This window comes from Pagrus pagrus (assembly GCF_965226575.1).
Source record: "Pagrus pagrus genome assembly, chromosome: 11".
NCBI lineage: Eukaryota > Metazoa > Chordata > Actinopteri > Spariformes > Sparidae > Pagrus > Pagrus pagrus.
The window spans coordinates 19,520,774-19,663,870 of record NC_140195.1 but is presented as its reverse complement, the minus strand read 5'-3'; the positions used below and the strand labels follow the sequence as shown (position 1 = coordinate 19,663,870).

Sequence of the window (143,097 nt, the reverse complement as noted above, 5' to 3'; positions counted from 1 at the left end):
GAAAGCCAGTCATTAGGCGGAGTTTGATAAGGTCCAGATGCACCACAGGGATGTATCATGTACTGAAAACCTGAAGCATGTAAACCACTCTGTCCTCACTGGTGGTTCAGTAATTACCAACTCATGATGTGCAGCCAAACATTGTTCAAAACCACAAAGCTGTATTTTAAATTGTAGTGGAGAAAGTTTCCAAAGACGCAAAAAAGAGCAGGCGGAGTTTTGAGGAAATGTGTATACAAACAATACCCAAAATATATTTTTATTTCTTTAGAATATTTCCATTTGATGGAAAGGTGCAGCAATAAAACATTTGTTTTGGGCTTTATCAGTATATTTCTCACAGTGTAAACATCATATAATTTGTATGAAGAGTTGTCAGTATTGTCAGATGGTGTTCAAAAATAAGAATCTTAAAGTGCTAATTAATCAATGTTACCGTGCTAAGACGCTAAGACGGGGAACATGTTAAACATTAAAGGAGACATATGTTCATTTTCACGTTCAAAGTTGTATTTTGGGTTACTACCAGAACAGGTTTACAGGATTTATTGCTCAAAAAAATGTTTCCCCCTCTGTCTGTTTTAGCTGCTGTCTCTTTAAGGTCCTCCCCTCCTAAATGCCCAGTCTGCTCTTATTGGTCAGCACACACACGCCTGAGCCAGTACAGCTAACAACCATGGAGCAGCTGTGCTAAATTAATTTGTATATGCCAAACTAGCCGCTGAGGATAATGATACAAATGTGTGACATGGTGACGTGGTGATGTCACGAAGTCACAGACTTAAAGGCAGGACTACTGACGAGGTGTTACCGGAGCAGTGTTTTCTGTGGGATAGAGGAGCTTCTGTAGGTGTGGACTTTGACCTATTTACCGCCCAAGACCTTTTACATGCAGAAAAACCTATAACACATAGAAGGAAAGGACAAAAACAAAAAATCATAATAGGTCTCCTTTAAAAAATGAAATACATTTTAAGGGAAAATAAAAGGGAAAAACTGGGTGTTATTTAAAGGATTGCTTATGTATTCAAATAGAAGAAATACATTCGTAGCCACCTCATAATCAACCATCGAGAGTGAGGAGTGACACCTTGATACTGTCACTCTACAGTTTAGCAAGAAGGCTTGTTTATGTACAAGCTTTGGGCCCATGCAACACGGCAGGAAAACAGTGCTTCAGTGTGTGAAATAGGTTTCATAATCAACAAGAAACTGCCTGACACACTGTCATCTCTCATAATGGTACTGTCACAGGTACACCACAAAGTGTGCCTGTCTGCATATGTGTGTGCTTGTGTGTTTGTGTGTGTCCTTTCAATGGGATGCCATCCCTTCTTCAACACCACCCACACTGACCCAGACAGTCTCAAACCTGCTGATGGTGCTTTCGGTAAAGTTTCTTCTTTCAGATCTGCTCAGAGGGAGAAAAGCAAGATGAAACAACTTCAATCCTGAAGATACAAGAATATGTAAAGCAAGCAAATAACTAGATAGATAGATAGATAGATAGATAGATAGATAGATAGATAGATAGATAGATAGATGCACAGTGTCAGGAGCATTATGCATATGATTTTATACTACAACACAACATAATCAAGTGAGCCGCCAGCCTCTTCATTAAGAACTGCATGTTGTAACAAAGCATGGATCCGCTCGGGAGACACCAGTCACATCTTGTCTTGCCAATTACACTTTGCATGATTCCTCCCCCAAATTAGGATGAGCCAAGATGGAAAATGATTCTTGGCATGTCGTGGGCCCTAATTATCCATTGAACAAATGGAAATATCATTGATGTTGTGTTCTTAATCCAGCCGTAGACGGAGAGCAACAAAGCGCGCTGACAGCTTTTTGGCTGCTGAGATATAATGTGAGAGTGCCCAACAGTTTGTTGTGATGAGCAGCCTGAGAGCCTAAACAAATACCTGGTCATTAAAAGTTGATCTGTAGCGGATGCAGATCTAACTTACTAACTTCATCATGTTGTTCTGACAGGATAACATGGTCTGTCACTGATGAACAACATGACAAAGGCATTGTGAACGCTAAACTCTGTGGTGCCTGGGAGTGACGCACACCATGAAAAACAAACCACATTGAATGGCAGGAAGTTTTCAATTGTGTTGTTGTCTTTGAAGAGCACAACTTGAATCATGAGAACATACTCAGAGTGAATACAGGAAAAATGCAACCTCTCAAACACAGATTGGAAGAAGAAAATATCACCCATCCAATTTTCAAGCATCACTCCTATAGTGAGAGACAAAACAGATCTCAGCAGCTACCTCCAAACACTTTGCCTGGTATTCACAATGAGACAAATATTATTTTAAAAGAAACTTTAGCAATGTTGTGCATCTGCAAATTTGACTTTATAGGAAAAGCAGTGAAATAACATTACCATAAGCTTGGTGCAATGCATGCATAATAGATTGTTGTTTTCACTCTGCATATGGTAGGAGCTGGATTCGCTTCAAAGTGCACCAAATTTGCATGATTCGATGTGAGGGATTCTGGGATTAGAGAACACCACTTCCTCCCCCCACCCCTCTTTCACTCAGCTATAGAAAGGTATCACATTCCCACAGATGGTGGGGAACATTGTGGAAATATTGCCATTACGATACAAAAGAGTAAGCACAGGAAACTGAGAAAATAAACACAGCAAGATTTTTTTTTCTTTCCCTTTCTCTTCTCTAATTTAACTGTTTAATTCTGATCTGTGCCTTTTAATTATGCATGTTACTAATAAGTTCTGGCTTCAATTTCCTTCAGATTCAAAATAATATTCACAAATTGAAATGTACCATTGTGTTCTAAGATTTTTAATATCATCGCTGCCTTCCATGTTTTTTACTCAGACACAGATTTTGTGATTGAGAGGGAAAGTGACAGCTCTTACATGCGCCAGGAGAGACCAGCATCAACAGACGACACACTCCTGTACAGCTGCTTGTTGCCGACATCCCTCACCCTTGTCTTCTATCGCTTAAAACTGACAGAAAACAGAGGAATTCAGAGGAGAAGAGCCTGTTTGACAGTAGACAAGCCCCAGAGGCTGCTCCTGAACACAGTCTGGCAAACAAGAACAAACTGATACACAAAGTATTAACAGCGCTCGGAGCTTATGAAAAAACAAATGGCACAAGAGAAGTGAACTGTTTCTCTACAATGCTCATGAATCAGTTTCTCTCTTTTTTTTTAATGCCTGTTGTCTTGTCACCCTGTGATTCGGGCACTGTGCATTCCTAGATAAAGTGAACTGAAGGCATATGTCACAGGCAATGGGGGTTTTCACGGCAGTGTGTACTTTTATGCAAATTACATGCCCATCAGTGATGAGCTGTCCCTCTTCTCACTGGATAACCTGATTATAATTTAGATCAGGATGTCCATCTGTTAGGTGAACACCCACGCGGTGCGTTGTGCATATAGGATGAATGAAACCACCTCATGGTTTTCCCCATTTCTTACTGAGAAACAATGTCAGAGAAGGCAGTCAAAGAGAATTGGTTTTGTTTATGCCTGTCTCCTGCAGTTTTGTCTTCTGTTTCTGTTTATTTGTGGCGTTTCGGCCCAAACTGAATGGATTAGCGCTGAGATGACACGGGGTGAGAATAGCACAGCACAGTCACAGAGTGAGAAAACCTTAACAAGCCAAATCCAGCATGGTTGATGAAACCAACAACTGGTTGTGGATATTGTGGAGATGAACACACAACATTTTATCAAAAGTAATTTCCTTTGAGCTATACGCTATTCAGCATGTTAACGAGCTAACACACTCATGTTAAAGGAGACCTATTATGCTTTTTCGTTTTTTTTCCTTTCCTTCACTGTTTATATAAGTTCTTGCTGCATGTAAAAGATCTTGAAAGTTAAATAGGTCAAAGTCCCCATGAACAGAAGCTCCTCTCTCCCACAGAAAACACTGCTCCTGAAACGCCTCGTCAGTAGTCCCGCCTTAAATTCTGTGACATCACACTACGTCACCACATCACACATTTTCATATGCCAAGTGGCTAGTTTGGCACATAAATTGATTTAGCACAGCTGCTCTGTTGTTGTTCACGGTGCTGGCTCGGGCATGTGTGAGCTGACCAATCAGAGCAGACTGGGTATTCTGGAGGCGGGCAATAAAGAGACAGGGGCTAAAACAGAGTGTTCAGACAGAGGGGGAGTACAGCGCTGCAGCAATGGACAGGATGAAAATCTGATGTGTTTTTTAAGCATTAAAGCATGTAAAATACGATTATGAACCAACTCATGGAGTACAGCTGAGGGTGATGTAATTGCCAACCGTATAATTTGACCAGATGATGGCACTGTATGAAAATTTAAAGGAACTTCCAAAAACAAAGTCATCACAATTCATCCTGAAGTGGACATGAATGTGACTCAATAGCTAATTGCAAAAGCTAAATCACTTCACTCAAAATCAAGTGTCAACCTCATGGTGATGCTAGAGGAACGGTCAGGGGATCACCATTGTCTTTAGGATTCATCCTCTGAAGACCATGAACACCAACATTTGTACAAAATTCATTGAAATGAATCCTGTAGTTTTTAAAATATTTCAGTTTCTAAATATCTTGCATAGAGATTTTTTTGAATGACAATGCTAAATCGCTCATGTCAGCGGGTATAATGTGCACCATTTTCACCATCTTAGTTTTGCTTGTCAGCGTGCTAACATTAGCTAACTAACACAAAACAAACAGCAAACCTGAAGATGATAGAACTGTCATTTGTTTTGCAGATATTTTATCACTGACAGATGGAAAGTTTGACCTGATGATGGCGCTATATGAAATGTGAGGACACTCCAAAGTTATTACATTGAATTAATCTGGACAATAGTACTGAAAAAACATTTCACACAAACTTGCAAGTGTCAACCTCACGGTGGCACTAGATGGAAAATGAGGGGATTTGTCCATTGATGGAGGCAAGCAGATCACTCAGGGTTAGAAGTTCAGTGTCTGAGACGTTTGCCTTCACTCCAGTACAATGGAGGTGAATGGATTTTTAAAGCATTGAAAACTTTACATTTTAAAAATTCAACAGCAATGTGCCTTTCCAGACGCAGTGTCCCAGTTACTTTAGATGATCCACAGAAGACACGCTCAACAGGGTTTATAAGGACTATCTCAAAACCAAGGCAAATAAAGTTTTTATGTAATTTGTGTGACCCAACTCTTTAAAATTCATTTGTTATTTGACATCACTGCCTTTTCCATCTGCTATTTTCAAAACAAAACCAGCTTTATTAATTGTAGCGTGAGAGTAATTAAGTCTGAGTGCTTTCCCCTGCTTCGCTGATAGACAGAAATTCTCCACAACAGTTATTATCTGTACTCATATTCTGGATAAAAAAATAAAAAAACCTTTTTGATCAGCAAACCAAAGATTTTTACAAATCCACAGGTGACATATCTTCCATCAGCTGCAGGGATAATCTGGCTCTCTGCAAAATGATTTCCTGCTCGCAGGTGAAGCAGAGAATCTGACAGAGAAAGAGACAAGCTGTTGATGTGTGTCCTTTTGGCAGGTGGTGGTGGTGGAGGAGCAGGTCTTGTGATGTTCCTGACCTAATATGGCCAGGTCTGGGCTATCAGCTGAGAATCAGGTGCTTGCTAAATATTTAGGAGGATGAAGACTTCCTGCTGGGCCGAGGCACTCATCATAAGGCTTGGCTCAGTGCCTCTTGTCTGTGTCTCACAGTGGTGCAGTGTAACTGAGTACAAGTACTTTACTTAGTTTGATGTGCATTACTTCAGTAATTCCATTTAATGCTACTTACTTCTGCACCTCCACATCTCAAGGAGGAAAATTGTTACTTTTTCCTCCTCTACATTTATTTAGGAGCTTTAGTTAACAGTTACATTTCAGACAGACTTTCCATCTAAAAAAAAGATTCATTCAGGATGTAATATTGCTGCGAGGGGTCTCTCATCCAAATCAATGAAAACAAAGGTTTGACGTGGTGTGGGTCCATGGGAGTTGTGTTCATTATCAAACAACCACAACTGGCCAATTGTTTCAATACCTGAAAAGATTAAACTACCCAATAGTGCATTGTGGGTAATGTAGGCACCAGGTTATGAGGCGGAACAATAACACTGTTTACTCATTATGGATGGTTAATGATCAAAATCGATACAGCAGAACCAGAGATAAAGCCATTTTTATACCACCCATTTTTCTTCCTTTTCACAACCTGGCGCCTACATTACCCACAATGCAACTTAGCCACTGAGTGATATCACTGGGGGCAATTTTTATCAGATGACATTTAGCTTCCTCTGGAGCCACAAAAGGCTTTATGCTACTCTATTCACATGTGCAATAGTACTCCCCAAATTCTGTAAACACACTTTAATGTTTAAAAATGGTGGAGTTTCCCTTTAAGTTGCTGATATTAGCTCCACTTTGACAGCGTTACATGTTGCTTACTGTACATGTAAATGCATCATTACAAATAGTCAAATAATAGCCAGTAAACAGAATAAATATATCTGAAAAGCATTATTTTACATAACTTGTACTTTATTACTTTTAACTTTAAGTACAGTGTGCTGGTAATACTTCTGTACCCCATATTGAAGGAAATGTGAGATTTCCATGACCCGTATTCAGAAGCTTTGCCTTTAACTGAGCCATCAGGACTTCTGCAATTTTGTGATGTCACAACTAAACAGTCACTGCCCAAATTACTGGCAGAGCTGATAGGCGGTACCGACTCAGGCTTGTGAGGGCTGACCAACTAGAGCAGACTGAGTTTTAAACGACAGAGGGTGAATAGAGGTGCTGCAGAGATGGACTGTGAGAAAAATAATGTGTTTTTTGACATTTATCTAGCAGACACCCAGATAAAATGCAAACTGAAATTGAGCATAATATGGGACCTTTAAGTAAAATTTTGGTCCAGCGTGTCTGATGTAGTGGATTTAGCAGTGAGGTTGCAGTGAGAACCCCTCTCCTCACCCTCCTCTGTGGTGGCTGCTAACAACAGGAAAAAGCAAAAAGCCCACTCTGAGGCCAGTGTTTGGTTTGTCCATTCTGGGCTACTGTAGCAGCCTGGCAGACTTTCTGGATGAGGAGCCGCTCCCTCTGTAGATATAAAAGGCTCATTCTAAGTTAATGAAAACACAGTGTCTTATAGTTTCAGGTAATTATACAATGACAACATCATTATGAATATTATGTTTCATTTCTTCCAATAGATCATCCTAAATCCTACACACTCGACCTTCAAGTAAAAGACTTTTGGTGCCTCAGTCCATTTTTCAGTCTGTGGTTGACTCTTTCTCTCTTTCCTGCTCTCTGTCTTCTTTGTGTCTTTGTGTTTCGCTGCTGTTTTCCTCTTTTTCTGCAAATGATCATATCCGCAGTAGGCATCCTAGAGATTCTGTGTAGGAAGAAAAGTATTTTGTGTGGGCAGAAATAGTATTTAAAACAAAGGCTTCCAGTTCTCTGAAAGTATTTCAAGAGTCTTTTTAAGCCTTTAAAATGTTAGAGGTGAGGAGCATGTTGCTCATTTCCAGCGGGTAAGTTTTCATTGTTAATAACTAAAGATTTTTTTCATTCAGTAATTTGGTGCTGACAAGTGTTTATTACACGGTTGTTTGTCCACTTACTGAGCGAATGGCTTTGACCCGCATGTAACAAATCAGGAGTTAAGTGGTATGAACCTAATTAAACACCGACATATTTTTAATTTTAGATTTAAATGAACCCTGATGATGAGACTGTCTCGAACCACTCCTGCTTTCATTGAGCGTATTCTGCAGTTTGCCTCCACACAGTGTGTCTCTGCAGCCCTGCTGATTAAATTCCACCATAAATGATTACACTTAATGAAATGCAAGCAATTAAAGTAAAAGCCTGATCAAATGGTGGCTGACGGTCAGTCAAATATGCTGACGTGTAATTGAAAATGTCCTCTTTCTCCTGCTCTCCACTGCCCCTGTAATATGAATCCGTTTAAAAACAGATCAGGTTTCCGGCGGCAACAGGGGAGTAGATGATACTTAATCAACTAATTGACACAACAAAGACCCTTTCGAACGTGTGTTCAATAACATCTGTCCCCTCTCATGTTTAATGCTAAATTATTCACCAGGATGACTTTTTTTGCAGCCAACTTTCAGCCGCTGATGAGCCCATCAGGCAGCAAAGGTTGAAGGTTAGACTAAAGTAAAGTAAGCGAAAGTCAACTTAACAACTTTGTGACACTATCGCCGGTGCAGATCACAATATCTCTTTGTGAATATGATAATAAACGAGCCGCCTCCTTCTGACAAACTGTCTCATCGAACATGAAAAACATGGGGCCTCGGTTTCATTGATCAGCTATAGCATTAAATGTTATTACTCGTCAGGCTTTTTGGATCAAAGGCAATTATTCATAATTCACCTTTCCAAAATCCTGTGGTGTCGCTCTGTACAACAAAAGCAACAGAGAACACGGAATACAATTTAATGGATTACCATTTTTTCTTGTGCCTTATGACACAATGACACAATTACCTTGAAGCTTATTTTCGAGGCGGGAAAAAGAGGATTGGGCGACAGAAAAATAAGGCGGATAATATGCTCTCTTGTATTTAACTTTGACAAACTTACAGGCTCAAGGCGTAACCGTTTCCTAGTCCTTTCTGTCATGCTTCAGAGAGTGGGAAGGGCCCTGTATACTTTAGCTACAGGTCATTGTTGCCGTACAGATGAACTAAGTGACAATAATTGAGTTAAGAGGGGAAACAAATGATGTCATGAGTGCATGAAGTGGAAAGAGTCGACTGATTTATTTTCCAAAACAATACATGCCAGAGCAGATCAGTTTTATTGGGAGGTGCTGCGGAGGGGAGGAGGGGTTGGGGGTGTTCAAACTGTAGCTTTGGTTCACTTGGCTTCACCGCGGTGCCACGGAGAGTGACTGTGTACACCAGAGATTAACTGCTCCACAACAAGACAATAATTCACTTTTATCTGTGATTAGTGGCAGAACAAAAGAGCGAAAAGTCAGAATTCAGATGTTTTACTTACAGTAAGGCAGCGATATGTCAATATATAAATAGTCCTTTACAAGTGAAAGCACTGCGAGGTATTATCAGCATAATGTTTCCACGTATTAAAAGCAATAATTGATATTATACAAAGACATATTTCCAAGATATCAAGGTCAGGGTCATTTATTTGTCATTATACAACACTGGGTTGCACAATGAAAAGAAGGTTACATCTCCTTCATGTGATACAAATTAAATTTAAATATAAGATGCATTTAAATTTGAATAAATGTGACTGTTGTATTACTATTATTACCTTCCTGGATATGTAGATTTGATTCTAAAAGTGTGTGTGTGTGTGTGTGTGTGTGTGTGTGTGTGTGTGTGTGTGTGTGTGTGTGTGTGTGTGTGTGTGTGTGAAGTAACAAAACATGGGCAGTTGAACACAAAGCCACAGTATTAATGAATAAACAGCTTTGGGTCAGATTACTTTGAAATGTAGTCAGTTTTATGAATACAAATGACATGGCAGTTGTTTATATTTGTATCATAATATATTGGATTAATATTAAAATGTAACAATCTAAGTAATCTGAATACATTTGTATTAGTTTTGGATTACTTGAAAATCGAACACTAAAACTATTTTACCTAATAATCGAAAACAAATAGACGCAACCTGAAAAAGTTTAGTCCCAAAAATAATAATTTCTCTCAAACAAACCATTTTCAATGACAATAAAAGGCATTTGGCATATTCAGTATTTACAGTGACTCAACTCACATTACACTCACAAAAACAGTAAAATGCTTATGAATACTACTAATATGATACTATTGTTCTTAAAGGAACATGTAACTATCTCACAAAGTTCCTTGTTAAATTAAATGTTTCTCAACAAATATATTTGAAACAAAATGCTTCTCATGAGATAAAAGAGCATTAACCTATCATGAAAAAAGTTTTTTATAACTTAAAATTGCCATATTTTAATAACAAAATCAAAATTACATTTATACATTAAATATAATGTATTACATACATTACATTTTTTTCAAATATAATCTGTACCGATAATAATCAAATTCATAAAAAGAAAAATCATTAAATAATCCATTACTACCCAACCCTGTGAATAAACATATTACATCAAAGTACCTCATAATGGATTGTTTATCTGAGCATGTTTGTAATTTTCTAAATGACTGCAGCAAAAAACACAAAAAACTGAGGTGTTACTCGTTTCAGAAGTCTCTCTGTGTTAGGATGCATGCTTGTGCTACTTCTATGAATAAATACATACATTACTAAAAGCTGATTTTTTTAAAAACTTCACCAGTCGTGTGATGACTCATATCTTTAACTATAATTACATTCTGCACACCAATACGATCGCATCACAAGCTGTCATTCTGCATACTGTACTGACATATTTGACTTCATATGAAGTGTCCGTCTGTCAGCTGTGGCATAATTTCACACTACACATTGGTCTTGAAGCAGCTTGTGTTGCAATGTAACTGCTGTCTCAAGATCTGTGTTGTAAATAACAAACATAGTACAAAGTGCTTCTAATGCCCCTCAACATACAGCACAGGTTGGTGGTGTCACAGTATCAACTCAAAGAAGTGCACTAATGATGTGAAATAGGCCTGAAGGACACGTTGAGTTGTTGACATTCAACTGTAGAGAACTCGCTCCATTCCAGCGTGGAGGGAAAGAAAAAAAACAGAGGAATGATTAAAGTGACAAAGGTTCTGTCTGCTCTTGTCCTTTATGTGACTGACGACTTCACAGAAGAGAGACTAATTGCGCGGGGGATGAAAGTGGCCACAATTATTTCCCTATAATGGCACAGATGCATCTATTTCAAAGAGAGTTTGCAACTTCAGATGGAGTTTACTTAATTAAGTCGGAGTTGAGGGCCTTTGTTCCTGCATGTTTACATTGGCGTGTTTGTGCATTTGTGATTCTGCATGCAATGCAACTACTCTATCTATCTATCTATCTATCTATCTATCTATCTATCTATCTATCTATATCTATCTATATCTATCAATCTATCTATCTATCTATCTATCTATCTATCTATCTATCTATCGAGCAGTTTTAAACGCAGTAAGGCAGAACCACTGTATGAAATTTTAAAAGCACTGCAACGCTTGAAAGGTCAAAGGCTTTGCGTCAGCCACCATTTCCTCACCACCGTGGAGATTGTTTACTCCTCTAAAGTCAGTTCAAACTTGATCCAATCACATCTGTTGAACATTTGGGCTGCAGAAAAAAAAAAAAAAATAGAAAAAAGAAAAAAAAAACGATTGTCCCAGTTTTAGCTCAGTCGACAGTCGCAGGCATGCTGAGGTGGTAACTTCAGTCTGTGAAAAGTTTCCTTGTCTGTAGGTGTGTGGTGAAGCTGGGGCTCTTGTTGTACTGAATATGACTCATAATCCCAGATGACTCATGTGGTGCGTTGAAGTCACACTGAGGTTCTCAATACACCCTGATTTTCATGCTGATACAGGAGGGGTACAGTGTTGACGCTGGAGCTTCCTCTTTTTGTTCCACTTTTTTTTTGGAGTGGGGGGTGGAAGTTCTTAAACCGTGCTCTGAGACGGGCTTATCTCTGAAAAGCTTGATATGAATAACTATGCAGGGGAAACTAGAGAGTCTGTTAAATATGCACTTAACTGCAACAAGAAATACACTCAGTGAAACTAGCTTAAAGGGATATGGTAGCTTTAGATATCACAGCAAATGATGCGCTGTGAACACAGTCCTTGCCTCGGGCCAACACGATGACTAATGCATTTAGCTGCGATTAAACAGCCTATATATTTAATGTGAACACTGGTCATGTTTTACAAGAAAAGAAAAGAGAGAGCATCAAACTTGTGTCGGCCAAAAAACTGGTTATATAACATTAACAGATTCCAGCTAAAATAAAATCTTTAAAGTTCATCTAATAACCATTTAAATGGAGCTGTTCTTGTGTTGTGAGTACAAGGCGGTGTATTGTGGGAAAAGGAGGATGCGCTAATTTATTGTTTACTTGTTATTGCGGGCTAAGCTTTTTCCATTGTTCGACACAATGCAATCCAACAAAGGCATGGCTGCTAAAAGAGGTTTGAGTTCTGGAAAATGTGTGGCCAGGAGGAAGCAGACCATTAATATGTTCTCACACACATGCACAAACACACAAACACGCACACATATGCACGATCTAAATAAATGTAACTGCATACTGTGTGTCTTTGCACTTTTCAAACACCACTGGGGAAAATGCAGTTTCTGGGTCAAAGCATGGGAAAGAAAAGCCGCAGAGAAATGCATTTAATACATTAGACCTTCCAATACTGCCTGTACACATGCACGCTGCACTGTGTCAATGTATGATGATGTAAAAAATACTCTTTGATGTCCTCTTACTTGGAAAAAAAGCCCCTTATGTGGTGTTCAGTTTAAGATGACTGGATTATTAAAACATTTGATCATCCTGGAGTTTAACATTATGTAGTTAAAGATGCAATATGTAAGAATTGGCCAACTGTTGAATTCATACTACAAACAAATACGGGGCAGCATATCTCCAAAGAAACCACCAACTGCTGCCAACTTTAGCTGCCGTTAGCTAGTCAGCTCAGTTAGCAGTGCAGCTAGTGCTACTATTGGCTGACTGCCCAACTCTGTGTTGGTGTTGTTTGCTATCAGAACAATACAGCCAGGGGCTAGCTACTTAGCATGCTAACTTCAGACGATATCACTGCAACACAATGTTGTTGATGTTTTGAACTAAAATTCTTACATATTGCACCTTTAATTGTGTACCTTGCGGTGAAACATCCAGCTATCCTTTAAATCGCATTACATAAACATGCATTATACTCGAGGTGCCTCTTTCAAATATAAGATATCTGTGTGGAAACCTGCTCAGTGTCATATTCCCATGTGGACGAACAGGAACGACATCAGATCCCAGTGTTGTCGCTGGACTCATTTATTGATGTTTGCTGGCAACATGTACAGGACCGGCACAGACAATGTTAACGCCATACTTGAAGGAGCTCATTCCCTCTGTATTTTCAGGTCAGTGGCTTTCATCAGATGTAATGGGGTGGGGGGGTTGGGGGTTGGTGGTGGGGAGGGGTGCGTTAAATTATGAATGAAGAACCACTCTGTGGCCGATGAGGATGATGCAGATTATTCATCCCTGCTTTTCCTTGGAAGCCACTTCTCAGCAGAGGGATTTCACACCAGAGGGATGAGGACTGTATTACTCAGAAGTGTAAAGTAAGTAGATTACAGGAGGCTGCAGCCGGCGACTGGTATCTCCATCTGGATTATGGCCTGGATAAGGGGTTCCCAAACTTTTTAATGTCAAAGACTTGCACGTCGATACGTATTGTATGATAAGGTTTTATCTGGAGTGGCTTCTGCAGAGATTTGTTTTGCAGTATGTGTCACACTGACACTTACAAATGTAGCCTTTATTTTACCTGGATGGTCTCTGCAATCAGGATGTTTCTTAGAGAGTCCTGCTCAAAATGAGTAATGCCGTTTATATTTAAAACAGCAAAGTTGCAACACCATGCAACAAGACTGTGTGGGTTAACAAACCAAATGATAAAGGGACAAAAAACAATAACAGATGATGAGAAATACTGTCAGTGGAGTGATTTCCACATTGTGTAGTTACAGGATATCCCAGAAAGTAAAAAAATCAAGCTGTATCATTTTGTCTGAGGACCTTCTGGAAAACAATAAATGACTATAGAAGGTAACGTGGATCCTAGCTTGGAAAACACCTGATGACGATGATGGAGATGATGATGATGTCTCCCATCCTCACTTCCCTTGTCATGACTACCAGCGAGCTCTTAAGCAGCAGAACAAAAGTTTTTAATTTGCTTTTAAAACACCGCTGTGTTTGTTTATTTTTGTGGGCCCCCGGGCTAAACGTCAGTGACGTGGCAGGGGAAGAGTGATTGCTGCTGATCACGCAGTATGCCGGCCGCTGATGACTTTATCGGAACAGATCAAGTTATGGATGATTAATTTAGACACTGAATCAATGCATGCCGTTGGCTTCATCAGAGCCTCGCTGACCTCAGAGGCCTTTATTAGGTAGTGTAGAGGGACATTTGTAAAGGGATTACCTGCTTTTGAAAAAGCTGATTAGAAAATGTCACTCTCAACATCTTGTCCTTTAAATCGAGGTTAAACCAGTCATCTGTTTTAATTTCTCCTTTTTTTCTTTTTTTTTTAACTTCATGTACCTTTTCAGACCATCGACCCAGAGTACACTACACAAGTGAAATAACACATCCTCATACCTAAACGACTGAATAGCTTGATTGCCCGTGACTCAAATTTACAGGATGCAGAGTGTTGGTATAAAGCAGGCACCTATTCCCCTGTTCCTTCCACTATCTTTGTGGGCTGTTTTCAAAAACCCAATGCTACATGAAACAACCTACAAGTTATTAACCTACACACCGAAACTGCCAAGTTACTCTAACACTAAACTGTATGCTAATGGCCCAATCATAAACAAGCCAGCAGTGTTGCCTTTTCTTTTTCCAGGGCACACCTCTCCAAGTGCAAACCAAGTTTCGTCCGACACTCTGTTGAGAGGCACCGTTGCTCCATCCTGAGCTGAACTCCGCCCAAGACGGCTCTGATTGGTTAATGTCATGCAAACAAGCCAGAGCTTTTTATTCCGTCCTCTACCAGAATGGGAATTGGTGCATCCAGACCTTCCTCCAGTGCCGACACAGTGCTTTGGACGTCTGACTAAAAATGACTTGAATCAAGATGCAGCGCACCACCAACAACCGTACTGTACCTTCGTTGTAAGGTTGCAGTTTGGTTGGATAAGGCAGCAAAACAGTTTGCTTTAGGAAAAGATTGGTGGTTTGGATTAAAAGACTCAACAATCAGCTATCTTTCTCCAAGCAGATCCATTTTGTTGCTTTAAGTCAATTAACTAAAAAAGATATACATTATGTACGTGATGTGAGTTACATGTACCTACACTACTAAATAAAAATAACTCTTTAGCTTCACACGGGACATGAACAGTGGTCTCCTGGGTGAAAGTACTGTGGTTGTTTGACCCGACCTGCTCTCTATGCACACTGCTGCTGTACATATTCCGACACCTGACTTCCTTTTTTGTGCCGTCGTTATAACTACAGCCACTAGAGGTCGCTGCGTAACAATAAACATAAATATCGGCTGTAATAAGCTGCTTTCATCATTGGCCTTTAAGGATGCGCTGGACTGAAAATATATCAGTAACATCTCAAACCTCTGGTGGACAGTCAGCGTGCCGTGTAGGCTCCCTTGAAACTTGCGACGTGTGTCACTCTGTTGTGTGACAGACATTTTAGAGTGGCCTTTAATTGTGACCAGCCTGAGACACCTGTGCAATAATCATGCTGTTTAATCAGCATGTTGAGAGGCCACACCTGTCAGGTGGATGGATTCGGAGAAGTGCTCACAAATTTGTTCACAAGATTTGGAAGAAATAAATCTTTGGTGTGAAACAGAAAACAAAAGCCTTGTGTTTTTTTATTTGTTCAGCAAGAAACAAAAAGGAACTCGATCTTTAAGCTCAACTTTTGCACAAAAAAATAAATATCTCGCCCTGTGTCCCAATTCCTATCTCATGATTATGCAAATGCGTCAGTGAGCAGCCACCTGAGCAAGACCTGGATAATAAACAGAGATACAGTAGATATTTAGTTCTGAAAGCTTGAGTCTGATCCTGCCCTGTTTCCTCTCTGCTGTCTGATGGAGGTGTAGGAGGAGAGGAGGAGGGAGGGGCGAGGAGAGGAGAAATGAGGTTGAGCTCTGATGAGGATGAATAGTGAAGAGAGGAAGAGGAAAAAAGAGGAGGAGGGTGGGGTAAAGACGAAACGGGGGGTGGGGACTGAAAGAAGGGGGGAACCGGGAGGGGAGAAAGGAGAGATGGGTAGGGAGAGAAAGGGTGCTGAGAGGGGTCTAACTCTGGCATAAAAGTAAATTCAAATGCATTATTCATGGCTCTCTGTGTCAAAATATCATTTACGTGTGCTGTGTTGACTCATGGCTCGTAAAATGAGAAGGACATGAAAAGAAAGAAAGGATGGAGGAAATAAACAACTCAGGAGGCTTTCTCTATTCTTGGCCCGAAAATAAAAAAGAAAGGGAGCCCTGGCGCGCTCTCCCTCAACTTATTAGGCATCAATTATTTATTGTACTCTCTGTTTACTATTCTTTATCTGTGTAATAAGCAACCACCTTGTCACAGAAAAGTCTCAAATCCCTCTTCAAAGTTTGCATGTGTGAAGAGGAATGGAGGAGTGTCTTTCACAATGCTAATGCTGAGGAGAGAGAAAAAAATCCCCTCTTGTACACCTCTTCTTATTGACCTTAAAACCTGACAGCCCACGCGTATATGAGGGGGACAATTTTCAAATCAACCGCACACCCCATGTCAATGAATCTTTGAGTCTTCAGTTGGGCCAAGATAACCAGCTGTTTGTGAGCTTTTTTTCCTCCATTTTAATTTTTTTTTAATTTTCTGTATAATGACTGCTGCCACTACTGTACCATCAGCAAGCCTCCTGTCTCTCTGTTACGGACCACTGGCTTCATACAGTAAGTACACTGACACCACAGCAGCCCCTACAGGTGGAGGGCAGTACCACCACCGCCTTCAGCTCCCAGCTTGTTTAATTACAGCAATAGTGGTTGAGGCAGCCAAAGGGTCCCATGAGATGAATCGTTGGGATCATGAGATGATTAACAGGCTGGGGCAGCAGAAAAGAAAAAATACAGAAGTATCTTCATTTTTTCTGATTTTTCTTCTAATCTTTTGGTTTTATGGATCTTTTGTTAAATCAATTGTTAACTTTTGTCCTGTTAGTTCAGGAAGCTTGAGGGGAGGAGGGAGACAAAGACAAAGTCTAAGATCTCAGGGGTGGTGTCACAGCTCAGTCTCTCAGCTCTGTACGACAGACACCTGGTCAGAAAGGCCACGTCCATCTTGGCCGACCCATCCCGCTCCTTGCACCAGGCATTCCTTTTTCTGCCTCCGGGTTGGAGGTGTAGGGGCCCTTGGTTAGGGAGCTCCAGAGCTCAAGGCTCCTTCACTCCAACTTTTATCAGTACTTTTTTACTCATTGCACTTGGTAAATTAATGTTTCCTGTAACTTGTTGTTTATAGCGTCTTTGTTGTCGCCGTGTGTACAGTATGATTCTCCCATGTTTTTTTATGTGTTTTTTATGCTGCAGGAGAATTGCCCTCTGGGGACAATAAAGATTTATTGAATTGAATTGCTTTTTCTTGTGAATTATTAGATTATTTTACCCTTTTCAGGCTTCTAAAAAATAGGGGGAAAACACAGCTCACCCTGTATCATACTAAAACATCCATCCAAGAGGGTTAGGGTTAATAAGAAATGTCATCGTAATTGGGCAAAATTTGAGGATTAACCTTTTTTGCAATTATATAATGTTAAGAAATGTAACATGAAGATAAAACATTAAAATAGATGTTACACAGGTTTTCCTTTTCTTCTTCTTCTTCTCTCCCCTGTATTAGTATGCATGCATGTGGGTGTGAGTGTATACTGTATATATACATATATATGTATGTGTGTACCCAGTGAGGGTGGGGGCACATATGACCTGCTCCACTTTTATTTTGATTTATAAGGCTGGTGGAGAGCATCATCACAGAATCGCTTCATCTTCTCTCCTTTATTACACCACATTTGTTTTCATTTTACTCCCAAGGCCTGGCTGAATACATTACACATTTCCCATGGGGCCGCGGGGGCCAGCTCCTCCGCCACGGGAGACAATGGGATGACGGGGAGGGATTTCTCAGCATGCTTCATCATTAGAGGCATTAGCATTATTTTGACTTCAAAACATAATCACAGGATTATCATTATTTTCAGTATTAGCGGGATAAGTAGACACATTTGTGGGGGCGTCGGTCAAGCGTATTTGGTCGTCATAGCAAAAGTAATAATTGCTCGAGCCAATAAGAGATTATTAGAGACATTAAAGTGTCAGAAGGGACCTCTCTGAAGAGCAAAATGCTAAAAATGCATTTCTAATAAAAAAATATCCAACTAAGAGTCATACCAAATGTATAATAATGACATTGGTCTGCACCGGAGAACGTTTCACAATGATGGCTCTTTTTTATTGCCTATTCTTTTCTATTGTCCCGACATTTCTTTCATTCTCAGTGGAAAATGCAATATTTCAAGAGTGTTTCTGCGTTAAAATGCATTTTTATGATATCTCTAGCAAGAAATCCAATGTTAAATTTTCATAATCTTGGTTCAGTGAATGTGTACGATGTTCACCTTAATCCTTTTTTTAGTTCTTACAAATATTTTTTCAGGTCTTGCCAAAAAACAGTTAAAACGAAATGTAGTCCATTGCAACCAGCATAGCAACAAACATGCATTTCAACTGTTTTCTGGCAAGACCTGAAAAATATTTGTGCCAGCAAACTAAAGAGCATACACATTTACCGAATGAAGATTATGAAAATTAAATATACATGTCTTGCTAGAAATAATAATAATGCAGAAACAATCTATTGCATTTCCCACTTGGAATTAAATAAATGCCATGTTTTGCTTGTTTTATTCGTTTGTTTAGCAGACAGAAACTTGACAGTCACATGACATGGACGCAGGAAAAGAATAGGCTCCAAAAAAAGTATCTTACAATATTATTATTGTGAAACTAAAACAAATTTGGGCCTGGCCCAATGTAGCTATTACACATGTTGATACGAGACTGGGTTGTAGCCATAGCAACCAACACAGAAACAAGAAAAAAATTCATTTTGACAATTATCTGGCACAACCTGACAAAATATTTGGAAAAACTTACAAACTAAAGGTAATACACATTCACTGAACAGGATTCACTGGTAAAAATACTATTAAAACATGTTCTATGCAGAAATCTTCAGATGTTGATTTTCCACTGAGAATGAAGCGGAAAGGTAATTTTTTTCTTGACAGTCATATGACATGGACACAGGGCAACAGAAAAGAATAGGGGGAAAAACATATTTCACAATATTAGAGCCATTATTGTGATACATTTTGGGCTGTGGACCAATGTACACATAAATATAACAATAATGACTCTGTCTTTTCACTCCAGAAAGAAACTTTCCTTTCCAGCAGCAGAAAAAAACCATCCTGTCCTCTTTAGTGATGCAGTTTCTACCTCAGATCTCATTTTTGGTGATTTAGATGAAACACCCACCGCCACCACGCACACACACCCATAAACGCACATCCCTCCATAGGGCCTTACAGTCATTTGAGACATTTTTTTTATGCCTGAGGGTGAAGTGGGGCACAAAATCTGATTCGGTCTCAGGAAGATAACTAAGAGTAGAACATTACGGTGGAGATAATATGGCAATTGGGTTTAGCATACAGAGGTCACTGGCAGGTTAATGCACAATGTAATACATGATTGACTATGGGAGCCAGCGGGGGAGGGGCAGCGAGGTCAAGGGGTGGCGCTGAGACTTGTTTTGGGTCAGTCTGGAAACAATAAGAGCACGAGGTGGGAAATTATGGCCATTTATCATGTTTGTCATATGATTTCTGTGCTACGCTATAATTTGTTTCCTGGATGTTTTCCGCTCATTTAATATCTGTAAAATATATGTGCAGACATGTTGTCATATCCCCAAAAGAATTTGCTTTAATATTTTCTGTTCTGTTTAAGGTGTCACACCAGAGGTAGATATTGAATTTTAGAGAGGCAGTCATGCTAAAAAACTGCAGTCAACTATTAATACTTGCTGACACATCTTCATTTTTCTTCAAGTCAGCCATATTTTCCCTCTCCTTGCTTCCATTATGCAAGCATATCAGTTTGCTTTTGTTCATCTCCGTCTTCCATCTGCGAGCCTGTCGTTGGCGACAAAAGAAAAAGGCACAGGGAGGCCATAAAAACGGTCCGATTGCCTTATTTTAAGCTCTCAACATTTCCCACAACTCCCCTGTACAAGCTCTAACTTTCACTTACAGTCACACTGAACCGTCTTTTTTTCCACCCCATTCACATGTTCGACATTCACAGCCAGCAGTGAAACTGATAGCATCTACATCATTTCAAGGACATACAATAACACCCAGTAGCCCAGCCTTGTTACATGAATACATAGAGGAAAGGTTCCCAGCAACATTATTCCATGATTGAATTCCCAAGGACAAGAGGAAAAAAGAAAAAATGGGAAATGGAAAGGGAGGGGAGGGAGCAGGAGCAAGGTGTTTCTAGGGTTTGGTGTGGTGAGAATGCAACATAATACATATATAAATCACCAAAATATGGAAATACAATAACCTTGTATACATTCATTCTGAGCATACATGTATACGCAAACACCTGAACAGCCTTGCAAGTGTCAGACATGTCAGAAAGTGTGTGAAAGTAACAGATATTAGATCTTAAAAAGCTCACAGCTATAAGATCCCGTCGGGCTGCTGCGCTCGCTATAAGCAATGCAGTTGGACATGTAAATTGCATGGCCTTTTCACTCCTGGGGGTAAAATTACTCCTCACTGCTCACTGCACCCTGTATAATAACCCTCTGGATTCTCCCTGTCTGAGGGTTTGGGGGATAGCTGTCAATCAAATCAAAGCCAGACAGAATACATTTACATAGTTACACTACATTGCAACATCTGAGACACACTGAGAAGACAGATTTCATCAAAAAAGATCAGATTCGGACAGAGGAAATGTATGATACCATCAGATTTGATCATTTTGACCTAAACACACACAATGACACTAATTATGAGCTATTTCTATTGTTAGAAGGTGATTTCTGCTCGGCTGTAATCATGTTTCATTACAGAACTTATTGGACATTAGTAATAATGTTCAGATTGATTGGTGGATGATTAAAAACAGGACCAGGCTGCTGAGATCTTCAAGTGGAGAGCCCCACCCAGAGGTTATAAATGAGACTACACCCCGAGCAGAGCTCATACCAACCTATTGTATAAAGACGTGATTGGAAGAAGTGCATGGTTACCGCTGCCTGCTATAGTTTCACCATATAATAACTGTCTTGTTGTTTATTGAGATTTCTGAAGGTTTTGAATGAATCTAAGTACATTTACTCAAGTGCTGTACTTCAGTAAGTGTTGTAAAAAGTCAGATTTGAGTAAAAGTAAAGCTATTGTGCTAAATTATTACTTTTGTAACAGTGAAAGTCACCCAAAGAAATAGTGCTTTATCAAAAGACTTAAAGTATCTGGTATTAAATGTACTTAAGTATCTGAAGTACAAGTAAAAGTTAACTAATTATTGGCCAGGCTGACTATCGGGTCCAGTATTCAGCATTCAGTGTTTTTTTTTTATTGATTGCTCATAAAATTCACATTTTTTTTACTCTGATGCAGCATGCAATCTAAAGTAAAGTACATACCTCAAAATTGTACTAAAGTATGGTACTTGAGTAAATGTACTTCGTTACATCCCATCACTGACTTCAGTAAATCTTTCATTTATTCATTTTGCTGAGAATATTTTCCCTTAGGTAAGATGTTGAAAATACAGGATGTTTTCCTGTAATGGGATATTGTAAATTAGCTTTAGGACTACTTTTTTTATGGAACAGAACTAAATACTTGTGCAGCACAATAAAGGTGAATGTTTAATGGTGCTCACACTATTAAAAGATTACATTTGAAAATAATAAACAGAGTCTTTTCTGAATCAGTGTTCCTGTTACTTAGAATCAGCGGTGTAAAGTAACTAAGTACATCTACTCAAGTGCTGTACTTACTGTAAGTGCAATTAAGAGCTGTTTGCACTTAACTTTATTCCATTTTCTCCTACTTTATACTTTTACTTTATTACATGTCAGAGGAAAGTATTGTACTCTTTACCCCACATTTATTTGATAACTTTAGTTAATAGTAATTCAGATTGATAATACAAAATGTAATCAATAAACACATTTTTAGGTATGTATATGGAGATGACCAGTGAAGCTACCTGGCAGTATATCTAGGTAAAACATAAAACCCACCATTAACAGCTGCAACTTGTATGCATCAATAAACATAATTAAACAATAAAATACATGATTCTGGAATGTGCCATTCTGCATAATCAGTGTTTTACTTATATTTACTGATGCCAATACTTTTTGTACTTTTATTTAAGTCACATTCTGAATGCAGGACTTTTACTTGTATTTCAACAAAGTGGTGTTGCTACTCTAACTTAAGACACTTAAATTAAGATGTGAGTAGCCTCCTTCTGCCCAGAATATTCCACTGTCATCACTGTGAACAGTTTCATTGGAGCTCTTTTTTACTGAACAAACAGTTGTTATGAAAACTGTTTGGGCGACCCTTAATGAATCTGTTGCTTTATCCTGTACTGACTGGTACACCATGACACAGCACAGTAGACTGCGTGCGTTGGCAACACCTTATCAGGATCAGGTGGACTGAATCAGATAGACAGTCGGGTCTCAATGCAAAGAGAGCTCGGCCAGACTCATCTGAAATCTAATACATGCTGCTGTCTCGTGGAGAAACAAGATGTAATTGCGCAGACTATCTCATTAATGTGCCACTATCATGGCTTATTGATGCAGTGCTGTTGTTCATGCACTGAAGGACAAAAGTCAGATTTTATCTACAGAGGAAGAGAAGAGTGAGAAGCAACATGCAGAGACACACGTAAGCTACTGTCTGTTTAACTGTTCAATATAGAGACTAAAAAAAATGTATTTGATCTCCTACAGAGTAAAAAATAAAACTTGACAGAAGATGTAGACAGAAATTAAAGGTAAGAAGTAGAAAAAGAAAAGACAGATGTATAAAATGTCTAACAAATACACTCAAAGCTGACTCACAATGAAGGTATAAACAGTTTGTTCAACTTTTTTCTCCCTGTAATTACAATTTTGGGAGAACAACTCTTTTTATAAGAATGTGATCATCTCTCTCTGTCTCCTCTGAATGGTTGGCATATTTTGACTTCAACTGAAAAGGACAATAGTTTAGCTGCACATTAACCCAAAATGGCCCCTAAAAACCTGTCTTAACAAGTGTGATCCAAACTTTAAAGGAACCATCAGAGGCGGAGAGTAAAAAGAAGAGATCTGGACCTGCAGTGTGAAAATAAACACCACAGATAGACTTAATTTCTTCTTTTTCTCAGTTTGCATTATTATTATTTTTTTTTAAAAATGTGCAACCTAAGTCAGTCAGTGAGAACATGATTGTTTTGACTTGTGCCCTCTAGAATATAAATTGTCCCAGATGCTGACTGGAAACCACCACAGTATGTCCGATAAGGACACAAGACAGAGCCCACTACAAGGAGTCGTTTAATTAACCAAAGCAAAGGTACAGTCCTCCAGGTGTTGCAACATATATAAAAATAAAAACTGTAACAGCCAGCAGAGAGATTCTTTCAGTTTGCCTGACTTTATATAAATACCTTCAATTAACACAAAAGGAAGATAATTCTGTGATGTGAATAGCATAAAAATTGCAGTCTGACAATGAAAAATAGCTGGCCTTTTTGACAATATTAAATTTTTCGTGTATTTTTTTATTTTACTGGTGCCAAAACAAAAATAAATGTGACTTTACGAATATAATGTGAATAAAAAGGATCTAAAATGTACATGGACAGAGAGGGAGAATAAAAAAGAAAATTAAAAAACAACTTACATGTAACTCTAGATTATGCCAATAGGTGGCAATACAGGGTCACACTGAGACAGTCGACAGTCATTGTGATATAATGTGAGCCTCATTTAAGTGTTTAATCAAGTCACATTTTACAGTAAAGGGACGACTAAAGCACGAGAAAATAAGGCAACACAGACAGAAACAACATTGTAACACGTGAAATGCTGGTAAAAGTGCAGCCAAGTTAAATGTAGGAGTACAAACATGTAACCTAGTAAGAGAATTAATAGCAGCATGAAGCTGAAGTGCAGAAACATGATCGATAACAGCTGCAACTGATCATTTATTCATCCACATACCACAACTTAGAGGGTAACGCCACCATTTTTACACATTCAAGTGTGTTTACAGGTCTTGGGGAGTCCTACTGCATAATAAAGTAGTATGAAGCCTTTTGTGGCTCCAGAGGAAGCTGCATGTAATCTGAATAATTGCATCCAGTGATGCATTGTGGGTATGTAGGCGCCAAGCCAGGAAGAATGCGTGAAATACAAAGGTGATCGACTCTGGTTCTGCTGTATTGATTTTGATCATTCATTTTTAAACTGTACATAATGAGTCCAACAGTTTTATAGGATTGTAATGCTAGACTAGACTGCTTTTCAAAACCTGAAGCCTACACTACCCACAATGCAACTTAGCCACTGGAGACAATTTATCAGATTACATGCAGCTTCCAAAAAGGACTTTATACTACTCTTTCACATATGCAGTAGTATTCCTCAAGACCTGTAAATACTTTTTACTTCAAGATGCAAAATTGGTGGAATTGCCCTTTAATTGCCCATGAATATAAATATTGTAATCCTAATATGTTAAACCTTATAAAAGTGCAGCAAAAGCAACACTCTAGGTTGAAATGTGAGCAGTGTTTTACTCATGAAGAGCCTTTTTAAAGCTTTCTATTTATATTCTAAGTCAGGATAAAACACAAAAACAACTTGAAAAGAAAAAGAAACTTATTTACATATATCACATCCCATCAAAAAGCTGCAGGAATGAAGTGCAGAGCTGGAAATGTAACTCTACAGGCACAAGGACCCAGCAGCCTCCACACTGAGCTGCTCAGCCTGCAGGTTGTGTACTGGGATATTTGTCCAAACAGAGGTACATTCTTGTGTGCAAGAAGTTAACATGGAGAAACACTGGTCTGCAGCCTGTGCACTGATTATTACCCTCGGTGCGTTTGTTCTGGCTGCAGAGGCTGATGGCAATTTAACAGGTACGTTTGTTTCTTTTATTGAAATGTGTTCAGTGTATAATCTGACAGTTTTTCCTCTGGGACAAAAGTGCATGTTTGTCTGTTTCATTCCACATTAACAGGACACCTTCATTAATGTAACCCCAGCTGATCTGTCTCCTTTTCTGCTTCACTGCCTCCTTTTCTCAGTGATTCTCCCAAAACCAGGCCACTGCCCGCGTCTCCTTAATGTTGTCCCATCACATAAGGGCTGTGTGTGTGATGAAGACTGTCCTGCAGACCACAAATGCTGTGTCTTTGACTGTGGAGCTGTCTGTGTCCCTCCTGCTTTCAGTACGAGCCACAATGTTTAACTTTCTCTCTAATGGACAGCTTTTACTGGTTAAATCCTCTGAGACTGAACTGACGTGGATGGACAGTCCATAGGGCAACAGACAAGTCCCTTCCAATCAGAAGCCATGTTTTTAAATGTCACCTTTGGCCCTCTTTGTATGTATTCATGTCTCTTGTCCCCTCAGCCAAGCCAGGAGTGTGTCCTCGCAGGCGCTGGGGCGCCGGGCTGTGTGCTGAGTTCTGCTCTAATGACAGCGACTGCCCCAACGAGGAGAAGTGTTGCCACAATGGATGTGGACATGAGTGCATTGCCCCATACACAGGTTAGATACTCACTCCAGTAGTGTGTGTGTGTGTTGTCGCATAAATGTGTAAAGAGTGTTTAGTAACTATTTCTATCTTTGGTGTCAGTGAAGCGGGGCCGCTGCGCTCTACCCCAGGGGACCCCCATGTGTGCCGAGTACTGCTACCATGATGGTCAGTGTCCCGGAGAGCAGAAGTGCTGCAAGACAACCTGCGGCCACGCCTGCAGCGAGCCCTGCTGATTGGACAGTCGGCGACTCGGCTACATGTGTGCACTTGTCTGGTTTCTTTCACACGGAGGTGTAATAAGCGATGTGAGAACATATCATGTTCACTTTTTCCACAATCAGCACACTAAGGTCCAACATTTGAGCATACGTTTGCACAAAGTCTCATTCTTTGGGGGAGAAAGTAAAATGTTCTCTTTAATATAGTTAAGGAGCCATTGTATGTGCCTATACTTTAAGTACACTCAAGAATCTGCAATTTTTATGTGAATGCTTTTTGATCAAGTTTCCTAATCTACTTTTGGAAAAGCTGTAGAATAATCTGCTGTTATGTCAGGAGGAATGCTGGTAGGGTGGAACTCATGGTCTTCAGAAGACCTACAGTGTTTTTTGTATCCAAACTTGATGCATTTAAAGTAACCAAGTATTTCTGTATGAGTGATATTCTAGTATATTCTAAATGGATGGAAAATGTACTGTACTTATATCTTTTGCTTGTAGAGTTTGAGGGTACGGAGCGATTTACATTTCTTTGTATTTCAACCAATAAACATGTTTCAAGAACCCAGAAATGTGTTACGTGTTCATCACTTAGCTGTTTAAAGGTCTGGGTATTTTTTCTTTCACATAAAAAAGTGTATTAAGCAATATGAAAACATATAATTTTCACTTTTCTACTCTTTCAGCTCCACATTAGCACACATTTGAGTGTCATTCTTTGAGTAAATTGTCCTCTTGAATATAGTTAAGGAGCCATTTACAATAATCAGCAATTTTTTGATAGTTTTCTAATCTACATTTGGAAAAGCAAGAAGTGTAGAATAATCTGCTGTTGATAAGGTAGAATTCAATGTTTCCCTGCAGTGTTTCTGCATTCAAACTATTTCTGTGTGTGTAGTAACATTTTAGTATGTTCTAAATGAATGAAAAATCTGTCTCCCGTGGAGTTTGAGGCTACGCAGTGATCTACATTTCTTTGAACTTCAAACACGTTTCAAGGACCTAGAAATGTGCTCCGTGTTCATCACCTTGCCGTTTATAGGTCTCTGGTTTCACTCGTCTCCTTTGTGGGCTTTTTAGGCGAGAGCTTGGCTGAACAAACAAATGATGAAATATGCCAAGAATGAAAAGTGCTTACTGGCAGAAAACGAGACGGCCAAGAGGTGGCCAAGAACGTCTGCTACCCCGAGAACTCTGCACCGCAGCCTCACATATCTTTAAATGTTTTTTATACAAACAGCCACATTTCATTCGCAAACCTGACTAAAAGGTCTAATTGTCCAGCTAAACACAAACATGTGTGCTAAACAAGGCGAAGGCTATGTTGCTTATCATTAAAATACAGACTCAGAGATCCGTTCTCTGGCTGTGTCGGTCTACTTGCTTAGAGAGATAACATAGTTTGCAGCTGACCAGATATGAACATCATTTATGTGGAATGCTGCTTTTTTTTCCCCCTTTGTTTTTGTTCCACGCTCCTGCCAAACGTGCAGGGGTGAGAATCGCTGACCGGCCAAACACAGAGCAGTCTGTGTTTATTCTCCCAGAGTCTGCCCAAAGTGGGGCCAAGTTTGTTTACACAAAAATGTGGGCACTCGGTGGGAAGTAATACAGCTCTAGCGCCTTTACAGTTTAGAGTGCTGCTCCTTCGTTCACGGCTAGTTAATTAAATAACATTACGTTAACATGTTAATCAGTTTATTAAAAAAGGCAATAAAGAACATTTTTTGTTTTTTGACCCAAGCACACACACAGTACCGCTTCAAACATTCTCACTGTGCTCACTTTTTCTGAGCAAGTAAACCAGAATGGACTATTAGGCAGAAAAGCTTAACAGAGGATAGTGTTGCTCTTACGTGGTAGTATTTCACGCCAGGGGAAGGTAGTTTCAATAAAAACAGACTTCTATTCGCTGTAGTTAAACTGCATAGAACTGATGAGTGAATGAGTCAACGACCTGACAAACTAAAGGCAATTAATCATGAAGAGACCTGCACACATCTGCAATTCACATTCAAGCATGCATCAACACAACCAATGAGTGCAAATTAAATGTTGAGTAAGAGGGATGTTCCTTTTATAGAACGAGTAGGTCCAGACACATTACCTTATTGTTCATGCTTACAGGTACGTCCGACCAACAATGAAGTTCTTAATAGCGATAATTCTTCTGTATTTTTACGGGCATGTGTTCTTTTCTCATATATTAAACTTACTATAAAATGTGTCAGATTATACAAATGCATCAGGAACCATTAAATAAAGAGGATGATCCATAGTTAGACTTTGATTTTCGTGTGAATTTGAGGTTGCAGATGGAGAACTCAGTGTTTTGTCAGTTGATATCTGGACATAACTGAGGTTTGAGAAAACGTGACATTCTGACTGAGTTAGTTTATCTTTCCTAGCAGGGAGGAAGCAATCTGCAGGTCAGGAACACAATATGTGAACAAAGGTGATCGGGCTTTTTCCATCCAATGTTGTTTTAAGCCATCGGTCTCGGTCACAGTTTCCTCACAGCCACAAAATGCCTCAGAGACACAGTGGCTGTATTACGATGTGTTGGAGTTATGGCTTCAAACATCCACAAAACAAAAACAATCAAACCAAAAACACTCTGCTGCAGTTACCACTGCTGCATACTGCACAGCTTTGGTTCCTTCTTCTGTTTTTACAATAACAAAGCTCTGACTTTTCATCCAAGTACCACATTGTCCTTAGCCGGCAGGAAATTATCCTGGATACAAACCAAAACTTTCAAGTTAACTGCTTTAAAAACATTCATACCAGTGCTTGACTCAGTTCTTCCCTGAATGTCACATGTTTAACAGTGGTTTCACCAAAAGGAAAACATCCTTTCTAAAAGTAGAGGCAGCGGGCACGGTGTCCGGCCTCAGAGTGGTGGCACGCCCCTCATCTTGCGGATGACGTTGGCTATCCGCTTGGCCAGTCCTGGGTTGGGCTCCTCTATCTGGAAGCTCCGGGTTAGTAGGTTGTAAAGGGAGCCGTAGCCCACGGCCACCACAGTGCAGGTCAGGCAGATGACATTATAAGGCATGCTGAAGTCTGGAGTCGGCAGGTTGACCAGCAGAGGCTCCGTGTAGACTCGCACAAAGTAGCTGGACTCCTCTTTACAGGGAAAACTGGAGGGAGATGTGAGATTTAATCATTCGACTTTCCAGACAAATTTGTTTCTCTACAGGAGATCAAGCAACACATGAGTGAGTGGCAGCAGCAGGCATTTTCCCCAGAAAAGAAACAACTCTGTACTTACAAGCTGCTGAACAGTGGGCGTTCCCGAGTGCTGTTAGTATCCATGGCGACAATGCTTGGCACAAGAGAGCTGATTACTGAAGACCTAAATGTTGAAGAAACACATGTGAGTCACTTAAAAAAGTCATAATGACATTTAAAAAGTCCTAACAATAAATCAAGACCCCCAAATTTAACCTTTTACAGATTTTCACCTGATGTTATGCCGCAACATATCAGACAACACCTACAACCTCTGAAGGGGCATGAGAAGCAACACGTGCATCTTCTTTGTTCAGTTTTGAATACAACTCTACATGCATACCCCACATAGAAGCCGTGGTTGGGATCGGGGGTGTATTCAGTCCACTTCAGCAGAGCCCTCTCAAACTGCACTGTGACCTCGGTGACAGAGTTGGGAGGAAGCTGGACGAGCATCTCCAGCAGGTGGGGCCTTACACGGTCCTTAGACGGCTGGTAGTGGATGTAACCTGGCAGAGGATGAAAAACATTAATACCATTTATGACTGATTGATACAGTATTTTAATGTTCACTATCCCTTTGTAGTTTTATGAAATCACAAGATGCAATGTGACAATATTACCTCAATACTTGTTTCATACAATGTATATATAATGTCTGAGCAAAAACAGAGCACTAAGTAGGTATGTAGGCAGATAGAGTAGATTAAAAAAAAAACATCTTCTAGTTCAGCTTTCATGACAGAAAACACGACTCATGTTCTCCTCCTTCTGGTGAAAAGAAGCATCTGCATGTAATTACATGAAACTAGGCTCCCTGTAGGGAAACAGTGTGAATGTACAGCATGTGTAACTCATTAAGCTTGCACAACAATTGTTAAGCAAAAGAAACCCTACGACAGTTTATTGAAGAAGTTAGAAGAAGTACAATTAGTGGATTATTATTCTTTTTTTAGAATGTTATTTTCAAAAGGGCCTCAGAGCACCTCAAACCTTGGACACTCAGAATCAGACTCTTCTTATCTTTAAGCAGCACTCGCCGCCGATAAAAATCATTGCGAGACAATTATTATATTAAATTGTTGACCCTTTAGTTGCAGTTAATAATATTCAGATCCTGAGCAGAAATAGTACTAACAGTACTAATACTAACAGTGTTTCTCAATGGTCACATGTGCTTACACTACAGCTCAATTTCTCAAAACCCTAAACTCAAAACTGAGACACTCATACAAATTCTCTGCAGATATGAAACACTAAAACCATGCTCTTTCTTGTCAAAACCGACACTTTCTACCAAAACAATACACACAGCTATCATATGAATGTCTCATCATTTAAACAACAGTGTGATAAATTACTACCATGAATATACTTTTGGCTTCACGAGGCCATGCCACACATTCAACAGTATAAAATTGTCTAGAAATTGTTTCCAACCAGCTTCCCACAGACAGACTGTAAACTGAATTTAATGCTGCAACATCGTTCGAGTTCAAACAAAAATTGCACTGATTCCATCAGAAATATTGGATTGTCTTCCTTGCACTAACTCTGTTAGTTCTGTTCTTCATGCTGCTCCATTTTTTCACCTGAGGCATCTTTTATACTCTAAATGGCGATTAAGGGTTTTGCCAATTGAGTTTAAACAGCTATGAAGTGAGTGAGACCAATTGGTGATTTTTCCAGATGAACAAAGTGTTCTAAATTATGTGACTTGTGTGATTTAGACTCTGAGTGAAAATAGTGAAATTGTGCCTTGAGTTTTGTTAGTTTTGTTTTTGATACGTGAGGTTCAAGTTGTCAGGCTTGTGTACACAGTTCCAGTTTCTGTGAGTTTACAACTGAAGAAAACTGTAACATAAACATTTCATTAATTTACACAGAAATGCCACATTGTCCAATTTCCATAATACTCTTTTTATGAGGCTGGTGCAATTTCAATAATCTCAAAAAGTAACCAGCTTTTAGTGGTTTTTGTTCATTTATATATCACAGACCAGTTGCTCCAGAATTTGGCACATTTATAGTTGTCCATTTCAGACCTTGATTGCAATTTTACATGCACACACGTCCTTCTTCTACTCCCTAAAGTGACTCACTGGGCTTGTTGTCTTTTCCCTTGCTGGTGACAGTAAGGGTGTGGATGTAGAGGCGAAGATACCAAGGCACCGAGTCCAGCAGCAGCACGGGGAAAGACCTGTATGGGTGGTTGTTGTACATCAGGGTGTGAATCTCTCCCGTCTGCAGCCCGTAACCAGCCACGTAACGCTCACCGTGAAGCAGGGGACGCAGCATGTCACCTGCAGGTGGGCGAGTGCAAGACAAAGAGGCTTAATGATGGACCATGTGGGAAACATCGCAGCGGAGAAATATGACAATAAAGCGTCGCTTATGTTCAAATGTAATAGCTGGAGAATGATGTATGACTGTACTTTGTTTGCAAATCAGGCCTCCAGTCTGTTTCTCCTCTCAGCTTTGTTAGAAACATCTGTTACTAACCAAGTGTCACCCTAATGTTTGACAAATTACCAGGAGATTATGTAACAGGAACAAATGAAACAGTGTTGCTTTGGAACACAACGGTCACGGACACAAATTGTTTCCTTATTTGCTTTTTTGGCTTGAAAACTCACATGTTGCAATCTGAGAGTGACTTCAGATGCTGCTTCTCGAGGACTTTCAGTCTCAAAGCAGAGAACAGGTTGCAAAGGAACAGATTGCGGATTCATTGGCCAAAAACAGTTTTGAATAATGTCAAGAGGCATTTAAAAATGATGATTAAAAGGCAAACAAGCAGACGACACTGAGAACAGAACAGTAGCTAAAAGATGGAAATAAAACAAACAGATGCAGCTGATACATTCTTGTTAACTCTGTCATGGTATTTTTCAGCCTCTTACAGCACACTGTGTGTCCTGATCTGCTCTTCTCACTCACCCTCACTGGATTTCCAGCGGATCAGCAGGTTGAGGGAGCGCACAGTGCCAAAGGTGATTGGTTGGGTCAGGTCGTAGACGGAGAAGGTTCGTCTGTCCCCCAGCACCACTGCTTGGCTCAGCAGAGGAGTGGCCGGGCTCACCTCAAACTGCTCCCCCTGCAAAATGATATCCAGTTTCTCTTACCCGTAAATACTGCACATTTCAATATCATCAAATCTGTTAATCTAAGCTTTCTTGAGCTTTCTTATAAACAAACAAAACATATTTTTACATTCAGTGTTTTAAGTATTTTAAATCCTGCATTGTTTGCATTCATCTTTACTTGCAGGCAGTCTTCTTCTTCACTGCTTTTATTGGCGCATTGCAGCAAACATAAACAAAAGAGAGACCTGCTCATAAATAAACAGATCCATAGTGCTACTAGAGGACAAAAACTCTGCAGGGAACCTTAAAATATCTCCAACTTGATACTGCAAATAACACAATTAAAACCTATGTTCTTTTGCTTTCTGCAAAGTTTGCATTGAGGCATTTAGAGCCAATGACACTATAAAATGCGGGAAACAAACCTCAGGGTTGTCTGTGACGTCGATATAGATTTTACTGGAGGAGGCCAGCGGACAAGCTTCTGTCAGGGTCCGAGAGAACATCTTAAAAAGAGACCATTCTGAGGGAACAAAAAGAGTAAGTTAACGAAGGCTGGAGGCATTTTTCCTCCTACGAAACATAAAAAAACTACGAAATTCTTAACTTAAATGTGGGATACATGACAGAAGAGCGTGCTTTTTGTTCACCTCGTTTGCCCTGTGCAGAGGTGTGTAGGTCAAACACTACATTCAGCGTCTGTCTCAGCTCCCAGGATGTGGTTTTGCACTCCCAGTCCTGACACACGGGCCTGATGTGAACCGCCTGGGAATGAAAACTGCTGTGGAAGAGTTTCTCTGACTTCAACAGGACAGCGAGACCAGCCTGCAAGTGCAACAGAAGAAGATGAAGAGTGGGCCGCAGTCACTGACAATGACATTAGAATGTGAATCAGACAAAGGAGCACACACGGCATTTGAGTTCTGCTGACGTTTAAGAAAGACATAATAAAGACACACACACACGCACTCACCTTGGAACCACACGGCAGGAGTTTCTTCCAAGGTGTCAAATTTTCAGTGCAAACAATCTCTCGTGGCAGGGTGGCATAGCGAAGGAAGCGGTGGTCCGTCACTTCAAGTTCAACACAAAAAACAAAATCAGTCTTTATGTAATGCAGTGGACTCATCACAAGAGAGTTTTACGAAAGGGAGATTGAAGAAGCCTCTCTGTACCATTGCCTATACCCAGCGGTTTGAAGGACGCACTGGGCTGAACTGTGTTGGTGGAGTCAATGAAGTTCAGTGAAGCGCAGAAGATCCCAGACAACACATTGGTCAGCTCCTTCCACGTGCTATCCACACTAAAAAGGGCAAAAAAAATAAGTCAATTATACAGCAAATTATAAATAAACTAGGCGTCATGATTCTAAAAATTCCTGATTTAATTTGTCTTTCAATTTCAAGATCGTGATTTGATTCAATTTTCGATTTAAACTTCAGCACTGATGGCTACATCACTGCTTGATTATCAACGCTTGATTTGTAAAGATTAACACATCATCTGTTTAATACCCTTATAACTCTCATTTACATGTTCAAAAGGGAAATAGTGCTTTGTTTGAGATAACTTTTTGCTGATAAATCCTTAATTACTGAACATTTATTTCACCCCTGATGCTCTGCGGCCACCAGAGGGCCGTACTCACTCGGTCACAGAGTCCTGGAACCACACCCAGAGTTCAGCCCCAGGAGGAGCCGGCTGAAAGGGCTGCCCCCACTGCATTGTCCTCCAGTAGCCCTGCGTGAAGGAGATGTGCAGCTCTCGCACTGAGAACTTAGAGATGACCTGGCCCAAAGACTTGGGAAATAGCCGGTAGTGGGACACTGGAACACATAAGATCAAAAATATTACACAGTTAGGATGAGCAAATAAAATCAGCTAATCAGGAAGACTAGGTAAGAATCTATGGGATGTGTATAAAGCCTGTTAAATATTCCTTCAAAGAGTACTGTGAGGCTACAGTTTAAGTAAAAAAAGCCCAGTCAAATGAACAATACTTCTGTACTGTAGTACTGTCTTGTCACTTTTCCTTTTAAAATGTAAATATTAATTAAATATGATTATCAAAGACAGTGGGACTAATGTACATAAGAACAGATATGGCATGTTGTACAGAACAAGGTGCCTGCAAAGGATTTTTTGACTTGTAAGACCCACTTTTTAAAACACACTTTTACAGATTAGCGCCTGGGGCCATCTGACGGAGGATACCTGTACAGTGTGTTTGTGACTTTCTATGTTCTGTCTATTTTGTCTGTGAGGTTTGGTTCTTTGTGATTGTTGTTCTTATTCATAGACTTGGCTTTGTACAGCATCTTTGTCAGCTGCAGCTGTTTTTAAACATGCTTTATTAATAAAAGTTAACTTGATGTCGGTGAGAGGAGAAAACACAGACAACTTCAAAAATGACAAAATTAAAAACTAAAGAAAAACCAGATCAGATCTGTTCACAGTTTAAAAAAGAAACTATTAGGAGACATGGATACTGAATGCAAAAACTTAATTTCTACCAATTTATGACCATTAAAGAAGATACATTTGATCATTTACTGACTTAGTCACAACTTCCATATACACTGACATGAGCTCCATCATTTTATTGGAGGGTATGAATTCCCAGTTGCATTCTGAACCATAACAAAAAAAAACACATCTTCATTTCTGACCCACAATGAATGGCATGTTTATGAATGACTGCTAACAGTTAGCTTACCTTTGTTTCCTCTTGTGAAATCAGTCTCCCACACGGTGCGGAACTGGAAGCTGGCATAAATATCTCCTGAGTGCAGCGGCCTGATGACCAGCTCCTCCTGAAAATCGTCTTTGGGCTGTGGCACCGATGAGGGCACCACGGTTTCGGGGGCAGGAGTGTCCTGTTGGTCGGCTGCAGCATCATCCGGAGTCGCCTCTTCAACCTCAGTTGCTTCCCAGCGTCTCTCCTCCACCGCGGGCTGCTCGGTCGTTTGTTCCGCTGTTTCGGTGGCTGTTTGTGGATTTTCCACCGCAGAGGCATGCTGGCCACCATTCACTGTCGTTTCTTCACTGTCTGCGGCTGTAAACAGTGACAAACCGCACAAAATAAGCAGCAGAGCCGAGCGGCTGCACCTGTGAGCTGCCATTTTCCTCTTCCGGCGGTTGTTCACTTCCGCATTTGCGCGTCACGCGTGGAACCAGCCAATGAGCGGCTTCCATATGGATTCCTGAACCTGTGACGTGAACCTGCTGTTTTACACAACATATTGTCATTTTTATAATATTTCACGAGTGAGTGCTAATAACAGAGCATCATGTATGTTATAGTAAGAAAAAGTAATGTTATTTAAATTCATTCTAGAAGATTTGGCGTTTTCATATTTCATTGTGCTTCATTCATTGTGCTTCTAACAATATGCGGGTCGAGCTTTCTGGATCATAGATCAATAAAAACGAAACGTGCATTCTTCTAAAAATATGTGCTTTGTTAAAGCTGGGAGAAAAAAACGCAGCAAAGGCAGCTTCATCAAGGTTCCTCTCTAAGAAAAGAAAAATAGATACACATCCCTGATATTAATAGGCTACATACATTTTTATTTATCTGTATCTAAGAATACAGCAGATGCACTTCATCCTCCTCTCCGACTCATTAGCCAGTTACAGGCAATGTAATTTCAAGTCTTGATTCATACAGCCTATTGCAATGTTTGCTCGAGTTAATCTGGCATTTTATAGCGGTACCCTGGCTTCTTATGGACCCTAGATAAACGATGCGGGGGGTTGGGGGGTTGGGGGGGTGAATGTGTGTTGCAACGGTGAATGTGTGTTGCAAATAAAATAAAATAAAACATAAAATAAATAAATAGTCAGTATGGGCTCTGAAGATGCATCAATGTGTGCAGCATGCTCGTAGTTGTGTTGCACATTTGGTCGTGTTGCTGGACAGGGACGGGCATCATCGGGGGCATATCACCCCTCCCACATCCACACATCATCACACACAGCCCAGACACACACACACACACACACACACACAGAATTTCTGCTCAGCCATGGCTCCCTGGTAGATGCTCAAAGCGGCTGTTGTCAGAGCGAATTAAATCTGCACTCGCTCGCTGCTTTTCCTCCTGACCTTGCCTGCCTCCTGGTTAGGTTTTCAATATTTTATTCAGGATTCCTGCGCTGTTTCCCCATGGCTACATCGGATGGACTAGACGGCTGTCTGCAACGAGGCAGATCTCAAAGTGACCCGAACATACTCACCGAACCGGGCATCGATTTGGCTCACGGCACAGGTAAGACAGACGCGTCATTGTCTGGATGTATGTGCTTATGGAGGCACATTTATTGTATTTTTCTGTAATGTTGCTGCTTGTTTTGAGGATGCAGCGGGGTTTTTTTTTTTTCCTCCAAAAGGCATCCTGCTATATCACAACACCAAGAGGGTAATTAGCACATATGCTTCCGAGCTCGGACGTGAAACGCGGACTGTAACGCCGAATCGTGGAGCTGCACATTGGAAAAATGAATGTGCCATATCAGCGTCTGTGAACGGCTGCGCGCCCCATCCAGACCTGTGCGTTATGAAGACGCCTGCTATGGCTGCAAGTAGTATTTGGCAATCAGCGTGCAGGCCGTTTAATATCATATTAACGCGTGCAACAATTACGCTACCCAGTGCTTTCTGCAGGACGCCAGCGAGCGTGTTTCTCATCACTAAAATCATCCCGCGTGCATGTGCGAGCCGGAGCCTATTTGTTGTCTTATCTCAGCCACCATTATAACCCCGTTGTTCAGGAGCCACATGGGCTTTGGTGTTGCCTTTATTTTATTTTATTTTTTTTAAAAAGGCACATGCATATATTTTCTGGCTCTGCTCGTGCGTATTGACAGCTCTGCCACCCCTCCTCCCTTGAGCCGATCACTGTTGTGATCAATGACCGGGCCGTCCACGTGATGCAGCCTATAAGGTGGAAATATCCCCAATTCAGCACAGCCTTGCACTCACAGGGGATCGATCCAGCAGTTCATGGATGCTTGCAGGTGCGCTCTCCAACGCGGAGCCCTTGTTTATCTCTGTGGTCTGTTAGTCATCCCCTCTGCATATGGAATAATGAATTGATCTTTCATTATTAAGAGGAGAACACCAGGGAGCAGTCATGTTCTGCACTCCTCCCATGAACTCCTGCAAACAGACTTCACGTGGCTCTGTGCAAAACGCCTCTCGCTCTTGGTTCAGTGCAAAAAAGCATGGCTTGATTTTTATGTAAGTGGGGCTATTTATGGTCATATTGTGTGGGCTTGGAAAGAGTCATTGCGTACTCCCACACATGGTGAGTTTTACACACACGCACACGCACCGAGGATGCTTGACTGAATGATTGAGAAAAAAAAGGCCCAGTGTCATTCACCTTTCAACTGTTCACTAATGAGGCTCAGTGACTTTCACATCTCGGAAATCACACCTGTCCGCGCTCGTCAGCTGCCCCATAGCACATTTTTAATGGACCCTCCCTGAATTCAACCCTCCTATGGATGATTTCATTCACACATAGGTGGATGTGATAATGTCACACTGGGTCCTTGACACACCTGAATAAACAACACAGCAGCTCTGGCAGATCAGCCCGGCTAGCGATGAGAGTTAAGCTCTTACGATGGAATATGCACAACCGCATCACTGTCTCACATGTGAATGTACTATGCAAATGAAAGACACAGCAAACAGAGTTGTCGCTGCAAGGACAATGTCAGTGTCTGGTGACCTAAAGTACACAAACATCGCCAGCCCCCTCTCTGTGTGGATCATCACTGCGCTAGCGTCTGGGACACCAGTCTTTGCCAAAGGATTACTTTGGCGGAGACTGCCTGCCCCCAACACATTGGGCCTTGCAGCTGCAGAAGCTGACACTGTATTCATCCACTCAACTAAACACTGGGGAGAAGGGTCAATGGAGACATCAGCTACAGTTGACCATCACAGAGAATCAGAGCAATGTTTTCTCTTGAATGGACGTTCAGTAAGGAGCCTCAGAGAAGGAAAAGTCAATGCAGGACTCACTACAACTGTCCAACAAACCAGTTCTACTATTTATTAATACGTGAGAGGAGTAACATTTCAAAGTGGTTTAGTTCTGACCCTGATCATGTTTTCTCTTGTTTTTATTCCGAGAGCTTGGCTTGAATGGAGACATCCTCTTAGAGCTGCTGATTTACAACCATATTTCAAAGTTATTTAAGTCCAGTAACGGGAGCAGCCGTATAAAAACTTGTTTAGTGAGTTTGTTCAGACAAGGACCCTTTAGATTCTCCTGCTAATAAAATGTCACTTTCACTCAAACTTCCACTTAGTCATCGCAGAGCGTCGACCAAGGTAATGGCGTGGAGAGGACACCTTGAAGCTTTGCGGACAGGGAGCGTGTCCAAGCGGGGCAGTCCCTGTGGCTTTATTCCATGAAGTAATGCCTCTGTCCTATAGGAAGATGTACACAGTCAGAGGAGCAGCGGTGAGGACGATTTAGGAGGGAAGCTTGAAAAGAGTCACACCAGGAGGAGTAGAATGAGAATATCTGTGTTCGTTCAGTATAAATACACAAATAAAGGGGCGGTACCAGATACAGTATTATGTATTGTATCGCTTTCTCTGGTGATACAATGGCGCCAAATATCGATATATTTATTACAACAAGCTCTCTTAACAGATTTGACTTACTGGAGTCACTACTTCATAACTTCTTGTGGTGTAAACTTTTGTAAACTTAATCTACGCAGGAAAGGAAAAGGATTTAGTGAGTTGTATCCTTCCTTTAAACATTTTAACTCCAGAACTGATGTGCTTTCTGGCAGTTCAAGCTTTTGCAGATTTATGGCTGTTTTGCATTAAATTGATGGTACACAAGGACAAGTTGCAGTCAGTGTGTGTGTGTGTGTGATAAAGAGGCACTGAGCGAAGACTCTATGCCCCTTTTTTGTACATTTTCTCATCTCAGTTCATGTCAAATTCTGTGAAACTGAAACCGCAGTGCAGTGAATAAATACATAATTCCTGCACTTTGCCTTTTTTAGGGGTATTTTGTCTTCTTCCTTTAGACAGATATCCTGATGTATCGACAGATGACTGTCTTGCAATGTATGGAATATCGAAGAATCGCTGTATCGTGATACTATGGTCGCGGGCAACGTATCGTGAAATGTGTTGTGGGTTCCTTTGTGATTCTCACCTGTAACACACAGACCTCAGCTGAAACTAACTTTTATTTCAATCATCATTTAACCTGTTTAAGATTTTTTGTTTTCACATCTATGCAGTGTCTGTTCAGAATGCTCGTTTTGTCCAACTAACAATCCAAAATGTTAAAATAATCAATTCAAGCTGAAGTAGACAATTGGCCACTGCTGATACAAAATAGAGAAAAGCAGCACATCATCCTCTGGAATCTGGAAATTGCAAATGTTTGGGGTGTTTGCTTGCTAAATAATGATATGATGAAGAAAATAAATGATGAAAGATAAGATGAATGGACTCTTATCAACTATCTGATGAACTGACTAATCGTTTCAGCATCAGTTTAGGTCCAAATGACCCACTGCTCCATCCTCCTCCTGTAATAATTCATGGAGAAACTTTCCTTTCACTTGCCCTGTCTTTGTGAAGTCAGTGAGCAGATTAAATGAGAGCAAAGTGGCTGTTGAGCTCACAGGGATTCATCATCTTACTCAAGGTGGATGGTGGATCTTCGCTTACATGGCGGCTTAAACCCGAGAACTGTCGGACCCAATTTGTTCTGTTATAAGACAGTGTGTCTTACGACTGGTGTCCACTGATCAGTATTTTGTTAGGTCTCATCCTCCTCTGCTGGTCTCACTGATACCTGGATAATCCTCTCAGATCTGACATCAGAAGAATCTCTGAGGATTGCAGGTATAAGTGGAGCCCCCCCTAATGAACAAGAGGAAATATCAAACCCTGTGAAAGCTGATATTGAGCCGTGACAATGACTCACCCAAAAGCACAGCGATGTCTTGTACGTAATACCTCCCTTATGCTCTGGCCTTGATGAGTAAATATGGGAAATTCTGAGTCAGCGGGCCTTATATAACGTGCTCCCCATTTAACAAGGGGTTGTTTAAAATGAGGAAGTAATAATGTACGCAAAATGGTATTAGTGCAACAAGAATTCCTTACGTAATGAATGGAAATGCAAGCTGGATGTAGGATTTGAATGAGTTGCTGTGGCATGAATTTAATGATGTAGACATTCAAGTGGGCATACATTATTACAAAACTGCACTTTATGCACACATGGATCTGGTTGTGATTCGATGACATGCTCAAAGACACTCGTAGGCCATAAGGTTAGCTTAGCTTAGCTTAGCTTATTTCAGCGTAGAGACTGGAAACAGGAGGAAACAGCTAACCTGGCTATGTCCAAAGGTACCATAATCTGTCTACCTCACTAATGAACATCCTGTATTTAGTTTCTGAATACTTGTGAATACTAAAAAAAAATCATGAAGAAAGAGCCCGGCTAATTTTGTACAGCGCAAAGACTGGAAACATGGGTCTTTGTGCTAAGCTAAGTTAACTGATTAGTAGCTGTAGCTTCATGCTAACTGTACAAACACATGGTACCAATCTTCTTATCGAACATTCAGTAAGAAAGAAAATCAGAATATTTCTCAAAATGTCAAACTCTTTTTTGCGGTGAGTGGCACTCGTGAGGACACCATGACAGTCCTGGACAACTGAACTGACGCTGATGTCAAAAACCACAAAAGTATTATCTATCTGTTTTTCTGTGAATGATTTTCAAAATCACAGTCTTGAGACAGGGCGTGAACTCCTTGTATTCAGCTGTGTGTGCGTCTGATCAGACAACTCGCAGGCGACAGTGACTGAGAAGTGAGAAGTTTTCAGTCTAAATTAGTCTGATGAAGTGAGAATTAGACACCAGAATAGCTATTACTGTTCAACTCTGCAAATATCTCAGTAAGACATCTCAGTATGACATCATGCTGACTTTTACAAAGCATTACTAAGCAGAAACACACCTCATCACAGTCAAGTAATCGGGGGAATGCACAGTAATTGCCAATAACTAATAAATTGGTGTATGAGGTGAAATTGGGAATGGATGACATTTCTTCCTGTGTTTCTGGATGGTTTGTCAGACAAATATTGTAAGTAGTGGCACCATATTGCGTAGCCTAGAGCACTTTTAGCTTGTCACACAAATGAAACTTAATTATTTTGTAATCTTGAGAAAATGAGCGTCGTTATCTCAAGATAACAAGATGACAACACATCCTCATTCCTAAACAACTGAATAGGTCGATTGCCAGTCACTCCAAAAACGACATATCTAACCATTCTCAAAACAGCACGACTGGGTAGCGTACCAGCGACTGGCACAGTTTGGTTAGGTTTAGACAAGAGAACTACTTCCGTTTTGGTAAACATTGTGGTTTGGTTTAAAATAACTAAGTTACTTATGTAACTGATCACTTACAAATGTAACTGCAGTTACGTGATGTCACTTAACTACGTGAGTAAGTTAAAACAACTCACCACTTACTTTTGGTTTCACACTGGACACCAACAGAAGTTTCCTGTGTGAACATCCTGTGCTTGTTTAATAATCAGAACACAATATTGATCAACACATCAAGCTGAAAGTTTTCTCGTGATAAATGAGCGGTCTTTTGTTTTTCTCGACACAACGAGACAAATTTACCGGTCATCATGAGAAAAGGAGCCTTGTTATCTCGAGGTGATGAAATATTTATCTCTTGATCTTGAGATATTGGCCTTGAGATAAATAATTGCAAGCTCGATCGTTCCTGGTTTTCATAATTGGATGGTCACTTTGGACTTGGGAGAAATTGTCATGGGCCTTTATTTCTATTTCATGACATTTTGAAGATGAAACAATTGATCTATTCTTTCGAGGATTAAATTAGCAGATGAATTGGTCATCAACAGACTCACTGGGTGTCGCCTTAATTCTCACAGGGAATTTGAGGGCTTTATATTTGTGCTCCGTGAGTAATGCAACAGTGATGAACATGCAAACCTCCATCTTCAGTACGTGTGTTGTTTTCTTTCTGAATCGTTCTCCTGCAGCCATCCAAGAAAACACTGGAACACATCAGGCCATCTGCACAAACAAAGGCATGCTGTAACTAGATGTGGTCTTCAGATGAACCACCTGCACCTCCATCAAGCCCATCCTAATTAAGTCCTCACTTCCTATTTTCAGTAGCTGAGCTGTAATTCATGCTGGAGTCACGACTCATTCGTCATGGTCAGCCTGTAGGGACTGTGAGTCAGTCAAGGCCACCTGTTAGTAGTAGCCACTGGAGAGCTATTCATTTCTGTCTCCGTGATGCACAGAGGTCCCCGCAGAGGGCAAGGAGAAGCACTCAGCCATCTAGAGGCTGAGAGCAGCTTCCTGACAAGTATCTGCTCTTACCGTCATGAAATGCTCACTGTTGTTTATTATTAATTGATGTAGTTGAGACTACGGGAAGCAAATCTTCCAAAAGGACCCGCTTTATATTTTAAAGCTGGGACTTTAAGATAGCGACGATACGGTTGAGTCAGTCCATGACTACACGCACTGACTCACTCAGGCATTTTAAAGTTTACTGTACTTGGTGTGGGTGGGCGATATGAATGAGTTATTTTATGGCTTAGAGACAGGTGACAAATTAAAGGAAAAATCTGTATAAAATGACTAAAAACATGATGTAAAGTACTAAAGTAGACTTTTTAATTTAAATTGTACGAGCTAAAAAGTTTTAACAACTTAAAATTTTTAGTCCATTTATTAACTTTTCTTAAGATTTTTTTTTTAAGTAAAATCACTTTGTCAGATTGAACAGTGTGTGAAGCAATATCTGTACTGGATGACAAATCTCTTCTTCATTGTCTCATGGAGAGGGCTGCATCAAAGTGATTTTTATTATTCATCTACATCCAGTATTTTTTTCTGTAAAATGTCAGTGAATGTCAAAAGTAGATTAGTCACCATCACAATCTCATCACAAAAGAGTCGAATGTCTTAATTTGTTTCGAACAAACTAAATACAAAGGATATTCAGTTTATAATGATCCCACTCCTTTCTCTGTCTGTAACTGTCACATTGTGAAACCACGACCAGTGAGCAGTGAATGGCGGATAAGCTGCATCTGGACGCATTGTTGAGCTCTGCTCTCTGTGGACGCCTTCACTGTCTTTCAGTCGCCCGTGAAAATGGAGCACAAAAATGACGACAACAACAAAAAACCATGCCTGCTCCCGGGAGGGAGCGGGAGCAGATTAGGCATTTGACAGCGTTTGAGCCATGTGTTTCTGCGGCTGTTGTTTGCGTGCCTACACCTGCGCGTATGCGTGATTTTTGCCGTGTGCATCCATGTGTGGACTGATCTGCAGGGGGAACTGGCAGGTCTGTGCAGACTCGTGCAACAGAAAAAAAAATCACAGGCGGTTTATGCTAGAACGAGACAGTCAGGCAGTTGAACAGACAGCCCTGGGAGAACAGAGAATGAAGACCCGAGCAGCACTGAACACCTGTCAGAGACCCCTGCGTAAAGGCAGAAAGTAATGGAGCTATTTAGCCTTTAAAGGCTGAGGTTAAATGGAGTTCAGGAAGTTGCAGGCTCAATGCTGTGGAGGGTGAGGAGCAGAGAGAGGAAACTCCTCTGGGCATCGAGGTTGTAGAACAGTGGAGACATTTTTTGGAGGAAAGGAGAAGGAAAGGAGCTGGAGACTGAATTAGTGATGCAGAGAGGAGATTGAAGAAGGGAAGCAGAGCAAGGAGAGGAAGAGATGAGGAGGCGGCGGCCTCCATTGAAAGAAAGCCAAGAAGTTGTCCTTATCGCTAACTGGCCACGGTGAGATGATGGATGGTCTATAGGAGACCATTAACAAAGAGGCAGTGGCTGTGTGGGTCTGATTTGGGAAGCCACTGCATGAGCTCCTATAGCAGGCCAGTTTCTCCATGGATCCTATAGAGCCCTGAAACTAAGAATACTAAATACTTCCTCTTTTTAATCTATATTTATATCATTTTTTTCCTGAGGCATTTTCCTGATTTAGTCTCGTTGCTAATTGGCTGTAGGACCACACCTTTGGCTTTGTCCCGTGCTTTTTAGATTGATTTCTTCCGTCCGGGCAGCCGTTCATGAGACTCTGGTGATAGGAAGCATTTCAATTTCTTGATAAATGATCAACTTTGTATGAGGGGGGGCTGAGAAATATGCAGACAGTTGTTGCAATTATTTTGAGATTGTTATATGATACATGATTTTGGTGGGAATAGTGATCTATGCATTTCATTTTCACTGAAAAATATCTGAAAAATGATGATGATGATGAGATTTTTGATGGGGTCTGTATCAACCAAGCATCTCTGCAGCACTTCATTTGTAATGGTATGTGGTGTTTTGACAACAAATTGCAGCCCCTTTGATGTGGATTGAGAGCCATAAATATATAGAGAGCTCCTTCAAGCTGCAGGGATGGGTTATACTTATCTGGGTTCATCGTTACATGCAGCTAACCATATTAATTGTTCACAAAAGTTAGCTAAAAAAAAAGTTGGTTAAATGTCTTTTTGCTCCCACCTCTCCAAGTCAGTAACATCCACAGCAGCACTCCCAGTGTCTCTCCCTCTCTCTCACTCATAAATCGATGTATTGTATCCACACACCTGTTTGTAGCCGCAGCGTCCCTCTCTCCTAACAAACCTGCCAGATTCAGTCAGAGATAGATGTACAGGGGCAGAGCGGCGTCTCGGGCCCCATCTCAGATAAACGCTCCGGTCTGGGATGGGGAAACACAGGGAACAGGCGGGAAGGAGGCCCAGATTAAGGCTGGAGGGAGAAAACAAGAAGGAAGCTCATGTGCTCGAGGCAGGGGACATATGATGAGAAAGACTTTAAACTGCCACAGAGATGAGAGAAAGTGGTGTGAACTCCACAGAGTGACTGTTAGATGGGCACTTACACTGCAGGATTATTGAGCATCTCGGCCAGGGCCTCTCAGGAGATGGTAAATTAAATACATAACCAGATCAGATAACTGTAGTAGAAGATATATCGTCGTAAAAAGGAAATGAATCGAAGCTTTTCATTGTGTTGTTGGACCGACTGTGTGTGTGGAAAAGAGGAGGAACGTGAATGAAGGGTGAGAGATCATTCAATATTTCTAATATCAAACACTCACTGGTTTAATCTGCATTTTAAGATGTATTTTAATGCATCGCCCAAAGCCAAATGCCACAGCATTCAAAGCCTGAGCTAGTTTTTGACACCTGGTGAAAGATGGACCTTAAGAGAGCTTAGTAATGTATGTTTTATAATACGGTGAAAATGCCACAAATGGACACTTTCTTTTCCTTGTATTTTGATTAAAGCTGCTGTAAGCATTGCTGTAGTTTTAGCTAACCTTCTGTCCGTTCTGCGGTTCTCGATCCCCTCCCTCTCTTGTCACCACTCTTGCACGACTCCTTTCTTTTTTTCTGAGGCAGCACTCTTTGCCCCTTATTTTCTGCAAGCGTTTTTCATTGCTTGGCCTGTTTGGTAGTATAAAGCATCACCGGTAGCTTTCCCTGCTCCACCATTGCAGGTAAACAGGAGGATCCTGCTGTCTGTGCATTCACAAGCAGACAGGACCGCCTCTTTATGGAGTTCTCTGTCCTGATTGGACAAAGTGGGCAGCTATACCGAAAAAACAGGAGGAGGAGAGACATGGGTTACTGACCAAACACTCTGTAACAGTGTTTATTTGTTTTAATAAGAATAAGAAACAATTACAGCAGCTTTTTACTTATAAAATGTAAGACAATTCTATAAAATAAGGACATTTCTATTTCGTAGAGCCCATGGTAACATTTGAAAATTGCTTCTTTAGTCCAAAACCCTCAAATATTTAATTTGCACTCACACCAAGGGGAACTCAGCAGTACAGTAATCAATTTTACATCAATAATTTTTACATCTATGTCACAAAGAAGAAATGATTAATGATTTACTCAACATAAATTGAATTGGCAACTATTTAGACAAAAATGCCTAACACCTTCTCTGGTTCCAGCTTCTCCAATGTGAGCATTTGCCACATTTCTCTGTTCTTATTTTTGTATATTGAGTTTGGTTTTTGGACGGCTGGTCAGACAAGACGAGTAATTTAGAGACAGCAGTTAATTCATACGCACTAAAAGATTAATGGATTAATCAGGGAAATGATCAGGAGAATAACTGATGCGAAAAATAGTCATTAGATGCAGCGATAGTATGATGAACTCACTATCTATTGGATATTGAGAGGGACAGTTGCAGACACAGAGAGGTGTTGAGGGTACTCTAGTGGATCATTTTCACACCAAGATTTAAGATAATCAAAAAAAAAATAATGGTAGAAATGAACTATACTTCACTGGGGTGGGGTTAGGGAGTGATTTTGGACTTGGAGTCCTCGCTGTGTAATAGCAGGGTGAGTTTCAGCACCATGGACAGCACCAGCCTTTGCATCGCAGCAGGCTGCTGGACCGAGCGGAGCCGTGTTCTGTGTGCTGATGAGTCTGTCCTGGATCACAGATGCCACCGCTCAACCGGTCCTCTTGATCTGCCGGGAAAGAAAACCCAGCATTTTTTCTTTTTTTTTCACCGATGACACATTAATGAGGAAAGCTCACTGTGCAGATCCAGGCACAAATTCCATTTAATTCAATCATCCCATACATCCATGTAAGCCAAAAGCTCCGATCCAATCCCATTAAAACTGCTGTTAGAACCGTGGCCAAGCCTGTAGAACAGAGAACTGTGGCCGTTATTGATGAGCGAGTCGCTTCTAGCAACTTCTTCATCAACACTGATTCATCATACGGCCCAAACCAGTTCCACTACCAGATAATGTCCTTTTCACCACGGCAGCCTCAGCCACTCTGGCACCAAGCGACTGCAGGCGAGCTTGTGTGGTCACACAAGTGAATGTGTTTGTGTCACTGGGCAAAATCTTTTTGTAGACAGTTTTCCTGTCTGCCATCAGTCCCAGACAGCTCTCACAACAGATTCTGCTGCAGGACTGAATCTGCTTTGCTCCAGTCAGAGCAAAACAATTGTCAAAACAGCAACCTTTCCTTCTGTTGACATCATTTCAGGAAAGATATATAGGATCTAACTTGTCATATTGACCTGGATAAACACCTAGTAAGGCAGGGTGATTCAAATCATTTTGATATATTTTTAGAGGACGGCTCCAGGGTGGGACTATTTTGATCGCACATGCACCCAAAAATGTGACTGAATATATTTATTGGTCCCACTGGTGCACCTAAAATTTGGCAGTTTAAAATTGAGCAATTAAAATGTATTAGTGGGTGCACCTATGTGCTGGTGCAACCAGTGTAAATAGTTTGTCTGGAGCCCTGTCAAGACAGTAGTCGTATATAGCCATGTCATAAGACAATGATGTCTAAAAGCTAAACTAATATCACAATAATGACATAGTATTGATATATTTCCCAGCCCTAACTTTTTATCAGAGAGTACTTAATTAAAGAGTTTTTTTATTGAGTTGGATGTATAAAAACATACTGTCACATCTTAAAATCAAAGTGGGAGCGGACACATCACATTTCCTCGCTCTGGTCTCTCAGTTAAAACCAGCAGACAGTGTGTTTGTTTGACCCCATGCCCTCAGTACTTCTTCCATGACATGCATGAAATGGCTATTGTCATGGTTATTACATGGTCTAATGACAAATACAATCATGCATGCACCGTCTGGCCTGTTTAAGTATATCCATATATCCATGACAAATGAGGTTACAGGGGAGTTAGCGCACTGACACATGTCCATACTGTCTGGCGTCACAAAATGAGCTGTTGGCCGCTGTTCATCCTGGCCCGGGCGTGATCCATCTAAGGTCCAGCGCATGGGATGAACACAGCTTTTCGGACAGTAACGTGGTGCAAAATGTCATGCTATTTTTACCCGCTTGTGTTTCCCTTGAGGAGTAGCAGCTCTGCACACCACCATACACTTATGCCTCCCTGTTCTAGCGCCAGCTGCCGCTCGAGCAGCTACGTCAAGTTGTTTTTAACAGGCCCGAACCGTCCCACGCTCGCACTGCTGCACACTTGAGGGAACCCGAATATGAGTGGCATCCTTGCTGTGGGATCTTGTTTGGAGATTACAGTGCTAACAGTGATGATTTGTACTGTTTCTCTGTGCACCTCCCATTGTCTTTCCTGCCTGGAGACCGTGATGTGTTCTCCTCCCCGCAGAGCGATGGGAGCCCGGTGGAGCTGAGCTATCAGCTTTTTTGAGTCAAGTGTAGACACAAAAACACGTCCACAAACACTCACGCAGTGGCACACATTGTGGGTTCAGTGGATACTTATTCTCATATTCTCTCCCTCAGTTTGCTTTATATAAGTTTCAGGCACTGACCTAAATCAGTCGAAATAACAGGAACAAATTACACACCGTTGCTCACCCACCTGACTCCTGATACCGGAGTCCACAACTAGCCTCCTTCACTGGAAACACCCACGCCCCAGTGAAGACCCACAGCCAGCTCACCTGTGCATAAACTTTGAGAGTGCCGGCTGCAGCCAGGAAGCCGCGTCTGCTTAAATCATTTAGAGGAACTGTAAAAGACTGAGGATGTTGTTCAAGGACACTTTTGAAACACTTTTGATAGACATATTGGCTGCTGCAGGATCGAAGCTTCGACCTTTATGTTGGCGGGAAAGTCTTTGTCAACACAGGCACGCCTGCCACTTTTTTGACAGCGGGGTCTCAAAGTGTAATTTTATAATTAAAGCGTCTCCGTGAAGAGGCGAATCTTTTGCAAGCAGCACTTTTGAAGATATAAAAGGAGCTGAATGAGTCAATATGAATCTCGCAGTTTGTTAGATTAATGTGATAGACTGCAGGAACAGCCCGAGGTACGAAGGGTGAACCAAGACTTCCATTACCTGATTGGAGGGAGCTTTTTGATGGAATAGGATGAGATTTCTTGTAACGGGAACGTAGCCCAAAACTGAACTACGGATTGGAAGTCTTCCTGGACACACTCAGGGTCTTCTTCTTCTCCCTCTCCTGGTGGTTGTTGTCGGGAGAGCAGGTTGAAAGGACATCTTCTGAGGCTCGCCCCATTGTGTGGGTGACAGGAAAAGCACTTTTAGCAGGAACATTTTCGGCAGACTGGGTGGATGTGATGGCTGCTGCGAGGCTTTCACAGTCGGTCGAAGATAGCCCGTCTTTTTTTGGTTGAAATGCAGAGGCGTGTCTGTGTGTAAATGTGTCATGCGTGTATGCGCTTGTGTATGCATAGGCTCTATATTTTGATCAGTTGTGTATTGTTTGAGCCTTGGTGCCGATTTTTATCAATAATCTGTAAAAATATCAATAACTGTCCAGGCTAACAACCATTTAAAAACATGTGAAGAGAAGTTCAATTCTTGAACTTGTTTGTATTCGGATCATAGTGTTAAAGAGTATTTAAAATGTAAACCCATGTTGTAAGGGGCTTTAAACAAACTGAAAAAAACTAAATGATCATTAATGAACTTTATTATAAGAGTCTTTCAACATTTGAGATTGGAAGTTTTAGCATCCTGTAGGTTAAATAAAGATGGCAGCGTTCCCACACCTTAAAAATCCAATTCAAGGACTTTTCAGACGCAGAAATTCAAGCACCCAACACGGCATATCGAGGTTAATTACTGTTACAGCACTGAGAACTTCATAATGAGAACTAGCAGGCTTTAGAGAAGCTCACAGACAACAATTAAAAAAGAGAGAGCGGCTTGACCGTGTGAACACTATTCAGTAACAGTGAAACATTCTGCAGGAGACACACAGACAGTGGAACGTGTCCTCTTTACCAACATTTAGTAAAAAAAATGTTTTTATTTCAAGGACATGTGGAAACCATGAGATGATTTTTGTATTTTTGTATTTTATGCAATGAAAAATCGCACTGATGTCAGAGTTGTGAGTTGTGTTATTTGTACCAAACGTCCTATTTCACATTCACATTACAAGTTCTTGACCTGCTGCCATATGAGGAGGTGGAAGGAATGATGGTGGAGTTACAGGCATTAAGACGGCCGAGCCAGTGACCGCCGTTCCAGACTGTGTTGCAACATTTGTAAACATGACACCACAGTGGACCATGGGACAATTTACAGCCATGTTGTGACAACAAAAAACTGAAATTGTGGTGGGAAGCCAGGACATCTCCTTTCATCATAACCATGGTTTACAAAAACGTACATTGCCAACATTTATTTTGGTGACTAGGTCAAGCGCCATGCCCCCGGTTGTAAGAAAACACTTCCTGTTAAAAGTTTGAAGACTCGAAGTCGAACCCATTAACCCTGATGACATCACTAGGGGTATTTTTTTCAGACTTGAAGAAGCATCTCCACAGTCATAGAAAACACTACACAGTACACAGTCTGAGTAGAACTACTGTACTTCCATGACGCTAAACTAAATCATTGCCCCTGTAATAGTAAAGACTGTTTTGTTTAACAATATAACATTGCGTAACACTGTCATACAACTTTTAAGCAATCGCCATCAAAGTCGAATCAGTTTGAACTCGTCCCAACATCAATCTGTCCACCAACTTTGAAAACAGAGCAGCAGCCTCTCATCACAAAGTGAGAATGAACCAGATTCTTGCTTCTCTTTGTTGATGCCGCGGCAAAGGCTTACACACGATGCCACCCACTAGTCCTCATTCTCAACACCAACATATGGCAACAAACAAGGGCCTCAGGCATTTCCTATTGGTTGCTGGCCTCACTGACATCATTTCACTTCTGTTGATGCCAGTAGCCCACACACTGGAGTTTCACACTTAGACTGTAATCACTTTGATGATCTGGAGGCCTGACCTTTGCATACTCATGTTGCCTTTCACCCGACATACAGGAATTAGTTTCATTCGCAAACAAGCCACAGTACACAACATACATGCGAGGATGAGTCATCTTTACACGTGGACAGTCAGTTATTCTCCTTTAATGTTGGTAATTTAGTTCCCAGGAGAATGCTGTACTCTGGATTGGGCTTTCATTTGAGAGACGACTATTCTTCGCCTTCCTAATGAAGAACATTGTGTTATGAAAAATGGAAATGAACAAATCAAAAAACAAGGACATGACCTTGGTGTCCTCGCTGGCAGTTATGGCCCTCTGCTTGATGAATTTACGGTTGCAGAATTGTTCAAAAAGCTTTTTATAATAAAGCTGTCCCGGAGAGAAGAAAGGTCTTTCTCTCATTAGTGATTTTATTGTTTATGCTTTGTTGAAACACAGTTCAAAAGGATGAATATTGGTGATTGGAAATGCAAATCTGTACTTAGGGTAATTTTTTTCAACAAGGTTGAGAGGAGTGACAAAATAAATCTCATAGAGGAAGAAGTCTTTATGATTCAAAGCTTGCAGGGATTATTGATGTGAGTGTTGGAGGGACTTTTCTCTTTTTGGAGCCTGAATAGAGTAATTTTGTGAAGGTGTTCATTATTCTTTCTACTGCTCCTCTAACAAATCACTCTATACTTGACCACCACCATTCTTGATCTTTCTTTTCTCATTCATTCTCTTCTCATTTTGCGTTTCTTCAGCTCCTTCTGCTCCTCACTCTCTCCCTGCGAGTCATTAGCTGTGTGCCCTGACTGTGGCCGGGCCCCCGAGGCAGCGGGGCTACAGACAGATGGCAGCACAGTTGTAAAGCCAGGGGGGTAAAGTGATGAGGTTAGCTGGCGTGGCAGCGGGTAAGGAGGTGGTCCATTCAAGGGCACATTGTCAGTTGCCTTGGTGGAAGGAGCAGGGTGGCTGGAGCGAGGAGCCGAGGCCCTGTGAGGCCTACAGAGATGATGGGAGTCAAGGGTCAGTCTGATGTGATTTGTTTTATTGTCGGAAAAGTTAGACAGTGATATATACATATTTTTTGCTACTAGTCATAGGTCTATTTGCAGCCGATACAGTATAGTAAAGAGTCTACAGCCATGCTAACAAAATGCTAACACTAACATGCTCACAACAAGCAAGGAACAAGGAACAGCGGCAAGCTTTGCAGCCAATTTGACATAGTGGCCAAATCGTGTGATTACGACAACACGTGATGCACACTGGCTCCATTAGTTTCCGCTGTGAATGAAGCGGCTCTCAAACTATGGATACTTTCTTCTGATAGTGAAAGGAGTCATTTTGAGCGTCACAACCCCCTCAAAATGACTCCTTTCACTATCAGAATTTGAGCCATTCTCTCCAGTAACATTTGGAAAGTCTGCAAGAGTTAGCGATGTTAGCCGCACATCTGGTGTCACGTATTTTTTTTCTTTCATAATAGAAAGACTTTTAACTGACCATGTTTGCAGTTTGAGGTGTCCAACAGTTTTATAGAAGTCTTTTATAATCGTTCTCCAGGGGGAATGCATTTTGACTTGAAGGGGAATTTTTCACTGCAATACCGCAAGTGGCCACTGGGCAAAATTGGAAGCAAGGCTGACCAGCATTGTCCTGTCTTGTATTAAAATCTGTGGTGCTCTATCGGCTGCACAGTTTGGAAGCAATGCTGAAGATCCAGGTCATTTTATACCCAGGAAGTTAAACTTTTTTGGCTTAATTTCTTTATTTCATCTCTACTTTTGCTCAAGTGCGACTTTTTGGTACTTTTTACAACACTGAAAATGATCAGGATTCATCCTTGGGGAACCATGAATGTCTGGTAATCCATCTGGTAGATGTTGAGATATTTCAGTCTGGACAAACATGGTAGACCCGACATTCTTAGAGCCACTAGAATGGCTGCAAAATAAAACGTTTAAAGGGGCTCTATTTAACAATTTGTAGCACTTTACATGCATAAATTGCTTTTTTATTGTCCCTATGTTAGCGATGATGAGCGTATGATCGTAACTAAATGAGAAATGAGAGCTTCCCTGTCTCTCTGGGTTGCCTATACAAGCCTGTGGACAATTTCTTTTAGTTGTTGAATGCTGCTTCTCTCTGCTCGGCTAACAGAGAGCAACGGAAGCTAACGTCAGTTTAGAAAAGGAGTCCGCTAACATAAATAAACAACCGGCTTCCAGTTCAACACAGAAGATCCACAGAGCCCCTTTAAAGTCAAATTTCTTCAAATTGTCTGCCTCAGCTAACCAAATGAAAATAGAACTGTAGACTGTACTCGTTATAACATTTTGTACTGTAACTCAAAGGACAAATAGTATTTCCTGCCCCACTTGACAGCCCTCCAAAGCCTTTTCAACTTTGCTATTCCAGAAATCTGAGGGCTGATTGTGTTTGTGCTTGTAAGAAGAGTCACATTTGTGTCCCACTAGATTAATCCTCAGTCGCTGTTTTGTTCTGTCTTTTAATACCAAAGAATAAGAGACAGCTTTAAAAACACAAACCCACTCATTAGATCGGCATGTCAGGTGATTCAGCAAAGCAAGGCTTCCCCTCGTACAAGCTCACTGCAGAAACTATGCTGCTGATACTATACTACATCTCAGTGTGAATCCCTTTCATTGTGAAATCTGAAAAGGTCAGGAACAGATTCAGCTGTATTTGTCGCTCACTCACAGTCTTTGTCAGTGTCGCAACAGGGAGATTGGGTGTGTGGCACTTCATCATTGATAAAGTTGCCTTTCAATGTTGGACTTCCTGTGTTTGAGTACAGCACATGTCTGTTTGTTAGCTCACCTTAGGCACAGGGAAGGGGGATGTGCTCAGTGTGTGTGCATGTGGGGAGAGATCTTATGCTCCTGAATGTGCTGACAAGCTGGTTAAGTGGGGTGTGGTCCCTGGTGGCACACTAACACTCTCTGTTGGAGCTTTCTTGCCAAGTCACATTATCATATTGCCCACTTTATTCCACTCTTAAATCATTTCTGAGTTCGCTCTGCACTAATTCGGCATTCAAAGTTTGTGTTTGCCAGCATTCCTGGGGTATTTTAGTGAATTATATGATGTTTTCTGTTTGGAGTTTAACCTCTTATCTTGTGTAAAGCCGTGACGCCACCGCCTGATTGTAATAACAGCGTGCAGACTTGTGTTGGAGAGGACTATGGGCGGACAGCAAACAGACTATTGGTCCACTGCATCAGCATGACACATGGATTTAATAAATCCTATTTAGCATTGGCATATTAATTAGAACCGCACATCATCCCCGCATGGTGCATGTAGTCCATTCATGCTTATCTGGCACACGCGTCCATACATCCTCATCCGGGCGGATAAAGGAAATCTCCATGTGCATGCATGTGTTTTCACCTAATTCCTGTGCTTTGCCCAGACTCCTGTCATTTTCGCTCAACAACCACCCCTTCTATGAAAAATGAAGAGTTACTTGATATGCATTATAAATAGCCGCTCCGTGATTGGATGAGCCCACATTCTCCTGCAAGCTCTTCCGTATAGCAACAGCCCCCTCCCATCTCTCCTTCTCGCCTCCTCTCCCTGGAATCCCCCTTCTCTCCTCCTCCTCCTCCTCCTCCCCCCACCATCTCCTTCCCTCTTTCAAAAATGCAGACAGATCTCGTTCCTCCATGTGGCTTCACCCCCCTACCCACAATGCACTGGGCGCTGCCACTGGCTTTAGATGTGGCAGGCAGTGTCTGTGTATAGGGGGCTCCTCTGCTCTCCTCCTCTCCTCTAAGCTACAGACTGGCTCGCTCCTCCCGCTGGCTCCCACTGCTGCGGCAGCATCTGGATGTGGTCGCCATGGCAACAGCAGCGGGCCTGACCCCACCTCCTCCTCCTCCTCTCCCCCCTTCTCTCTTCTCTCTCTCTCCACACACACAAACACAACGCCTCTCCCCCTCCTTCCCCCCCTTCCTCCTTCTCTTAAGCTTTTTTCTTTTTTTCTCTGCGCGACTGGGTGCGCTTCCTTCGAGCTTGACCTGGATTCTGCGTGCGGCGCCACGTCTGCCACGCTGCATGTGTGACAGAAGTGATGATGACACGGTGAGACGGGTGTGCATGGTCAACTGACCTGTTTCCCGGAACTTTTACGGTCAAACGCTAAACTGGAAATTACCTCCTTTCATCTATTCTCCTTTACTTCTGCCTCTTTTTTTCTGTCTTGCAAGTAGTTTTCTTTTTCCACTTGTCTGCTTGATTCTCCCCTGCCTCTCACCACTACAATTAATTCTATTCTCTTTCCTCCTCTCTTCCTCTTTTTTCTTTTCTATCTTGGTTCTCTTTTCTTTGTTTCTCACTCCCTTTTCCTTTCCACCTTTCCTTTTCTTTCCTCTCCTTGTTCCTCATATTCTCTCCTTGTTTCCTCTCCTCTCATCCACCCATCACTCCCATCACTACCTACTCCCCTCCCATGTGCTTCAGGGAAGAAGCAAGGAGCTGCAAGAAAAGAAAAAAAAAATGAAAAGGAGTCAGCTGTATACTCCCTCCTCCATCACTGTACTCCATATCACACCCTGAGCCACTCTGCACCCCCCACCGCCCTCCTCCTCCTCTCCCCAACCTCCCCCATCACAAATCCTCGCCTCCTCCTTAGCTGAATATTTGAACAAAGATATCAGCCTCCCGAAGGCAGATATGGCTGCGTTTTTTTAGTCACATTGACGTATGTAGCTGTTGAATACATGGCAATCGCTGTACATTTCCTCTTTCTTGGCTCTCTTTGTGACCGCATGCGGGCAGCCCGGCAGCGATGTGCGCACATGGATCTGCAGACCCACACTTTGGCTGATATGAGTCACAGCCATCATTCATTGAAATACAAGTTTACATTTGGAGAGAGAGGAAAAGGCTCTCGGTGCAGGGATAGTTGCACAGTAGATGGGGACGGCTCATTCATTAATATAGATGAATTGGTAACACTTCATTTCACAGGTCTGGATATTTCATGGCAAGTAGGTGGTAATTACCAAGCATTTGAAATTTTGTTGAAACTGGCCCCACATTGCCACAATAATTATATTTATAATGTCATATTTTTTCTTCTTCTATTTTCTAACAAGCAATTAATGAATAGTTGTTAATGATACATTTCCTGGAGACTTGCAACTGGTTTCTACCTACTGACCTGACAGAAACTAGTTGAAAAATGAAGTTGCAACAATTCACTTCAGTTCAGTGTCCTGCTGTGGGGACGTACAGGAACTAGCTGGAAGTTAAGCTGGCGTGATCAGCAGAAGTGAAGCCCGTTAGAAGTTTCCTAGAAATGTGTTAAAGGTGCATTTGAATTCATACACCCAGTACATAGGGGCAGTATATCACCAGAGTAACTGCTAACTGTCTTCTGTTTATACTTCCTTGACTATAGCTACTGTTAGCTTGTTAGCTCAGTTAGCAGTGCAGCTAGCTGGATGGTGTGTTTGGCGTTTACAGTGCTTTGGACTGCTGGGAGAAGGAGGTTTTAGGATCTGCTGCTAGCTGGTTAGCATGCTAGCATGTATCAGTTGGTGATTATAATAACATGATGCTAGAGAAAAGTTGCTCCATACACTGAAACAAAATCTGTTGAATCTTTTAGCATACCTCCGCCAGGGCCAAAGAGGCTAAATATACTAGCCACCGAAATAGGCCTGATTTTTTTTCCATCAAGATTCATGCATTATTCCTTGAGAAGTTAATGAAAATGTTTAAAACACCCTATCTCCTGATATAAAAGAAAGTGAGAAATGTTCCTTGATCTGTCTTGTTATCTGGACCCGCACCAAAAGTTTAACGAGGGAGAAAGTAGTTTTTGTGTAATCCATGTGGAAACATAACTTCCTCTGCAGAGGTAATCAGCTCACTAACTCACTTTATGATGTCTAAAGCATGTTTGGTTATGGCCTTCTGTGTGCCTTTAAGTTGATGTGTATTTTCATTAGCCTATTTTATGTGAACCCAGCGAGGGTCTTCCTCAATCATAAGAAACATGGAAGACATGAACACATAACACATTTTTGGGATGCAATGAGAAGAACACTGCATGCTGTCCATGTTTAGTGCCTGTACTTTGGCACTATGGAACATCTTGCAGAGATATGTGCGCCTGTGTGAAAACACTGATCACTTGGAGGACACGGACAGAGGACATAAACATGTAGCAGAGTACATTAGAAAAAAAGACGGCCGACACAAAAAAACAATCAGCCCTGTTTTTCCAGGCAGCCGAGTCTGATGCTGTTTCTGGGAAAGCAGCGAGGCTGGCACACCTGTTGGTCTCGGGGGAAATGCTTCTTTTGTAGTCTTATGAGTCTCTCTGTGTCTGTGTGCTCTTATGTTCCCTCCAAATTTGGAGAGCGAGAGTTATTTATTTTGATGTGTGACGCGTATCTTGGTGGGAGGGGATTCGCGGGGAAATAACAGCCGTGAGGGAGTGTGCCTTCATCAAATTAGTCTGTCTAATTCAATCTGTTCACAGCACTTGGAGTCCATCATGGTTTATTCAGTAAGGTGGGCATACTAATTGTGCTCTGGTTTCTCTCTCTCCCTCTCTCTCTGTCTCCTCTCACCTACTTCTTGGTGATTATCTCTCCACCCTAAACCCTTCACACTCGTTGCCCTCTTTTTCCCTGCTTCACACCCTCGCCCAATTTCCTCCCCCTGCAACAACTCCCAACCCTCCTCTGGGCTTCTTTCCCATCTCCACTGTCACTGCAGTAGAGTTGGTGGACCAGCAGAGGGTGCTGCGAACCGGCTGCCTGGTGAGCGGGGTCCACACTCCACCCATCCGACGCAACAGCAAGCTGGCCACCTTGGGGCGCATCTTCAAGCCGTGGAAGTGGAGGAAAAAGAAAAACGAGAAGCTCAAGCAGAGTTCCACAGGTACGACGCCGGATGTAGAAGTAGATTTCCAGGTTCACATCCACAAACAGATGCACGAACATTCAAGTGGCCACAGCAACTCTTTGAATGAATTAGGGGTAACAAGTTTGGGTGTAGTCATCCTCCAACTGTTTGAATTTATAATGATGCTAGAGAAGACTTTTATACATTTTTTGCTTTGATGAAGCCACTGAGATGAGCAGCGCAGCATTTGCTAAGAAGAGACAATCAAACGGTGCTCGCTGGCTTCGCACTGACTCATATTTTTGATTCGGTGTTGTTTGATTTTTACACTTACTGCTGTTCTGAATGTATTTCCAGATCAAAGAATTGTCCAACCATCTGAATGAAAAAAACTGCTCAGAGACAAAAGATTCTGCTCTGTTTCCTATCCAGGGAATGAGAAATGACTTATGTCCTAGCACTCAGTGAGAATGTGAACGTTATTCTGCTCGAAAAACTCAAATCTGGAATGCAACATCAGCAGAGACGAATATAAATGATAAATGCTTTAAGTTTGGTTCATGTTGTACAAAATGAACAAACAGATTTTAAAACACATTTTATTGTGTTTATATTTTTTCATCCAGATGGTTAAACGACTCTTTGAGGAATTCTGGAAACACCTTCAGAACAGCGGTACGCTTTGTTAAACGGCCTACTGGGGATTTTCAAACATTTCCTGGTGTTTATTTCTCAGAAAACTTGGATGCTCAGCTCTGCAGCTCAAATGTAATGGCAACACATGAGAGACACATAGCGACAACAATGGAACGTTTGTTTCTATAATTCAGTGAGCTTTTGATAAATAGAAACAAAAGGATTAAAAGAAACATAGAATATTACTTTAAAAGAGGATTAAAAGATATACGTTTTATAAAAAGCACAAAGCACATACAGCAGAATAAAGCAAACATATATGGAAGTAGCCAGGACTGTGTGTTTTTAGAGCACCAGACAGAGAACCACCAGTGGAGCAAACCTTAGACATCACTTCCCTGGCAGTTTGTTCCAGTTGCAGCTAAATGTTTCTTTACCAGGTTTGGTTTTGATTCTGGGTTGTACCACCTGACCCGAGTCTGTTGGTCTAAGAGCCTTCAAGCATATCAGAGATGCATTTTGGGCCTGAACCATTCAGGGACTTAAAACTAGCAGCAGCACTTTCCTGCAAGATGAGGAACACAAACTGTAAAACGAAACTTCAATTATTCCAGTTTGCGCCCAACCATTAATTTGGACGTCTGAATTGTGTAAAATGATAACACAACAATAATCAATTCCGCTGAAACAGTACACAGTGACCTTGTGGGCCTGCTTTTAAAAGCAGGCATAGCAGGCATCTGCAGTATGTCAAGCTTTATATTTGCTGAACACAAGGCTAAATGTGATGCTCTGGCTGTCATGGAGAGCGTTATTGAATCAAGGTGACATAAAGAGGGAATGTCACTTAGGGAAATGTTGACAGTCGGCCACATCAGAGGTCTGTTGACAGTGTTTCAGTGTGTCCCTCCAGCACGTGCTCTAACTCTGCTCCCAATAGACACATTTACACTCAACATACCTGGAAATTTAGTCCCAGGAAGTACTTTCAACAATCTAAAAGTTTCTTTCAGCCTTTTGTAAATGGCTGTTTCAAACAAATTGTTTTCACACATGACAACAACAATGATATAAATAAAATGACATAATATAATAACTATATAACAATAACCTGTTGTATGTTTTCTTCTGTAAGTCTATGTTGATGTGTCAAAGCACAATGAACAAAAAACAAACTGTAACAAATGCTGCGAGTACACGACTAATCATAAATGTTCAGTGCTGCAAGCCCCATCCCCAAGGTTCATGAACTTTTGGAAAGCAGGGGACTTTTTTGGGGTAAATAAAGTCCCTTGAACTTAATTTAGACCCTGGTCCCTGCAGTGGAAATGGACTGATTTCCTCCAAAAGTCCCAGCCTGCAGTGAATTGAGGATTAATTTTGTTTATCCACAACACAGAAATCACCACAGCTGCACATCATTCTCCACTTCTGATCCTTTCCCAGATGTAGCATTATCCAGCAGTCTTCTATGCCACGACCTGAACTCCCCCACCCAGGGCTGCTGCTCAGATGGCACGGTCCTGCTCGGAGGATTCGGGGGACCTTTGCACCCAAACCTCACAGTCAGCAGTGTGGAATACCTTGGTCCTGAGGAGGAGCATCCCCCTCCAGGTGGGTCAATCCTTCGCTGTACTGTGCAGTCAACTAATCAATGGACATGATAGAGCTGCAGAAGTAACAGGCGAGGGAAAAATGGATTTGTATAGTGGGTGGGTGTCTTTTCCGCAGCTTTATAGAAGATCAATATGAGAGTGTGAGATTGCTGTGATCAATTTGATGACATACTTGAAACAATCTAATAAAGAGAGAGGGATTGTTTTTTATGCTGCTTTCTTTGACCAAGAAAACCTGCTGTTGAGTAATTATTTTAATTAATTGTGCATTTTTTCATGATATTCACAAAGTTATGAAGCAGATGAAACTGACACACTTGTGTTTGAATCGAACCTCCACAAATGAACCATTAGAGGGCAGCAAAGACAATTCAATGACATTGTTTGCCGCCCGCTGCTCTCTGTCTCTGTAAGAGGTCTACAATATGTATGTTTTAGTTTAAGCAGGCAATCTTTTCACCAGTCATGCGAGTTATAACCAGGCTGTGATGTACAGTAATTGCTGCATAACCGCCTGATTTGCCTTATGCCGTTTCCACCAGCTGCCTTTAAATGTGACGTAACTTTTTTTAAAACAAATTGAACTCTATTTTTCTGCAGTAGCTGCCCCTCTCCAGGACTGTGAACGGGTGGAGGAGAACTTACAACTACCGGATGAGGATGGTGGCGAGGAGTTGCACCCTGCCGGGGATTTACCTGAGGGGCTGCAGGACCTGGGAGAGCAGATGGAAGACAGACCAGAAGAGGAGATTCCTCCAGGAACTTCTCCACCACAAGTACCTCCGAAACTGTTGTCCCAGCTGAGTGGTGGAGATGGTGAGTGTCTCGTATGTCACATACAGTGAAAGTGCTTCACAGAGCGGCTGTATGAAACTTGTTTCTGCTCAGTTTGAACTACAGATGGGTTGAAAATGAAGAAAATCTGAACAGAAAGAGATAACAAACGCAGATGTTTCCATACAGAGTAGAAGAGCTTGTTCGCCCCCCTTTGACTTATATCTTAAATATTATTTTTATTGGTATACAGCAATCCCCATGTCCTCAGAATTGTACTGTCACTGCTACTTAGACTAGTTTAGTCGAGTGGTTCCAATCCTGGGGGTCAGTAAGATAAATCTGAGGGGTCATGAGATGATTAATGTAAGTACAAATGTAAATGTGTGTCAGTATCCTGAGATAAACTGCAGCCTGCACGACATCATGAGTTTAAGAAAATGAAAAAAGAGAGAAATTCTGTTAATTCACCTCCATTTCTTATCTGTTCATCCCTCCCTTTCAGATTCAGGCCCTGTGTCGCTCCCCACTCACCTGCCCAACTCCTACCTCCCCAAGGAGCCTCCACCCAGGGCCACAGAAAGCCTTTCTTCAATGACCCTGCCGCTGCGAGGGTCCCTGGCCAACTCCTCAGGGTCCCCACATCTGGGCAATATGATGCACCCTCCCATGCCCCCTAGCTGCATCATGGAGGAACTGCAGAGAGCCTTCGCTTCCAAGAACAGACAGGAGAGGTGAGTCCTCAGGTTGACCTCGTACATCTGTTTGTGTAAGCGTCCTGACTCAGACATACTGGGACTGTGAGAAACAAATATGTTGCTTTGTTTGTTGTCGTGCTGGTGTTAAAGCTAATGCTGGCTTTAATGGAAGGATTAACCGTTTTAATAGGATATGTTGGTGATGTGGAATGAAAATCTTCTGTATTTAAATTCCAGATGTTGCTGCTATAAACGTTAATTTGTCCTCCCCTGTTTCCCCTCAGTGTCCACGAAGGGTGTGAGCAGGGCTCACCCCCGCGGCTCTGGTGTTCGGACGGACGGCTCTCTCGCTCCTGCAGCTCCGAGAACCAACACACATCATCTCTGGGCGGTGGCTGTGTGGGAGGCGGAGGCTCCGACTGGCCCAAGAAGGAGGCGGAGGAGAATAAGGAGAACGTGCGGCTGGACCAGTGCTTCTCCAACACCTCAGGCCTCCCCACTGACTTGGAAGGCTGGAACGACTCCGTCATCTCTGGTGGGTTGAAGTGTGATTTACAGTACGGCCTGTAAACATTTTGACATTCACACATTTTTTTTTTAATTGTTTGGCCCTTACTTTACACGCTGGATTTAAAAACAATGACTACAAGGTTAAGGTGTTAACATGGCTTTCATTTGCATGTGTTTATGTCTACTCTCTGAGAACAGTGCACAAAATGTGGACCTTTGCTCCCAACCCGTATACTACCAGGTCTTACATTTGTTGTCATGTCATTTAATAAATGTTTGGGATGAGCACAATTTAAAGCTGCACTGATTAATGTTTTTATATTATCAATTATATTACTCGTTTTCACAGTTCGCTGTAGCTCTCCTGAGTGTCTTTCAGCTCATTGTTTTGGTCTTTCGGTCCACAACTGTGTTTTTGCTCACTCTTACTGTTTCCATCAGTGACTTTCCAACCACAGCAGGCAGCAGTTTCCCCAAAAAATCTGCTGTATGTTACGTGCTCAGCATCAAACAACAGACAGACAAAGATAGCAACTATTTGGTAAACATTGTGGAGCATTCAGCTGCTAAAGAGCTGTGTAGGAGTTGGTAGAGACCAAAACAGAGCCAAAATATATGGTCCTGAACACCACTCCAGCTGAATGCTGATGTTGCTCTGTAGTTGCTGGGTGTGTAAATAGATAACTGACGCTAACAAATTCACCATAACAAACACGACAATGTCAGAAACACCCTGTTGGCCAAAATGATCAATTAATGCAATTTTAATACAGTCGTACTATCTGAAGAAATAATACTTGCAAAACTCTATTTAGGCCCCTTTACATTGGGGGCCCTATGCCAAATGTTTTTTAGAGGCCCCAAATTTGTCTGTGCAGTGGGTGTACTTAAATAGGCTGACATCTTAAATTGACCCTGGCAATTTAAACCTAGAGAAAATTACAATATATGGGAAACCTTGGGGCTCCCCTACATTAAGAAACTCCTGAAAACTTACAGGCTTTACAGAATCTGCATCATAACATCTGCCAAATATGCATAAATGAAACGTTTCTTAAAATGTTTATATCTAATATGAGGAACATTTTTCAAGGGAAAATCAAACAAACTGCTATGTAAATATGCCTCTACCCTCCAGAAAGCCAGTAAATGAAAATAAATTAGTCCAGATCATCACTCCAGTGCGCTGTTTGGGGGCCCCCTGGTGGCTTCAGGAGCCCGATGCAACTGCATAGTCTGCATGTAGCAACAATCGGGCCTTTGCCTCAAGGTCCTCATTAAATCAGTAAATATTGAGCTTGACATGGTTGACACGGTGAACCTGTGGCTCTGGGTTTTTGGAGCAGTATGCACAGTTGTTAAAAACAATCTCAAACACCCTTCAAGTGGAGAGTTGGCAGTTTTACCTGATAGTCATTGTTTCATTCAGAGCAAAAACAACAGAATGTCTGTCCGAACACTTCCAAGCTTTAGTGTGAGTAACAATGAGTTGGTGTGGATGTTTGCTGAGATTGAGTGGTCATTGGCATTTGGGATGAGGGATAAGAAGGCTTAATTCATATACTGTAGGGTTTTGCATATAGTTTAGACTTGAGAGTCTACAACGCATGCAAGTTAGAGTTCCCTTTGTGTTGATGTGTGTTAATGCGTGGTTGCAGGCACACTTCCTCGCAGGCTAAGGAAGGAGTTGCTGGCTGTCAAACTACGAAACAGGCCCAGCAAGCAGGAGCTGGAGGACAGGAATATCTTCCCAGCGAGGAGCGACCAGGAGCGCCAGGAAATCCGCCAGCAGATTGAGATGAAACTTGCCAAGTAAGACATGAAATATTCTTTACATTTCTACATTTGTGTTTGGAGTATTAGAGATGAATACACCTTTTGTTTGTTTAACACCTGTTTGCAAAATGTATTCTGTGCTTGCTGAAGTATCTTTCTCGCTGTAATCCCTTAATATAATCATGGTGCAATGATGCAAACCGCTGACAGGTCTGGGCGGGGTTCTTTGCATGGTAACCCTACAGTATATGCTTATTGCCTCCGTTACATAACACCACACAGTAGGAGGTGAGATAAAAAAAATCAGATCCGCGCGGATCATCTAATTGTTTTGCACAGACTTGATTTATGTTGTGTAACCTGCCACTGCTGAGAGGAGAGTGTTTGGGTGTAATGCTTTTCACTCGCGGCCAATCCTCGCGCTGTCAAGTCTCTTTATCATATTGCAGCGTGGAAACCGTTCTAAAAAAACTAAAACTGAGAAGATGAGAAGTGGGGAAGTGGTTTATCTATTTACACCAAATGGAATAAAGTCCCGGAAATCCTTTGGCACAAGAATCACACCAGTGTTAAGTAAATTCCTGGATGCTTTCAAAAGAACAAACATTCTCACAGTTTTCTGGAGTGCAGCATGTACAGACAGACGCTGCTTCTCCTGCCAGGACATTAATAGAACGACTTGCTTTTCTAACACAACCGAGAAACGTAACGTCCAAAGACCGACAGCAGCAGTCTCGTGTGTGAATGTGTCACAAGACCCAGGTTCTTTAACACCAGCGTATCAAACCGGGGGCACGCCACATAGTTACATAACCAGCTGTGCAATAACACACAGCAGAGCACAGAGCGCCACCCACACTTTCTTGAGAACAAGACCTATCGTCTGTCTGTGAGACGGCTAAGAATACTGCCTCCCTGATCTATTCCTGGTATTAACTGGAAGGACGCGTCTTATTGTTATTTGAGAAAAAAAACAGTGTTCACAATGTTCACCAGCTTATGTAAAGGTGAGGTGAGGATGGAGCACCACTGTTGGCTTGCATAATACTGAGCGAGCAGGCTGTGTGTCTTAAAAGACAAAGAGGGTGCACCTGTAGCACAGCAGTGAGAGAAGCTGCTTGTTATATAAAGGCAAACTGAGGGTTCAACAGATTTACTCTGTGATTTATAGTTGTTTAAATGTCTCTACAAGGACGGAATAAATTAATGATCTCGGGAGGATCGACAAGGATTCTTAGGGCAGATTTATTTGAGTGCTTCATGCTGGAAAGAAACCTAATTATTCCTCTGTGCCGGGATTTTAGAGGCTTCACATAAAGCCAGCAGTTCAAGTTTGTTGCCTGCATTAAATAGGTTATTTAAATATTATTCCTTCACCCACAGTGTCAAGCATATGCAAGAAAATGCATTTTCATCCTATGGTTCAGTATATGAATACATTGAAGGCACACTGCACCATTTTGGAAGGAAATCCTGGCTAAATATAGCTCAGTTGGTGAAGAGGAGGAGAAAAAAAGCTCATTTCCACCGGGAATTCATACTGAATGACAAAACAATCCATCACACACTCCTCCTCTGGATTTCTCCGGGTGACTCCCACCACAGATTCAATCAGCTCTTTTTTTTTTATTATTTCACCATCCCACCCGCAGCTCCAATGAAAACCTACTGTTACATTTGCTGCCGATCAAGCAGAAAACAGCACCTGGGCTTATGGTAGATAATGACACCTTGTCTGTCCAGTGTGTCAGTGACTGATGACCTTTCTATCTTTAGAGGCTCCCCGCCTGGCACTGGTGCTGCAGCCGCACTCCACTGTTTCTAATCTTAGCCGCTGACACTGTTCAATAATGCATCTCCCCCCCTGCGCTCCCTCCTCTCCACAAATGTGTTGTTGGGGAGTTATATCAGTAGAAATAATAGGGGGGGAGGAGCAGGTGGGGGGGCTGCTACTGTACTTGAAAAAGGAAGAATGCTGGGAATGGCCATTTTTGTCTCCTTGCACAGTTGGCAGCTGATATAAAGCCTGACTGAAAGCCTCTGCCACCCACTCGCTGTTTTTTTTTTTACTCCTTTGTTTGGATTTTTCATTCCTCCCTTGGCTGGCATAGTTAGACTTTCTATTCTAACTCGCTTTATTACAGAACATTCTGGGTAGCAAATGGAAACCCCATATGACAGCAGGCGTTTCTGCGTCACCGTGTTATTATACCGGGGGATACCTATGAAACCCTTATTGCAGCAATTAAACACGGATGTAGTGAGTGGAGGTGCCGTGAGTCAGTGTGTGTTGTGATATTCTCGGCTGTCCCAAATCACTGGTGGAAATAGCATTCAGGATCCTTTACTAAGTACTCATACCACACTGTGAAACTAGTCCACTGAGTTAGAAACAGTAACTTTATTTAAAGCAACAATATGTAACTTTCTGCAGAAAGATAGGAGATTGTTGTGTCTCTTTCAGTCCATCCATCATCTGTAACACTTATCCTTTGCAGGGTCGTGGTGGCTAGCTAACATTGGGCAAGTGGTGGGGTACGCTCGTCAAATACCAAGTTGGGTCTTCGGCGTCGGACATGAACCGTTATCCCGAAGCGTTGGCATTTGACAATGAGAATGCGCCTCAACCATTGACTATCTTTCTCCAGAATGACTTTTAAAGTTACATAGTGTTGCTTTAATATAGCAGCTTTCATGCGCAAGGTCACACAGTGCTTAACAAGTAAAATAAATTTCAACAGCAGACCATAACAACAGAGAAAAGAAGAAACAGATACAACAGAAGCACTAGACAACACTAGGCAGGACAGAGGCGAGTTTGAATAAATACACGTATACTTAAAGATATAACATGTAACATTTATACATTAAAACGTCTTGAAATAACCAGACCTTTATTATCTATTTTGTTATTTATGTACTTACATTATCCCAAATGTTTCCAATAATCTTCAAACCCAGAGAGATCAATGAGCTTATTCAAATTAATGGTGCGTTTCATTTGGTCACCTGTCGCTATAACTTCCAGGAGTGAGTCAGAGAGTAAGAAAGTCTGCGAACGTGAATAACATTTTAAAACGACACCTCGTCTGTGAACATTTCTGCCGACTCACGTAGATAGATTGTAGATCCGTTCAGTAGTTTTTGTCTAATCCTGCTGACAAACCAACCAACAAACCAATAAAAGGCAGCAGGTGAAAATGCAACCTCCTTGGCAGAGGTACAAATCACCACATTTGAACATACATGATTTTCACTGGATAAGGAAGTGTATGAAAAACATAACATGAAAAGCAACAAGTCAGTAAAGTTGTCAGACAAATGTAGTGGAGTAAAAACCACTATACTTCCCTCCGAGATGTAGTAGAGAAGAAGTACAAACTGACATAAAAACACTGATACTTAAGTACAAGTGCCTTGGATTCAGACCTGAGTAAATGATCTTGGTTTGCATTCCACCACTGCCCCAAATAAACCCTCATGTGTCACCTGAGAGCAGCAGGTAGAAGTGAGGTTTGATTTTTATCTCACAAAGAAGAAACCCTGACTGTGTTACTAGAATAATGTTTAATATTGACACTGATCTCTGGTTTATTCAGCTCGCTGACAAGCATGAAAAAAAGAAGGTGGTGTGATTCTAAAAATAGCCACAGTCTGTGTACAGCACACTCTGCTCTGTGTGTGATAGTGAAATCCACATTAGTGTGTTGCTAGGGAGAAGTGAGAATTTCTGCGAGAGGACTCCATTGTCTCAAAGATACGGTGTGTTGTTGCTAAGCAACTCAGCGACCGGGTCAATAACACGCTGGATGGTCGTATTCACTGGGGCTTTGGAAGTGATTTTCTGTTTCATCTGTTTAAAATGTAATAGCGCCGTGAGAGCTCTGGGAACACTTTGTCTCTCTGTTTGTTTAGCGAGGAGTCGTGTGGCCAGAGAAGTGTGGTCGTGATGCTCCTCCTGATGAGACATCCCTGATTTGATCAAAAACTATAAAGGCTTCCCCTTTTCATCAAAGATAGAGGAAGAGGACACAAATGAAAACAGGAAAAGATAAAATCCCTACGTTCTGATTATGTCAAAAACACTGAAAGTGCTTGAGATAACTTTCTTTTGTGTTTCTGTTCCTTTTTAAATCTTCACTTGTGGAGTCAGCGAAGTCTATTGTACTCCTCATTCTTCTGCTGGATGTCTAGTCACGCATGTGGTAATTAACACAGACTGGCTGCTGACCTGTATTCGTTATGTAAAGATATCTACAAGTCTGCTTCAGTTTCTCTCCTCTGCCAGCGTTGCTCCTCTGAAGCAGAGAACAAACCTGAGACAAACACTTATTACATAACGCAGCAAAGTAGGCTACTGATGCCTTCTATGTTTAAATGCTGGCATCCGTTGTGACACAAATTATAGTACCAACACAGTTTAGAAGCTATTCAATGCCCATCTACCCGCGTGGCACACACTGGGCCACTTGCTTTGTAGGTGTCCAGGTCTCAGTACATGTGACCTAACTTTGAACTATAAAGTGTCCAGGGTCATCTTGGGTGAGGGGATAAAGAGAGTCCTGCTGCGTGGTGGCATTCTGCCCCGCTCTGTCCTTTCCACCTCTGGAGGTGTGCTGTTGGGCGTGCCGCATGCTGTCTGGAGCTGAGCCCCGTTGTGCAGCTTACATTTATTATTTATACAAAGAGTATGAATAGTTCACACGCACAGGGGACTCCGGGAAAACATTTGATTTGGGAGACCTTTTGGATGCTTTGATGGCGAGGTGACGGCTCGGAGTACTGCGATCTGAACGTTTATACTTGATTATAGCAAGAATAGATGTTGGAACTGCATCAGATCATTAAAAAGGAAATCGATCTACCAATCTTTTGTTTTACTCCCTGCTTGAAATAGATTATTTCACCTCCTCCAAAAAAAAAAAAATGTCTGTTACGTGACTAAAAATAAAATGAACTGGTGCAACCCGACTGAAATGAGTGTGCCAGTAGCCCAGTGTAGAGCAGGGGGAGGTTGGGGATGCCGTGAGTGGGAGCCCGCTAAGCTCCGCCCCCTGCAAATTATGCATGCAGTAACCAGGGAAACTAGGGGAGTCGCGCCCCGGCAGCACATCACGACCCAGTTCAAAAGCGCCTGTAGTCCGAGACGGAGAGGGTAGTACAGAGGATCAGAGGCTGTGGACAGTAAACGCACCGGGGCAGCTGCACCTGAAATGCAGCATCTTGACATCGAAATCTAATTTGGTGGAGAATTCTTCCAGCACCGGAGAATCGCGCTTCTTCGACTATTCTTCCAGATGTGGGGAGCGCCTCTGCCGAAACAACACAGCCGCGGTTTGGATGCGAGATGGAGACATAGGGGATTCCTCTCGAGAACGCGCACAGTGAAGAAACTACAGCCGGTTTAAAGAGGACAGGACAGGGACGGGGATTGGAGAAAAAAAATGGTTCAAAACGTGGTTCTGGTGTTTCTCCGCAGGAGGCTGAGCCAGAGACCGAATGTGGAGGAGCTGGAGAGTCGGAACATCTTGAAACGTAAGTTCAAGCACTCCCAATGTATCTTTCCAAACTACTGTATTCAATTAAAAAAAAATATATATGTGAATTCATCTCTGATCGAAAACACTCAAGACAGGGCAGGATGGTGCATGAATAATAGCACAGATCGCCCGGTGTGGTACATTATTCAGGAGAGAAGGACGCATGAGTGCACATTCCTTCTGTTCACTGTACAACCTGCTGAAGCTGCAGGAGCTCAGTCTGTGCAGGGATTCAGGGATTACATGCATTTACACTTTACATCAGTTTAACAACCTGAATGGTGATGATGCTCATAATCTTTTTTTTTTTTTTTTTTTATAAAATGGACTTGCTGATATAAAGTCTAAATGTTGTCTGTTTTCTTTTTCCCAGAGAGAAACGACCAGACAGAGCAAGAGGAGAGGAGGGAGATCAAACAGCGGTTAAACAGAAAGGTACAAATATCCATTTATTTAAAAGCACTTGTGTCTGATGAGAAGTAACACCCACAACAGTATCAACTGCACACAAACCTAGTTCCCATTGAATGGCAGCCGGCTCTAAATGTTTAATTTCTTGTGTTTCCAGCTCAACCAGCGGCCCACAGTAGATGAGCTACGAGACAGAAAGATTCTGATCCGCTTCAGTGACTATGTGGAGGTGGCCAAAGCTCAGGACTATGACAGGAGAGCAGACAAGCCCTGGACTCGGCTCTCGGCAGCTGACAAGGTGTGTGTTTGTGAAGAAACTGTTTTTGAAAATAACAGCCGTCGTCGTCAATTAATCGTCAACTATTTTGATAATCGACTAATCGGTTTGAGTATTTTGTTTAGGAAAAGAAAGGACAAAATTCTCTCATTCCAGATTTTTAAATGTGAATATTTCCTGGTTTCTTTACTCCTCTAGGACAGTTAGCTAAATATCTTGATCAACATTTTTCACTGACATTTTACAGACCAAACAGTTAATCAATTAAACTAGAAAACAATTGATAAATTAATAAAAAATGAAAATAATCTTTAGTTGCGGCCCCAGCCTTTATGACCCATCAAATCAGTCATGACCCGACTTATCACTAACACTTCACTATTTGGGTCAGTCTGATAACAAAATTCCCCCAAATTCTGTGATCTGTTGCTCATCAAGACTATTCCCATTGCATGTAGCTGTTATCAGCTTATCTCCCCAAATCCCTGGTTCTCTTTTATTTTTTTAGACTGATCATATTATCTCTTCCTCCTGCTGTCACTTTGCTGTTCAAAGGTTGCAGCACCGCGATGGCTTAGGACGTACTTAGGGACACACTAATGTTGTTTTTTCCTCTTCTCAACAGGCTGCAATCCGAAAAGAGCTGAATGAGTTTAAAAGCACCGAGATGGAAGTGCATGCCTCAAGCAAACACCTAACGAGGTCAGTATTCTGAGGGTATGCGTGTGTATTGTGTGTTTGGGAAATGCATGCGTGCTGTATTCTTGGCAGCAATGGTCTAAATATAGCTCTCCTTGCTCTTCCATAGAGCGCCGAGGAGCTAAAGATAGATGGGAGTGTTTCTAAATGGGGGTAGGCGGGGGAGGCTGTCCTCTGGAGAGCTCGTACTGCCATGCAGGGAGAAATGATAAAATGGAACGGTGTCCTTGGCTAAGCTTGTTTGGAAAGCGGGGGTCCTTGTTGTGAGTTGTAACAGTGACCCAGAGGGAGGGATTGGATGCGAGTACGTCTCCAGCCCCTCAAAGCGTTTAATGGCTGGGCTAAAAATAGCTCCACGGAACTGATTAATAGCTGCATTCGTAGCTGATGACAAAGGCACCCTCTGTTCTCACGGTTTGTACTTCTCCCCTTCACACACGGTCTCGTCCTCATGTTCTTCCTCATGTCCTTTCTCTGCAGGTTCCACCGACCATGAAAGCAGGGAGTTTCTTCTGTGAAGAAATGCTGAGCTGAGAAATTTTCCAAAGCTGCTAGAAGCTGCTCAGCGGTGACAGTTCGAAGAGCCTGGAGCCTCTTCGTCTTCAGCGAGTCTTTAGCATTCTTCCAGCACCCTCGACTATCATATCAGCGGTGTGAGGGCGCGGGTGTGGGAGAGAAGATGACGGTAATGTTTGCGGCAGTGTGTCCTGGAGACTACTGAACGTCGCCACATGGAAGCTGGCTGGTGGAAGAGGACTTTGGTGGAGCCTCTGACTCTCAGGATGAGAGCGGAGGGAGAAAAAAAACAATCTTGTCATTCAGTCAGTGTTGTTTTTTTGTACTATTTCATGGACTCCTTTGACAAGGCGGTGTGAATCCGTGTAGTGGGAGGAAGTTGTGCATGTGACCAGCTTCACCTTTTCTTAACTGATGAATAATGTGTCACTTGGACTGTGTAAAGACTGTGCAGTCTAGGGAAGGTGGTGTTCGGGGATGAATTTGATATTAACTGTACATACAGTATGTCAATCTGAATGAGACCGTCAATGTCTTCACTGAAAAGAGAAATAACCTTTGTAAGCACTACTTGTCTTCAAAATACAAGGTCTTTTTTAAGAATGGCTTTTCTCATTTTTCAAACCGTTTATTCAATCAGGTAAAAGAGGTTATTTAAAAACAAGTGATAGATTGAACATTTCAAATATTTAGTTTTTCAACTTAACTTACCTACATGAAGAAATCAGAAACTTACAACAAAAACATCACAGAGCCAAGAACATTTAAGGCATGGACAACAAATATTATCTGTACTTACTTTGAAAGAACGCTAAAAATATTTGAATTTATAGATTTCACAAGATAATAAATATCAGCATAACATTTCTATTAAAAACAAATAGCAACAACACATCCAGGTCAGAATAAACACTAAATAAAAGCAGAACCTGGAAAAATCAACACTTGAGGCAAACACTTTGAAATGAAATCAGCAGAGCTGAAGTACACAGCGCAGTGTGCACGGTGTGGTGAAATACACAACCTTGTTTATAGTGGAGAGACCTTTGGCAGGACTTTGTTCAGCTGAAAACCTGGCTCCATCAGGGGAAAAACAAAGCATGCAGACTGCTCTTCACACTCCGAATCTCCCCCTCTTGCTACAAAAAAGTACACAAGCACAAAAAGAAACATTCAGGAAAGAAACTATTTTCAGAGCGAACACTTTCTCACGACACTGTACTGTATGTTCTGTACAAGCCTTCAAAGGACAGTACAGGCTTGTTGTTCTGTTGACAGAGTGAAGGACACTAAATGAAAGACAGAAAGAAAACCAGCCTAATTTTTCTGCTCTAGTCCACGCTGACCTGTGTGTCATGTCTACTCACCATCTGACTGAGGAGTCTGTCCTGGACTGACTTCATGTCTTTTCTTATCAGGCACATCTGTGAATAACAGACAGAGCAGCAGGGTTTGAGGGGTGGAAATTTAGAAGATGACACAGTCAGGACAAACGGTAAAGGTGATGAGTTGACACATGAGACAATGAGATAAGCAAAATGTTGTTAAGGACACTCAGCGAAAACCGATTGGACAGACAGGTTGACAGGCAGAGGTGACATGTTCTAGTTTTTAAAAACAGATGAACTGTGAATGAATATTCCTCATTCTGATCTTCTGGCTTCACACAGCTAATTAGAAGTCTATCACTTGGGCAACAATATGACAACACATTAGATGTCAGCTGTGAAGTCTAGGCTTGAGGATCAGACCTGGGACGTGAATAGTCTCTCCTCATACTCCACGCTGTGGCACACGTTACTCTGGAGGGCTGTGGACAGGGTCTCGTTTCTGGAGGGAAGGAGACAGAAAGTCACGCAGCCGAAGAATGTGGGAGAACACACAAGATAAAGGTAATGGAAATGTAAAGATAGGGCGGGTTCAAGGGAAAACACTGAAAACATTAAATGCACATTATTAAGTTAAAAAGTGCACTTCATCATGTCTCAGCAATGTGAAAGTCCACACTAACCTGCTGCAGAAGATGTCAGTGATTAAGAAGCCAACACATTTCTAACAAAGTCTTATAAAGCACAACGCCTACAAGGAAGTCTGTTTATGGAAGCAAGGATCTGAAATATCAATTCTACAGATTTGTGCATTTTGGTCCAGATGGAGCTACCCAGCAAGATGACAAAGAACTAAAGACGTTGACAAAATTCTGTGTAATGGAAGGCCTCGCCTCGTCACGTCCTGTCATTATGTCGCATAACATCTGTGCTGTATGGCCAAAAATAAGGCACAGCGCACCCATCTAACAGCAAACACTCTGAATCACTGAAGCAGCAGGAACATATACATAGTGTTTTTCACACTGTATACAGACAGAGGAAACAATGAATGGGGTCAACTCAAAAAACTTGTTTTTGAGCAAAATCAGACATAATCTGTCTTTTTTATATATTATTATTATTATTATTATTCTTTGTATATTATTGGCTTGTATGACAGGACACTGCTCATATCATACTTCTTATGCATAGCATGGAGAGAGGCGAGGCATGTTGATGGATTTGGATAGAGTTTGGACAGAATTTATCAAATATTGCAAGTGGGTCCCGAAACTGACGCAATTCTCTCATAAGATGTTGGGCTGACCCCACAGAGCCTTTCCATAGTCTGTTTTTCTGAAATATGAATTATAAATAAAAAAAATATAGTAATTACATTTTAAGCCCATAGCCAAAGTGTTGTAGCACAAATTAAACAATTAAAGGAACAGTTCACCCATTATCTACTCACCTGCATGCTGATGGAAAAGTCGGGTGAAGTTTTGTGGTCAACAAAATATTCTGGAGCTTCACAGCAGAACAGCTTTTAAGCACCATTCTCCTAAACAACTGAAATTGACGATGACTTGTTTTAAGTGTAAAATAACTAATCAACAACTTTTTCAGGTAACGAGCTGTATGAAGTCATTTCATGTTTCAATTTGTTTTTTGTTTTTTTTACATTTTAAGACAAGTCCGCGTCTTCTTCAGTTGTCGAGAACAATGCTGCAACACTGGTTTGCTGTGAACCTCCAGAAAATAAGGACTAAGAAACTTCCTCTGACCTTCCACCAGCATGATGGTGATTAGATAATGACTGAACTTTCATCTGTGGGTGAACTATTCTTTTACATTCCTTTTTAGCAACAGTTGTACACAGATATCCAGTAGTCCCCATATTTTTTGTCTCCTAGAATTCTGTGAGTTTGACATGCAGGTGGGGCCACTGGACCAGGACCCTGCTGTGATGTAACATGGGTCTGTAACTGAGTGTGCTAATAACAGTTAGCTAACCCATCATGTACTTATTTTGGAGAAATTTTAGTTTTGAAACACAGAAAAAGCCAGACAGAAACTTGTATTGGTATCAGTAGATATCCAAAATCACATATCGGACTGGAACTGGAAAAAGGTGGATCGATTAATTTCTAAATTTGGTTGCTCTAAATTTAACAGGAAAATCATGGCCATTCATTCCTTTTTTAAAGCGACAATAACCTTATTATATTTTCTCCCGATAGGATGGCCCTTAGCGGGGCCTGGCTGGATACTGGTAGGAAAAAGCCTGCTGAATAAACATCAGTGAATTCAGCTTAGTCATATGAAGAAGGGCCGGCCACATCCCTCCAAAAAATAGCATATCTAGCTTATGATGATAAGCCTGAGGAAAAAACATATTTTCTGCTTAATCCTTTTAATCCATGCTTCGATGAATAAACAAGTGTTTTATTCAACCTTTTCTGAAGCATATGGGTTTAAGCCTGTGGCACCAGCACTGATCAGAGTGTGGCAGGAAAACAGCATAAGACTAACAACATGGCTCTTTCAGTGCTTACACACACACACACACACACACACACACAGGCCTAAATTTCACCTCCTGATTTCTTGCTCCTTGTAAGAATGGAACGCCACGCTCTGCTTTTTCCAGTACATCTGTGAGAGGACAGAAACCAAATGCTTAAAAGGTCAAATCAACGTGAAGAACAGATCACATAGTAGTTAGTTTCAAGTCAGTCTCATTTACCAGAATATTCTATGATTGCATATTTGTTTTTTTAATGATATTACTTTTCACATTCTCCCCCGAAAGGTTACACAGTCAGAGGGTGTGTGTATTAGAAAGACATATAGACAGAGGGAGAGAGAGACTAAGACAGAGTTGCATACAGCCAGGTCTTTCTCCATGTTTTTCAGCACAGTGTCATCCTGCTCCAATTTGCAGATCTCTTCTAAGAGAACCTCCTGAACCCGTTCAAGCCTCTGAGTCCTGTAGAGAAGAGAAGAGCGAATAAACCAGCAAAGTGGAAATCTAAAATAAAAAGCTAACAAAAAGTTGAGTGTTTTCAGATTGCAGAAAGACAGGACACTGAAGAGTACTCATGTACTATCAGAGTAAACTTAGAACACTGACTCCTGACTGTGGATTGTGCGGTCGTTCTATCACCAAACGCATTGGAGGGTAAGCAGCCATCAAATTAAGCTATATGTCAATGGAAAACAAAAGTCAAATGTGTACATCAATTACATACTAACTGACCTGTATTTGGTAACTTGCATGTTGAGCGAGGAGACATGTTGCTGGACGGTCTTCAAAGACTGCTTGTTGTAAACCTCCATCATCTGACAACGGTTCTACAAACACATTTAGTAGACAGTGGTTCGGTAAGGCCATCATGTTCAACATTTCAGTGGGTCAAGATTATGAGAACAAAGCACATGATGTGATGTGCTCAAGAGAAGTTGTGATAATACATTAAGTTTAAAACTACACATTGGTACCATACCTCATACAAAACACATTGTTTCATTAGTTTTTAATACTGTTGTGTGTCAGTACTCTCTTGCCTTGGTGACTGTTTATATGTGTGTTGTATGTGTATGTCCAACCTCGAACTTCTTCTTTAGCTCAGAGCTGAATTGCTGGCACAGGTTACTCGGGTTTACAGCAAGTTTTGGCAAATCTGAATCCTCATCCATGTCCATGTCTTCATCCCCGACATCAGCCTCCCAGTGACTGGAGCTCACCGTTTGGGAAGAAGACAACACCTGGCTCACATGGCTGTCAGCAGACACCTCAACAACTGTATGACAGACACATCCAATGATCCGTTACAGGAAATAATGTCAGGGAGTCAAATTTGTTGATTACCAAAACAAATGTATCCTTTGAAATATACAGGTTGCAAATATGATTTTCATCCAAAATTATAAAGAAGGCATTGAAAACAATTATCTTCACTGCATGCGCATCTCAACAAGGCCGACCATAAAAAAACATGTTCTAACACTACTTCAGAAATTGTTTTCTGTTGGTTGTTGAATACAATCTAATACGTAAAAAATGTACCTTACATGCCTTTTATTCTAAAACAAATGAACCTTTGTGCTTTTGGAATTTCTAATGTTGAACAGACAGCTGTTCAGACTAGGATTTGGACCACAAGATCCTTTCTTTGACAGACCACCTGACACTGAATGCGATGCCAAGTAAAACTGAAAAAAAGGGTGCCTTTGTACTGTTTTAAATCGAGTATATGTGTCCCAGCTTTCAGTTTTAGAATGATGTTTGTAGTACCACTAACATGTCTTACAGGACTTGAACAACTTCCTGGGTTTCATCCGAGGCGAACGCTGCACCCTCATCTTGCTTTTCTTCCTTTCTTCCTTTACGTCTTCCTCGAAATTGCTGGACAAGGAAATGCGGCGCTTGCGACTGGGTCCTGAAACAAGAAGCAGCAGTTTAAATACATTTTCTAGTACACAACTGTTTCTTAACTCAAGGATTTCCTCTACAACAGATCTGTGAATTGACTATGGGACCCATTTGGGGAAATTTGGACTCATAACACTATTGTAACCTTATTTATGGGAAGAGATGAGGTAGCTTTGGGTCAGACAGTAGCAAGTAAGACATCGATATGAACACGAAAGGTCTTTTACCTGAGATATGAAGGTGCTGTGCATGCTGTGGGTCTCGGTCTGAAGGTGGTGATTTCTGTCAGGATGGACAGTAATGCATTAGTTGTTTGTTTGGCTACAGCTATTTAAAAATTACAATAACTCAGTTCCTCATTAATGCTCTTTCAGTGCTCTCATCCATCCATCCATTACAATCAATCGATCATAAAACAGCAAGCGTGGTTAAAACCTACCTCTGCTTTGATAGACGAGACAGCAGTGGGGCTGTCCTTAACTCCTATACTGACTACTGATGACTTGGTGGATGACACGCTCAGCGAAACCTGCGATATTGAGGACATGCTAAAACCATAATGTTGGCCATGGTTGACCGTGTCCTCAGGGAATGGTAACTGAGGAGGAGAGGGCAGAGACACCTTGTCCAGCTCAAGCAGTGTAGATGTCAACAGGGGCACAGTGGGCCGAGACACTGGAGATGAAGGTGGTGAGGGCTGCTGGACTGGACTAATCTGGAAACAAAAACATGAAAGAAGAGGGACAGAAAGTGATGAGAAAATGATAGACAAGAGGAAATATGGCAAGTGATTTAGTGGGTATCTAATCACCATGTCTGTCATGGATTAGTGACAGTAAAATGATAAAGACTTTTTCTACGATGCATTAAAGAGGCACAGATGAAGTGTTGGAGTGCTATTATCTGCACTGACTGGACTTATTTAGGTCATTTCAATCATGCCACTTAATCAGTCAGATCATCATGAGCAATTCCAACATTATCTACATAATTACATAATGTATATATCAGGGAACGTTGAATTTAGACTGGTTACACACATTTACCCTCATGTGAATGGCTTCCTGACAACTGTTGGCAGTTGAGGGTGGAGCAGTTTGAGACTCAATATGACATATAACAGCTTCAAGAAAAAACTCAAAACTCAAAAACAGTTCTTCTACACCACATTTTCTCAGCTGGTATGGGAATTTCAACCAGCAATGTTTAGCTCACAAACCCACGTCTTTACATTCTAGGTTACTGTTTATGAAGGCCTTCAGTCACCTAATAACTCACACCTCCATTCACATCACTCCAGTCATTCTCACATGACTGCTGAGTGACGTCAATGACTTTCAAGAAGTGTAAAGGTGTGTGAATCACTCAAAGATGTTAAATACCAGGGAACTCCCCACCAGTCGCTAGAACCGAAGAAGTCCATAACATTCTCAGTACATGGCCGAGATGTATTGGGGTGAAAGGGATCCATGTGGTATTATGCTACACTTGAAATCTCTGAATGTTGTTGTGACCTTTAGCACATATCCACACGTGATGATAAGACCTACATAAGGTGTCAGAGAGGTGCTGTTTTACCTCTTCTGCACTAGGTCCAGCTAGAGTTTGACCTACAGGGGTCAGTGAGGGGAGAGAGGGGCCAGACTGGATGGATTGAGTCTTGGTTGAGCTGTGCTTCTTTTCTGCACTGTAGAAGCAGGAGGGCTTGAAGTGTCCTTTATTGCTGACTGTAGAGCGAGGTTTGGGTAGCAGCAGGATTGGCGAGGGGGTGTCCTGGCATGGAGGGTCAGGGGAGGCAGGGAGTGGGGATCCCCGCGGGGTGAGGAGAGGGGAGCAGGTCAAACCCAAGGTTGGGGCTGACCTCTCGGCAGCTGTGAGGGTCCAAAATAAGCACAGATGTTCAAACAGCTGGCCTCAGAAGTTGCACAGAGAATAGAAGGTCAATATATACATGCTTTTCTAAATATCAATTTACAGTGAAGAGGTTGGAGAGCAATAGGGTCATTTATGTAACGGTCTTAAAACTTTCCTCATAAAGGCAGTGAGAGTGAAAACACATCTAGTGCAAACAAACATTATTACACATTTAACACTTTTACAGCTTTAATACAAAGTATCTCATGACTGAAACTGAGCAGGCCAAATAAAGAAAGTACAATTTGGGTTTTAGGTGAACAATATTCTATAAATTTGACAAATTTGAATCCTCTTTGCTTTTTGTTAACACAAGGACTTGACTGAAATGAAGCGAGGCCCTGGGTCAGTCTGAACAATCTCCAAAGATGGGTGCCTTCATTCATTCTTGAGCTACTTAAATAAACATGCAGTGTCACTAAATTGAGTGAAAACCAAACATTGTATTGCTACACAATCTACTTTGCTTAAGAGATTCGAGCAAAAGCAATGTTCGTCAGTGACGCGAAACAAGTTTAGAAGCCAAAGTGGCAAAAAAGTTATTCAGTAATGTGGCCACTGATGGAATTAACAAACCATTTGATTCAGCATGAAATATCTAACAGAAATTAGCTGATGTCAAAGGAGTCAAATGACTGTTATCTAACTCTGATGTCGGCAAGTGGCTTTCCACAGTCTTACATCTCATCCTCTCGATAGAAGGAGGCCACGGACGAAAAGAGGTCTGGCGCGCAGCCCAGGAATCCTTCAATGCATTCATCTGTTCTTGGGCAGGCGAGGCATTTCTCTTATAGAACTTTGAAGTTTCGGGAACAACGTTCTCAGGCCTCTGCTGCTGAAAAACAGTGTTTCCGTTATATATGATCAACAAGCACAAAGCCCATTCACTTTCAAGACCATGGCTCATTGCCAGCTTACTACACTTAAGACAACAAAAGATACACTTTCAATGTTAAATATATGCTGTATCTAGATGGATGTTTGGGAACAATGATTGTAATCTAACCAGCTATTCATAACTGCTATAACATTTTACACCAGCTAGGTTTTTCTTTATGCTGATGATATTTATTAGCAGAAGTTTGCAGAATCTCTGCAGAATTTAACTAGAATTTTCCAAATGGGACCATTAACAATCAATCAATACTATAAATCTAGTATCACCAGATGTGCTCAATCCTGTTCTCCCACCTTGAGATCAGATGGCTTTTTCAGATTTGACTGCTTGTTGCTGTCCAGTCTCCTGGAGGAGGTGCTTTTTCTCTTCTTTAACTGAGGATCCTCTAAACAGGTCTTCTCATTTCTCCCCTGTTGGCCAACAAAACATTTCTGTTAGCAGAGAGACCAAGAAGGTATTCATACAAACTATGATTCCAAGATGATGATCAGTTTGGCCACATTCAAAAATCATATTATCCGTTCACACTGTACACAACATAATCAGCTACTTACCAGAAGTTTTGTATATTCCACAGAGCTCAGTAAGGTAGATGATGTGTGGTCTGTCAACAATGTAAAGCTTGTTGAGAAAAGTTGCCTGTAGCTAAACTTGCCAGCCACAACACTTTTTTTTTTTAATTTGAATTTGATTTCTATCCTTGTTGCTTTGAAAACAATATATGATGCCTGGAGAATAACTGTATCCATCTGTGGAGTTGTGAGCACTGTGAGCTCTGATTGATTGTATAGACCAAATCACCAAGACGTCGCACTAACAACAACAGTCACTTCCAGGTAGAAACGCGGGCGGTTGATATGTATTGTTGAGACATGTGAAATCAGCAGATTTGGTGATTCGGCTCTGACACCAACTCTGACTGGTTGCTGCCATGTTTTCTCTCCAGCTTTATATAGCTTTTGGTTGGTTGATGGCTGGCAGTCTTTTTCTTCATCACTTGAGCAGCCTTGTGAGTTTTCTCAGCATGCTCCAGATAATCGATGGAGGAGGACTATTATTAGTGGGCAAAGACAGTATGATTTCACTCTATTTGCAACAGCACTGTAATTAACTGCCGTCTCTCAAGACATTTAATTGAACTGTGCTCAACACCAAGTACTTGGCCTTCAAACAATATACCATTCACTTGTTCATGTGTACTACCTGTACAGTACTAACTGTACTGCAAATTCTGACCGCATGAAATATGGTATCATTATTTGTTGGATTGCTCCATTGCAATACTGACTTTGATCACACTGGTCTTATTATTACTTTCATTGACAAAATGCCAAAATGGTACCTGGTATAAGCAGATCCACAATACTTAGTAACTCAGAAAGATAATGGAGATCATATATTCTGATCAGCACAAACTTTGTCTCATCAACGTGCATTCACGATAACATAACAACTATGTTATGTTAAACAATTCATGTACTCTTTAAAAAAGAGAAAATGACATAAGATAGAGGGAAGTTCTTTGCCTTGGAAACAGGAGGCTCCTCTGATTCTGACTGGCTCTCGTCAGTGTCTGCCTCCTTGTAGCTCTTGGTAGAGATGGCTGCAGCTCTCTGAGGCCTCCTGTTTGCTCCATTTGGTCTGTTAGGTGCTGCTGCTGGCTTCACTGTCTTCTTTGGCTGCTCCACTCTCTCCTTCATATCAGGCTTCTTCTGATTAAACAACAATGACACACTGTGGCTGAATGGGATAGTGCATCACAGGCTCAAAGCACATTATGTACTGAAAACAACAATACTGCCTTACCTTATTGGGTTTGGTATTGCCATTTACAAGTTTCTGAGGGGATGGTGGTATTTCTGGAGATTCATCTGCAAGAAAATAAATCCTATTATGACTGTGTTTATGTGATGTGATGGATGGGAGAGTGTCGACAGCATGAACGTGTGGCTTTAATTGCCTACATGAAGTATGAGGTGACACAGCGTTGGGCTTGACAGGCGCCTGTCTGGAGTATTTGGTAACTTTGGGTTTGGGCTTCCTGCCCGACTCCCTCAGCCAGCTGACCTCTGTCGTGGCACAGTCTGTGTCTGAGTCACTGAACAGATGTTTCTTCACATGCCGATTTACCTGCAACACACAAAGTAGTGGAAGACAGGTAGACTGATGCATGGAAAGAGAGAGTGAGATGTCTTCAACTTTTTAGTGTGACTACTGCCTTTTCCTGACAGGAGCAGAAGCATGTAAGGACACACACAGCAAGTACTGACACAGACACACACACACACACACACATACACACACACACAACTATAATAAAACAAAAACAAAAAAAACAATGAATTATGATGGAAGCATACTTTTGCCACAGGTTGTCCTTTCTTGGTTGTGCTGGGGAATGCTGAGGAGTCATGGATGCTACTGTAAAACAATATGGGGAGTATGAAATCAGACAAAATCCTCTGTTTCACAGGTTATATTTCATGACAAATAAACCCCAAGGCCATTCTCAATTGTCAGACGTGCCTGCTCGATATGGCAGAAGTGTTGTTGAAGGTTTTGTCCTTTCCCTAAAAAGCAATAAAACAGACTTTAAACACTACACTGGCATACCGATAACCCAGGTATAATTTATTAATGATATACAATAACATAAGTAATATTTACCCAAATACTCAAAGGTGCATCAATGCTGAATTCATAAATGTCTTTTCTGTGTAACAGAAAAAAGGCATTAAATACATCCTAAAATGCACTAAAAGCCACAGAAACATCCAAACAATTAAACTAAATTAAATTACCTCTGTTTTTTATAGCTTGTTGCAGTTTTGTTGTTTGATTTCTTTAGGCTCACAGCTCCAGATAGTTCTTTCTTTAGCAGATAAAGATCACCTTTAGTAAATCAAGCAGGAGTAAAGTAACTTTAAGTTACAGCTCACCATAAACCAAGTAGTGATCACTTACTTTAACAGTAGATAACCAGCTCATGTTGAAGATCGGCCTATTACTAAAACACAAACAGTCAATAAGTGGCATGTATGCAAGCAGTGTGTGTATTTACAACCAAATGTAACCCAACAATCATCATCGTGTATACCTGTTGATCAAAGGAGGACTCCAGCTCTGAGGGATATTTTCTGTCGTATGTTTTGCTGTGGACTCATACCGGCTGGAGATGAGCTTCACCATGCTGCCTGCAAGCTCTACATCTCTCTGAGTAGAGACAGTAGAAGGTGCGCGAGTCATGATATACATCATTAATAACCTTTTTAATGGACATTAAGCTACTTAAAGCCTACAGAGTTCATACCTTCTCTTTGCTTGAGGGGGCCTTGTTTGTTTCAGCCTTTACGTTGGCTGGTCTTCTCTCCTGCACAGCTTTGGTCGTGGCTGGGGCTTTGATTGGAGAAGCATCGGCCTCCAGTGACATCTGGCCTTTGCTCGTCCCTTTGACCAGGCGATTTCTTTGAACCTGCTGCTCTTTAGGAACACACCGCTCCACAGAGCTTCTGTCTTTAGAGCCCTCTCTGTTCTCAGACACTTTTCCCTGGGGTAGAGCTGGCTCCTGAGGTGCAAGATCCTGCTTCCCCTTGCTGAGGAATGGCTTCAGGCGTTGGGTGAGTTCGGTGTGGAATTGCTTTTGGGTGATTGGGCCGTGAAGTGGAACTGATGATCTCTGTGCTGAGGACTGGTGCTCCTGCTGTTGTGACAAACTTGAACGAGGCTCTAAAGGGATAAAATAATTCAAAACCAAATAAAAGTTAGATGGCATACATCTTTATCTAGCTAGATTGTGTGTGTGGTACTAGCTTTTAATATGCATAACATTTAGTGACATCTTATATGATATCTGTTGACCTCTTTGCTTACCAGGTCTTGGCAGAGAAACGATTTTCTGTGTGGGCATCATTAGCATTTCAGAAACCGACAGTTTGCTCCAGTTAGAGGATCTAATTTTTTAAACAAATAAAAATGTTCAGATATCCATGTCATAATGCATTAACACAAATACACACAACATTACCAAACAGAGCATTGGCTACTCTGATGGCAGTCATAGTGCTTACGTGTTTCTGCTACTTCTGGGTTGGGTATCAGGCACAAAACTATTTTCTGTAGGTAAAAAGATGAGTTGTGAGTTCAAGACTAGAAAAACAATGTAACTCTATTTTTGGGCTGAGCCAAAGTCAAGTAACTGTAGCGATACAATACCTATCGGCTCTTCTTCTCCCTGTCCAGCTAGAACCATATCTGCTGCTTTTGCCAGTGGTATGTTCTGTAGGACAAACAGAGACATCAAATGTTACAAAATGCTATACTGTAATTTCTGCAAATACAGCTTTCCTTCCACTGAAATAACATACAAAACAGGATTGTCAGGCCAAATTATACAGATTTCCTTGTCAAACTAAATAGAAATCCTATTTGGTGGGGAGGTTGGGACCAATAGTGTCAAACATTATCTGGGCCTTGGGGTACCAGATTTAAATTTAATAATAAATACATGTAATCATGAGAAAGATTGAAAAGAAATATAGCTGTGTTTATATTTCAATCGTGTCACATGATCATATACTTAAAACAGTAAAATAAAAGTAGACAACACATACTAGCTAAACTTATTTATAAACATAATAATTTGGTGATTATACCTTTTTGTGTTTGCCATCTTTATTCTTACTGGCCTGTTTGGAAGCCGTGCTCTGGAGAGACATATCACTCTAAGACAGACACCATGATTTAAAGCAAATTGTCAAAAGCAAAGACAATATGACATTTTTCAAGTAGCATATAAAGTAGGTCTCATACCTGCTCTATCATGCTACCTAATAATGAGTTGTTAGGTGTTGTGCCATGACTGAAGGCCTTAGCAGTCGTCCTTAGCTCTCCCAGGTAAGAGTCACCCTTCCTATCACAAGAACGAACCATCTCCAGGGATGGCTTGCCTTTACCCTTGGCTGACGTATCTAAACGGGAGAAGAGTACATTGTCATAGTTGAGAGTTGAATCTGCATGCCTTGCTTAAATGTATCTTCACTTTCTTTGCAGAAAATAAGAACAGAAATTTCATAAGGAGCTTCCCATCAGATGTTACAACTGCCTGGAATGGTTTGAACCACAAGTCTTGTGGATGTGACTATGGATATGACAAGAATCTTGATAGATGTTAAGTTGACACACTGTAAAGAATGAATTTGTCAAACGGAGACTGTGAAATGAAAGATATGAAAAAAATGTTTTGGAAAAAAAAGAAAAATCTTTCAAGACATCTGAGTTTAGTTTATCATTATTTAACTAGTTTACATCTCTCAATAGATGCGACCTACTAATATCTATGCGGTTTCCTCCCCAACTAAGGAACACAGTAATGTGATCTAAAAAAACAGTGTACACTTAAATTTGTGTATGTTGTTTTATGTTTATCTTGTAATCAAAGGTCAACAATACACTGCTTAACTTTCCTGGACACCAATAAAGTCCACGAGGCACTGTAACAGGAAACATGTAATCAAAGAGTTCAGTAAAACAGATTTAATGCAAATAAATGTTTGAGTATTATACTATTGACCCTGTATTCATTCAACATAATACAATAACACTGACACTGATGTGACAGAAATTTAAACGGTTTCTAGTGTCACCTACTTGATGGCATCACAACAGAGAGGGAACGGGCACTGTGCACACTTCCTCCTCCACTGCTGCTGATGAAGGTGGTGGACTCTGACATCCTCATCTTGGCTGGGGTCACCGTCTGGAGGGAGAATCAGAATGATTGTGTTTGTGAATCTCAAATGACCTCATATGTATAGGAATCTCTTCCACATTAAGCTAATAGTACAGGATCACACACTGTGGATCATGACTCCTTGGCAGAGCAAATACTTGAACCTGATATGGTTAGTTCCCTTGCTATCTACGCCCCCTACTGGCCATTGCTTCAGTGAGTGATCTACAGCTAAGTGTCAAGTGCATATTTTCACAGTGGAACTGTAACCAACAATTACACTTTTTAAATTATATTTTGGTTTTTTTTTCAATGCAGTCATAACATAGGATAGCAGAGTAATTAGATTTGTGCACAGTCTCAACTGAAGTCCATCAAAGCCACAACAGTCTTGAGAAAGTAATCTTCACTATCCTTTATCCTGTCTCTCAAAGAATCTACTGATGAGTTATAGGCATAAAGTATATTGAGGGTATGTACTGTATTGTTACATGAAATAGGTCATCAGTATTAATCACTGTAACCACAAAAATAAAAGAACTGGGGAGTCTGGTTGTGTGAGTTCATGAGCTCACTGAACTTTCAAAAGACAGCTGTCATTGACAAACCCATGTGTTCTGCTAAAGGACTCTTAACTTCTTCATATTTGATTTAATATACCATACAAAGCTGTGTCACCTGGACAGGTGCAGACGGGGCAGGCAAAGGGTAAGGGGCAGTGCTTTTCTCACTTTCACCATGGGACACCTGACTCTCTGGAACAACCTGCATGGAGAGGGACATGAAGTATACTGTAAACACACACACACACACAATTCACAGCTATAAAGCTGGTTTGCACAGAGGAAGCTGTTTTCAAAATGTGCTTCTGATACAATAATATCACATTAAAAAAGACCTGATTTCTAAACACAAACATCAGCCACGAGATGTTTTGTCTTCGGCCATACCCCATTTATAAAACACAACTTACATCTTGTATTTGACAATTTGTGTCAATATGTTAACAGACCATTGTTTACCTGGGAGCTGTTCTCTTCCATTAGAACTTTAACTGTAGTCTTCACTACAGATGTGCCTTTCTTTCCCACAAAGTCCTGATAGGAAGAGTTGTTTGTTAATGCAAACTGACAAATAAATATTCTTACTGATATTGTGGCCTCCTATAAGGATGGAGAGAATAAGCCACTGCCTACTTTGTTTTTACTGTGTCCATAGACACTACGAGCAGCCTGCAGGATGTCCAGGGAGGAGCTGAAGTGGATGGTAAGAACTGATCCTTCCACTGCACCCATGACCAGCACCTCCGACAGCTTTAACTGCAAGATGTGCCTCTTGCCCTCCTCTGGAAATAAAGAACACGCTGTATTATGGTTACACACAAACACAAACATAAATGTGAACGAATGTACTCACATACAAATCAAATGGGGATATTATCTTCATGAAGTTTAGCGCTCTTGGTTAATGTGTTATGCTTGTTTTCTGACTAAAGCCAGAAACATAGATCTATCAAGTTCATTCATGCATCAAAATGCCTCTGGTTTGACAGACAAGTGCTATTTTTCTATCCATGTATGGATGGATGCATGGAATGCCATAAAACAAGTTTAAAAGTTTTGATTACCTGTGACAGTGTAGCTTTTGACTTCATTCTTATTGATGCATATAGTATCCCACTGGCCCTCCTTAATGAAGGGGAGACCACATTATGTTCGGCTCTAACAGATACACTGTACATCTCCTGTTGATAATCTAAATGCTGCACTCGTAGATTTTTACTTTCATTAATGATCTTGAGGTACCTGTGCTTCTTCATCAGCCAAAGAGAAGTAAAAGGAGATGCTGTGGCTCCTGAGGTTGAAGTCAATCCAAAATTCTTCCAGCTTCTCATCACTGGGCATCAGCAGCTGGAACCATAACAACAATCCTTTCAACGCATCTCCTAATACACTGAGGAATACATCATGTAACATTTCACCTTACATGCAAGCTATCTTAAGGCTTAAAAGGACTAAATTGTACCAATTTGTAAACATAGAAATCCTGTTGACACTGACCTCATACTTGCCCAGATAAACCTCCAAACAAGGGTAGGAATATACTCTATAGCACAGAGAGGACATTGTTATACAGTTATGTGCATTCATGTGTTCCATACTTTTGTCCTATCAAGGACATCCCCCACCCCAAATACTTTGTACATTCATTGAATTTAATGAAAAGATAATGTTAAAAAATTAGCTAGTAAAGAATTACATATCTAGGTGTGTGATACCACTGGGGATAGAGGAGGAACACTCTTATTCACTCTCTCATTGTGCTAGACTCTTTGAGAAAACAGTTAAATCAATATATTACTATTTCAAGTGGCAACCCTAATGACACCTAAAGTTCCCCACGCCCTGTTTGGGGAAGCGTTTTAGCTGAGCTATGGTATCTGTGTACCTTCTCCTGTCACCCTGCATCCCGTTCACCAAGTTCAGAAACTTGCGACAATCCTGAAATCACACACATTAACATTAAATTCTTTGTAGCTGAGCAGCTGTTGTAATGTTATGTAAATGTAAATGAGAGGCAAAGGTGATGCACTAGGATAAATTACAATTTTTTACCGTCTCAAACTCAGAATCACGGATGTTGACAAATGCTCTGGCCATGTGCTGCATGTTGAACCATCGATCTGCCAGTTCCTTCCTCTGGTCAGGAGTAGCCATTCTGCACAATCCTTCCATCAGGGCTGTCTGCAAGTCGTAATCTGACACAAACAAACTGTTGTACCTTTTTTATGTCTGCATATGTTTTTTGTGAGAATAGAAATGGTAATATTCATAGAAAAAAACTTACCACCACCCTCTATTATCTGACCAGCCAGCTTGATCCTGCAGAAATATGATACAAGCAAAAGTTCAAGAGCATGTGTATACCGTTGAAAAGGGTAACAGTGATTCTTACTATGAAGAAACTACTATGACCTACATAATATCTGAGGCCTCCTGTGATGTTAGGATATTCTTCTTTCGCTTGAGCTCCACAGGGATTTTGTCCAGAATTAAATTAAATTTCTGAATAGCCTGTTGGAACATTATTAAAATGGTAACTTAAGAGCAAATACATGATTCAAGATTTTTAATGCTACTCCAAAAAAAGCCTATCAAACCTCTTTTTGGATCAGGACGTAGATTCTGGGGTCTACTGCCAATTGACCAACAGGATACAGGAAGGACTCTGTGATTTTGTGTGTTCCTGCAAAAAAATATGTATGTGGCAATGCTGTGAATAGGGACAAAGCAGTTTCTTATATACATCATGACATTTTTTGACATTTTGACTTGGTTCTAAGGAGCTGGCCTTGTCTGATGAATCTCAGTATTTTCCTCCCAAATCTGTTCATACAATCTTTTATTCTATAAGGAACAGAATAACCTAAAAGCTATGTTAATGGTACAAGAGGGATAGCAAGATGGATAGCTGGATCAAAATGACAAATTTGTGTAAAAAGAATTTAACAATTTCCTATCTGTGGAACAAACAAAAACATTCAAGAAATACTGGTGATTTTAAGATTACAACTTTTTTTAAATAAATAATGTTTTTTTTTTTAAAAGCATGTAAGTTTTAACTTGGGTCCTAAAAAGGGCTAATTGAAGATGGCACAACTGTACTAAGGATGGAGAGACACAAAGAGTGTACCTTCTTTGCATGACTCATGAACCACCTGTAAAAGAGAGGAGCAAAAATTGTTTTACATTATGATGATATTACATTATTATAATAACGTGAGTGGTACAAGTAACAGTACTTTTATTACACAAAGAGTGGTTTACTGTTCTACATTAGCTCACCATTAAGGCATCAAAGAAGTCCTCAGAGAGGTTGAACAAGATCTCATCCCACTGCGGGCCACACTGGATCCACAGCTGCCTGCATTTCTCAAACCACTGCACCATGTGCGCAAAACCAGGTTCAATTAATTACTATGTACAGCTACTTATAGAAGACTTATACACTTTGTGCCTGTATGCAATACATGTATACTTATCTTTTTGAGCAGGCCTTGTGCTATTAGTCCTGACAGACCTTCACGATCACCAGGTAGTTTCAGGTTTTTCCCAAACTTGTACAGGATAGCAAAACCCAAACTGGCTGATTTGGAATCTTTTTGATCTAAACTCTGCATAAACAATACAAACATGGCATCAATGAACCTGCAAGCAACAGAGCATCATGGCATATCAGTGGGAGTGCTTGGCTTCATCTTACCCTGCTGACAAGCTTATCCAATTTGGTGAGAAACTGGTGGGCACATTTTACGGACATCCCTTCATGTATGCCCCCTTGCAGGAACACATCCAGTGCTTGGACATCCCCACTCTTTAACACCTCCTCAATGACTTTCTCCAACTACACATGAGAAGGGTAAATCAAAGTTAACTTTTCCCTATAACTTGAACGACAACTGTTAAAGTGACGTGACTATAATTGACAGTAGTTTTGATAAGGTTTGTATTCCCACCTGTGAGACCTGAACCTGTGCCATTCTTTAATGTTGCTGGACTCTACTGTCTTCAAAGTGACTGTGAAGGCAATTGCGAACATCAACGTTACTTGAACATGAGTTGACCTCATCTAAAACTAGGATAATGCCATCATGATGTCATTTGTTAGGCTAGTTAGGCAGTCCATCAAGCTCCATGTGCAGTGACCTCTCTGACTGGTTCAGTGGGAGCGTTTTCCAAACCGTTAGTGAGATGCTAATCATTTAGTTAAACTAGCTGGCTAACATTAGCAAATGTAAAACCTAAAGTCACTTTAGCTCAATACATAACTGCTGATGTACATTTAGTTTGCCATAAGATAACGTCAATCTTTATAGGTTACGGACATTCGCTAACCAGTCAAATCACGTTAGCTTAAATATATCTGCTGCTAATGCAGCGGTGGCGTTAGCTAGCTAGCTCTACTGTTAACTGACTTGCTTCCCGAGTTAATGTTCAGGAGGCACTGAGCACCGTAAACATACATCGTACAGGATACGATATCGGACTTTATTATTTGTGTTATCGCTAATTTACTTACTGTGATGTTGAATATCAAAATCAGGACATGATACCTATTATTTGACAGGTTCACAGTCGGTGAGGCGCAAACCGCGCGAAGCATTTCCGGTCATTGCGCATGCGCGTGGCAGACGTTAATATCGACAGACGTCTACTCCTAAACTGGACAGCTACATCCAGAGCATCTCCACATAAGCAACTTAGTTTATTCCCATGTAACTGGAAGCATAGACAGATATGGAAGCCCATAAGGGACTTTATCAAAATTATAGTATAAGCTTGAAAATTAAAATGTATTTCCGAAATTGAATTATAATTTTCCACACGTGTATGTGTTATTTGAGTAAATTATAATGAGCTAATTCACTTTACAACATCATTTTCCATACATACGCTCTCAAAATTCAGGGCTCCTGACAGTTCCCAGGAAGTCAGCTGGCTGCAAACTGTGTCACTCTCACTGTCCACTCTCTATACCTTTCTCCTCCTCCTCCCTTTTCATTCAGGCTCCCTTCTGATGGACCACGGGCCCCTGGGAACATCTACCTCTCCTGGCTCCTGCTGCCTCACATATTGATGCATATGGATTGTAATATCATGGGCTCCGCTGGATCATTGCTCTCCTCTGTTTTACTATCTCCTTATATCTGTATTTCTGTAAAAATGTATGCCTCTTCACCTCTGATCTTTTCTGTTTTTCTGCTAATTATCTTGTGTGGCCTGACCTCTTCCAGGTCACCACGGTGGAGAGGAGGTCATGTGGCTCCGGCATCACTTGGCGATGCCTCGGCCTGCTCAGTCATCTCCTGGATCCACATACTTTACATATATTATAATTTGTATCAGATATTCTGTCAATGCAACTTGTAAACTGTGATTTTGTTGCTTTGTTCTGTACATGTGACATCTATTGCATGTCTGTCCGTCCTGGGAGAGGGATCCCTCCTCTGTGGCACTTCCTGAGGTTTCTTCCATCTTTTTCCCCCCTGTTAAAAGGGTTTTTTTCCTCAAGTTTTTCTAAGGACAGAGGATGTTGTTCACTGAAGAATGGTTACCCTAACCCTTTTGGGGACAATAAGAAAAATTAAAAATGCCATTTAACTATTTTAAGATGAATATGATAATGGAATTTGATGTTTAATATCCAAGAACTTGACAAAAATATTTTTTCATTAAAAATATGTTTGTTTTTTCTTCCAAATGAGTCACAGCTAAGAGAGGAGGTCGGACTTCAGCTTTCAGACAGAATATCAATTATACTACTACACACATTAATATAATACAAGCAGACAAATGTGTGCAATTGTACTTTATTGTTATACAAAACAAGCATTAATTTCTGATTCATTCAAAGATATTCAAATTGAATCTATTGTATGGTCTGGCCATTTTGTTTGACAAAATTTGACTCAAAAATAAGCTCTGAATACAGAGCAAATGGTTTCAGAGGACCAAATTCCTGCATTGTATACTGTTTTCCAGGTCAAATACCCAGCCGGAAGAAAATGTGCAATTATTTCAAATGCACAGAGTATTTGTGTAGTGCTCAGTGTTTGTGTCACTTCCATTAGATGTTCCCACATTAAAGTGCAATTTTCGAATCGCCAAGAAAATCAAATAATACAGCGCAAGTTTGAAAAAAATAACACACCAAAGTGAAACAGTGGGACTAAAGTTGGCGTCAGGTATAAGTGCAGCAGTGTTGGTTAATTCTGCTCTGGCTAGGTCTGTCCAGAGTTAACAGTTTATCTTGAACAAAATGAACATTACATGTTACGATGCAGTTACACATTTTCAGTGGTTTGTGCTGACACCCATCATAAAGTGCTCTAAATAGATTCTTCTACCTTTAGTCAGCCCGCTAAATGAAGTGCACCATGCTATCCTCGCATTCTTTTGGCACAGTGAACTTGTAGTTATGGCAAACTAACTTATAATTCTCTCCATTATTGTTGTCCCAGTATTCAGCCCCACCGACTTTGTACCGGATGGCAAACTGCAAAACTGCTCCAGGCTGCAGGAATGGAGGAACAGGCAGGTGAAACCGGAAAGTATCACAGCTGAGTTGGCCCCCTCCTCCTTCCCAGGTCTTGGTGATGGTGGACACCCAAGAGGCTTTAGTTTCTGTGCAGCTCTTCCAATCTGTAAATGAAAACCGAGCTGTGACATCTTTCTCAAAGTCCAAATTGAGGACCTGGCTGATTCCAATGACACCCAGCTCAAAGCACAAGACTCTCTCCAGACACACTTTCTGCTCGTGGAGACGCTGCAGGAATCCTGGCTGCTCGCCTGGTTGTTGGGCAAAACTTGGCTTCAGGTACGGCAAGGATATTTCCAGATGCCTCCCATCTGCCAACTCTGCTCCCATCAACAATCTAAAGGTGACATGATGTGGTACACGCGGATCCTCTCCAGATCTGAAAAGCCTGACGTCTTCCAGGTCGACCCCCAAAGAGTCAACGAACCGCACACCGACATTCCTGCATCGCTTCTTCTTCTCTGTTGTGGAGGGCAGAGAGTGTGAACGCTGTCGGATGATGGGTTTGGGAGGGGGTTCACAGGAGTGACTGCAGTGGAACTCATGTGCCTTTGGCGGAGAGACTCGAGGGCTCGGGGGGCGGATTGGAACTGGCTTTTTTGGTGCATTAGGTTTGTCTGCTCGAAGCATTTCAGTCAGGTTGATAGTCATGCAGGATCTTGAGACGCTGCTGGGCATCTGCTCGCCAGATCTCATTGGCCGAATCCTGTCATGTCCAATAAACCACCCTCTATCCATATTGTGTGAGATCTGGTGTCCTCACCTGTAAAGATTTAAAGAAGTTTAATGCATTAGTATTATATCACATCCATGCCCAGAATGTGCTCTAACTAAAACCATACTGACAGCTGAAGCATTAGTGCACTCTTTTACTTGAAGATGCATGATATCCTGCTGCGAATTACACTCTGTTGGTGTCAATCTGACAACACACAAGCAGGAAAAGAGTGGGCGTGTGCTCTGGGAGTACGTGCCTGAATATACAGCCTAAACCACTCTCTCTGAACATTTGCAGCATTACTGCTTATATTATGGTCTAATAAGACAAGACGTTGACTTCACCTCACCATATAAAGATATGACGCGTTAGCTACATCTAAGCTGCACGATGAAGCCTAAGATCGCTCCTCCATGTTCATCAGTATTCACTGGAGCTGCGCGTTTCCGTGCGTCATGGAGTCTCCGCTATCGGCCGCGATCACATAACCTGATCTGCGACTGCCATCCACCGTCATATCCCCCCAAATCACATGCATGTCTGTAGTGTGCCCTCGATGGAGATCTGCTAAACATGCGCGCAGTATAACAGGAAGCTGCAAACGCACCAGAATACCACTGACGTTGCCTGGGAGATTGAGTGATTTAAGATTAACAGTTGTATTCGTATCAATTCTTTCTAACTCCTTACATCAAACAGCATTCACCGCTCCAACACTTGAATTTTGCATAGTTTGTGAATGCTAAGTACACTCATTAAAGAGCGTTTCACTGTATGGCTTGAAAGAGCGATTAGTATGCTTCTACTCCAAGTCCCATGATGCACCGCGCATGCCCGCTCCGATACAAGCGCCGAGCCAGTCAGCGGCAGGTAAACAAACCTATCTGCCTGGGACGGCGAGCCAAACAAAGCGTATGCGCCGCGAGCCCGTGTTGCATTTTTAATGGCGAGGAAGATGACAGTCGGAAAAAAGATGCGTCTTCTGTCACCAAATCTCTAAAAATATTCGCTACATCGTTCTTCGACAGAGAGGCGAGTCGACGGCAACGGAGGAAGGACGAGTTTTCAACCTGCAGCGGAGAAACGACTGTCGACATCTGCGCATGATGCATTGCAGCACTTTTGAGAAAATGGGTGTTTTTAGCTTCATTCTCAGAATAGAGCATCAGATCCGAGATGTCGGTTGGGTTCTTTAGCTACCGTATCGTTTGATTTTTGTGCTGGACTCGAAACAACATCCCTGCCTGGCGACCTGCATCATGGGGCCCATCATGCAGGAACGCACAGCATCCACGACACTGAAACGCGTGGTCTCCAAAGAGAAGATTCGGGTAAAAAATACTGAAAATACCGGACCGGTGAGCAGGTAGGCCCCATTTTACAGCGACACATCTGAATTGGACCTGTCGTGTTTTGTCTCAGACGTAGGTTTGAGGCGAGCCTGACACACACTATCATGTTTCCACAGTTCAAAGAAGGGTAACAAGATGAAGAAAGCACCGGGACAAGTGAAAAATGGCCTCCCAGGACCAGGTCAGGATAAGGACACAGTGACAGCAGTGCAGAGGGTGAGTGAATGGCATTCTGCTAAATCGGTGTGAGATGTTGTTGCAGCGTGTGATGTGGGCTGTGTGCTTAATAGTCTCCATAATGTGTGTTTTACAGGGTGCACAGTCTAAAGCAGCCAGGGTCAAATCCTGCTCTACACGGAATACAAGCAAACTTTCCAGGTATGTGTGGAGAGGGGTTTACAGTCTTAACTGAATGCTTTGCTTCAGGTACAGTAAATCCCCAAATCCCCAACAGCTTTTCTCCTCATCACACTTGTCTGTCTCTTTACAGCCCTGAAGACGAAGGAGATTTGAGACCTCAACTCCGCAAACACTTATCTGTGCACAGGAAGGAGGAGAAGCGCGACAATCAGCGACTGTCACCGTGCGGCAATGAGCTCCACTCGAATCGCGGCGGGATGGGGAAAAATCGGCGAGCCCTCTCCCTGCCTCTCTCCCCAATATCAGGGCTACGACACATGCCAGCACACCCCCTCACACACTCCCCAGCTCCCACCCCGGAGGCACTACAGCAGCACTACATCCAGAAGGATGTTGACACTGACAGCGCCAGCGATCTGTCAGACTCCGAGAGGCTGCCCGTGTTGCCCTCTCCCTGCACCCCTTGCACCCCTCCTCACCTCAACCTCCGAGCCGAGGTCATCAACAGTAACGACTTTCCCCCGGACTTCCCAGGTCCCCGTGGGACTGTGGGCGACGAAGATGAAAGTGAGAAACCCACCTACAGTTACCAAGACTTCCTGCCTCCTCCCTTCAACAGCTGGAGCCTGAGACAGCTGGCAGTGTTCCTTCACACGGAGGGCCGTGGTGCCCCCCGACCCAAGCCTGTGGGGCCCCTAGAGAAGTACCTGGAGAGGCTGCTGCAGCTTGAGTGGCTCCAGATCCAAACAGTGCAAGCGGAGAGCAGCCGTCAGCCTGGGAGCCGCTCAAGGCCACAGGGATTCCCCTCTGCCACTACTGCTCACCCACCGAGGCCTCACACAGCCCCACCATCCCGACTCAACTCCCCGAAAGGGCTGCGGCACAGCCAGCGAGCCTTCCCATTCGCACCCGTCAACAACCCTCCATCACCTGCCTCAGCACAGCACCAGCACTCCCGCTTCCCAGTTTGCCCTCACTGTCACATTCGCTACCCGTTGTGCAATGGAAGCTGCTCTGCCTACGCCTACCAGCGCCACTCGCGCCTCAGCCCTTTGCTTGAGCGCAGAGCCAAACCTGGGGCACCAGCGAAGAGGAGCAGCAGCGAGACACGAGCAACCTCCAACGAAGGTCAGAGCCCAGGAGGACAAAGCGGCAGCGGAGGAGGAGCCCAGACCCCAGTTAGCCCCTCAGCTGGAAGGAGTCATCTCAGGCACATGCAGGCTGCAGGCAACGCCCGTAAGCAACCCCAGGAGTCTGGGGCTAACGCGAACGGCAGAGGTCAGGTGAGGAAAAGCCGCGTCAGAGCTAACTCGGAGACGGATGTGAAGAAGGAGCCTGGTGGCAGCAAAGCAGCTGGTGCAGAGAAACGTGTTTTTGCTGCAAGTAAGAGAGAGGTCCTCACCTCCAAGAGAGTGGAGAAGGACTGGCAGAGGACAGAGGCAGCAGGTCAGGCCTCTAAAACCGCTCTGAAAAGAGCTGCTAAAGAGCCGCAGCCTCTCTCCAAAGCACCGCTTAGCAGTAAGCAGAATGGCAAAACAAAAAATGTGCACTTTGTTGCAAAGTAAACCCTATAGACCTACAGTGCTTTATAGTGCTTTACTTGGTACAGGAGCTTGAACCTATGCTTGCTTTCTGTGTAATCTGTGTAATACTAACATGTCGTAACTGTTGTACAGCAGTCTAAATCAGTCCGTGGTGTACAGCCTTCAAAAGGTCAGAACTAACAAGCAGCTAGAGTAGAGACAAAACAGCAATGATTTCAAAATGTAGTATGACACATTAATAGAACAGAGTTATACAGTATATATAGTACGTAGTGTATTTCATTCCAAATGTACAGTGACAGAAGGCTCGTTATGACCCTAAAAACTAGTAGGATTATAAACACTGCTTCTATGTAAACTGAACTCTTGCACTACACAGTCATCTCTCAGTGTGCTACTAATGTTGAAATAGGCATAAAATAAGCATCTACTGTACTACTGGAAAGCTTTCATCATCAGTAATCCATAGTAGTTAAACACAGATCATTCCATGTTAGTCATCGAACACAACCATAGCAGTTACTATTGGACTTTTTGATGTTGGAATGTATTTGTTTTCATCGCACTTACTTTACTCAATGTTTGCTTTCTGTCTTTTCTTTGGTGCCTCATCATGTTATCAGACATATGTTCAGTTGAAGCATCTTTTGCTGAAGACAGAAAGAGGTGCAATAAGTGGTGGTGTGCTGCAGTAATGTAATTTGTTTCAGATATATTTGTGCAATGGTATTACATTTTTGGTTACAAGGGCTTTTCATGTTTGAACAGCTTGAATTGTAGTCTATGATATGATATATTGTATTTTGCATAGAGCTGAGCTGTTTCCGTCACTGAAGACAGTGTAATGTTTGCTACGAATGTAAATGCATATTTTTCCAAATTTTCTATACCATAGTTATATTTATGAAAAAGTGTTGTGGTCGACTTGTATTCATCCATGTCATTCTTATGTTTACATCATCATGCACAAGTAGAAAATGTTTAGTAAAAGAGCTGAATGTAACTTAATGTCTGCTGTGCTGTACCATTGGTCATTCCTGTGATTCAATGGAATGTCAACATCCTAGTTGATAGGCTGTAACATGGTAATGTTATACATATCATCATACTCCACTGCATACTTGAAGTGTGTAGAACACTGTGTTTACATTAGTGTCTTATGCGTTTGTTGTGATCTACCATGTGCACTACATTCATGTAAATAATGTGATATGTATTCTGATTGCTCCTCTTTACTCAATCTTCATGTCAAGTATCAAAGCCATAGATAAAGGGCCGGGAGGGGCGATGTTAGTACAAATGTGTACATTATGTTGACACGCACGCAGAAAGATTGTGGTATGTATTTTCTCAATGTTGAATGCAAGTATTTGTAAGGCATAGAAATAAATGTTTTGCACTCAAGGCACATTGATCCATTTTTGCCATTCTGTGGAACACATGAAGACATACACAGTTCATAACTGTCTTTATTACCGAGACACTGCTGAAATCCCAAACTTAAGCACATACACGTGTGGTCATTAATCATGCAAAGTACTGCACTCATATGGAAAAACATTTGTAGACAAGTAAATATGTCTCAGATATCGGAAATTACAAGGTCTGCTGTAAATGTAGATTTCATGAATTTGCATATTCAGATTTCAACCTAGGTGCTTGGAATTGAATCAGATCACCACAAGAGCTCATTTTGTATGATGTATTACTGATGTCTTTCAGTTATTTGTGTTCCTTGGAGCCCGTCTTCCCAGAAACGTATCTAATACTGTCATAGTGGGACATAAAAATGACGAGTGTCTTACATCCTCCTCTGGCCTGGAAATGGTTTGAGAAGCCTTCGAAGCTGGTTCTCTCTGTCATTCACACACCCTGCAGCAAAGAACAAGTATATATTTGCAGCAGTAATTAAGAGGTGAATGATAAAGGCTTTTCCACATGAACAAATAGCATTGATATAATTGCACGTTAAGTTTTGCACATTTATCAGAGAGAGTATTAAAGTTACCTAAGTGTGTATTGGCAGTGAAGCATGTACTGCCAAATGTTTCTAGGTTGACATCCTCTCTATTGACAGGCCCATCGTTCCACATGAGGTCATAGCCACCCACCCTTTTCTCCTTGCCAGTCAGCCTAATGAGAACAAAAACACTGTTAATTAGAATGCAGCACTGGTGTGACAGAAAGAGATAAGAGAAACCCATCTCATCACCTGTTGTACAGCATTCACCTTGGGTTCTAAAGGAATTGGTAGCCAGTTGTTTATTGTTGCTAGTGTTTTCAAAGGTGCTTCTTTCCCCCCATGTTCTTACCTTTCAAATGTGCCTTAACTCAGGCTTAAAAGATATAGATGAGTGCATATCAAAGAATGTGATGTATGTAATGAATAGACCGTACAGGGAGCCACATGATGAGAACGTGGTCTTTACCTTCCCTCCATATCAACCACGTTCAAAGTGTCTTCCAGCAGCCGGCACTTCATCTCGTAATCCTCTTGACTACTTGGGGTGTGTGACGGCGAAGCGTTCACCTCAATCAACCACCTGCAGAGAGATGGAGAATGAAGACATTCACCAAACGTTTACTTAGCCTTTTAGGCCGAACCACAAGTACGAGCAAACAGTATAATAAAGACTTTGGTTTGGTAGGCATGAGCAGGAGAATTAATGTGTGTATTTGAGTGAGGCACTTTGATTAGAGTGTGTCTGTGTTATTTACAGCAGGATTACAGCATACCTGTTTTTTTTCAGGTATCCTGTGGAGATTTATGAGGTTTTCATACTTGGCAATTAAAGGAGCCGAACACTAGCAGATTTACTGCTTTGTTTTTAAGAAATCAGGAAGGGGAGTCGAATTTGTGCCATGTTTGCTTGTCTGTGCATGAGCTCTTCTTTGTTTATCTATGAGCATCCAAGCCTTGGTGCTTGTATGGAAATTTCAAAAGAACGTGACGGACGGACCGTGCAATAACTTACGGTTTGAGGTTCTGATCCAGTAGAATGTCGTACCCATAGAGCTCAAAGCAGTGTTTGTCATTAATAATGAACTTTTGTACACTCTGAAGACTGCGGACAAATATGTTGTCCATCTCTTTGAACAGGGTTTCCACCGTCTCTCTGCCATGTTTTGCAGTCAGGTACCTTCGAAGCTGCTGCATCTGCCACTTACATCCCTATTTGGAGATGAATAAAACAATGCAGGAATTAAGAGGAGACTGAATTTGTCAAAGGGGATACATTTAAGAAAAACTGACTTACTGATTACTATTGTTTGAGGTTCTTGAATTTCACACCTTGTCAGGATCATAGTCTGGCGCTGTTTTCTGAACAGCCACATTGGTGAGGTGCATGTCTGAACAGAGGCACTAAGTAGAATTTGGGATCTTAAATGATGTAATCGCGCCTTCCACAGGGATGTGCACGAACGCGACATAATTAGGAAAAACTGCCTCAGAAATTGGGTCAAACCAGGCTATTTAAAACTAACTTTGCTTGAATATATCAGACAAAGGCTTAACTTGGTAAGGGAAACTGGCACATTGGTATTAACAACTCAGACTATCACATGAGTGAATCAACATCCAAATGAATGGAAATGGCAAGGAAAGGATACACTTGTCATCAATAGTGCTGAGGGAGAAGCGGGTGCTCGAGAAGCGGGCAAAGCCGTCTCGGTACAGCCAGGCCCTCAAGGGAATATACTGAAACACACACACATAGACACCTGTTCACCCACACTGACTGACGCATGCAGCAAAATTTACATTGCGTATGAAACATTGTGATTTAAAAGGTGCAGTACGTACAGATGTGACCAGCACATAGACCCTTAGATCAAATTTCCTGCCTGCGGGGACAAAAAGCATAAAAAGTACTAAGAAAGCTTTTATCTGCTCTCTAATCCTCTAGCGCACAATCTGTCCATTATTAGTTCATCTGTTGGCATATTTGATGATTTTTTCCCCAATTGGATTAACAATAAAAGTGCATTCTTCAGTAAGCTTATTACCATTAATTAGGTAGGGGTTCTCTACATAGCGTTGTGCCACATAGCTTTCCACTTGAGCTGCATCCTTCTGTTCCTCTGGGCGGGTGCCATCCTGAGTAAGAACAATGTGATCAATCTGAATATGTGGATGTGTAGATATAAAGAATGTCTGTTTTTGTTAATTATATTACTTGATGAAATAAATATTACCTTCTTCCAATCCATGATGTCTTTCAGTTTCCTGAACAAGAAAATGCCTTTCCCTTGCGATTTTGCCACCTAAATAAACATAACAGTTAATTTTCATGACTCGCAAATCTGTACTAATTTCACTTTGGTTTCTGGGATTTATCCAAAAACTGGATTAAAGATCATTTCACTGCACTAGATTACATCTGCAGTCTACTTAAGCTAACCGGCTTCATGATCCAGGTGCTGCCAGGGCTTCTTTTGAACTCCTCTACAAAGAGATGATACTCGCTGGGCAGTGCAAAGGTGCAGGGGAAAAAATCACATTTGGATGCCTCCATGCGGCCTACGTCCCTTTCAAGGTTTTTTCGGTATCTTTTGAGATTTTTCACCATGAGGTTTTTGCGAGTCAGCTGAAACACAGAATCACAGAAAAAGACTGCATGATTTTTGACTTGAATTATATGTGATTATTGCTGTTGAAATCTCTATTCTATACTCCAAAGGCATGCTAGACTGATGGTGCCTCACCTCATAATGGTTGCGAAAGTGGTTTATCCTCACATGTTCCTCCATGTAGGAGTGATCGAAATTCTCCCTGAGCCAGCCCACATCACACCAGTTGAAGTCCCACTCTCCATCACTGTGAGAAAAAAAGAGCAGACACCAGATTCAAGCCACACATGATGACAGGGAAGCTGATGTGATGATGAACAGACAACCCTACTCACTCCTTCACTTCAACCCAGCCTGGTCTTTGGCGCAGGACGTCCTGTATGGTGTTGATAAGGCCACATTTGTAACGCACACAACTTCTTACATCCCTGAGGAGAAATGGTAACATCGTCACTGTCACCAGTACTTGTTAAAAACTGTTCATTTACATCAACACTCACCGCTCCTCAGTTTTGGGATAGTCATATGAACCTCTGTATCCAGATGTCTGCAAAGGGGAAGAAAGCAAAGCAAGACTTAGTCTAGCTTAATTTCTTATGGAGTGTAAAGTTATCAAGTTAAACTTTAAGTTAAACTCCACATTAGTTAGCAACTCCTCTACCAGCTAATTGACCCCCACCACACTACCTAGCACCCAAACAGGTATGTTTAGACAGTCTTTAGTACAACTAGCCTATGTAGCTACTCTTCATTGTAACCTACGCAGCAGCTAACTAGCATATATCACATCAATTATCTTGTCAGTATAAAGCACACAAGACAACATTTACACACAATGCTTTCTATTTACCTTATACTTCGACATGGAGGCACACACTATAAAATATTACGATAGTTAACTGTGTTAAGAATATCTAAAGCTAGTAAAAAGTAACATGTAGTTAACAGTTAGCTAACGATGTTGGACCACTGTTACCATGGTAACCATGTGACAAAGGGGAAATGTCCCCGTATGCCCTCTGAGGCTTCCGTAACTCTTCGAAACTACCGATAATAAGTAGTAAGCCTAAATTAAATCAATTAGTCTTACTCCATCAGGCATTATGTGAAGTCAAATGTTTGAGTTTACAGTGTCTAATAGCATTAATCAAAAGCTGCTGTCCTTATTTTATATTCAAGTGAAGCAAAAGTGCACACCTATCATCAATTCCAAGCTTTACTGTAAGATCACCACAAAGTGGCGCCAAAACCTCATCTAACTGAGTAAAATGGTTCCTCTGCTTGTAGCATGTAAGGGGTATGTTGATTCATTCAGTTTCTTTAAGACTTTTCTTTTAGATATTTGCTGATCATTAAATTAAATACGTATTAACCTGTTATCTATGTTAACCTATTAGTGTTTTGGATAGGCTTGAGGTCAAAAATAGACCAACGTGTTTTTAGTTTAGATAAAGTTGATTGCCTGACTTAAGTCAATCCTAGATTGTTCTAACTAGATATCAGTCTGTTAACATTCTGTACATGCTTCAGTATTCTGCTTAACCAAAAGAAGATGACAAAAACCCAGGGGCAAATGAGCCAGTGATTCACCGTGTCAGGAAGATTATGAAAGAAAACAGTGTGGAGCAGAGAGAGCTACATGATACTTGACCTTCGACCTCTTTCTAGGAAGTTTAAGAAAGACCCTCTGTGGCACATTGAGATTACACACTGAAGTGCACACTCACCTCCTCATACATCAGCTAATGCTTCATAGACCATATCTAATGTGTTTATGTTTCTGGCTACAAGAGCCTTTTCTTTCAGCATGCAATACTTTCCTCAAAGGAATTAGCTGCTACATGTCTCAGTGATCCTTTGGTTGTTGTTTATTATATAAAATCATGTTAGGTTTGGAGTACAGGGTGGAATTCTTCCCCATTTCTGAGTGATTTAATAAAAGATCAATACATGCCCAGCCAATAAAACATTTACATTTATTGTTTTAAACACCTGTTCTAAATATTATACACCTCAAACCTCAAATTCCATTGAATAGCTAAACAAATGGGTATAGATTACCATCTCCTATGCTGACTCCTGTGCCTTTTTCTTTCTCAGCCACCCACCACTAATCAAACAATCAATCATTATTTAGGCTCTGACATAAAGAATCAGAACAAACTAGAATTAAGAGGGCTTTAAATTGAATTTGGATGTATGGTTTGGCTCACCAACAAAGTGTCCACAAGAACATACTGTAGGCCAGGCCTCTCACTACTGTGTAATTGGATCTACTTGCTGAGCCAAAATCCAGTTTTAAAACCTCCCTAGCATGCAAATACATTACAGAGTCAAGTGCTTTATTTTTAATGTAATTTCATGGACGTTGCGACTGTTAAGAAACATGATATAGAACTGATTTTCTACTAAGTGCTGTCATGAAGGTTGTTAGGGCTTATTTCTAACAATAGCGAAGAACAGACCAAAATCCAGTGAAATGTAGCAGCACTGTCACATCCAAACCAGCTGTCTTTAAAATGCCATCATTTTTCTTTCACACCTCATCAATATCAATAACTTGACCGAGCCTCAGATAAGAAAAAACACAGACATGCATGTCTCTTTTTTGCTGCAAAGGAGATGTGTGTAATTTGAATGTTAACGCATTTTAATTTTGCCTCAACCGACTCATCCACGATCAATCTGTTTGGCATGTGGGGGATTGATAACTGATGAATTGTCCAAACGGTTATATAAGAAGTGATATCCTCACCAAATGACACCCAGGTGAAATCCGAGCAAGATGCACGGAGACTTAAAGCCTGTCTTTGACGGCCATCTGAGCATCTGGGCCAAACATTTTAATTTCGCAGCTGCTCACAGTTATTCTAATTTTGCAGTGAGAACATTTTAGCCGACCACAAACATTCTAGAAAAAGTCAAAAAGTCAAATTACTGCAATATTCCTACATAAACTGAGTTTCCATTTTCATCACGGCCACAGCATCACAAAAAACATTTTCAACTTGAGTGATTCATGTCTCATGGGAGACAACAGTTTAGAGCACATTTTTCACTTTCAAAACCGAGCCTCCATAAAACTCTTTTTCTTAACCCCTATAATCGGTTAAACCATAGGAGCCAATAAAGGGTCAACCTTTCAGCAGGCATTTATTTTCATTCCAATTTCCTGCATTGGGTTTGGCAGTCATCCCTCCAGAGAATTTATATCAGTCTCATGTAGTAGCTCTATCTATTATGTCTATAATTCTGGCTAACCACTTTGCTAACCTTATTTTTGTCCTTATGCAACATGAAAAACCAACTCTGTGATTGCCAGTTTCTTGGAATGGGAATTGTTTTTGACAAACTGATTTCAAACATGCAGCCGGTGTTTTTGTATGGCTCGGAAGTTAAATTCAAACTTCATGAATTGTCTCAGGTTTTCCAGATATCTCTTTCAACTGCCCCTCCTTGACTGGCTTAGTTGGACAATGCCAGTTTTATCTCAAAACCACCACTCTCTGTGAAGCATCCCGCAGGTAATCTGATTTCTAGTGGCTGATAGTAATCAGTTCTGGCACATCGTATGCTCCTCAACAGCGACCACAAGGCAGGGAATCTGTGGGATTCAGGAGCATCAGCTGTTCCTCATAAGGGAGGCATCTCGCTGACTTTAGTGTGATAATCCTCACCTTGGAATCATGTTCTGTTTGGTGGAGGGTTCAGCTCAGACACAGACCTCTCTGCAGAGCCTTGATGCCCTGTCCAAACACTTCTGCTCAGCCACTGATTCAGGGGAAGGAAGCAAAGGTGAGGATAGATAATTGACAAAGTAAAAGGGGCAATGGGACTGAGTCAATATGTGCCATCTGTTCACTGTAATGAACCAGTAAGTGACATAATTTGAGGTCCAAGCTGCCACTGACAGATTGTCTTTGCATACCACAATTTAAACATTATTTAAAGCAGCAGTTCGAGCTTACGACTCAAACTAGCAAGCTAGAGGAAAAGGCCTTGCAGTCATAAACCATAGCACCTAACATCTGAGCAGTTAACTTATTTGGCATGAAATTGGCGACATACATGTAACAATGTGTGGTTATTTGTCCTTGAACATGATTGAACTTGATGACTTTGATACCATCAGATCAATAAACCGGTCATTTTCTGCAAAGCTGCATTCTTAATCAGATAATACCTAAAGAGTAAATTGACTAAAAAGACAAAAGGCCAAAAACTAGAATAAAATAATTACATTTCTTGTTTTTACAAAGATGAGACCGAAATGGCTTTTAGTCAAGAAAAACAAAAAAAACAAAAACAGTATTAGATCACCTGATATGATAAAACACTAAGCACATTTGACACAAACCAAGACAAAATTTTAAAATAGCTGACATAATTCACTTTATTATCTAACTATAAACCAAGGAATCTCTGTCTGTCTGTCTGTTATTCTCATGTCTTGAGAACCGTTCATCTAAAATACCTTACAGTTGGCAGGTTTGTTGCTGAGGACCCGATGAAGTGCAGTGTCAGATTCAGGCAAGCAACACATTCAATATTATTACATTTTAAATAAACAGTGAACACCGCTCTGTCCAGCAGTGGGGTGCGTGGCTTCAGTGCTGTGACATCATGGCTCTGGTAAGTGAAGCTGGGATCACAGGTGATCCTTCTCACATGATCTCATGGGGAAGCAGACATAAACAAAATGACGTTCCAGTGAGAGAAAAAAAGCAGAAGGTTAAACAAGTCTGGATGAATGAATGTTTTCTATTCTTAAGCAAGAACTGGAGGTGAGATTTTAAGTTTGTGTCTGTAAGCTAACGTTAGCCTCGAGGGCTAGAATGTTTACTGCTGCTTGGCATCAAGATCAGCTTCTCCAGGATGCCTCTCTCATTTGTTGTTGTGGTCCGGCTCGGAAAATTTCCGCCATTCATATCTTAAATCATATACATGAAATGTTTTTAATATTATCGGGGCAGCTCTGTTGAGTCTTTAAGTAGCTCAGAAGGCTTAAAACTGGATCTGTAAGCCCTCACATTGCCAGATAATCTGTGCCGAACAGCAAGTTTTAAATGGGCACTGCATTGGTGTACTTAAATACAAAAATCTTAAATCTTATATCAAAATCTTTTAATGTGAATAACAGTTGGGGAAATTATTGCTTTCGTCTTATTCATTACCATAATCAAAACGAACATCTGTCCCACTGATGCAGACAGTAAGATGGTTAACCTGGTCTTTAAGAGGGTAGGAGAGGAACAAAGAGCAGCATGACTTTTATTAAATCAAAAGTTGTGCTAGTGCATCAATATTGAAATCTACTTCCTTTCTGTGCAGTCTTCTTACCCTTATCAGATATGTAGAGCCATTTTACATAACAGTTCTCCATGTTCATTTCAACAGGCTGTGCAGCCTCAAAAATGTTAATGCCACCAGTTTATTGTTTCTCCATTCCCTACCTCAGTAGCTGCTCAGCACTCCGGGGGTAATGAGTCTTCATATCCCCCGGATTTGCACACCCAAAATGTTTTCGTAAAAAACACAAGAGGAGGCCAAGAAAAACAGGACAAAGTGGCATGGGGGATCCTAGTGAAATGTATTACATTCCCACTTGTTTCCCAGTTAAGCCTAGAGTCCAGTGCGGCTAGATCAAGAGCAGCTACAATCAACACTACGCAAGCAGATGTTGGCAGGCAGATGGTGAACCTACAATCGATGTGTGATGGTCTAAAACCATATGTGTGACCTCTCAGCAAGGAGAAAAACAGAAGGAAAAAAAAAAAAGTGATGTGGGAAATACCAGAAGACTTGTAAGGTCCGGAGTGATTTTTTTTAATAATGTTATTGCTAATGAATGAGGTTAACAATTTAGGTAGTAAAAGGGTTTTTGCAGTGCAATGACAATAAATCTAAATGACACATACTATGAGATTGCACACATTTCATTCAATTTTTATTGCCTTCATATGCCAAACCAGTGTATTCAGGGAGATCGAGTATCGTGCATGCAATCATATTTTGATTGGCTGTTTGGTGTAAACAACCATTTGTCATCATCAGCATCACATTCACCAGACCAGGTTGTGAGAGGTCTTTCACAAGAAAACCCCGAAATGACACCTTGAAAGCATGCGTGCATCATGTGACCGGTAAACCACATGCAGTCAACTTTCTGATAGCATTCTGTTTTCCACAACTCTGGTCAGGAGAAAGAAAACATAATATGGTCTTCATTTATGTGGAATTTCTCTCTGTTTCCCAGCTTGGGGAATGTGCCAGAGAACTGGGGTATGGCACAAAACCGTAGCCTTGGGGAATTTGGGAAGGAACCAGAGGGCAGTCATGAGTCAGACGGATCTAGGTTTACTGGATGCCTCTGCAGCAAAGTACAAATCCAGGACACTTAGCCCAGAGAGTGAGAAGGTAGCTCTACAGAGCATGTAGATAAAATCCCCTATTATTCTCCATGAAGGCACAGATTTGTTTCATGTGTTTGTGTTTTTCTGTGTTTAAATTCTGTGGACATGCATTATTCATGTTATAGGGACATATATTGGTCACCATAATGTAAATTTTACATTTTTAGGGTGAAGACTTGGGTTAAAGGAAGACATATTATGCTCATTTTCAGGTTCCTAATTTAATTTTATGTTACTACTACAATGACCTACATAAAACACTGAAAGAAAGGAAGAAAATAAAGAGCATAATAGGTCTCCTTAGGGTTAGGGTTAGGCAAGTAATGGTTACGGTTAGGGTTAAGTCTACAGGAAATTAATCAAAGTCAGTATAATGTTGTCTTGTGGAAACAAAATGGTGTATCTCTGAGTGTATATCCATCAAGCCCAGCAGGGAATACCTCATACAACACTTGCATTTAAATGGATTTCATTATTTCTGGAAGGGAAGGGAAAACAGCACAGTTTGGCGAGAAAATCACAGAAAACCTAAACACATTAACAGGTTTCTTCCGTTCCAGCTTTGGCAGTCTGGTGTTTGATAGTAATGATCACCCCGGGAGGCAACACAAAGTGAAAGGAAATTGGACTTGGAGGCTCAGGGAGGTATGTTTGCCTTCATAATAATGATCTAAGAAGAACTGTAGGTACACCCCTTATAAAATCTCCTGCTGGCCTGTTTTTTTTTTCCAGATCCCTATGCACACATAGCATAGCCTTCAAGGTGTTCCCATGCAGCTTTCATGATTACTCCATGCGGCTTGTGTATGTTGTGTGTAACAAGCTCAGCTCTTCAGAAACAGACACAAACACATTCACAGTGGTTTGAGTAAGAGAGCTGATCATTTAAATGAAGTTGAATTTAACTGCATTGACTAGTTAGTACGATTTTAAAGTTAATTTGACCACCACTTTATTGCCACTCAGCTAAATTTCATTATGTCGTAAATGCCCCTTTTAAAAAATATAATTAAAGTGGCTTCAGTGCTAGTAGCAGGGCCAGGTGTGGTCCTCTCAGAAATTAGTTTGGCATTTTACATTTGGTACTAAATCATTCCCGAAGACATCAGGAGGCACTTCTTCTGGAGATACTGTGCCACGTCTGAATTGCTGCCATTATTAGCTTCAGTCTGGTCTTTGTTAAAGAGAAGCATGCAGGTTTTTTTTTTCTGAAGTCAGGTGGTTGACTCAATCAGTTTTCAACATTCCGCTGTTTGGACACATGAGAGTCCAAGTAAAACACCTTGGTTGTTATGGCTACATGGTGATGGGTTATCGCCCTGCTGCATGACCTCTTCCTTGTGTGACAAATGAAGAGTGATGCCTTCAGTAATGATTCTCTCCATTTTTTCCGCCACTCTGGACCAGATTAATATTTGCCTCCATTTCAGTTAGTTTCAAAACTCCAGAGGTGCAAAGACCATGTTGCAACCTGAACTCACTAGTTTCTTACCTCTTACACTGGCAATAGACAACTTTTTTGCTTTAACTTATCATTCCAAAGTAAATAGGGGTTGCACAGTGTTGCAGATAGCAAAGTTCTGGGCCACACCAGACACATTCATTTAGCCCACATACCTTGTGGAATGATGGCACTTGGGCGGTCCATTTTTGCAAACTGAATAAACCAGAACTGGCCTAAGTCTAAGCCGGAACCAGCCAAGCAGGATAGAAATTAACTGTGACCAAGACTTGGGCCAGTTCTGGTTTATTCGGTTCACTTTTGGCTGACATGTGGCCATGGTACGGCCTGCTTGTGGCTCAGGTCCTGAAAACAAGAATGAACCACCAAAGGGCCATCATTCCACGTGGTATGTAAATCGGATGAACGTGTCTGGTACAATCTATATAATCCAGAAAAGTGACACCATGGATGTATAGATTGGTTCACGATAAGTCTTGCTTTCACTATGGTATTCGGTCTGCTAACAGGCTGGATTTTTCCTGGAAAAATGAAGGTAGAATTACAGCACAAAGGATGCACAGCAGCCATTACTCAGCTAAAACAGGAAGAGGCGCTACGGTGATCGCTATCCCCAGGTATGCTATTTGACACGCTGCCAGGCTGGATTTTTCCTAGAAAAATCAAGGTTGGTTTATGACACAAAGAAGTGTGGCTGTCATTGGGCAGCCAAAACAGGAAGAGGCACTGTTTCCTTGGTTGCTATCCCCAGGTAATGGTGGAAAAACCGGAGTACCTATGGAAACTCTGCACTGCTAAGGAAAAAGAACCCTGCTGATCGAGGAGGCAAAGAAGATGAAGAATGAGAGTGATAGAAACTGAGGTAAACAAAAAAGAGTGAGCGGATGGGCATTTACTCATTGGAGAGCACCGGTGTTGTGTCAAATTCTGTTCCCCCACTAGTATGTGTTCCCCCTTACAATCAGGACAAGAGACTGTTCAAAACCAATATTCTTTCTACTGGGTCAGTAACAAAGCCTGCCTATTCATTTATACAACCAGATACCTTACTCTGCCTTTTCATGGCACCTAGATCTGGGTTTCTGGGTCAAATAAAAATTCAGATTTTTATGGATGTTTTTTGCTTTGGACAGTAGCCAGGCTGCTAGCGGTGGCCATGTTGCTCACGCTGTCTTTGCAGCAGCAACGCCAACAGTAATATTTTGGCTGCTTCATTCATTCAGAATTTTTTGCCTCTCAGTGGTTAGATTTATTGGCATTGGTGCATGGTGCTCATGCTGAGAGACGACAACCCATTCCAATGACGAACCACCCAGAATCAATTTGAGACCAGACTGCGAGGCACTTGAGCAGTCAATCATACAATTGCATGAGTTTCTCCAAGAGAAAGAGAGAAGTGTACTCCCCTGAGTCTGTGCCCCTATGTGGCCCCTCACCCAAAATACCTCAAAAAGCAGATGGAGATTTGTAGAGACTCCAGCTATACATACACAGACATATTTCAGTACAGTCTAATCATAGTCATCAGTCACTAAGAACACCTTTAGACAGAACATCAACTGCAAAAACAGAACACGCCCACCATCCATGCATTTATCTATAACAAACCAATCATCTTGTTTTTCTTTATGAAACCGTTTCAAACAAAAACAGCTTATAGTAAAGGCATACAGTATAATGCATACCACTTTAGTAATGTAAACAATAAACACAAAAAATCATTAACTGTAAGTGCTTGCAATTTGTCTGAGCTTGAAAAAATAAAAACACTGACTTGAGATATATTTATGTGAACTTGATAATAATAATAATAATAATAATGATACATTTAATTTATATAGCGCCTTTCAGGGTACCCGAGGACGCTTAACAAAGTGGAACATACAAAACAAAGAATAAATGGATAAACAAAAACACATATAAGATAAATTGGGGCTGGACCTAGAGCTGATAGGCCTTATGAAAGTTCTCCAGAGAAGTCTGTTTGCGGATTTCAGCTGGGAGAGTGTTCCAGAGAGTGGGGGCTGTCACACAGAAAGCTCTGTCGCAGACGGTTTGCAGTTTGGTGTGAGGGACGGAGAGCTGGTGTGTGCCTGATGAGCGCAGCTTCCGAGACTGCAGGGCTGGAGGAGGGCAGACAGGTATTGGGGGGCGAGGGAATGGAGAGATTTATAGGTCAGGAGGAATTTTGTAAGTGATGCTTGATTTGACTGGGAGCCAGTGAAGGCGGATGATAGTGGGGGTGATGCATTGCCAGGGCTTGGTGCAGGTGAGGACTTGACATAGGCTACATCTCAAAGACAGAGTTATGCTGCAAATGCTAAAACAATAGGCCCAATTTCCTGTTTGGCAGCCTCCTTCCAGTGGAGAAAATCATGGTTACGTGCCCTCTAAGGTGCCCTCCAGTGGAGAAAATGTGATAAAATACCCTCTAAGTTGCCCTTTTAGTGAAGAAAACGTGTCCTCTAGGGTGCCCTTCCAGTGGAGTAAACATGACAAGTGCCATCTTTATAACTTATATAGATGGCACTTGTCATGTTTTCTCCACTGGAAAGGCACCTTTTATAATATAAGGTGCCCTTTCAGTGGAGAAAACATGATAAAGGGCCCCTCATGACTTTCTGCGTGCTGGTGCCCCACCACATACAGCTGGTGCCCTTTTTTCCCCGCCCTTCCCCTTGTGGGTGTTTAAACTTCAAAACGTTAACTGTCTGGTCCAAAAGTCATAAATTGGTCTGCTGTTTCTGGAAACAGCTGCACAGATTGTTCCTCAGAAATGAATGGAGAGTTTAAACGTTCTAAGACGATGTAAGAACACCTCGTCTGGGTCATCGCTGGCAGGCATTTAATTTACTGAACTTCAGAAGCAGCACCTCATCTTCTCTGCGATCATTTCCACAGCGTCTCGCACGTTGCGTCAGATGCATTCTATTGTGAGGTATTTTTGTCTGCCTGTACTTTAAATCAAGTGTTTCGTAAATCACAGCATTGCACAGCTGGAGTGCTGTGCTGTATGCGAGGCCATGTAATTGGCCCCGGGGCCCCTAATGTGAAGTGTTGATGAATGATCTCTCACTTTGTTTAAGCAAGACAGATTTTACATGTCATGCGTCAACAGGAACTCAGTTGGAGTTGTTGCTCTCAGTGAACACACACACAGACACACACACACACACACACACACACAGCACAGAGTGGGTGTACAGGGAGGTGTGGGCGTGTACCCAAACCTCGCCAAATCCCTCTATCTTTGACTTTGAGCTTTCAGAGGGCGAAGTGAGTTGGAGGAGCATCGCTGCGCTCTTTGCTCCAAACATCACCTTTACCGGAGAGACATTTGTTTTCCAGGGAAACCGCTTTCCTCCCACTCCAACGCGCGTGTCACAGGTAGGATTCATGACATGAAGCTATCCATATAAAAAAGGAACAAACATCTTCTGAGTCGTTACCTGACGCCTGGACCACATGAAATGAGCCGCACATGGACATCTCCACTGACGTTGATGGATTTGCACTCGATGCTGGCGGGAGATTGATTTGACAAGTGCGCTGCATCCTCACCAGGCTATGATTCATTTTGGGAATATCTGACATGGCAAGGATACTCTCCGTGCACGCGAAAGTCATGCTTTTCAAAATAATGGCACTGATTGTCTTACAAGGTAGGCTGCGACAAACATTACAGCACATTTGAGTGTTTATTTCACGCTTTTGTTTGTTTGTTTACTCCTGTGTCACTCAGCTTATTCCTAACATGTGTCTACAAGGTGTGTTGGTCGTATCCGAGGTCCACCCCGGAGGTCTCCCAGACTCCAGCAGGGTGTCTGGCTCCGGACGTTTACAGCTTTCCGACGCAACGGAGGCGAAGTCCAGAGCCAAGCGCTGCACTTGTTATTCCTACAAGGATAAAGAGTGCGTCTACTACTGCCACTTGGATATAATCTGGATCAACACCCCCGAGTAAGATCATGCTTTATGAAAAAAAACTTTTACCAATTTATATTCCAATAATGCTCAATTATTCCCGGGATTTCCTAACATCCCGTCATTTGTCAGCGGGGGACAAAGAGTGTGTTATTAAAGTAATTTGAAAGAGGCGTGTTGGTTTTTGCAACTCAATCAGGATTCATATTCAGAGTCAATGTGGCAAGTCACGCCTGGTTACCGCTTTCCCCCGGGCGCCAGACGAAGTCATGGTTCAAGTGATGGCAAGCCCAAAACAAACCAACACGCTCTGCAAGGTCAAAGATTGACATAAGAGAAGTGGAGGTGATTAGTGCAGAACACTGTGTGCTCTGCCTCTTTTATGTCTTTGCCTTTTCACGTTTTCATACTCCCCCAAGTCATAGTTTTATTCCAAGTTCAGGTTAAAGAGATGTTGTTAAAGGGGCACTGTGTAGTTTTGGAGAGGAAATTCAAACTCAGAAGTTTGATATTTGCAATAATAATGAGGTAATAATACAAACTCATAACTGAATAAACAAGCTGCTAGAAATGTGGCAGGGTCCGTCAAATATAAACAAAGTAAAACAGCATTTGTTTATTCAGTCGTGAAAACAAAGACAGTTAGTTTGTTTCGGCATAAAACAAAAAATCCGTGAATGAGGACGTTTCTCTCCTGATTAAAATTTCTTCCCCCAAACTACATATTGCATTAAAATCTTTATTATTTATCTTATGAGTGACAGCTTTATCAAAATACTTCCTACACCGTGATCAGAAGATTATAAATCAGGCTGCATATATAGATGCGTGCATGCCCACGTGCATCACCAGAATCACAAAAATCCACCATCTAAACGTACTAATGTGCGCTCCGATCAGAAGTTGTTAAACCCTCTCTCTATGCACTCTCAGCTCAGGGGCAAAAGAAGAAATCCCTGGTCAAGCCCCATTAATCACGGCCTTGATGTGTGAAGATGTGATAATAGATGTAGCTACTGTAGCTACAGCTCAGACTAGAGTGTGGAGGTTGTGAGTCTGAATGGAAGAAGATCAGAGAGAACTCTCATGCAGAGCTAATGTTCGACTGGAACAGGCTCATTTTCTTCATGGTGGATTTCACCAAATTAAAATGCTCTAGTGTAGGTTTTTTGTTCAAAGGGAGTTTACTGGTGACCAAAATTGTACTGCAGAAGTCACTGTGGTACGTTCTGTTCCCGTTTTAAACACAGTGAATTCATTAGATGATACTTAAACCTTTTCACAGTTTAGTTTAATTAACTTTGCCTTGAATCGAGGCTGAACTCGCCTGTGGCATGTTACAGTTTCATTTGTGGCTGTTTGGTTTTCATACAAAAAAACACTCAGGAAGGCAACATAATGAAGGTATCATTACTGATAATGGTGCTATTGAGGTCAGTTAGGGTAATGGTTCAGGGACCACCAATGCAGTCATGTTCCTAGGACCAGAGGCCAGAGACCGGCTGTGTTATGTTGGCTCTTCAGGCGACGAGGAGCCATGAACAGTCAATATTTCCAGCTGGCATACTGACAGGAAGTGGCACCTTTTTCACAGTTTGGGCTTACACAGAGTGTGTTCATCATGCGGCCACGCATACCGCAGATTAGTAGCAATACCTCAAAATATACTTTCAAACACTGTTTTCTTTTGTCTTTGTTTTGCCACCTCCAAACCGCATATTAAAATCCTTGGCAAGATAGTAGGAAAGCATTCTTTCTTCCTCTGTCTTGTTGTGCCAAGACTGCTGTGGGCTGTTTCAGGTAAACAGCTCACTTTATTACTGCTTAGCAAGTTGGGACAAATTGACATAGTTTAAAGACTGAGCGAGAGATTGAGATGTAATGTAACATTCATATACAAGAAGTGCGTGTGTGCTGCGTAAACTCCCAGAGATAAACTCTCCAAGAAATAGGTTGGCTCTTTGAAGCTTAAGTTACATAATATCGCAGTATGGAAAAAACTGAACGATGGTTATACTGTAGGTAGCCTCCAAGTGTCAGTGTGTGTGTGTGTGTGTGTATGTATGACATTTCCCCTACACTACGATTTAAATGAAAGTGCTTCTGCTCAGCTTACCATTTTGCTTAAAAGGCAGATTTTCTCAAGGGCCCTTCTTCTGCTGTCAGATAACGATGTCAGCATTTCCAGACCCTTTTGTGAAACTTTAAGGACGATCTCTGGCCTTTAACTGTGAGCTCATGCAGGTTTACAGTCGTAAATAAACAGGCAGGATCAGGTGAGGACAGTGGAAGCGACAGGTAGGATGTTGGTAACGCTACTCAATGAGGTTCAGGCAGCAGGAAGTCTGAATAAATCGACAGGGGAAACCATTTAGAAAATATACTGTTGATAAATATTTCTAATGTCTTATAAAAACAGGCTTGATGGATTGAGGTAGTCTTTTTGCCCCTATTGGAAGACCTTCCCTCTTACCTGTGGGATAGTCAAATTTGGTTTCGAAAGCCACAAACTCAAAAAAAAAAAAAAAAAGAAAGAAATCGGACCGGCGCATGCTGATACATTTTTAGCCTTTAATTGTGCAAACAAAAATTTTGATTAGTCTTCACCAGAGTCAGGGTGTACAAAGACATGAGGCAAACAACTGTAGTCAACCTAGATCCTTTGTATTTCTTTTACAAAATCTATCACAGATGATCATAAACACATGAGTGGAAAATGGCTCAACTGACAACCTAAGCTTAAACAGTGGTGTCCAGATGGAAGGATTTGGGCTGGAATTGCCGTATTTTCTCCACTTTGTTCACTTGATCAATGGGAATTATATTTAAAATTTATCATTGGCTTTTCTTACCATCTATTGTTTTTCCATTACCAGTCCTCAAAACACGGACTCTGTAGAGGAAAGTAAAATATGATGCAGATGGTATGAAACCTCATCATTCTCTGGGCAAACATTCGGTATAAATCCCACATAGATCATTTTAATGGCTTTGCATGTGAGACTATGAGCAACCTTATTGTAAAATAATGTGCAAAGCAGGAGAGAGATGTTTTCTGCACAGATAGTGAAGTATGCATTCACATTAATGAGTATAATTTTCATTGGAATCTAATGCTAAAATATTCATTCATTCATTCAAGATCGCAATGATAATATAATTTAGTCAGATCTCTCACTCTTGTGTGTGAAAAAGTAGTGTTAGATTTTTTCTAATACTGTACAAGTGTGTCTGTTCTCAAGTGTGAAGATGTGTTGCTTTTTCTATTAATTCTTTTAGTAATTTTCATTTGTAACCACTTGGAGCTTTGTGCTATTGGTTGAACAAAACAGTCGCTGTAAAGATGGCACATTGTGCTCCGAGTGATTGTGGCAGCATTTCTTACAATTCATGGATCCATAATAAAAATAACAAAATGAGCTTCACCTCAACCAACGACGGTAAAATCCTGCTTTTGCTTTAATGCATGAGTCACATTACTCTAATGATATCATAGTAATATAACAGGTGGAACATTTTTCTGCTTTGAATACTTTAAATTTTAATATTCAGCGCATATTTCTGATAACACTGGGCAAAGTTTTAGTTAGGTAACATAATTAATGCAGGACATTTACTTATAACTAGAGTATTTTTACAGTGTAGTACAAGATTGAAAAGATAGCCTCATCTTAAACTTTGTACTTCAATATCAAATATCAAAAAGAAAAAAAAGTCATGGGGACACAAAATAGGATTATTCTTATCTTTTTTTAGTGCCGGCGCAGAAACAGTCACTGAACACACACACACACTTGTGATAATGTCATCTGTGCTGCCTTGAGATGAAAATCAGTACTTTCAATACTTTTTAAACACATAGTATCAAAAAAGTATTGATGTATCAATATCCTTGACAACCCTAGTATTGTATTAGTACTTTTACTTTAAAGGATCTGAACACTTTCTTTGTCTTTTCCTAGTTGTCCCCAAGAATGTGATTTCTCTCACATTTTCATTATCACTGTAAAAGACGGCCTCTGTTTGTTTTAACCCCTCAGACGCACGGTGCCCTATGGAATGTCGAGCTACAGAGGACCTCAGCGAATGAGACGTACTGTCGATGGACAAGCATCTGAACATGGGGAGGCAAAGACTCAGCGCTGCGTTTGTACTGTGCTTGGCACAGACCCAGAGTGCCATGATTTCTGCCTGTCAAGGTCAGTCTGATTCTCGCTGTGAAAATAACATCCACTGGATCTGTCGCCAGAATAAAACGTTGGCACTAGTTTTCTGCAAACCACTGATTCGTTCACCTTTGAACGAGGCCTTCATATCATATTGCCATTTCTACAATACTTGTCATATCACATTTACATCACATTTTTATGACCTGACTTTCATATCAGGAGGTGGAGGAGTTAAGCTAAGGCCGCCAAGTCAGTGACAGTTGGTCAATACTCGTTTCAAAATCTCAAACTCCGGGATATTTTTACCAAGGGACCACAGCGTTTCAACACTACTTTTAAGGAGACCTCGAGAGAATATGGAGCTATGTTTCCTGCGACAAAAAACATATATTTTTTTTTTACGAGAGGGTGAGACATCTCCAGCTGTGCTTCTGGCGGCAAAACCGAGTGTTTTTAATTGGACCTCGGGACATCTGCAGTCGTGTTTGTGGTGACCAAAGCAGGTATTTTAAGCCAAAAAACATGATCTTTTCCGAACCACTAGCCAAGAGGGTTTTGTGCGGAGATCTAACCCGACCACAATCACAGCATTGTCGGAGCATAAAATTGAAAATTGTTCTGGCAATTGGATTGGAATTAACTGTGTCTTGACTAGTGCTGAAAAAAGGTTTCTAGTAGTACCAAAAATGGACAGTTTGTTTGCATTGCTTTGCTCTAACTAAAGGTGCAACTACTTTTAGTCCTCCTGTCTTTATGGAAGTGTAATATACTCAATCACTGGAATGGCCCTTTTATATTACAGATTTAATGTAAAATGTTCTCTTTAAAGCTCCAAACAGACGATGCCAATCAGGAGCCTCCACAGAGTCCCCGGTCCTGGGTGACAGTTTGACGCCTCTCCATCTTCTGCTCCTCACCTCAGGGGAATGGACCCCTCCCTCCTCTTCAGTCCCTCCACTCTCCGTTTCGCCTCCGCAGGTACACTCACATTCAAGAGAAGAGCTTTGGAGTTTGACATTGCCGACATTCCTCGGCATCATAACTCTTGGAGCAAGTTTCGTCAGGCCGGGTGGTTTCAAGAACTCTTCATCAAATTCAATACAGATCCCTGGAGGCTATGCCCTTTTTGTTCCCCCCTGAGAGCAGCATGAGGATTACTTTCACCATAATATAATAGACAATGGCCTTACCTCTGTCAAGCTTGATCAGACAGACCCCTTTGTATTTTACACTTAGTTACAGAGCGCTGTGGATATCGCTTGACTCTCGCTTTCAAAACTACGAGATCAGCCTGCATAAATCTTTCAGGGACAACAGAGTGCAACGAGGAGCCAAGGAAAGTACAAGACAGGACATTGTGAAATCACACCGACTAAAATGTTGAAAAACATTGAGTCAAAAGAAGGGGAAAGCTTTTGGGCCATATTATTGAGCTTTGATTTATGAGACATTTTTTTCACTCGATCTGGAAACCGTTCACACCCTGATAGTTTGCATATTTTGTTCAAATCACTTCTCCCAGCTGTAATATATCAATCCATCACCAAACAGTCATATACGTGGTGTTTTCACCTTACCACCTCTGGCTTACACGACTTTGTAGAAACTGTATGACAGCTTTAGCTTGAGTGAACTGATTGAACCATCCACGGTCGAGTCTTGCCAAAAAATAAGCCCAATACTTTCATGTTTGCTGTTTATCACGGGACCATCAAGGGAAAAAATGCAGTCCTATGGTGCTTCTATAGCTGTGAAAGGAACAAATCTGAACACCTGCACCACAATTTAAATTGCCATACAGAGGGTTTCCAACAAAATAGCACTAACTGCTGTGAACAATGAGTTTTGACCCTATATGTATTGGCCTTGCATGGTTCAGGATCAGTAAAATCATTAGACAGTATATTAAGCTATTTCAGCCCATAAGATGCAGGTTTTTACAAGTTTGTTTAAAAGATGTCAATATAAACTCAAGCATTCACGTGTGTGATCGGAGGCAGTCATATTGTTTCAGCTAAAGCTCAAACAAACAGGTTCATAGCCCTGTTCTCATGGGACAAGTATTACCTGGGTACCTGTAGTACACTGTAATCATTGTGGAGGTTGTCTATTATCTTTATCCCTTGCAAATCTGCCATATTATATATTATTAATATGGCAGAGTAAATATAATAGATTGGTAAATATTACATATAATACTTTGTATATTGTATCAAACACGGTGATCATTTGATGACATTAGTCCCATGTGAATCAGCATCTCTGTGATTAGGGGTCATGTTTTTTCTGTAACATCTTGTTCTGAGTAATTCTGAAATATAATCACAGCTCATGTATGTTGAACAGCTCTGAGATCGGTTACACTGACGTTTACAAGTGACAACAGAGAAGATTAGGAGCAACAAGAGGTTGTCATATTCCAATAGCCACAAAGCATCTGTTACTTGATCCAAATCAGCTGCAAATGAATATGTATGCTTGTAACACATGCAGAAAGTGATCAGAACAACTCTCAAATATATTATTGATGTGTCTGCCAAAGAACAGACTCCACTTCTGAAACATGTTACATGGGCGCCTTGACATCATGTCAGGGGTCTAATTGTCAGTAAATTCAAGTAAAATACAGGCTTTACTTATCCCATGCAAATGCACTGTATGAAACACAGATGTAGGGGTGTCATTTCTAAATCACACGAGGTCCCCTGTAATACAAGTCCTGTGGGGCTTAAGTGTGCAGTGCCACTTTAAGTATTATTAAGTATTGTCTGTGTAGTCAAAGCCTGATATCCTCTGTGTCATATACTGTACCTCTGTTGTCCTCCTAAACTATTTTAAAACACATGAACAACAACACTGTTGCACTGGTGACCTCATCATGATGAACATGGACATTGTTTCTTTAAGTCAATCCCTGGTGCACAAAATGTGTTCTAATCCGTAGCTGAAAATAGTCCCCTACAAATGCACCATTTACTCCAGTTTGAATAACATTTGCTTCAAACTGCAGTGCCCAGCTGTTTCAGGAAAGCACTCAGCTTTTGTGAAAGATGAAACTATATATTGGTGACTCGCTTTTATAGATTTACTTAAGAAATAAATAGGTGTGGGGCCACAGAGAAGCAAGAGAATGTAATGAGACGGATGCAGTTTTGGTTTAGGGTTTGTAATGGGATTAACTCTCAATAAGAAAAATACAGAATAATGCTTGAAGGGTTAAATGGCTTTGATCTGTAGCCGCATCAGAGAAGCACGGCTCCCTGTTCAACGTGGACTAATGTTGATATAATTCAGCAAATCTGTGTTGTAATGAAAATGACTGAAAGCACTATGTCTAAAGTCTAAACAGACGGTGGTTCAAGTGTGTCAAATTCGATCAAGCTTAACTAACAGCTTCTACAAACAGAGTTAAAAACCCACCATAGTTGAGTGATTGTGTTCTTTGTTTCTGGGGCAACATGTGCTCTCTCACTCACCAGCAATTTAGCTTGTCCATTTTTTTTTCTTTCTCCTGGGCTCCAGTGCTTTGTCTCCCTGTCCAGTCCGTCAAATACTTGAGCAGATTATACATACTTATTTATCCTATAATACTGTTTGCACCTTTTATAATTTTCCACCAACAGCACAAATAGTTCTCCTGTCAAGAGCGCAATGAGGTTAACATCTTGTACAAATTTGGAGTTTTCTCTCCGTTTTTCAGGCAGTATTGTGTCACAACAAACCGAACCAATTTACCAAATTATGTGGTTTACTCCAACAACAAAAAGAACCAAGTGTAGGTGGATACTATTTGTTTGTGCCTGTTGGTTTGCGGCCCGTGCGAAAAAGTACACTGAGAGCATTTCTGTGAAAGTGGAGTTTAACGTGAGGAGTCATTACAGGACAATACACTCTGAGTTTGGCACAACTTCTCCAGTATGCCCTGAAAAATGGAATACAGGTTTCTTTCTTTATACAATTACAATAATCTGCCCAATGTCTTGCCAAGAATGCATCACCACTTGATTCATAAAGTCACTGAATCATGCTGAGCAGTTAAATAAAAGTACCACGAGGAGAATTCAAGTTGGCTCTGGTTGCCTTTTAGTGCATGCTTGAATCAGCAAGTTGACATCCAATGCACGTTTCCCGTCAAACAGTTTCAGTGTCATTATGTGGCTCCATCTCATTCTGGTCCAAGCAAATAAAAACTAACCTGTGACAATTTCCTGTGCTGGTCAGTAGATGGGGAATACACGCCAATTAAGAATCAACAGTGACTTTTCAAGAACTGTGTAGTGGGTCATGTTGTACACAAAATATGTATTAGTTTGATAATTTTTGTTTATAGGCTTTAGTTTATTACTTTACTATTACTTTACATAACATGAAGAGGATTTATATAACATAAAAAAGTATTATAAAAGGCTGCCAGTACAATGATGGCGTAGTTCTCTTGGTGTGTGTGTGTGTGTGTGTGTGTGTGTGTGTGAGAGAGAGAGAGAGAGAGAGAGAGGGCATGTTGAACATGAATGTAACGTTAGATTGCACAAGAATATTGTATACTTACATACAGGATATTTTATATGACAAACACAGCAGAGTTTCTGATTTGTTGAATACCTACACTATTCATAGCTGACAATGATCATATCCATGATCTGACATGTTGCTCAAACCAGTGTTACACCGTATTTGGTGACCCATCACGTTCCGTGACCGGCACTGTTGGTAGAAGTACTGAAATTTAAGTAAAAAAGAAAAAAAAAAGTAAAAAAAGTACAAATCCAACTTAAACAGAAAGAGACAACTTTTTTTTAACTTTCCCTCCACTTAGTGTTTCCCTGTGGTATTCCTGTTGCACCTGTCACAAAGACAGTGTTAGCAACATGGCTAATGCTAGCAGCCTTGTGACTGTCCAAACCAAAAAACAACCCAGACAGACCAAGAAACACTGATCTCAGTGCTTTGAGTAAAACACGGATCTGTATCGGGACTTTGACACAACGTCGGTGCTGTCCATTGAGTGAATGCCCGTCATTTCACTCCTGTTTCCACATCAGTTTCTATCACTCTCCCTCTTCGCCTTCTCCATCAGTAGTTCTTTTCTTTTACAGTGTAGAATTTCAAAGTTATTCCAGTTGTTCCATCGATATCTGGGGATACTGACCGGGTTAAACAATGCCTCTTCTTGTATTGGTTGTGCGATGGCCGACGAGCATCCTGTGTGTCGTAATTTGGCCTTCATTTTTCTAAATTCCAGCCCGGTGGCATAGTGAAAGCAAGGTTTAAAGTTAATCAATTTATACTTGGATGGTGTCATTTTCTACAGCCATTATACTATGCAATTAATTATTACTTCAAGATAACAAGTTAAAGGAAAAGTTGTTCTTTTTTTCTAGTTTAAGTAAAAGTAACCAATAGAAGTACTATGAAATACTAAAGTGAAAGTACTGATTTTCCAGAAAATGGGGCTGTGACTAATATATTAACATGCTGCTTGTGCATTGACTCATTGGTATTATAATATACTTTGATAAATTTACGTAAACTGGCAATAGACGTTTTTGCTTTAACTTAACATTCTGAAGTAAATTCTGACTGCACAGTCACCTGTAGAAAAAGGACACCATTGCATTGATAGATTGATTCCCTAATAACATCGCTTTCACTGGGATGAATGTTTCCCATAAAAATGGGGGCAGCATTAAGGCACAAAGGTGTCTGCCACTGGGCAACCAAAACAGGAAGAGCAATTGTTCTACCCGGTCACTTTCCCCAGGTAACAGTGAAGACGGAGAGTGATAGAAACTGAGGTAAAACCAGAGTGAGCGTAAGGGCATTCACTCAATGGAGAGTGCTCCGGTGTTATGTCAAAGTCTCTTCCCTCAGTAACGAGTGTTCCTGCTTACCAGCAGGACTCAAGACAGTTTAAAACTGGCATTCCTTCATCTAGATCAGTAAGTAAAAAAAGCTGCCTTCATATTTATACAACGGGGTGTTTTCCTCAGCCTTTTCATAGAACTGGGGTTGGGCTTTTCAGGTCAAATTGGGATTTTTAAGGCTGTTTTTTGCTTTGGACAGTAACCGGGCTGCTAGTGGTAGCCATATTGCTAATGCTGTGTCATACACCCGGGAATGATAGGGACAGTGAAAGTTGGAACGTTTTCTATTTCTGCTTTAATTATCAGTCACAGGCTGGTTTTATGATCATGGATGCAATTCACGCATACCCTTTCAACAAATACTCCTCCTCACTTTGTACATAATGTACAGTATGTAGAGTATGTATGTTCGCTTATGATATTGATCTTCGCTAGAAAGCATTGTCGCATTTACATTGTCGACATGTAAATACAGATCATTTCAGTCTTATACATCGAGGCAACTGTGGCTTTAAACAAAAATAGTTACAAATGTGATTCATTGTGGCTACTTTTCTGATTTCACCACCAGCTTTTAAAGTAAATAATACATATTATGGTAAATGTCACACGTCATATGTAATATGCTCCTTACATATAACATGAAAATCTTTATTTATTCTTTGCTTTTGTCTTGAACATATTTTCTAACATTTCCAGCCCTCTGATGTAAAACAAGCCACAATACATACAGCCAAAACCTAAACCCAGTGGAGTGTAATTCTTTCATGGGAACTGAGCGTCTCTCGTCTCGGGGGAAGAAAAGTAGTTTAATGTTGGTGCACAGCTGGGTAGCCTGGTTGTCGGTGTGTACAAGGTCAACTGCAGTATTTAAACCATCATTTTGCCTTGATTGTTAGCTCATGGTGTTCATGTGTGCTGAATTTATGACTATTAGCACTCCAGACATACGTTCCCCTACTGAGCAATGAACTTGCGCCATATACAATCATAACCTTGCGTTATATTGTCAAGGCTACCTCTGGTGTTTTTCTGTCTTTGATCTCTCCAAGTGGGCCAGTCCATTGTACAGCAGCTCATAAATTTTGAATGTCCTACTTTAAACTGTATGATGTAATAAAATGACAACTTATCTTGCATACTTTGCCGTGGCTATATAATGATGACGATCAGATGTTTCTTTATTTTTGTTTTGACCTTTTTCCACTTGAATAGTCTCTGGAAACTGACGGGACTCTGTACAAAAGTATGCAACAGATATTTCTGGAACCAAGAGCAGCCATGGTTGACATGATTAAGTTTTATCTTGTTGTCTCGAGATTACAAAGTTGTTTTTTTCATGCTAACAGCATCATTTTCTTGTTATCTGGTGAAAACAAAATATCATCTTCTGCTGATAAGGCGTTCATTTGCTTAGAGAAGTCTCAAAATAAGCAGAAATTATCTGGTTCTTACAAGAAAACGACTTTGTTATCTCAAGATCGCAAGATAATTCAACTTTAAGTAACAGGATTAATCAAAAGAATTTCAACTGTATCTGACTTTTTTATTTTTTGTCTCTGCTCTTTCTAAATTATACATTAATTATTTTGTTGTAAATCAGACAATATGTGTGACATCACATCACAAACAAACACCTTTCCCCTCATAACACAGAGCATGAGACAAGCTGGAACCCTTGAAACCATAATAACCTCTATCATCCTGGAATGTCGTGCTAAGTCTACCCTCGGTAAGCCTACCCTGGAGCCTCAGTGTAAACCTGCAGTGAGCACCAATAATATCACCTTTTTCCCACAGTATACCCTGAGAAATATTTCTGTGCAGACATTTTGACCATGCAACGGCAGGTTCAGGGCCCCTACTGTGGCTTACAGTTTGTTGTTTGGGATGTGGTTCATTAAATGAATGGACCTTCTGTCCCGTACAATGAACGCCTGCCGGTTACTGACGGCTGAAACTGAGTCAGTGAATAAATTATGGAGCATTTACCATGATCCATTAAAGGGCACTGTTTTATACTTTTGTTATTGTGCATTATATCCTTGGTTTGGTACATAGGTTATAAAAAAAAATCATGTCTAAATATAATTTTATGTTGCTTAAACACCTGACAACTGTCTTAGGCAAGGTATGTCTTGAGGATTGATCTTCCATCATAATATTTGTAATAACTTTGCAGTAATGTTTTTGTTAACAATGTACACAGATAAAAAATAATTTGTAAAAATTTTGTGTTGTAAAAAAATGCATTCAAGTCTCTTTTCTTTTGGTGAGAATTAGCATCTGAGCTTTAAATTGTTTTTATGAGCATGAAAAACAACCAAATTGTAGCCTCCTGTTGTATCGGACCTACTGTATCTTGGAGTCCGGCTTATTTGCTTTTCCAGAAGTGTAGAACTTCATCTTTTCCTATGTACACTTTTCTTTTGAAATTTTTCTTTATCTCATTTTATGATCACTTACTGTGTTGTCCACTCAAACGGCAACCTAAAGGTTGTTAAATATAAAACCAGCTAAGCCAACCTTAACCAGATTGCAGCCAAGCTTTGGCAATATATCATGGCAACCCTGTAATTTATGACGCTACTGAATCGTGGCTTCTATGGCTGATTTGAAACATCTGCTGTTTTGTTTTTCTTTTGAGTCAAACATTTTTAAAATGTGGTTTGAATTTTAAGACTCTTTATGTATCTCGACAGGGAGTAGACCAAATACAGCAATTCTACTGTAAACTGCTGTCAGGCTGAGGCATTTAACATAGAACACCATCTATCAATATCAACAATCAGAACACGTTCCACACAACTCACTGTAAAAGTTATTACTGTAACTTTACAATAAATTACTTCCTAATAATTGATGTAAATTTACAGTAGCACACAGTTGTTATTGTACAGAAATATAGATGAAAATGACAGTAATGTATTGTGTCCTAGTACAACCTGTAACATGTAACAGTAAGACAGACACAATATTACTGTGCAAATACGACAATAATTATCTGAAATTACAATAAATTCACAGCAATTTACAGTACTATTACAGCAATATACCGTGTTTTCATGGTAACCGAACCACAACATTACTGAAAGACAACAACATTCTACTGCTAAAAAAAACAGTATGGTGCTGTACCCAAATCACAAGATTTACCTCTAATATACAGTTTTTTACTGTGTTATTACTGCAACTCAGTAGCCAGTAAATTCCTGTAAATTCAGGAGGATAAATACATTATCTTTAGACATTAACTGTATTTTTAAAGCAAAGCAGTGGCCCATATTTTTTGGTAGATTTACAGAATACATACACATATTGTGAATGATCACCTTTATTGCAAATTTACAAGACATTACATAAAATGAAAAAATCTTAATTTTTTTCCCCAGTGTACAGAAAAAATGAAACTGCGCAAAGAATTTCTGAAAACTTGAAGCTCATGTTTAAAAAACACAACTCCAGGTGGATAAACTTCATGCACAATTCTTTTTTTTTTGCATTTTGAAGCTTTTCAGCGGTTCCTCTTTCTCTATGTGCACACAGAGAAAGAGGAACAGCTGAAAGCTGATTAGCATGGTAGGTAATATGACCCTCCGTGTTTGTAGCTACTGTTTGCAGAGTTCAAGTCCTCTTTCATGAAGTGTTTAGATTCATTTTCTTAGTCCTATGAACCATAATCCTCGATTTCCTGATGCCGGTGAGAGTGATTTTATCTTTTAGGAATTAAACTTGCATAAAAAGCACAAAGGAGGAAAAGCTTTTCATTTCCTTTTGTTCATGATTGGCCAACTATGTAGTTATTACCTGAAGAAAGGACAAATTCAAGTGGTGACTTTCAAAGATATAGTAATAAGTATGATATATACCAAAATAAGTTTATGATCAATTGAACAATCTTGATTTCTCTGTTTGGCGTATCAAGAAATGTGAGTGTATGTATAAGAAGAACGGACACATGGGACACAATTTTTTGACATTTGAAAGAAGGGAAACAAAATCTCACTTACAGTATAATAGCTCAGTCTAACAGTGACACTAACACAGTCCCTCAGTGCTAGATGTGCAGGCTTGTTACTGTTGAAAAAGGGTCCAAGGCCCACATGTGTCTGGCATATGTTCATATTTGACATGAAGGCCCACATGTTTTTTTGACCTTCAGCCAGGCTTAGTGAAGACTTCTCTGTCTTCCCAGATGGCATTTCTCAACATTTCTACTTTAATCTGAGTAGCTATATATTAAAACAGACATGTGACCTGCAGGTGTAGCTGGCACTCTGTTAGGATGTCTGACCCATGATCCTGCCATCCTCCACTGTACATTATATGCAGTTTTTACCATAGAGAAACATCGGAACTGCCATATTCACATAGTGCCCTTGATCTAGGTCTACAGTCAGTTTTCTTGCAAAACCCACGCGTATCTGCCTCTGATTTGCTTGTGTCTTTTATGATATTTTTCATGATGAAGTCTGTATGACGATAGCCTCGACAGTTTTGTGGTCCTGGCACTCTGTGCTAAATCCGTCCAATTCGAAAATGGATGTGTATTAGACACCTCCTTCCCATCTTCTTCTCAAAAACTTACAGCTGAAACTACAGCTCACAAACTGATATATCAGCATCGCAACAAAGACCACAGCCAGAGCACCCCATATAAAACAGCCTTTATGGTTGACTCAAGCCGTAAGTCACCGTCATGTCTACACCTTACTAGCTAAGGCAATCAATCAGAGGTGGATTAGGTTGAGTCTTGCAAGAAAAACAGTGGGAGCCATAGTTATGCATCCGTCACACTGACGGCCTCTTCAACAAAGTGTTTTGTTTAAACTTGAAATCGTGCATAGATAAACAAATTAGTTGGGATCTGTCTCTAACACTTCATTGCTGCAGACAGACGGTATAATTGGCAAAATTTGAGTGTACTTGCAGCTCTATTATTTAAATCTTGGCCAGCTGAACGCAGACGATACAAAACAAAACAAGCCAACAGACGCATGTTCACATATCACCTTCAAAATGAAAACAGAACACATTGACTACAATAATCAGGGCTATCACATTCCTCTACAAATAAAAACCGATATGCTTATCACATAAAAATTGCACACACGGTGCCCTTAAACATTTGACAGTGTAGCCTAAGAATTGGCCACCTGTTGAAGGTCACTCACTCCAAACAAGTAAGGGGCAGCATATCACCTGACCAACTACCAACAGTTGCTCACTGTACTATCTATGGCTGTAGCTGGCTGCAGTTAGTTAGTTAGCTTGGTTAGAAATGCAGCCAGCAGCACTATCAGCTGACTGGCTCGGTCCACCAGGGAGCGGGCAACAGAACACAGCTTCTGAGACTGATGGAGGCCAGTTTGACGACAGGAAGTACAGTGCCAAAGTGGTTTTGAGCGGCTCTGCAGTGATGAGAAGACACAGCAGGCGGGCACTGGAGAGGCGTGAAGTGGAGGGGAGTGGGAGGAAGGTTGGTCATCTCCAGCTTGGAAAAGCAGCCGTAATATTTCTGCATGAGTTTCTGTATCCAAAAGATTTATTTCTACCAAACGAGATGTAATGTTGGACAGTGAAAAGACAAACCAAGACAGTTTTGGTGAGTTTTATTTGGTTTCTCATGATGAGTTAATAAAGCAATTAAGCTAGTGTTGCTCGTTAGAAGAGTGAAACTTGAAGACTTGTAAACTAATAAGGAAAATAGGTGTAAAAATATTTCCAAATTAAGTTATCCAGTCACACTCTTTAAAATGATATATCTTTGACATAATGTTACTGTGTTTCTTCACATTCTGTTGAGAATGTTAGATTTTTTAAAAATGTTTTCTACTTAAGTTCGACAGTCACCATACCCAATATTATTTTAAAAGCAAATGTTTTGACAAAACACTGCACTTAACTACTGATAGACAAACTTAATGACTAGCTGGTGAACATAGTGGATCGTGTCGCTAAAGATAAGCGATGTTTCCCTCAGGAGTTGGTGGAGACCAAAAACAAAGCTTAAAGCAGGACTTTCATTCCCTCAGTGGCCAGAGATACAACTCCAAATGATTGCTGTATTATTATAAACATCTTATTTATATAGCACCTATAGCAGAAAAAATTATGCAAAAATAGAAATGAATAAAAGAATAAAATCAGTAAAGTACAATAAGAAGATGACATCACATCAAAGGAATTGAGAACAGATAAAAAGATTATGTGAAGCAGAAAGAATAAAGCAAAATAAAAATAAAAGCAGTATAGGACGTAAGAAAAAAAGACATCACAGGGGAGGAATTAAAAACAGATGAATAAACTAAAAGCAGTTAAAGGAACGAATGATGGAAAGGCTATAAGTGATATATATATATATATAAGTGTTTTTTAAAGAAGTGATTGAAAAGAAGTTGCTGATTCTGCAAGCCTTATCTCCTCAGGTAGTTCAATCCAAAGCCGAGGGGCCCTGATGGCAAAAGCGCCTCACATGTAGTTTTGAGCCTGGACTTCAGAACGACCAGAGGGGCCCCACCTGAGGATCTAAGGCTGCAAACGGGCTAATGTGGGGTCAGCATTTCTACTATGTAGCTTGTGGCAAGACCCAGATGAGTTTTAAAAGTAATCAGCAAAAACGTAAAATCAAGGCTAAAACAGACAGGGAGCCAATGAAGTAAAGCTTGAGTAGGAGTCTATAAAAAATGTCTATAAAAAAAAGCGAGGAGCCTAGCTGCTGCATTCTGGACAAGTTGGAGGCGGGACAGAGGCTTTTGGTTGATGCCGGAGGGGAGGGAGTTGCAATGAATGCATGAATAACTCTTTCCCAGGGTGGAGTGTGACAGGAATGATTTTGGAGATGATTCTCAAATGCATAAAGCAGAACAGGACAACCTTTTTTGATAAGTGGTTTGAATGAAAGATCTGAAGCAACCATGACACCTAGATGTCTGCCAGTAGGCTTTATATTTGGGATAAGGGACCAAGGGTACATTCAATGAGGCTGATGTTTGGGTGTTGAAAAGTATCAACGTACATGGTGAGTATATGTCAGTCACTGTCTGTCACTTATTGCCGCTTGTAAGTCTGCTGTGGAAATGACTGCAATGTGAACACAACGTGAGCTAATAAATCTCCACGATGTCTCTGAGTGAAAAAGTACCAAGTTTTGTCTTCCCGAACCTGACTTACTGTGACCATTGAGTAAAAGATGGTCTACACCTTTGCTCTGACATTTGAAGAACTTGACACCACCACAATCCCTCACAGCTGCTCTGGAGTTTTACTCACAGACATGACTTGACAACTACACAGGTCTGGAAACCTTCACTTCTGGCCTCTGTGGCCCAGGAGCTGCAGCACAGATGGTCTTTACTCCACGTGCCACCGCGTCTCTTCCCAACGCTGGAGTACCAACTGCCTCTAGTCATTTGCAACTTGACATAATGGCTCGGGGTTTTGTGCAGATCCAGGCATGATTGAGGAAATGTTTTTAAATGCCTGTGGTTGTAAGTAAATTTACTGCACCTGGCATTTGCGACACACTATCTACTCAGAGAGACCATGGCACCTACAGGACACGTGCTCAAGCACAAACTACCTTGCTTCAACAAACGGTGTATTTTTTTTCATTGGAATCAAGATAAATGTATTACTGCCCCGAGGCACAAATCTGTAGAATTCTTCTAGACAAAGGTAAATCATACATGTCTTTCATAACGTTTGAGCGTCTAAGCAGCCGAATGAATCTCACCTCAAGGAAGTAACATGCAAACACTGGTTCAATCAGGTGTGGAATGTGAGAGCTGTTCCCATTTGAACTGTCGTTCACACTCTCTGACCCCCGGAGTAAGTGTTGCTTCATCGAAATTTTGATAAACAAACAGTTAATTAAGCATGGTGTAGTTCTGAGTTTCAAATGTTGCGCTGCACATTCACCTCTCCAGCTCTTGGAGCCAACTGAATCAGAAAATCTCAGTCCCAACTCGTCAAAAGCTTGGGGCGCCAGTTTTTGGCGAGTTGGGAATGAGACTCAAAAATAAACTTTTATTACAAATAGCACCTTTGAAGTCCCTCATCAGCTATTTGTTACGAGTACACAATTTTTTTTTGCAAAAGTTTGAACATTTTGCTTGTTTCATTAGAGATTTCCTTTGTTAGGGTTTCTATCATTGGATTTAGTCCAGCAGTCTATTATTAAATGGTGATGCCACGTGCTATCATCCACCAATCAGGGTTTAGCAGAATTCAAATTAAACATATGATTACAGTTGGTGGGTTGTTGCTATCACAATCAAATGATCGTTATGAACCAGATTCGATTTTTTATTTGAAATTTGAATTAAATGAACCTTAAAAACCTGCCACGTAGCTCTCGCTAGCTAGTTGAAAGATGTGCGTGAGTGGCTAGTTTGCTACGTTCACAGCTTTTGCGATATATCTGCCTAGTCTTGTCGAAGTCTCCAGTCGTGCGCAATGAGCAGTGTTGGGCAAGTTACTCAGGAAATGTTGTAAGTTGCTATTTACTTATTGCTCTGAAATCTAGTTTCTGTTGCTTAGCCGGAGTGCATGCTGCTTCTCTGGCAGCAGACGGCTTATTTCCAGCGCCAGTGTTTTTTAAAACACGTTTTAAATTGCTGTGCTTTGTAACAGATGCCTCAGGAAATTACATGTTTTATTTTCCTCGCACAAGACTTACCTCACTCCCTCATTTGCCATCCTTTGGCATTTTGGCTAGTAGCCAACGTGATGTGCCCTGACCTGACGCACGTAAACGTCACATGTCAAGACAGCTTACCAAGGACAAAAAACAAATTGCGTTCTGGGAACGCAGTAGCACTCAATATTTAATATAGTCACTGTAATATTATTGAAATTATTAAAAATGTATTATTGCAGTAATAAATTACGAATGTGTTACTGCCTTACTAAATGATTGAATTGGCTTATTAGAGGCTACAGCAGCAGACATCAACAACAACAACAGACTTTTTTTCCGTCAGAGCATTTGATTTATTGATTATTGTCGGGATGTGAAGAAATATGTATAGAAAATATTTAAAACATACAGTCGCAGTCAAAAGTTTACATATACTTGTAAAGAAAATGTAAATCATGGCAGGTTTCAGTTCCAATGATTTCTACAGCTCTCTGTGATGGAATGAGTGAAACACAAACTACTTTGTCACCAAAAGAAAAAGTTTGCTTCAAATCTGAATTTATTATGGGTCTTCTGAAAATGTGACCAGATCTGCTGGCTCAAAAACATACATACAGTAACATGAACAATCAATATCGGTGATTATAGAAAGTTGTGTGAATCAAATTTTCTTTGTGGCATGGCCTCTTAACTTCTTCTGTGTGATTCTGCTTGATAACAGCTGGGGATTTTTCTGGGCCCATTTTAATAGGGCTTGTTTGATACAGTACACCCAACAGACACAAACACTACAATGGGAAAGTCTAAAGTGCTCAGCATTGATTTGAAAGAGTACATTGTTGATTTGGACAAGTCAGGAAAGCTACTTGGAACCACTTGAAAGCAGTTAGCCTACAGGTCCCGAGATCAACATCTGCTGCTGAGAGAAAATTGGTCAGGATGGTCAAGAATTAACCAAAAACCACCAAAAAGCAAGTCTGCATGAATTAGAAGCTGCTGGAAGATGTGTTTTTCATCAATATGAGTTGGGAGGCTGCCCTGCGAGAAAGAAGCCCTTGCTCCAGCTGTGGCACCATAAAGCTCAACTGAAGTTTGCTGATGGACACATGGAAAGAAAAAAAAGCTTCTGCAGGAAAACTCAAAAATTTAGTTGTTTGACCACAATGCACAGCGATATGTTTGGAGAAGAGAAGGTGAGGCCTTTAACCCCAAGAACACCATACCTACTGTCAAGCATGATGGTGGTAGTATTATGCTGTGGGGCTGTTTTGCTGCCAGTGGCTCTGGTGCTCTACAGAAAGTGAATGGAATAATGAAGAAGGAGGATTATTTCCAAATTCTTCAGGAAAACCTAAAATCATCAGCCGGAAGATTGGGTCTTCCAAACACATGTCAAAAATGGTAGAGGCAATTACTGTATGTATATTGTATACTGTAAGACATCGTGTAGCAATCCTCACTTTAAATTGTACGTGACGTTTTATTTTTGGTGTTGTTGTTGGCTTATTTAGTCATGAATATTTGATGGTATACTTAAACACCTTTAAAAACACCGCCTCTCAGTAAGCCAAGTTTCCAAGGGCTTTAAAAGAAAATTGCATGTTGTTTTCGCCTGTTACGTGGAGGACATTAGATGGAGAATTATTGCTGAAAGAAAGAAAGAAATGAGCCCAGACGAAAGCAGCAGGACCATAATGAACCCCATTCCATGTTTATTTGTTTATTTAACCATGCCAAAGTAAGGATGGTTTTTAAAGGATTTTTAACCTGACAGAGAGAAATAAAACGTTTCTGTTTTTCATGGGGCTTTGGACAAACTGCACCGGTTTACAGAGTACAGAAACTTACATGTCACAGCCAAAAAACAGTAGGTGAACATATGCTAAGGACATCCACAGTGGGGTTTCCTCTGAGGTCCATCAGTAATGACTTTGACAGAAGAACAATCCCATTTAACATTTTCTTTCTTTAGGTGCATGCTTTTTCTCTTTCCCATGTGATGAATGTAGCAAAGTAATTCATGGATGCTTCAGAACATCAACCCTACCATATACCTACCGAGCAAATGCTTTACAAAATAGCCTGTTACGCAACTGGGTGGAAATCGAATGTAGTAAATTCAACACATAATATAGGTAAGAGCATCATTAGATGCACTAAATACAAGCTCAAGGTGTGAGCACTTCATTAGCTGCAGTAAAAAGGTTAAATGTTTGTACTTGTACAACTCAGATTACTTTGGATGATGATTACATTCTCATTTACCTGAATAGACATGTCTGTCAGAGCCATATTTCGATGATGTGCCCGCAGGGGAATTGAGAAGTATAGTCTATCAGTGCATGTTGCAACACAATGCCTGCTGTGAATACATGTAATTATGTGTGAAGTTTCTTAAGAATTTAATAGCCTGAATTAACGATTTGTTGGCCTTTGGGCTTAATTAACGTCTCCCTCTGACAGCTCTACCTCTACAACACAACATCTTGTGCACTAATGTGTGTTTTGTTCCATCTCTCTTTTCTCTCAATGTGTCTATTCACTAAAGTGAGTGTGATACTTTACATGATCCCCATTTTCATTCCACTGTGGTAAAGTTTCTTAAAAGATTTCACAGTTTTGTGGGAGAATGTTTACAGCTATTATTCCCTGGAATAGATGCCAAAAGTGGTGAGATGCTTGCAGGCCAGAGGTTTTCATTGAGAGTGATGGTGATGCGCAATACCGATTATGTGGTTATCTGCAAATACACTTTGGGAGCAGTATACAATATTTTGACTTTTACCTACTGGGTGTATTTCTTTTCAGCACAGCTCAGATTAGGAATGTGTTAATTTAAACTCCATGTTTTTAACAAATAGCATAGCTGGAGTGTCATTCTGTAATATGAAGTCAGATGGTTTCTATGAAACAAAGTAAAATATATTATATTCTGGTATGATATGTTTATCTGCTCAATGTCTGGGTTATTTGTCAGACTGTCTCCTAGAAATTGTGTTTATATTTAGCTAATTTGCAATAGCAAATACACTTACACTGAAATAAATGTAACCACAGTCTGGCTTATGCTCAAACATGATGTTTGTTTTACTGCATTTATGTACTGTGCTGGAGGAAATTGGATGAAAACCATTCAAAACCATGTCAAAACATTTCCCCCCATAGTAGTGAAACACAAGTGTGCATTGAGAACCAACAGCTCCAAAGCAGATGCCATATCCACTGCCCTTTACTCATTCTTCACACACCTTTAAATTAACTACGCTACATCAGAATGGTGTTTGCTTATTTCAGCTCAGCATTGAATACAATCAACCGCATGAGACTTCAAACGTATCACTCTGGGCTGGCAGACTCACATACAGACCCCAGAGAGTCACACCTCCTCCACTCTGTGAGCCCCCCAGGGTCATGTGCTCAGCCTGGCATGCATCATGGCTGCAATACCAGACTCATTGAGAGAGTCTGGACACAGAGCCAGGGCTTGTGTCGTGACTGCTATTTGTGGTTAGGTGTTGTTTTGCTTGAATGTTAAAAAAAAATAATCTCATGTCTCTTGTCAATGCTGACTTTGTCTGTATTAAAACAGACCAGGATCTTTCCCTAACCTTGACCAAGTGCTGCCAGTGCCCAAACATAACCATACAATTCTTACATTTTATGGTTATTATGAATAATACTGTAGTCACTACCAGTGGATAGTGTATTGGAAGATTGCTTGATGAAAATCATACAAAAAACACTATCATTGAATATTTTATTAAACCTTAATCAAACATTATCTTACCATTACATTCAACATTCCTTCAAAACGTCTTTGCCGTTGCAAAGTAGTTTTTCATAGGTGTCATTTCTAGGAATTTATACTGGCACCCTTGAACAAGCCTTTAAAACACATTTTACTGTCAGATTGATTAATTAATTAAGTGTGAGAGGGCATAAGACAGTAAATCACTCGCACATCTTGACGTCAAGATCAGTGACAGATTTGAACATGTACCTTGCAAACTAGCACCATGTGTAAGAGGAAAAACCATAAAACATTCATGACAGCTTTCACTTTCTGCACTAACCTGGCACAATCAGTTCTTTTAACATAATTGCAATCATAATACACAGTTTGCATCTTGGGTGTGCAAAATTCACCTGGGAGACATTAGTTTAACAACCACAAAAAAAAAAAAAAAAAAGTTTTTTTTGTCCAAGAATATGTCTTTCGGCACAGTGCACTCTCCGAGCATAACAACACTCCGCTATGTTCATGTTGAGAGACAGTCACTTTGATCATTGTGTGGTGCACTGGGTGAAAATACATTCAGTGTCAGGTGTCAAGTGTTTCCAGTGTGCAATTCCTGAAGGCAAGACTGAGGTCCACTTGAGAGGAATGTGCACAAAATTGTGTGAATGTAACTTCTACTTTCCTGGAAATGTGAAAACTAATATGAACAAGACTGTAAAACTGAACACAGTGCACTCCCCGCTGTGCATCCTCGCAGTAAAGAAAGATCAAAGCCTCATTCCTGCCTGTTTCTGTAAATTTCCTCTGCACCTGCACTGGACTGTTGGTAATTTGCTTATTGTGTTTTACTCACTACTTCCAATCAGGAAAAGATTGCAAAAGAAGAAGATACTCAGACAGTGTCTGGAGACCTATGTAAAGAACAAGCATGTCACTGTAAGAACATTTGTTGTTGTTCAAGGCAGCTACTAGTTGAGACATCTGGCACGACTTCACACAAGTGACTCATCTGGAGGCCCAGCTGGAGCGAGAGGATGTACGCAGAGGACTGTAGATGCTTACTGCTCAAAAGGTAATTAACTACAGGAAAAAAAACTTTTCAGTTTTTCTTATAATTTGCTGTCTGCTTATAACTTCCAGACTATGCCACTTAACAGGAAAACAATGGCAGGGTTTTGCTTGAAAAACAACAGCAAAAAATTGTTTGTACTAGACTGTGATTTGTACTAGACTAAATTCTAGCCTTTACAGAACATCTCTGTTGGAAAATCCATAAAATGTAAATAAATTAAAACCCATTTTTGAGCTTCTTTTGTGTGGCTTTTGAACTTAAATTCCTGAAGACACCTCCTTAACTTTTTATTGTTATTGTGAAGCTAGGTTTTCTGGAAAGGTCTTCACCTCTCACCCCCTGTCTCCTTTGAGGAGCAAATGAAAAATGCCCCTCAATGTCTAGGTCACAGGCGAGAGGAAAGAGAACACATGGATGCATAGCTTGGAAACTGAGCAGAACCCTCGTCTGGGGAGCACTTGGGAAAGAAATCAAACAGGTGAATCTAGGTGCTGTATCGTAGGCAGCTGGACTTGTTTCAGTGTCTTGAAGACGTTTGACCTTCCATCCAAGAGGCGTTAAGGACACGTGTGAGCTCTGAGTTTTAGAGTCGTTAGGGCCACTTGTGGGTTGTTGGTCAAACTGGCCTTCAAGGCTAGGTGAGCCCGGGTGTGAATGGTTGTTAAGCTGTCTGGGGAGATAACTCAGTACAGCATTGTAGGTGGGTGATAAGTAAGGTCTTAGGCCACCTCCTCTGTTCAAAGACGGTCGTTCCAGTTTGACGTAAGTGGATTCCTTTACAAATCTGTGCAATCCTGGCTGCATTGAACAGCATAAACTACATTACGCTATTTATGCCTGGGTGTTTTGTCCTTAGGATGATCAAGTTTCTGCCTCAGCGTGTTGGTGGGTTTAAAGTGAACTGGGATATGATGTTTATTAAAAATCCTCCTGAGTTTCTCAGATGTTCCTGCGACATAGGGAATGACGATGTTACGTTTTCTCGTCTCCTCCTCTCTGTCTGCTCTGGATCTTTTAGCGGTTTTGACAAAGGTCCAGTTTGGGTAGCCACAGGTTTTAAGTGCTCCCCTTATTTGCTTCTGTTCCTTCTCCTTCCCCTCTGACTTAGTGGGCACGGTCTCAGCCCGATGGTTTAAGGTTCTGATGACCCCCAAACAGGTGAATAAAAAGAAGAGCTGCTTGAATCGACCGTATGTTCTGATCTAATCTGTTTCTTAAGTACCAAATGCCAACTAACTTGATAATCACAATTAATTTGTGTTTCTTTGGTTTCAATGTACAGGAACTGCCAACTCCTACCACTCTTACTTTTATAGCATCAGTGTACATTGTCAAAAGATGTTAGTCTCTATCATTGCGACTGCGTTTCAGGACTGTCCTGAGGGGAATTCCTGATTTGACACATTTCAGTCACAGCTCCATCAGTAACAGCTCCATCAGTCACAGTTTGTTCAGCAGGCCACTCTATCAACAAATCAACAAATCTTTGGAATTCAAGTGGCTTCATTAACGTGGAAAACATTTTCCCTCATAGAGATACAATAGGGCCTCGACAGTATGCATTGACAACCAACAGATCTACAGGGGAGACCATCTCCACTGCCCTCCACTCAGTCTTCACACACCTTGAAAATAACCACAGCCACGTGAGAATAGTTTGTTAATTTCAACTCGGCATTCAATACGACCACTCTCATGGGACTGCAAACTTAGCACGCTGCGCTCGTACACACAAACTCCAAAGATTGGTCTTTGACCATTGGTCAAATAACAAACAACACTGAGAATTCATATCAGCTGGATGTCAACAATCTTGCGGAGAGATGCACTGAGAACAACCTACTGCTCAGTGACGAAGGAGATGATTGGTGATTTTAGTCAAACAGGAGGCGGAGACACACACCCCTGTCTACATCAAGAGAGCTGAGGTAAAGCAGGTGAATAGATTTGGGTGGCTGGCAATCGACATCACAGAGAACCATGGACGTCACACATCTTAATCCTGAAAAAAAAAAGCAACAACAATAAAATAAAGTATGGAAGCAACTGTATTTTTTATGGAAACTTCAGAAGGCTAAATACCCTAGCCAAAATCTTGTCAGCTTGAGATAGAGATAGAAAACACTTTGACTGGTAGCAACACAATTGGCATGGATGGTGCATGGCCCTGGACAGGAAGGCTCAACAGATTAAAAGTCCAGAACATTGTTGGAACCCATCTACTGAGCATCACTGATACTGGCTTGCAGGAAATAACCGTGGGAATTTGGGAATAACAAACATCCCAGCCACAGTCTGTTCACCCCGCTGCTGTAACACCAGACTACAGAGCGGCTTCTTACTCAGGCAGTGAGGCTCCTTAATTTATCCTCCATACTGAGATATGAAAAATGGTTATATATCTGTTTTTGAGCATCGATATGGAACCAAACTTCATCTTGTTATACAACCTTGTTGTTGTTAAATAATCTTACACCACATCTTTAATTTAATTTAATCATCCTGGGACATCAAACCAAATACAGTTTGAGTCCATTGAGCTCAGTTTATGGCGCATGACTGCAAGTCTTTTTCCAAACCACACTTTCTAGGCAGCCTTGTGTGTGAGTGTGTGAATGTGAGTCCAAAATGCAGTTTGGCAGACATATCTCTTTAAGCAGCACAAAATTAGATTGAGATCCAGATGTTGAATCCATTTGCAAAGTATTTGAAATGTATGGCCATGGGAAGGAGCCGTGACGCTCCCTGTGTGTTCAGGTCGCCTAAATTGAGCAAAGCCTCAGTGGGGTGGAGATGGCGGCAATTTCCTGACCTATAACCGACTTGGCAGCAGTCAGATGAAGGTAGCCGGTTGATGGTCTTGAAATGAAGACATACCGCAGTGTCACATGATAAACTGCCTGTCAGAAGGGGTCATGACGGGCAGCACCTTTGGGAGTGTGTGTGCATGTTTGCTTACACAGGTGGAAGGCTGGACAAGACATATGATGACATCACCACCACCTATACTGTACACATACAACACGACCACGACCAGCCTAGAAATTAACGAGAATGCACATACAAGAATGCACATACTGTCCTGTTATCACATTAGTCACAATAAGCCGTTCAAAAAAGACAGTTAACTGTCACATTTGTATCTGATCCTTGACCCTTCACGTAATAAGCCTGGTTTAATATCTGTGTGTCCACATGCTGTTAATCATAAAGGCGGACATGTAGTCCAGGTCCCCTGTCTTGTTCAGTTGTTCAATAGTCTGGTTTGCTGGGTAAGAAAAGGCTGATGAAAGCAAAGTCAAAAACCTCCTGGGAACTCCGTCTGCAATATCTTGATCATCTTGTAACCGAAGAGTAGACAGGCTCCTAAAAAGAAGGCATGTTTCTAATATTCTCCATGACCCTTTGTTTCACCCCTTGCACACCCCTTGGACTGTTCCAGAGTTACTGTCATATTTTAGGATAAACAGATTTTGGTTTTGACTTGCAATTTTCTGATGAAGGCTTGAGACTTCACTAGAACTTGACTTTAAACAAGTTCACAGTTGGTCAGTACTGTAGCGTGAGAAAAACAGGAACAAAACCTGCACTGTGCTTGTCATTTATTTAGATTCTTTGATACTTCATACAAAGAAGAAGTAATTCGAAATCATTAAATAAATCAGCTAGATTGGATATTCTATGTATGTTTATTCATATATCGTTGTAATATATCTTTTGTGATATTATTATTACACTTCACATTTCACCTTATGCAATATGCAATACTTATTTTACAATATTTCTGCTGTATTTCTACATTAATACAGACAAACACATCATTATTTCATATCCTAATATATAATACTATGAGGTACATTGTTTACATACACTAGACTTGCTGACTTTGCTGCTACTTATCACATCTCATCTCTGTCACTTTCTCCTTGCAATTCTGTCTTTAATTGCTCTTGTATAAGGTGCTGTAACAACCAAACTTCCCCTCTGGAGATCAGTGAAGGCTTATCTTATTTTATCTTATCCCAGCGTTTTCTCTCTGAAAAACATTTTATGCTGGTTCAGCTTTAAAGCCAGAGTTGATTGAACTTAACTTGAATAATTAATTCAGCATGGGCTCATGAGTTGTGAACACCATCTACGTTTAGTTTACTAATTTTAAGAATAAAGTTTGATAAACTGAACATCTTAGATCTACAATATAAAATTCATGTTCCAGACAGATCTGATTTCCAGTTATAATGTCTCAGTTTGAAGCCAGTTTTGTGCTGGAATTAGTACAAAGGCGTCACCGAGGGCTGCTTTAGGTGACTTTGTTAAATGTATTAGTGTACTGGAGTTTGGGACTGAATCTTTACAACACAGTGTTAGAGCCACTGAAAAATAAGTTAGAGATTTTGAGAATTAAGTCATAATATTATCAGAATGAGGTCCTACTTTTTGCGGTAAAAGTCATAATCATAATCCTGAATCATAATAGAAAAGGTTGCTTTGAGTGTGAAATGTCAAATATTATGCTTAATGGTTGATGGGATTATTCGTGCATGTTTTAGCAAGTGAAGTTAAAGTTTTTCTTTTCCCACACCACTTTGAGTTTTCTCTGCACCTTCTCTCATCCAGAGAACATCCCAAATAGTTTGGATGCGTGGGTAATGCGCAGCAGACTACAGGACAGGTTGATTCTGGCTGCCTTCGACATCATTGAAATAAAGCTCACTGAGCTTTCATCATAATCTCGTGGTATGATGACTGAACTCTTGTCTCAGCTGGTGCTTGGTGAAAACCAGGTCCCTGCTGGACTCCAGCTGCTGCTTCAAACACATCTGGCTATTGACTCGTATCTTTTTCTCTGATAGAAAGAAAGACAATAGAGGAACCTATCACTTCAAATCATAAACAGTCATCTGATACATAATTGCATGTTAAACTTGTGCCTTTTTCTCATTATTAGGACTTTTCCCTGATTATACTCAGCTTTAATACGAAATAATACTAGCCGCATGTCACATTTTCTTTATTTATGTCAGGAGAAAGAGAGGACTTAGAAGACAGCAGATCTCCGCCAGGCGTGTCTGGGAGCATGTGGGTGGAGAACAGGGACTGCAGGGCATGTATGCATGAGAGGAGCAAAATAAATAGGGGAGATCATATGCTGGTTCCAAAACATCAGCGATGTAAAATACCAACAAAAGGATCCACCAACATAATGTGACCAGCACCTGCGTCGTCAGTAGCAGAAAGAAACACGTTCCAATGTGAAGCAGCTGCAACACTTGCGGCTCCTACCGACCAGAGGAGAGATGAGTCAGCAGTCAGTGGAGGTAGCCTACTAAACACAGCAGTCAATAAAACTGTTGGTTTTTTTTTAATTGTGGTTCAGAGCTCTTGTGGTTACAAGAGTTCCTTGAGAACACACACTCATAAATGTGCACATAAAATATGAGGCCGATGGGGCCAGTAGATTAACTGTGGACAGATGCACACACATGCCATGGACACACACGACCAAACGCACAATCCCCTCCAGGCCTGGCAGAGATAACAACCAACATGTTTCCATCAAGTCTGTTGTCTTCAAACTATAAAAAGAAGAAGAAGAACTTAATTTAATAGCTTCAGTAAACTTTCAGAAGTCAATTGATTCAAATCATAATCTAAAGTCCAACGACTTCACTGCAGAGGAACACCTGTGGCTGATTTACAACTCATTTAACATTTTGCTGCAACTGATTGCTGGATATACCTCTTCTGTCGTCTTGTCAGGAAGATTTATAGCTAAAGATGAATACATATAAGAGTCCGTGTTTGCCTTATGGCAACAGAGCAGGTGCATCAAATCGTAGCAAATGTAACTTGTATAATGTTAAGAGGACATGGTGATGACACGATCTCATATTTAGTCCTATTCTTATCCCTCCCAGAGAAATATTTAATTTAATGTCTGCCCTAAGGAAATACAACCATATGGCAGCGTAAATAATGTAAGATTTTTCATACGGTAGTAGAGAGATTTATGGCCCTGCTCAGTGTTGGGTGTGTGGAGTAATAACTGCAAATTTTACACATCTTTACATGTGAGACAGAGCTTGGGGCATTGTTAGTCATGTCTGGAAGTCTGGTTTTTATGATGTTTTAACTTCCTGCAGATATGTGTACATACAGTAGTTAAAAAGCAAAACAAATGACCTGCTTTAAGGTCGCCGTCTGAAAGCTGTTCAGGCATTACATACATTAAACATTACAGGACGTTGTCCTTGTGGTTTGTTATGTGTGCTGATGGTATGTGAGCGCCACCATGTGGAGAAACCTCTTCACAACTCTTTTGGAGTGACTGGCTCCTTACATCTGCAGGTAAAATGTGATATTGATATCCTAAATAGTTTTAATGGTGGTCATATCTATTCAGTTAACACAAGGGTTAAAGGTGCACTATGTAGAAATGTAAACAAACTCTCTTCGTTTTCGTGACTGACTAAACAAGACATTAAACACAACAAAATTTAATACAGCTATA

The 143,097-nt window shown here is 41.0% G+C and overlaps 8 protein-coding genes across 21 annotated transcripts; 4 read left to right on the top strand and 4 right to left on the bottom strand.

Annotated features, from left to right (window-relative positions):
* Positions 1-23,546: 23,546 nt before the first annotated feature.
* wfdc2 (WAP four-disulfide core domain 2) lies at positions 23,547-27,477 on the top strand. 2 transcript variants are annotated; one of them, XM_084366718.1, is made up of 4 exons: positions 23,547-25,002; positions 25,171-25,314; positions 25,500-25,637; positions 25,726-27,477. In XM_084366718.1, exons 1-4 carry the CDS (start codon positions 24,915-24,917, stop codon positions 25,857-25,859), a joined length of 504 nt encoding a protein of 167 aa, XP_084222844.1. In that variant the 5' UTR covers positions 23,547-24,914; the 3' UTR covers positions 25,860-27,477. The 2 variants fall into 2 exon arrangements, with proteins under 2 accessions (XP_084222844.1, XP_084222845.1); XM_084366719.1 differs by lacking the exon at positions 25,171-25,314 and having other exon boundaries at positions 23,551-25,002.
* A 48-nt stretch (positions 27,478-27,525) lies between these two features.
* On the bottom strand, positions 27,526-35,302 carry pigt (phosphatidylinositol glycan anchor biosynthesis, class T). Its single transcript, XM_084366717.1, has 11 exons — positions 34,881-35,302; positions 33,813-33,990; positions 33,340-33,467; positions 33,138-33,238; positions 32,815-32,989; positions 32,590-32,687; positions 32,019-32,175; positions 31,181-31,381; positions 29,422-29,587; positions 29,119-29,202; positions 27,526-28,987 (listed from the first exon to the last, which is right to left on the bottom strand). The coding sequence occupies exons 1-11, from the start codon at positions 35,284-35,286 to the stop codon at positions 28,738-28,740; spliced, it is 1,944 nt and encodes a 647-aa protein (XP_084222843.1). The 5' UTR covers positions 35,287-35,302; the 3' UTR covers positions 27,526-28,737.
* Positions 35,303-36,155: 853 nt separating this feature from the next.
* On the top strand, positions 36,156-71,976 carry phactr3a (phosphatase and actin regulator 3a). 3 transcript variants are annotated; one of them, XM_084367969.1, is made up of 12 exons: positions 36,156-36,435; positions 57,795-57,956; positions 60,003-60,170; positions 60,773-60,988; positions 61,452-61,680; positions 61,929-62,179; positions 63,813-63,966; positions 69,410-69,465; positions 69,844-69,905; positions 70,039-70,179; positions 70,784-70,860; positions 71,338-71,976. In XM_084367969.1, the coding sequence occupies exons 1-12, from the start codon at positions 36,333-36,335 to the stop codon at positions 71,351-71,353; spliced, it is 1,635 nt and encodes a 544-aa protein (XP_084224095.1). In that variant the 5' UTR covers positions 36,156-36,332; the 3' UTR covers positions 71,354-71,976. The 3 variants fall into 3 exon arrangements, with proteins under 3 accessions (XP_084224095.1, XP_084224096.1, XP_084224094.1); XM_084367970.1 differs by having other exon boundaries at positions 57,792-57,956; positions 60,776-60,988; XM_084367968.1 differs by having other exon boundaries at positions 57,792-57,956.
* On the bottom strand, positions 71,977-90,865 carry sycp2 (synaptonemal complex protein 2). Of its 9 annotated transcripts, none has more exons than XM_084367959.1 (46): positions 90,772-90,865; positions 90,175-90,235; positions 89,922-90,062; positions 89,701-89,832; positions 89,504-89,608; positions 89,352-89,376; positions 88,819-88,904; positions 88,638-88,732; positions 88,506-88,540; positions 88,274-88,416; positions 88,107-88,159; positions 87,719-87,764; positions 87,464-87,568; positions 87,286-87,346; positions 86,855-87,003; positions 86,681-86,755; positions 86,337-86,423; positions 85,577-85,685; positions 84,740-84,897; positions 84,583-84,651; positions 84,143-84,206; positions 83,998-84,043; positions 83,801-83,880; positions 83,241-83,656; positions 83,028-83,143; positions 82,895-82,937; positions 82,732-82,802; positions 82,598-82,643; positions 82,457-82,500; positions 82,291-82,351; positions 81,895-82,060; positions 81,737-81,801; positions 81,457-81,642; positions 80,224-80,361; positions 79,714-79,867; positions 78,697-78,989; positions 77,558-77,833; positions 77,346-77,400; positions 76,988-77,125; positions 76,293-76,486; positions 75,943-76,037; positions 75,573-75,672; positions 75,280-75,338; positions 73,125-73,203; positions 72,741-72,797; positions 71,977-72,512 (listed from the first exon to the last, which is right to left on the bottom strand). In XM_084367959.1, exons 2-46 carry the CDS (start codon positions 90,196-90,198, stop codon positions 72,456-72,458), a joined length of 4,797 nt encoding a protein of 1,598 aa, XP_084224085.1. In that variant the 5' UTR covers positions 90,199-90,235; positions 90,772-90,865; the 3' UTR covers positions 71,977-72,455. The 9 variants fall into 9 exon arrangements, with proteins under 9 accessions (XP_084224085.1, XP_084224084.1, XP_084224090.1 ...); XM_084367958.1 differs by having other exon boundaries at positions 90,738-90,849; XM_084367964.1 differs by having other exon boundaries at positions 76,997-77,125; positions 90,738-90,849.
* Positions 90,866-92,010: 1,145 nt separating this feature from the next.
* Positions 92,011-94,241, bottom strand: ppp1r3da (protein phosphatase 1, regulatory subunit 3Da). Of its 3 annotated transcripts, none has more exons than XM_084365537.1 (2): positions 94,165-94,241; positions 92,011-93,519 (listed from the first exon to the last, which is right to left on the bottom strand). In XM_084365537.1, the coding sequence occupies exon 2, from the start codon at positions 93,492-93,494 to the stop codon at positions 92,580-92,582; it is 915 nt and encodes a 304-aa protein (XP_084221663.1). In that variant the 5' UTR covers positions 93,495-93,519; positions 94,165-94,241; the 3' UTR covers positions 92,011-92,579. The 3 variants fall into 3 exon arrangements, with proteins under 3 accessions (XP_084221663.1, XP_084221661.1, XP_084221662.1); XM_084365535.1 differs by lacking the exon at positions 94,165-94,241 and adding an exon at positions 93,824-94,102; XM_084365536.1 differs by lacking the exon at positions 94,165-94,241 and adding an exon at positions 93,603-93,750.
* Positions 94,242-94,345: 104 nt separating this feature from the next.
* Positions 94,346-98,134, top strand: fam217ba (family with sequence similarity 217 member Ba). Its single transcript, XM_084365534.1, has 4 exons — positions 94,346-94,840; positions 94,943-95,042; positions 95,140-95,204; positions 95,317-98,134. The coding sequence occupies exons 1-4, from the start codon at positions 94,734-94,736 to the stop codon at positions 96,749-96,751; spliced, it is 1,707 nt and encodes a 568-aa protein (XP_084221660.1). The 5' UTR covers positions 94,346-94,733; the 3' UTR covers positions 96,752-98,134.
* Positions 98,135-98,181: 47 nt separating this feature from the next.
* ttll9 (tubulin tyrosine ligase-like family, member 9) lies at positions 98,182-109,363 on the bottom strand (the record flags this gene model as incomplete). The annotated part of the gene is made up of 14 exons (XM_084365861.1): positions 98,182-98,602; positions 98,739-98,863; positions 99,160-99,273; positions 99,706-99,902; positions 100,023-100,081; positions 100,343-100,430; positions 100,536-100,576; positions 100,739-100,829; positions 100,928-100,996; positions 101,134-101,319; positions 101,438-101,549; positions 101,638-101,730; positions 101,803-101,887; positions 109,333-109,363. 14 exons carry the CDS (start codon positions 109,361-109,363, stop codon positions 98,532-98,534), a joined length of 1,362 nt encoding a protein of 453 aa, XP_084221987.1. The 3' UTR covers positions 98,182-98,531.
* A 3,109-nt stretch (positions 109,364-112,472) lies between these two features.
* On the top strand, positions 112,473-125,321 carry edn3b (endothelin 3b). Its single transcript, XM_084367562.1, has 4 exons — positions 112,473-112,839; positions 112,945-113,137; positions 117,142-117,300; positions 118,100-125,321. Exons 1-4 carry the CDS (start codon positions 112,770-112,772, stop codon positions 118,152-118,154), a joined length of 477 nt encoding a protein of 158 aa, XP_084223688.1. The 5' UTR covers positions 112,473-112,769; the 3' UTR covers positions 118,155-125,321.
* Positions 125,322-143,097: the final 17,776 nt, after the last annotated feature.

Excerpts from the sequence above, each read along its gene's own strand:
- fam217ba (XM_084365534.1), top strand. The coding sequence starts at position 94,734 with ATGGGGCCCATCATGCAGGAACGCACAGCATCCACGACACTGAAACGC. Across the intron at positions 94,841-94,942 it reads AATACCGGACCGGTGAGCAG|TTCAAAGAAGGGTAACAAGA; the intron begins GTAGGCCCCATT and ends ATGTTTCCACAG. Across the intron at positions 95,043-95,139 it reads CAGTGACAGCAGTGCAGAGG|GGTGCACAGTCTAAAGCAGC; the intron begins GTGAGTGAATGG and ends TGTGTTTTACAG.
- sycp2 (XM_084367959.1), bottom strand. The coding sequence starts at position 90,198 with ATGGCACAGGTTCAGGTCTCACAG. Across the intron at positions 90,063-90,174 it reads CACAGGTTCAGGTCTCACAG|TTGGAGAAAGTCATTGAGGA; the intron begins GTGGGAATACAA and ends TCTCATGTGTAG. Across the intron at positions 83,144-83,240 it reads CCCCCTCAAGCAAAGAGAAG|AGAGATGTAGAGCTTGCAGG; the intron begins GTATGAACTCTG and ends GTCTCTACTCAG.
- ppp1r3da (XM_084365537.1), bottom strand. The coding sequence starts at position 93,494 with ATGGATAGAGGGTGGTTTATTGGACATGACAGGATTCGGCCAATGAGA.
- pigt (XM_084366717.1), bottom strand. The coding sequence starts at position 35,286 with ATGGCAGCTCACAGGTGCAGCCGCTCGGCTCTGCTGCTTATTTTGTGC. Across the intron at positions 33,239-33,339 it reads ACCGCTGGGTATAGGCAATG|TGACGGACCACCGCTTCCTT; the intron begins GTACAGAGAGGC and ends TTGAACTTGAAG. Across the intron at positions 28,988-29,118 it reads CGCCCACTGTTCAGCAGCTT|TTTTCCCTGTAAAGAGGAGT; the intron begins GTAAGTACAGAG and ends ATCTCCCTCCAG.
- edn3b (XM_084367562.1), top strand. The coding sequence starts at position 112,770 with ATGGCAAGGATACTCTCCGTGCACGCGAAAGTCATGCTTTTCAAAATA. Across the intron at positions 112,840-112,944 it reads GGCACTGATTGTCTTACAAG|GTGTGTTGGTCGTATCCGAG; the intron begins GTAGGCTGCGAC and ends TGTGTCTACAAG. Across the intron at positions 113,138-117,141 it reads ATCTGGATCAACACCCCCGA|ACGCACGGTGCCCTATGGAA; the intron begins GTAAGATCATGC and ends TTAACCCCTCAG.
- wfdc2 (XM_084366718.1), top strand. The coding sequence starts at position 24,915 with ATGGAGAAACACTGGTCTGCAGCCTGTGCACTGATTATTACCCTCGGT. Across the intron at positions 25,315-25,499 it reads CTGTGTCCCTCCTGCTTTCA|CCAAGCCAGGAGTGTGTCCT; the intron begins GTACGAGCCACA and ends TTGTCCCCTCAG. Across the intron at positions 25,638-25,725 it reads GTGCATTGCCCCATACACAG|TGAAGCGGGGCCGCTGCGCT; the intron begins GTTAGATACTCA and ends CTTTGGTGTCAG.
- phactr3a (XM_084367968.1), top strand. The coding sequence starts at position 36,333 with ATGGCTACATCGGATGGACTAGACGGCTGTCTGCAACGAGGCAGATCT. Across the intron at positions 60,171-60,772 it reads GGAGGAGCATCCCCCTCCAG|TAGCTGCCCCTCTCCAGGAC; the intron begins GTGGGTCAATCC and ends ATTTTTCTGCAG. Across the intron at positions 69,906-70,038 it reads AACAGCGGTTAAACAGAAAG|CTCAACCAGCGGCCCACAGT; the intron begins GTACAAATATCC and ends TTGTGTTTCCAG.